Source organism: Saccopteryx leptura, chromosome 2 (genome assembly GCF_036850995.1).
Source record: "Saccopteryx leptura isolate mSacLep1 chromosome 2, mSacLep1_pri_phased_curated, whole genome shotgun sequence".
In the NCBI taxonomy this organism is placed as follows: domain Eukaryota; kingdom Metazoa; phylum Chordata; class Mammalia; order Chiroptera; family Emballonuridae; genus Saccopteryx; species Saccopteryx leptura.
The window spans coordinates 281,311,822-281,454,744 of record NC_089504.1 but is presented as its reverse complement, the minus strand read 5'-3'; the positions used below and the strand labels follow the sequence as shown (position 1 = coordinate 281,454,744).

The 142,923-nt window shown below is 44.4% G+C and overlaps 5 protein-coding genes and 1 pseudogene across 9 annotated transcripts in view; 4 read left to right on the top strand and 2 right to left on the bottom strand.

Moving 5' to 3' along the window:
* LOC136390909 (sodium/potassium-transporting ATPase subunit alpha-4) overlaps positions 1–27,742 on the top strand; it is a 36,005-nt gene extending 8,263 nt beyond the window's left edge. The window contains exons 7-22 of the mRNA XM_066362037.1: positions 762–1,030; positions 2,500–2,698; positions 2,924–3,033; positions 3,198–3,332; positions 10,110–10,299; positions 10,428–10,600; positions 14,016–14,152; positions 15,614–15,764; positions 16,088–16,256; positions 17,600–17,754; positions 17,911–18,034; positions 19,838–19,983; positions 23,446–23,576; positions 23,688–23,789; positions 27,329–27,420; positions 27,714–27,742. Coding sequence (XP_066218134.1) covers positions 762–1,030; positions 2,500–2,698; positions 2,924–3,033; positions 3,198–3,332; positions 10,110–10,299; positions 10,428–10,600; positions 14,016–14,152; positions 15,614–15,764; positions 16,088–16,256; positions 17,600–17,754; positions 17,911–18,034; positions 19,838–19,983; positions 23,446–23,576; positions 23,688–23,789; positions 27,329–27,420; positions 27,714–27,742 — 2,312 coding nt within the window. The remainder of the gene's footprint in view (positions 1–761; positions 1,031–2,499; positions 2,699–2,923; positions 3,034–3,197; positions 3,333–10,109; positions 10,300–10,427; positions 10,601–14,015; positions 14,153–15,613; positions 15,765–16,087; positions 16,257–17,599; positions 17,755–17,910; positions 18,035–19,837; positions 19,984–23,445; positions 23,577–23,687; positions 23,790–27,328; positions 27,421–27,713) is intronic.
* Positions 5,789–5,883, top strand: LOC136396560 (U6 spliceosomal RNA; annotated as a pseudogene).
* Positions 27,743–31,530: 3,788 nt separating the features above from the next.
* Positions 31,531–40,887, top strand: CASQ1 (calsequestrin 1). Its single transcript, XM_066362039.1, has 11 exons — positions 31,531–31,962; positions 33,755–33,839; positions 34,651–34,751; positions 34,975–35,086; positions 35,391–35,464; positions 35,777–35,907; positions 37,397–37,442; positions 37,827–37,881; positions 38,112–38,212; positions 39,043–39,117; positions 40,242–40,887. The coding sequence occupies exons 1-11, from the start codon at positions 31,684–31,686 to the stop codon at positions 40,389–40,391; spliced, it is 1,209 nt and encodes a 402-aa protein (XP_066218136.1). The 5' UTR covers positions 31,531–31,683; the 3' UTR covers positions 40,392–40,887.
* Positions 40,888–44,783: 3,896 nt separating this feature from the next.
* On the top strand, positions 44,784–54,870 carry PEA15 (proliferation and apoptosis adaptor protein 15). The gene is made up of 4 exons (XM_066362036.1): positions 44,784–44,923; positions 50,741–50,914; positions 52,588–52,743; positions 52,895–54,870. Exons 2-4 carry the CDS (start codon positions 50,743–50,745, stop codon positions 52,957–52,959), a joined length of 393 nt encoding a protein of 130 aa, XP_066218133.1. The 5' UTR covers positions 44,784–44,923; positions 50,741–50,742; the 3' UTR covers positions 52,960–54,870.
* Positions 54,871–56,180: 1,310 nt separating this feature from the next.
* On the bottom strand, positions 56,181–115,314 carry DCAF8 (DDB1 and CUL4 associated factor 8). 3 transcript variants are annotated; one of them, XM_066362034.1, is made up of 14 exons: positions 115,155–115,314; positions 114,026–114,098; positions 83,828–83,902; positions 79,440–80,110; positions 78,407–78,547; positions 74,737–74,831; positions 68,109–68,219; positions 64,745–64,817; positions 64,225–64,282; positions 63,602–63,709; positions 62,356–62,486; positions 58,288–58,407; positions 57,748–57,864; positions 56,181–57,140 (listed from the first exon to the last, which is right to left on the bottom strand). In XM_066362034.1, the coding sequence occupies exons 3-14, from the start codon at positions 83,874–83,876 to the stop codon at positions 57,024–57,026; spliced, it is 1,791 nt and encodes a 596-aa protein (XP_066218131.1). In that variant the 5' UTR covers positions 83,877–83,902; positions 114,026–114,098; positions 115,155–115,314; the 3' UTR covers positions 56,181–57,023. The 3 variants fall into 3 exon arrangements, with proteins under 3 accessions (XP_066218131.1, XP_066218132.1, XP_066218130.1); XM_066362035.1 differs by lacking the exon at positions 115,155–115,314 and adding an exon at positions 114,920–115,148; XM_066362033.1 differs by lacking the exon at positions 115,155–115,314 and adding an exon at positions 114,981–115,148.
* A 25,634-nt stretch (positions 115,315–140,948) lies between these two features.
* Positions 140,949–142,923, bottom strand: part of PEX19 (peroxisomal biogenesis factor 19) — a 6,810-nt gene continuing 4,835 nt past the window's right edge. For 2 of the 3 annotated variants that reach the window (XM_066362031.1, XM_066362032.1), the window contains 3 exons: positions 142,490–142,666; positions 142,219–142,263; positions 140,949–142,056 (listed from right to left, as the gene is read on the bottom strand). In XM_066362031.1, the coding sequence (XP_066218128.1) occupies positions 141,973–142,056; positions 142,219–142,263; positions 142,490–142,666 (306 nt within the window). In that variant the 3' untranslated portion in view covers positions 140,949–141,972. The remainder of the gene's footprint in view (positions 142,057–142,218; positions 142,264–142,489; positions 142,667–142,923) is intronic. The other variant, XR_010748788.1, reaches the window with a different exon arrangement.

Below are 142,923 nucleotides of genomic sequence, written 5' to 3'. Positions count from 1 at the left end.
TGAGTGGCTTGTATCAAATATGTGTAGTACCAAACAGGACATCCCCACGCCCCTTCCGGTTGAGGGAAGAGCACAGAAACCCAATTGTGATGGCTTATCTTACCCAGCAGGGGTCAGACTGGCTCCAGCCAGCAAAGCAGGAAGGGGGGTGCTCAGGTCAGTGCAGGGCTTCTCACCTCAACACTATTGACATTTGGACAGAATAATTCCTTACTGTATGGGGAAAGGAGGGCTGTCCTGGGGATGGCAGGATGGTTAACAGCATCCCTGCCCTCTACCTCCTAGATGCCAGTAGCAACCCCCCATTATGACAACCAGAAATGTCCCAGACATTGTCAAATGTCTCCTAGAGGGCAGATTGCCTCCTGTTGAGAAACAGTGGGTTAGAGGATTAAAAAAATAGTGGAACATAGGACTCCAGCAGATTGACAAACCCTATCTCTGGAGATCTAAAAACTTTTAGCTGCTGAGCACAAAATAAGAAATATATAGACAATAGAAGAAATGTGATTAAGTGTAATGAAGACCTTCTTGACAGTGAATATCACTAGGCAACAAAATTGGGTATATCTGGAGAACTCTTCAGAGATTTTTTTAGACTAGGAGACCCTCCTTTGTATCAACTAAATGTGAGGAGAACAGAACATAATGACCTCTCAGAGGTCCTTGAGTTCCCACCTTGTTTTTGTCCACTGACAGCTTTTGTAGAAGCAAAACCCAACAACATCCTTTTCAACTCAGACTTCCCCCTCCATCCACAGGAACAGCCCAGGGCATTGTGATTGCTACAGGAGATTCCACAGTGATGGGTCGCATTGCCACCCTGACATCAGGCCTGAAAGTTGGCAAGACTCCCATTGCTATGGAGATTGAACGTTTCATTCATCTGATCACCTCAGTGGCCGTCTTCCTTGGTGTCATTTTCTTTGGGCTCTCCATCATCTTGGGCTATAGCTGGCTGGAGGCTGTCATTTTCTTTATTGGCATCATTGTGGCCAATGTCCCTGAGGGGCTGCTGGCCACTGTAACTGTGAGTAGCCAAGGTGGAGGGTGGTCGCAGGGCATACATACAACTCCAGGGAAATGAAATCACTTGTATCTCTCTCATTGTCAAATCTCTCAAGTGCAGAGTACCCCTGATGTGTATACAGACATCAAATCATTTAATTTCCAAATTACATTGACTTTCTCCACCCATATTTTATTATGCTGCCTTCTTTTCTTCTCAATGAGAAAGGAAGTAAATTGCGATTCAGAAAACATTAGATTATAGCCAGTCCTGGCTGGTGAACTTGGCCAAATCACCTTCAGGTCTCAACTTGTTCATCAGTTTATAGAGGAAGATTAATTTAAAATTATAGAATCTTATTGGGAAGGACCCCAAAGCCCATATAAATTCAACTCTTAACCAATGCTGACTATACTGTATGAAGTTCATGAGAGATGATGATTGTTTCCAGTCATGGGAAGTCCATCTCTCTCTTTTTTTCCTAACCCTTTTTGTCTCAGCTCATTTCATTGTTGGGTTGCTCTAGTTTGATTGCATTGTGTTGAGCAGAAATATGATTCTTTGTTTGGTCTGTTTTCCCATACGAAGAAATACAAAATAAATCAATTCTCTCTCTTCTACAACCCACCTTTTAGATTTTTGACAGTAGCCTTTATGTCCTCTTAAACTCTCCAGGTAGGAGGTAAAATAATAATCTCTTTTACCTTGACCATATGACATGGTTCTCAGGCCCCTTGTCTTACTGATCAACTGTTGGGGTATGCGCTGGTTTACTAAAATAGAAAGGAGAAGAATACTCTGGGTGTGGTTGGTTTGCACAAAAACATCAGGACTAATGATATTCTATAAATAAAAAAAAACCCATGAGTAGAATTTTGCACTTACATAATCACATCCTAAGAATTCATTAGCTTTTAAAATAATCCTGCTATGCATCTGACTTTTATATATAATTTGTGGTCAACAAAATCTGATTTAAATGATTCCTCAACTCCTTTTTAATCCTGCAATATCCTTTCCCAATTTTATCATTCTCTCCATTTTTTTTAATTATTGGTACAATCCCCACTCAACACATAGCTTCTTATGCCACAATAAAAAATTAGCTATCAATGTGGTCCTTGGAAAGATTGGACTTGAGAAAGAGGTGTGGCCTGAACTTGAATGAAAAAGAGGTTACTAAATAGAAAAGATGAAAGGATGGATCATAGGGGAATAGAATATTTCAGGGAAAATAAGATTATTCTCTATGATACCCTGGCAAAGTAAAATACTTTGGTTTTAAAACTCTGCCATAAATCACAAACCAAAATCACATTCCTAATTCCCTTTATCATAGCCATAGATGGAGTTAAGACTAGGTAGGAACATAAGAGAAATTAGTACAAAAAATTTAAATAGCAAAAATATAAAAATCAGATTTCCAAAACACAAAGTGGAATAGCTAATATCTTCTCTCCATTTATTCTCTGGCCTCTTCATGGCCTTAGGTGTGTCTGACCCTGACAGCCAAGAACATGGCGAAGAAGAACTGCCTGGTGAAGAACCTAGAGGCGGTGGAGACGCTGGGCTCCACCTCCACCATCTGCTCTGACAAGACGGGCACTCTCACCCAGAACTGCATGACCGTCGCCCACTTATGGTTCGATAAGACCACCTATGAGGCGGACATGAGAGAAGAACAGATTGGTGACTAGTGACATTGGTGGGCCAAAAGTGAAAGGATTTGGGGAATGTGATGAGTGAGCTGAGAGGGAATGGTGAGATCAGACAAAGAAAAGACAGCTGGACAGTAAGTGAGAGAAGGAAGGTGTGGAGATGTTCTGTGAAGTTTTGTAGTTGAGAACAGGATGGGAATAACGCCCTGCTTTAAACTCTCCTCTCCCCTGCTGACAGTCTGTTCTTTCTCCCCAGGGAATACATTTGCCAAGGGCTCTGATACCTGGTTCATCCTGGCCCGAATCGCTGGCCTCTGCAACCGGGCTGACTTTAAGGCTAATCAGGAGATCCTTCCCATAGCTAAGGTGCCGGGCCCACGGGGGTAGAGGGTACTTCAGTTTCTAGGGTATAACCCACCCCCTCCCCCAAAAACTCTTTTCCAGCACTCAGTGATTTCCCCAGGCAACCTCTCACCATTCCGCCTCTCTCCTTGTCCCATGGGCTTATATGAAAAACCACATTCCGACAGCGGGCAACAACAGGGGATGCTTCTGAATCAGCCCTCCTCAAGTTCGTCGAACGGTCCTATAGCTCTGTGAAGGAGATAAGAGAGAAAAATCCCAAAGTGGCAGAGATTCCCTTTAATTCTACCAATAAGTACCAGGTACATAACCGACTAAGGTAGGAGAACGGTTGGGAGTATGGGCTCATCTTTCAGGGAAATGGGATCTCTGTCTTCACCTTCAATCTTACATCTGAGCAGTAGGATAGAGACAGTGAATAACAGCATCCCAACTAGAAAGAAGGCTCACTTCAAGAGAAAATGACAAAGAGGTGCAGGGAGGAACAGGTGATAAAGGGAGAGAGATATTCAGTGCCAAGCAGAGCTCGAGACTACAACACCTGCAAAGAGAGCAAGTGACCTAAGGCTCTCTTAAGGTTGGTCGGTGAAAGTAACATTATAGTCCCTGCAGCTGTTAGGAGGCATCTCTGTGACTGCTGAGAGATTGGCTGCTGTAGAATAAGGCACCGTACTTCACTAGTCTTCTTTTTTTTTTAATTCATTCCATGCCTGCAATTCTAGCAGCTGCCAGCAGGTAGGCAATGAGGGGCCTCCAACATGTTTGTAAATTTCATTCCCCAGGAGTATTTTGTCTGTTTTCCAGGGAGGAGTGTCAGGAGAAGGAGATCATGCTGAGTGAGGGGCTCTGGTGGCATTAACAATAAAATCCATGAAAAGGACAGGAAATACAGTATTTATCTCCCACATAAGAATCCTAGTATACTTTGAAAAGGGGTTTATGATGGCACTGCCATCACTGAAATTCTACCAACTAAGGTTTGAGCTCCAAAGGAAGACTGTGATTGTCTCAGGGAAGTGGGATTCTTCAGGTTCATGCACTACTATAAAGGTCAGACATTCAGGTGTGGTAACAAAGAAGAAATGAGATTCCCAAAAATCAGTTTTGTTTTTGTGTCTTAAAAAACACATAATAGTCAATAGCCAATATATTGAAGCAATCCAAGTGTACACAATAGATGGCTGGATAAAAAAGTTGTGGTACAAAAAAAAAAGTTGTGAGATATATATGTTATATAAAATGGAATATTAGCCAAAAAAAAAAAAAAAAAAGAATGAAATCATACAATTTGTGACATAAGTCAATCAGAGAACGACATGTGATTTCACTTACATGTGGGATCTAAAGAACAAAATAAACAAACAATATTTAAACAGACACAGACACAGAGAACAGGCTGATGGGTGCCGGGGGGAGGGGGGGGGACTTGGGGGTTGAGTGGAAAAGGTAAAGGGATTAAGAAGTACAAATTGGTTTACAAAATAGTCAAAGCATAAGAAATATACAATAATAGTTTAATAATTATAGATGGTGCCAGGTGGTTACTGGAAATATTAGTGGGACTACTTTGTAAAGTATATGATTCTCTAACCAGTAGGCTGTACTGTACACCTGAAACTAATACAAAATAATATTTTTTTCAGAAAGAATTAAAACATTTATTGGGCATAAATATATTACATATACACTACAGATACAGTTAGGTATTACATATAGCATAGTATTTACAAAATCTATACATTAAAATTGATATGGCAGTTTTAATACAATGTATATGAAATAGTCTAAAATTTACAATACAGGAAAACATATGATTATTTTTTTCTCCTAAAGTTGAAAAGCTTGGAATGTATGTCCAACAGTGAGGTAAAACATTTTGTCTTTAAATTTAAAGAATTGTGCAAGGATAACATTCAAACACATTCAATTAGGGCACTTTTCAATTTTGACAGGAATACTGAATTACTGTAGCCAACGAAACACAGTTTAAAAATGCCAACATTTCAAGTTGATAAGAACAAGGCAGATAATATGAAAAAAATCTTATAAAAAATAATGTTTTTAAATGATAAAACTAAGAGCAGAAATTAATGTATGAATATTATTTTTGAGAGAGAGAGGGAGAGAGAGAAGCATCAACTCATTGTTCCACTTAGTTGTCCACCTATCGATTGCTTCTCATACGTGCCCTGACTGGGACTTGAGCTGGAGACCCCAGGATTGAACTAGCAACCTCAGCACTCTAAATCCACTGAGCCACCAGCCAGGGCTGAACGTTTATATATATATATATATATATATATATATTTTTTTTTTTTTTTTTTTAAGTGAGAGGAGAGAAGATAGACATACTCCCACATGCACCCCCACCGAGATCCACCCAGTGACCCTTATCTGGGACCTATGCTCTGCCCATCTGGGGCCAATGCTCACAACCAAGCTATTTTTAGATCCTGAGGCGGAGGCTCCACGGTGCCATCCTCAGCGTCCAGGGCCAACACACTTGAATCAATTGAACCATGAGAGAGAGAGAGAAGGCGGGGAAGGGGGGAGCAGATGGTTGCTTCTTCTGTGTACCCTGACCTGGAACCAAACCCAGGACTTCCACATTGCCAGGTCTACACTCTACCACTAAGCCAACCAGCCAGGACCAAACATTTTTAAATCATAAGAAAATATTTGGAATAATTTTTATGCCAATACATTTACAAACTTAGATAAAATTAAAATTATCTGGAAAAAAAAAACACATAATAGTGTTTGCATCCATAGAACATATACTAAAATTGGAACAATACAGAGATTAGCATGGCCCTGGATAACATGCAAATTCTTTAATTATTCCATATTTTTACATTTGAAAGTTGTTTAAAAGGGTAGATCTTAAAAGTTTTCATCACAAAAGAATATTTGTAACTGAAAATAATAAAATGACAACAGCTATATAGTTTTCTAAGGACCCTATCACCTATATTTTCACACTGACCACTGAACAAGTAAGAGTTTAAGAAACAGATCTCTTTTTTTTTTTGTCTCAACTGGCTTTTAGTCAGTGTAATAAGATAGGTCTCCTCAGCCCAAACTGCAGACTTTTTCCCCATTTTTCCTGATACTTAATGACCTTACTAACCAGACAGGAATTTTGTGCCAGACAGGGCCTGATTAAAGCCTTTAACCAGAAAGAATTAGGCACCTCTTCCTCTATAGGATTCAAAATAAAAGCAAAACATAGCCATGACATTTGTTGGGATGTCCAACAAAATAGCAACTTTACCCAAAATGACTGCATTAGTGCTTTTTCTGAGCTATTGAATATCAAGTTGAGTCAGCAAAATCCTCCTCTACAATGTGCCCACTGTGCTCAGCCAGCTCACCAGCCACCTACCTCCAGCCAGGCTGGCTTGGGCTTGTTTGGAGGAGGCGTCAGGAAAGCGCCTTTTGCTACTTTCACTCCCTGCAGACAATTGCCTTACCTAGCTTGCTCTTAGAGAAGTTAGAGGCTCCAGTCTGCAAGGCGTTTCTTAGCCTGCTGCTCTTGTGCAGAGCTTGGTCCCTTTCCCTCTCTGAGATGGAAATGAAAGAAAGAAGTTTCTCTGTTCTAATATTTCCAGATTTCTCCTATATTTTTATCTGTAATTTTCTATCAAGATGTGATTTTTTGTGACCAAGTTTATGTAGGCTTTGCTATGATCTCCAATCATCAACAAATATCTATAAATATGTATTAAGCAATCAGAAAATTAAGCTTTTTAAACCTTACAGCTTCTGCTTATACAGGTTCAGATTCTTCCTTTTAATTGCTTAACCATATTCTGAATACAACTGAACAATTTTTCGAAAGTCTCTAATGAACAGTTTTAGCCACATTACATACACTGGTTTCCCACCTTGCTTATCCTTTGAGCAGTGCAATCTGACCTTCTCTGCACCAGCTCATTTCTTTTCTTTTCTTTCTTTTCTTTTTTTGTGACAGAGAGAGAGAGTCAGAGAGAGGGACAGATAGGGACAGACAGACAGGAAGGGAGAGAGATGAGAAGCATCAAATTCTTCATTGCAACACCTTAGTTGTTTGTTGATTTTGTTCTCATATGTGCCTTGATGGGGGGGGGGGGGCTGAAGGAGAGTGAGTGACTCCTTGGTCAAGCCAGCGACCTTAGGCTCAAGCCAGTAACCATGGGGTCATGTCTATGATCGCACACTCAAGCTAGTGACCCCACGCTCAAGCTGGTGAGCCTGCACTCGAGCCAGCGACCTCGGGGTCCTCTGCGTCCCATACATGGCTCTATCCATGTATGATGCCACTGCCTGGTCAGGCTCATTTCTTTTCAATATGCAAATTTTGTTACCCAACAGGCTATATAGCAGGAATTTCCTGTGGATTATAAGAGAAACCCCACAGATAACTCCTTTTCACATATCCAAGGTCAAGGGAAAATGCAAAACCAAAGTTGATCTTATGCAGTGGTGAAATTTAAATAATTTAACAACCGGTTCTCTGCCCTAGTGACTGTTTTAAGTATTAAAAAATGATAAAGCAACAGGTAGTTTATTATTTCATGCACTTAATACTTAAATAAGAAGAGCCTGACCAGGCAGTGGCGCAGTGGATAGAGCAGGGGTCAGGAAGCTTTTTGGCTGAGAGAGCCATGAATGCCACATAGTTTAAAAATGTAATTCCATGAGAGCCATACAACAACCTGTGTACATTATGCATTATCCAATAAAAATTTGGTGTTGTCCCGGAGGACAGCTGTGATTGGCTCCAGCCACCCGCAACCATGAACATGAGCAGTAGGAAATGAATGGATTGTAATACATGAGAATGTTTTATATTTTTAACATTATTTTTTTATTAAATATTTGTCTTTGAGCCAGATACAGCCATCAAAAGAGCCACATCTGGCTCACGAGCCATAGGTTCCCAACCTCTGGGATAGAGCATCGGACTGGGACCAGGAGGACCCAGGTTCAAAACCCCGAGGTGGCTTGAGTGCGGGCTCATCTGGCTTGAGTGCAGGCTCACCAGCTTGAGCAAGGGGTTGCTGGCTTGAGTGTGGAATCATAGACATGACCCCATGGTCACTGGCTTGAGACCAAAGGTCGCTGGCTTGAGCTCAAGGTCACAGGCTTGAGCAAGGGGTCACTCACTCTGTGATAGCCACCCCATCCCCATCAAGGCACATATGAAAAAGCAATCAATGAACAACTAAGGAGCCGCAATGAAGAATTATGTTTCTCATCTCTCTTCCTTACTGTCTGTCTGTCCCTTTATGTTCCTCTCTCTGACTCTCTCTCTGTCACAAAAAAATAAATAAATAAGAACAATAAAATAGGTACACAAAACTAGATTATGTTATAAGAAAGAGTTTTAGATTATTAATGAAAAAATATTAAATAATACCTGACAAAAATAATAAAACTGTTCTTTAAGATTGGCTCAGTGGTGGAGCGTTGGCCTGGTGTGCGGGAGTCCAGGGTTCGATTCCCGGCCAGAGCACACAGGAGAAGCGCCCATCTGCTTCTCCACCCCTCCCCCTCTCCTTCCTCTCTGTCTCTCTCTTCCCCTCCCGCAGCCGAGGCTCCATTGGAGCAAAGTTGGCCCAGGTGCTGAGGATGGTCCTGTGGCCTCTGCCTCGGGCACTAGAATGGCTCTGATTGCAGCAGAGCAACGCCCCAGATGGGCAGAGCATTGCCCCCTGGTGGGCATGCCAGGTGGATCCTGGTCAGGTGCATGCGGAAGTCTGTCTGACTGCCTCCCCATTTCCAACCTCAGAAAAATTTAAAAAAAAATAAAAAATAAAAAAAGATATTTTCTTATTGCTTCTTGATTGGCATCCTCACTTGCAATTTTTTTTGCCTGTGGATGAAATGAACATTACCACGGGTGCTTAGAATATGCTGTTGCTCAGATGAACATTAAAAAAATTAAGGGATGTAAATTTGTGATTCCCACATTGGGCAGCCACCCAGGCACCAACCTTAGAGAGAACCCTGATTACAAGTGCTATTTTAACAACCGGTTTGCCAAACTCAACAAAAAATTAGGTATTGGTTCTGCCAAACCAGTGCAAACTGGCTGATTCCCACCACTGACCTTATGTCTCTCTCAGAATTTCCTTCATAAGCCCTTCCCTCCCTCTACCAACCACACTGACTTTGACACTCACATTTGACCTCCAAACACCCACTTACACCATCTAGCCCCTCAGGGGACTCTTCACAGTTTGGGGGGAAAGTGCAGAAGGGACTAAAATGACTAAACTATTTTTGAATTGTGCTTCACAGTTTTTAAAATATTTTTGCAAATATTAACTATCATAAAAACCCAATGGCCTGACCTGTGGTGGCGCAGTAGATAAAGCGTCGACCTGGAACACTGAGGTCGCCAATTCAAAACCCTGGGCTTGCCTGGTCAAAGCACATATGGGAGTTGATGCTTCCTGCTCCTCCCCCCTTGTGTCTCCCTTCTCTCTCCCTCTCTCTCTCCTCTCTCAAATGAACAAATAAGATCCTTTTAAAAAAATTAAAAATAAATAAATAAAAATGCAAGTTTATCTTTAAAAATTAAAAAAAAAAATAAACCAATGAAGTAGTCACCGCAGAATCTTTTACATTTTATCAAACTCACCAAGGTTTTGAGAAGTCAAATAAATTGACCTGAGGTCATGAAACATTCCAGTTGGGTCTAGACTCGGGTCTTTGGGCTCTAAGCTTTCTCTCCTGCCCACTCCACTGGGTTTGCCAGCTCCACCACTTCTGCTCTGTAGCCTTCCAGGCAGAGAGGAAGCAGGGAAACTTAGTGCACCTGCTTCTGCCCTCAGCTTCCAGTGGGGCTGGGAAGATAGAGATTTATGTGCAAATACTGCCAGGCTGAAAGTTCCTGGAGAGGGGAGGAGTAGGTTGACCGTGAGTCTAATTTGACTGGAAGGAAGGGACTGCATTGGGGTTTGGGCACAAAGGAAGTGGAGGAGTATGAAACAGGTTGCCTGTTTTACCCTCAAAAACCTTTCCCTTGTTTTTTTTTACCCCAACCCTGATTTCTCTCCTGTTTCACCAGTGTTTTTCTCTTCTCTCCCTAGCTGTCCATTCACCTTCAGGAAGACAGCTCCCAGGCCCATGTGCTGATGATGAAGGGTGCTCCTGAGAGGATCTTGGAGCTTTGCTCTAGTTACCTTCTCCATGGGCAGGAGTATCCAATTGACAATGAAATGAAAAATGCCTTCCAAAATGCCTACTTGGAACTGGGTGGTCTAGGGGAACGTGTGCTAGGTGAGGGGGCCGCGAGAATGGCATCAAAGTTGTTCTAGTTTATGAGTTAAAAAATCTAGGATGTTGGGATTAGCAGGATAGGGACATAGATAGCTAAATGACCACTGGTCTTTTCTGTCTCTTTCCAGGGTTCTGTTTCTTGAATCTACCTAACACTTTCTCTAAGGGATTCGAGTTTGATACAGAGGAAATCAACTTCCCCATGAATAACCTTTGTTTTGTGGGGCTCATATCCATGATCGACCCACCTCGAGCTTCAGTGCCTGATGCCGTGAGCAAATGTCGCAGTGCAGGGATTAAGGTAAACCCTTGACCAACCTAGAAGCCCAACCTGTCACAAATTGAAACAACAGTAGAAAATCTTGCATAGAGTTGGTTCATAATAATCTTAATTTAATTGATTACTGTTTCCATCAGTTTAGGATTTTTAGTCTTAAGAGACTATAACAGTAAGTGTCCCCTATAGTTAGACTCCCGTCTTTCATTGAACTTTAGAATCATCAAGGGAACTTTAAAAATCTGATGCCTAGGCCACTACCAGACCCGTTACATTAGAAACTCTCAGGGTGAGACCCAGGCATCTGCATTATTTATAACTTTCCTAGAGATTCCAATGTGCAGAGAAGTTTGAGAACCAGTGTCTTAGGACAGTGCTTCTCAAACTAATTTGCATATGATTGATACCTTCTCTACTCCTTCCTTATATGCTGGATCCTAGACTTGGGGGGAGGGCAGGTTACAGTCAGGGAGCATTGAGGTATTTAAGGAGAGTTGGTTGTTATCGGTCGGAGCTAGCTTTATCTTAGACTTTTGACTGTTGACATTTTGTCTGGGGGCAGCCTGGGCTATGATCACTAGAGTAGGAGCCAAAGAATGAATGTAGAAAATTATTCTGAGTGAATTCCCTAGTTACTACAAGATATTTGGGGCGAAAGACATACTTTTTTGCAGATATAGCACTATCGTAACACATCTACATAGGATAACAAAGTTATCCTGATATTTTCTAATGATTCTATAAGCAACTACATCATATTGTGGGATAGAAGTGGAAAAGGACTTCATTTGAATATTTTGAGCTTTGAAGTAGTCTGTTAGAATGAGGAATAATATTGTGGATATGGTCTAAAATTGATCTCATCTGGGAATTTATGGATCTCTTTAGCAAGACGTAACAATTGTACTCCCAGGTGGGGAGGCCCAAACAGGAGACAAGAGGTGATTTTAGCCAGGATGTCACCACAGCCTGAATCAGAATGAGCTTGTGATAGTCTGAGGAGAGCTCCCAGGGCTGGCCTTGAGCTGGCAGCCAAAACAAAAGGCCACCGTGCTTCCTGGGCCAGTCCTTGTTCTGGGCACAAGTTTATAGATCTCACTGTAATTTTTTTACTTCTTCTGGACACTAAGCTGACAGAAATTTAGCAGACTTGCTGAGAAATTTTGAATCATCCCTTTCCTCATAGAGAAGTGAAAGTCTTACCATAACAAAATGTAATGAATACACGGAGGGTTGTCTTATAGGTTAGAGCCTTAAGTGGTTAGGGACCACTCCATAACAGTGTTGATGCAGAGCTGATGAATGTTACAAGGCTGCTGGAAAAGGTCTAAACTCTAAAACATTTGCATGGTAGCAAAATTTTCACAGGAAATGAGGTGGTACTAGTATTTCCCATATAGAGCCATGTGCTCAGGTTTTTGGAATAAGTGATTTTAAAAAACTAAAATAAAATTATCCCATTATATTTGCCAGTACCTGAGGCTCTCAGTAGTATGAAGCTACTTGGCTCATGCTATGAACCTGGCCTCCTCTAAGAACTGCAGTTAAGCAGTGAGGGCCAATAGTAATGTTGCCAACACTGGACCACTTCTGTCAGATGGATCCGATGTGAGGGAAGAGGGTACAAAGGAACAAGAGGGCAACTTACAAGTCTGCGTGAGAACATCAGAGGTATAGTCAGCACAAAGAAGTTAGAAGTGAAATTCCTTTAGTACTTGACAAATTCCAGGAACTACTAGATGCCCTTTACCTCAAAGGGAGCCACTCTCTGTAGAACTGCGCTTCTGTTGTCTGCATGCATCTCAACCCTCTGTGAAACTCACTGTTGGGGTGGCTGGCTTTGTGTTTCTATTTCTCCAGCCTGGCATGGAGGTGGTACTGCCAGGAACTACCACAGAACAGTTCATTTGAATGTCAAACCAGGCTAGGTACCAGGGATATACCTGGACAATACCACACCTGTCCTATAAATCCCAGGGCACTATTGATGAGCACTGTAAGCCTGGAAGGCATCACTGAGAGCTCAGTCTGAACCACATCTAGAACCTTCTAATCTTCTATGCAGTTCCTTCCCAGATCCTCTGTTACCCCACAGGCCAAGCATGGTGAGGACCTAATGTCTCACAGCTGAACCAGGGTGCTTGAAATCAGTGGTGAGAGTAACAGCTCATAGAGTGACTTTCCTCAGTCTCTGGGATCACAGCCTAGTCACACTTTGTAATCTTCAGCCAGCCAGCCAGGAGTGCCAATATGGAATGATGAGGACTCACGGGAAAACTCCTCCAAGGCTTATTTGCATGCTCTGAAAGTAAATAGACTGACCTTTCCAGGACCTCTGTTCCCAAAAGCAGTTGGATAGTTCAGTCACAGATAGTTTCTTTCTCTTCCTCCCATCAAGAGCCTGAAAAATTGGGTATTTGGGGACCACGAGCAGTGGTTCCCACAAAGCAACCATTCCTTCATTTGATAATTGTTTGTTGATGGATTACTACGGTATGTGCTAGGCACTGTGCTAAGGCAAAAAACAAAACAAGAAGACATAGCCCCACTCTCACAGAGCTCTTCCCAGTGGGAGAGAGACGTATAAGCAATTATCATATAGAAAGTACAGAATGCTGGAACACAGAGCATGGATGCCTGATCTTTGGAAAGGAATGGGACTAGAGCTGTTAACACAGTGGTCCCCAACCCCTGGGCTGCGGACCGGTACCGGTCCGTGGGCCATCTGGTACCGGTTCACAGAGAAAGAATAAATAACTTACATTATTTTCGTTTTATTTATATTTAAGTCTGAATAATGTTTTATTTTTTAAAAATGACCAGATTCCCTCTGTTACATCCGTCTAAGACTAACTCTTGACGCTTGTCTCGGTCACGTGATTTATCCGTCCCACCCTAAAGGTGGGTCTGTGAAAATATTTTCTGACATTAAACCGGTCCGTGGCCAAAAAAGGTTGGGGACCACTGTGTTAACAGATACGCAAAAAAAGGGCTGAATTTAGGGCTACAGAAAGGCAATGAGAAAAAAGAGAGGGTGAGTTTCAGAATGCACTTGGGACTAAATGATGTTTTCTCCGCAGATAGATTATAACCACTTGTTCCTTTATAACCACTTGTTCTATGTGTAGGTGCTTTTCTCTCTTTGAGCTTAAAGAAGCAGAATAGATTCTGAAGCAATTGAATAAAATTCTGAATGTAGAAATATACCTAAATCTCTGATTTATTCCTGGAAAACCTAGAATCCAAATTGTCCTATGTTGTTTTGTGATCTAATGATCCTGATCCACCCCCAAGGGTTGAAGCACCTGTTCTTGGGAGTGAGCTACTAAAATCTCTGTGCAACGAAAGTAGTGATCTGTCAGTTCTCAGAGAGAAAGGTGAGGGAACCAAGACCTCCCTGAAGATGATTCTGGTCCTCTACCCTCCCTTCCCAACCCAGGTGATTATGGTAACAGGGGACCATCCCATTACAGCCAAGGCTATTGCCAAGGGTGTGGGCATCATCTCAGAAGGTGCTGAGACGGCAGAGGACATTGCTGCCCGGCTGAAGGTTCCTGTCAGCCAGATCAATAGCAGGTGAGACTCTTCAAGAACTTAGATCTGCCATTTATTCCCCTACTGTTAGCCTGTTCCACCCAGATCCTACCTACTAATGTTTTGGTTTGGTTTGGTTTGGTTTTGCTTTGCTTTATTGACAAATTGCTTTGTGTTTTGAGAGAGAGAGAGAAAAGGAAGCTAGAGAGAGGGTGAGAGCAGGTGAGAAGCATCAACTCAGAGTCGCATTCACTTTAGTCGTGCATTGTTTGCTTCTAAGAGAGGGAGGAGAGAGAGCAAGTGAGAAGCACCAACTCGTAGTTGCTTTCACTTTAGTTATATAAGGTCTACCAGAAAGTTCTATTCATTTTTTAAATAAAAAAAAAAATACAAATTTTTCTTACCGTCAATAAACTTTATTAAATAATATATTTCCACACCAATCCTATCTTCCGAATATGGTCTGAAATGGTTTGCTGAGCTGAATTAAGCCTTTCTGCGATCTCTGATGTTGTCAGAAAAGGATCTTGCTCCAACATGGTCTTAACAACATCGTCATCAATCAGAGATGGTCGCCCAGAATATGGTTTATCAGAAAGGTCGAACTTACCTGTTTCAAATTTTTCAAACCATCTTCTGCATGTCCTATCAGAAACTATACCTTCACCGAACACTTTCAATAAATTTCTACATGCTTCTGTAGCATTTCTTCCTTGCTGAAATTCGTATACAATACAGTGGCGTAAATGAACTTTATCAGTAGCCATGGGTACACTATCGCTTCACACATAAGATTAACGTGAATCAACTTTGTTTTAGTTAATTTGCTACGTCAGTATGTATACATTAAGTGATAAAAATAGAGAGGCACACATGCGCCAAATAAACATGTGCTTATGTGTCGAAACTTGTTGTGATGGAAATAAACAGAACTTTCCGGTAGACCTTATACATTGAGCTTCTCATATGTGCTTTGCCTAGGCCATGCCAGTGTCTCCTTGCTCAAGCCAGTAACCTTTGCCTTTTCAATGCCAGCAACCTTTGGGATCAAGCTAGCGAGCTTTAGGATCGCGTGGATGATCCCCCCCTCAAATCAGTGATGCTGCGCTGATGAGCCCCAGCTCAAAGCCAGAGACCTCAGTGTTCCGAGTCAATGCTTTATCCACTGCACCACCACTGGTCAGGCACACTCACTAAAGTTCTTGAAGGATCGTTCAGTAGGTAGAATGTTCAGGGCTTACACAGTTCAAAGTAAAATGTAATAGGAAAATGACCAATTAGGTTTTCAGGAGATATGGAACAAAGAAAGAGGCAGAGAAGAAAGAATAGTTGGGAAAGGGAGAAGGTATGGAATGTGTCAATCTGGAGATAGTGAATGATTAGGGACAAGTGAGGAGATTGGGTTGAAGGAGAAAACAAGGAGATTTTGTAAAGGTTGGTTAGGGAGCACCTGGTGAATTTTCACCACCCTGAGCTAACCTTTTAAAATCCTTTTTCATTCAGGGATGTCAAAGCCATCGTGGTGCATGGCTCAAAACTAAAAGATCTAACTTCAGAAGAGCTTGATAATATCCTCCAAAACCACAAGGAGATTGTGTTTGCTCGGACCTCCCCTCAGCAGAAGCTCATCATTGTAGAGGGATGTCAGAGGCTGGTAAGGAACACAAAGGAGCGTTGGGAAATCTGGCAGAAATCACATGGCATCACATGGCTTAGCCCAAGCCTAAACCAAGCAGAGGAATGCGTGCTGGGCTAGAGGAGACTCCAGACAGTATCCTACCTTGAAACCCAGAAATGGGCCTCATTTTAGGGGCTCCCTAAGAGTTTTAGTATTTCAGGAGGAGCAAGAGCTGGAAGAGCTGAGACCTAAATCAAGCATGATTGTATCAAGAAACAAAGGGTATAAAATCAAACTGATTTGGGGAACTGGTCTTGAATCTAACAGTAATTATTTCCCTTACTTTGTGCTTCTCCCAGGGAGCCATCGTGGCAGTGACAGGCGACGGAGTGAATGACTCCCCGGCGCTGAAGAAGGCAGACATCGGCATAGCCATGGGCATTGCTGGCTCTGACGTCTCTAAGCAGGCAGCAGACATGATCTTGCTGGACGACAACTTTGCCTCCATTGTCACGGGTGTGGAGCAGGGTGAGGAAGCAGAGTTGGGAGTGACCCTCAGACTCAGGTGGGAGTTGGTATGTAGTACCCTCATTTCCATTGTCATCATCCAACCTCAGTGATCCTGTAAAGACTGGAGGAAATCTCTAGGACAAAAATTTGCAAATTAGATTTAACTGGCACTCAAACATCACTATCAGGAACCGTTTTTTATTAGATTGGAGGAAAGTCCAGATTATTTAGGGAGACTGGGACTGAAGTATAGTATCATATCTTCTCTCTTTTTTTCTTCTTTTTCTTCTCTTATGAAAATTGGAGCAGGTCCACAGTAAATTCCAAGACATAGCCATACCCCTGGGAGGACTACATACTCCATAATCTCAGGAGAGCCCCTCAAGGACCTGTCCCCTGAATGATGTTGACATAACAAGATCAGTTGGAGCCTGATCTATAAGTTGACTGCATGAACCAAAGTTATTACCCTCTTTCCCAGAGAATTCTGAAGACAATACCCCTTGATAAACAGGAGAACTCCAGAATTCTGCATTCCAGGCTCACTGCTTTCTCACTAGAGCTATTTTATTAAAACCTATGACAATCCAGGCCTGACCTGTGGTAATAGTAATAGTTATCATTTTATTGATACCTCAGATCATCCTGACACTGCTTAGTATTTTGTATCCTTTCTATTCAATAAATTTTTTGAGTACTAACGATGTACCAGGTACTATTCTAGATGTTGAGGGTGCAACAGTGGGGAATAAAAAGACACACATCCCTGTTCTCATGTCAGTTAATTTCTAGTGGAACAATACAGATAATAAAGTAAATTGTGTAGTATATTAAAAGAAGATAGTGCAATGGAAAAAATAAGGCAGGTAGTAAAGGGAGAGATTATAGTTTTGAAATGGTCATCAGGGATCGAATCAATCCATCTGGCAAGGCAGGAGGAATGAAGATCAGGTAGGTGAGTATTGCCTAGTCACAAACCAGTTATGGCAGAAAATGGGATTCAAAGCCAAGCCCAGGTTCTTTCCACTTCAGCCTTTACTTCTAATGGCTTTTATATTGGCATTCATAAATATCTCTAACTATTAAACAGGCCCAACCTTGCTTAATTTTCAGAGATCAGATGGCATTAGCATGTGTAATCCAAGAACAAAGCGATACACAGACATTGCATGCTAATAAATCCTGGCTCTAATTAATAGTCACACAGTTTAGAAACAAAACTGGGATCACCAAGGTCTAGGACTTCCAGACCCTTTCATGGATCATGACACTGCTTTGTAGTGGTCTCCCTATCCAGAAACTGGTTTGTGGGAGGTGTGTCTTTTCTATGCTTCTCACAGAAGGTTGTCCATTCTTCCCAGGCCGCCTCATCTTTGACAACCTGAAGAAATCCATTGCATATACCCTGACCAGTAATATCCCTGAGATCACCCCCTTCCTGCTCTTCATCGTCCTCAGCATCCCCCTGCCTCTAGGCACCATAACCATCCTCTGCATTGACCTGGGCACTGACATGGTAAGGGCCAAACTGGAGCTTGACTCATGGAACTCCTGTGAGATGGAGTTAGTAGTAGGAAGAATCTGTGTCCATGGGCAGGGATAGAGTTTGAGTTACTTCCGAGTTTTCTTCTGAACTTTGTGTTCCTTGTTACTTCCACCATCCATTCTCCAGGTCCCTGCTATCTCCTTGGCTTATGAGCCAGCTGAAAGTGACATCATGAAGAGGGCTCCACGGAATCTAAAGACTGATAAACTGGTGAACTACCGTCTCATCGGCATGGCCTACGGACAGATTGGTGCGGCCAACAAATGAAGGGTGAAGGGAGTAGGGAGTGGTTGTGCCTGTCTAGTCATTGGAGCCATCTCAGTTTGGATGTCAGGGAGAAATTCTCTTCTTTTTTTTTTCTCTTTTTTTTTTTTTTTTTGTTTTGTTTTGTGGCAGAGACAGAGTGAGTCAGAGAGAAGGGCTGATAGGGACAGACAGACAGGAAGGGAGAGAGATAAGAAACATCAATTCTTCATTGCAGCACCTTAGTTGTTCATTGATTGATTTTTCATATGTGCCTTGACCAGGAGGATACAGCAGACCGAGTAACCCCTTGCTCGAGCCAGCGACCTTGGGTTCAAGCTGGTGAGCCTTGCTTAAACCTGATGAGCCTACACTCAAGCTGGCAACCTTGGGGTTTCGAACCTGGTTCCTCTGTGTCCCAGTCTGATGCTCTATCCACTGCGCCACCACTTAGGCAGGGAGAAATTTTCTTAACAAAAAAAAACTGTGTTAGGCCCTGGGAATACAAAGAACCATTGATCTGTGATCTGCCCTTGATTTGAAGTCTAGCCAGAAAGGAATAAACATACATAAAATGATAGCATCTTTCCAAATGCCAAATCATGAGTATAGACAGGAGAACAAAAGCAAGCAGGCTTACTAATCATGAGGATTGTCAAAAGGCCTTATGGAATAAACTAAGACTTAAACTTGATGTTGAAAGATAGGGCTTAGACCAGGGGTCTCAAACTCAACTCAGCATGTGGGCCGCAGAGCAAGATCATAGCCGTTCGGTGGGCCGCACTAGGTCTACAAAAGGCAACTGTTACGCAACACTTTTCTCACTGCAGTTGAAAACAAAAAAAATCAGTACAACAAGCACAATCTGGGCCGCATGCAGCCCACGGGCCGTGAGTTTGAGACCCCTAGCTTAGACTATCCAATGTATGGTTAAGAGTGGGAGACAAGAGGAGAGGAGAAATTCACATGGTCTGGTTATTGAAGAGTGAATAAACCAGTTTATTTCTGATTAAAAAAAATAGTGGAAAATAAGTCTATAGACAATTGGGCCAGCTTTGACATTTAAGAGCATTAAATGTCTTTGTGCAGTAGGGTACTTCAGGGAGTAGAATGAGGTATATAGACAAGGAAGAGATTGAGGACAAAGGAGACCATACCAATATTTAAAGAAGAAAACACATAGGAAAAGTACAGATTTAGGAGCCATACCTATGTTTGAATCCCAGTTTCACCACTTACTACCTGGATGACCCTAGACAATGACTGAATTTTTTTGTGCTTCAGTTTTCTCACTTATGAGATATAAATAATAGGTCAGACTTGTTGTGAGGACCAATGTCCATGAGCATCTACATAATGCACAGCTCTGTAGTTAGTAGCCTATTGCTGTGGCTCAGGCATGGGGAACAGAGGTTTTGACTAAGGGAAAGGCAAGGGCCAGATGGGAGAGAGTTCAGGAGAGGAGAGGACTTGATGAGCGTCCTAGCGTCAGAGGGCATGGAAAGGGAGGAGTCTAGCACTCACTCATTCAGGAGAGAGAAGAAATCCCCTCTAAGTTCCTTTCAAATTTTAAGATTACATGATTGAAAGATGATTCTGGGTTTGAGCTTAGAAATAAACATTAGGGCTTGGAGGCCAGTCCTACAGAAATAATGGAATCAGATCATTGCTGGAAGAATCTTTAGCAATGCAGCTCAACACACACCAACTCAGCTAGAGGCAGGTCCCAGCCGCCACCCCTTTTAAGGTCTGCCTTTTCAAGTCTTTCTCTGAACCAGGTTCTCCTGTTCTGTGACTCTACAACTAACAGGGATGATTCAGGCTGTGGCTGGATTCTTTACCTACTTTGTGATCCTGGCTGAAAATGGTTTTAAGCCGATTGATCTGCTGGGCATCCGCCTCAACTGGGAAAATCGATACTTCAATGATCTGGAGGACAGCTATGGGCAGCAGTGGGTAAGTAAAAGGGTAGCGTAGTAGATAGTGACAAGTAAGAGTGAAGAAGTGACAGGGAAGAGAGGCTTTAGCGAACTTTTGAAGGGTGAGATAATAGAGGAACCAGAGTAGAGGTCTTATCTCCAGTCCTAAATGAGCATTCTAACATTTGACTTCAATCTCCAATCATGTCAGTAAATACTCTTCTTTATTTATAATCCTTCATTTATGTTCATTTCTACTGTCTATTGTCTGTCCTTACCCTTCTATATCTTTTGGCTTCCTTGGACCTGGAAGTCTGCTTTGTCATGTCAACTTTTGGGATCTGATTTCTGTTTTCCTACCTTCTAACTATCATTGCCCAGAAATGAGTGCTGGGTCCTCTCTCTCCCATTATACTCTCTTCCTCCATGGGGGTTCAAATAATATAATTTCAAATCCAAACACTATTTTTTTTAATATCTCTTCCTTGTCTTTCTAAACTCTTTTGTTTTTATTTTAGAGAGAGAGGAGGGAGAAAGAGAGATTGATTTGTTGTTCTACTAGGTTGATTCTTATATGTGTCCTAATGGGTGATAGAACCCACAACTTTGGCATATGGGGATAACACTCTAGTCAACTGAACTATCAGGCCAGGGCCCATTCCAAACTTTTTTTTTTTTTAGATTTTATTTACTCATGTTTATGAGAGAGGGGGGGGGAGAGAGAGAGAGAGAGAGAGAGAGAGAGAGAAAGGAAAGAGAGAGGAAAAAAACAGGGGGAGAAGCAGGAAGCATCAACCCCCATATATATGTGCCTTGACCAGGCAAGCCCGGAGTTTGAACCAGTGACCTCAGCATTCCAGGTCGACACTTTATCCACTGCACCACCACAGGTCAGGCCTAAACTTTTTAACCTAGAGGATTCCTCTCTGTAGTAGTGTTTCCTAACACTCAAGATGATTAAGATCCAAACTGAAGCCTTCTAACTGACATTATGTGTTTAAGAACTTCAGTACCAATATGCTTTTTCATATCTATGAATACTTCTATCCCAAATTCTAAGATGGTGGGAGATGTGACACCAGTTATTGCTAGAATTTTAATATCATAGAGGAAACATAGGCTATTATCATCATTCTTCAAATGAGAAAAACCAAGTCTCAAAAGATTTAGTGACTTGCTCAAAGTCCCAACATGAATTTTAGAATTGGACTAGAATTCTGGATTGATTCCTGCCTTGGCACTTTCTCACTTCACCATACTACCTCCAACCAAGCAATTGAAGATTTCTCAAAAGTATTTTAAAAGCTGAAGTGTTGGAAAGATGCCCCCCATATACACTTGACTTTTACAAGCTGAACCTCATGAGGTCATCAGATGTCAATGTTTCTAGCTGCCAACACTGCTCCAGAGTCCAGAGATGCCCTGGGTTCTCATTGTCCATATTACCTCAATCTTCAACTCAAGCCCTTGTTTTTTGGGGGGGGGTTGTTGTTGCTGTTGTTGTTTGTTTGTTTTTCTGAGAGAGAGGGAGTGAGAGAGAGGCAGACAGGGCAGACAGACAGGAACGAAGAGAGATAAGAAACATCAACTCATAGTTGTAGCATCTTAGATGTTCATGGATTGCTTTCTCATATGTGCCTTATCCTGGGGGCTCCAGTCGAGCCAGTGACCCCTTGCTCAAGCCAGCGACCTTGGGTTCAAGGCAGAGACCTTGGGCTTCAAGTAGTGACCATGATCCCACACTCAAGCCAGCAACCTCGGGGTTTCAAACCTGTGTCCTTAGCATCCCAGGCTGATGCTCTATCCACTGCTCCACCACCTGGTCAGGCAAGCTCTTGTTAGTTTTATATCTTGACACTATCTCCCTGCTACCAAGATACAGGTTGACATATATTCATTTATAATGTAACCAAAATTAATTTGAAGTAACGTCAAATTACACCCAAGATATCTTGAGGTATTGCAAAACATACAACAGCAGCTCTGGGCATAAACTGCATGAAGGCAGGGTCTATGTCTTTTTTCCATCTGTGACTTTCAGATAATTGAGTACAGGGCTGCCCACCCTGGAACTACTCTATATACTACTAGAAGCAAGGATAGCTTCTAAATATCTCTCACCAGTAATTGCACTAATCACCACTCATTCATTCATTTAGCAAACATTTCTTGAGCATCTTCTATGTACCAGGAATTGTTTTGGCCCTGGGGATATGGCAGTGAACAAAAATGACCAAGCTTTTGTGGAGTTTATATTCTAGTTAGGAACAGGGGGGTCAGTGGGGGAACAGATAACCAAATATAGAACATACTGGGTCAGGTGGTATTGGAATTAAAATATTAGTCAATGAAATGGAAAGGTAAAGCTAAAGGTCAGGGAAAAAGAATGCTTGAAATTCAAATTACAAATAAATTGTAGCTATTAGAAAGGATACTATTTGGAGTTTAACTGTGGTAGCAAACAGTCCAAGTGGATAATGGAGGACAACACTGCTGGGAGAGAAAGAAGCCAAAGAACTGTGAGACCACAGTATTGGAAGGATCATCAACACAGGTATCTGAATTTCCAAGAAAGGCGAGCAGCATTGTTAGAGTGACAGTGAGTCAGTAGCTAAAATCTTCAGGTGATAATGGGAGCGACTTGGGTATCAGTGGCTGAATGCAGTGAAGGATAGTGGTGGTGAGATCTGACGCACACTAAGGAGCTGATTGAGCTTCCTAAGTTCGATCTCTGGCTCATCACTTTTCAGCCTTTTGTTTTCTAATAATCTAAGGCTCTATATTTCCCTCCAAGTACAACTTTGGCCACATTCCATGATATGTAATATCTCGTTATTGTTCAGTCCTATGTGTTTCCAAATCCTTTAATCTACAAGTTATTTATAAACATGCTATTTTATGTTTTAATTAAACATGGGCTTTTTCTCCAGTCTCATTTAGATGCACCTCTTCTGTGTTCACATGACCTTTTGTGATATCCCGCTTATAACCTACTTGTTGTATTCACATATTTATCTTCCCCACTTGACTAACTTTCTTACATGTAAAGTGTGACTAAAGCATGAATGGATGGAGAACTTCTTCTCCTATCTGGTACCACCATTCAGGCATTCTTTTCCCCTCTGCATTCAGATTCCCCTCTGGCCCAACCTTCCTTACTGACATATTCTTTCCGACTCTGCTTTTCTCTTGAAGTCCATCTGCTTCTCTTCCACCACCCTTCTTATTAACTTAGAACTTAATGAGCCAAACTACATGCCATTCACTGAACTATATAAGCATGGGGAGGGGGACACAAAGATAAATAAGTCATGACTTACTATTTAGTCAGGTAAGAAAAACATATAAATAACTCATAATATGACATGAAAGGTGCTAAGAGAGATATGAGCAAAGTGCTGTGGGTAGTCTAAAGACCTAACTCAGCCTGTGGGTCTGGGAAGGCAGGAAAGGGAAGAAGCCTTTGAGGTGTGTCTGACACTGCCCGCCCCACCCACAGACTTTTGAGCAGCGAAAGGTGGTGGAGTTCACCTGCCAGACAGCTTTCTTTGTCAGCATCGTGGTCGTGCAGTGGGCTGATCTCATCATCTGCAAGACCCGTCGCAACTCACTCTTCCAGCAGGGCATGAAGTGAGCACCCCCTAAGGGCCCTCGTGTTCTCCCAAACCTGCACACAGGGCTGCACCATTGTCCCTCCAACCCCCTCCCTATCTTCAAAATACTCTGAAATTTTTTTCCCAGAAACAAGATCGTAATAATTGGCATCCTGGAGGAAACATTACTGGCTTCTTTTCTGTCCTATACTCCAGGCATGGACGTGGCCTTGCGAATGTACCCTCTCAAGTGAGTAAGGAAGGGATGCAAATAGGGGGACCTCAGGGCACAGGGAATATGTACCTGAACAGGGAAGACCTATACAGGGGCCACCTGGATAAGCGGGGTACTGTATGTTGTGTAAGAAGAATTGTCTGTGCTCCAACAAATGCTTCTTATTTAGGGAGGGATAGAGACTGCCAAGTGATCACAACACACTAGACACGCAAATTTGCAAATTTACCACAACTTCCAGAGTGGCATCTTTTTTTTTTTATATGATGTGTTGTTAGCTGTTCAAGAATACATATGCTCAGAACTAAAGTAATCATAAAATTAGCCCAATATGTATGGCTAATTCTATTGTACTTGTGCAAATATGCTTTAATATGCATCTATGTGAATGGGCATACTAAAAGTCTTACTGTTTGGTACCTTGTTTTGTTTGTTCAAGTTCCATGTTTTTTGTTGTTGTTGTTGTTGTTGTTGTTGTTTGTATTTTTCTGAAGCTGGAAACGGGAAGAGACAGTCAGACAGACTCCCGCATGCGCCCGACCGGGATCCACCCGGCACGCCCACCAGGGGCGATGCTCTGCTCTGCCCACCAGGGGGGCGATGCTCTGCCCCTCTGGGGCATCGCTCTGCCGCGACCAGAGCCACTCTAGCGCCTGGGGCAGCGGCCAAGGAGCCATCCCCAGCGCCTGGGCCATCTTTGCTCCAATGGAAACTTGGCTGCGGGAGGGGAAGAGAGAGACAGAGAGGAAGGAGGGGCGGGGGTGGAGAAGCAAATGGGCGCTTCTCCTATGTGCCCTGGCCGGGAATCGAACCCGGGTCCCCCGCATGCCAGGCCGACGCTCTACCGCTGAACCAACCGGCCAGGGCCAAGTTCCATGTTTTTGTTTTTGTTTTTCACATTAGTATACACTTGTGAAAAAAATTCTATTTAGAAAGCAAAACTCCCATTCCACTCCACTCCCACTCAACTCCCCACCTGCATAGGTAAACTCTGTGAATGACTTAGTGTGTATTCTTCCAACTTATTTTTTATGCATTTACATACTTTGCTCACTTTTCTGTCTCTTACAGTGTTTTACATGATGCTTTATATACTGTAGGTGCTCAATTAATGTTTAATAAAATAGATTGTTGTTGCCATTAGATACTAACAATCCCAGGTTTGAATTTCTTTTATTTTTAATTTTATAATTATAGTTGGCAAACAGTATTATATTAGTTTCAAGTGTACAACATAGTGACTCAACATTTATATGCCTTACTAAGTGATCACCACAGTAAGTCTAGTAACCATCTGGGACTTTGGATAACTTTTTTATTTTAATTGATTTTAAAGAGAGAGAGAAAGGGAGGAGAGAGAGAGAGAGGCAGAGAAAAAGAGAAACGTTGATTTGCTGTCTTACTTATTTATGCATTCATTGGTTGATTTTTTTTTTTATTGCTTAATTTTAGAGAGACAGAGAGAGGAAGAGAGAGAGAAAGGGGAAGCATTCATTTGTTGTTTTGCTTAACTGTGCATTCACTGGCTGCTTCCCATATGTGCTCTGGCTAGGGATCACACCCACAACCTTAGCGTACCAAGCTAACAGTTTAACAACTGAGCTACACAGCCAGGGCCTTGGACAATTTCTTAATCATTATGAGCCCCAACTTCATCTGCAGAGTCTCAGTAATACAAACCAAGCAGATTTTTGTGAGGATTACATGTAGATATGCATATAATGTACGAAGCCCGGGGTTGGGTCATGGTGGGCACTTAATTAAAAGTACCTCTGTTATTGTTGCTATTAATGCTGATATATAAGTAATGATAAATACAGCTGAGTATCACCTGTGCTCCCACTCTGTACATACCTTGTCCATAAAATTCATCACCTAATATTGAGATTATTTTTATAATCATAACTTTTTTTTAGATTTTATTTATTCATTTTTAGAGAGAGAGAGGGAGGAGAGAGAGAGAGAAAGAGAGAGAGAGTGAAAGGGGGAGGAGCAGGAAGCATCAACTCCCATATGCGCCTTGACCAGGCAAGCCCAGGGTTTTGAACTGGCGACCTCAGTGTTCCAGGGCAACACTTCATCCACTGCGTCACCACAGGTCAGGTGAGATTATTTATTTTGTGTGTTTCTCTATCTTCTTTTCATTGTATGCCTGAGCTCCTTGAGATTAAAGACCATATGTCATCATTTTTATTTCCCCAGGACCTAACAAAAACACAGAGTAGACACATGATGATTGTTGTTGAATGAATAAATGAGTGTATGTCTATATTTATATTTGTGTGTTTGTGTTTGTGTGTGTAAGGAACCTTGGCCTAGGCTTGTGTTGTCCAATAGGGTATCAATTATCCTTATGAAACTATTCAGCTCTTGAAATAAGGTTAATGATATGGGGAAATTAAATTTAATTTTATTTAGTTTTAGTAAATATAGAGTTAAAAACTAAAGCAATGTCAAATATTTTTCTATTAAATAAAACGTTACTGTTTTGCAACATGTGGGAAGTGTGAAACACTCACTGGATTTCAAAAATTTAGGATGAAAAGAAGACTAAAGTATCTCATTAATAACATTGATAGCCTGACCAGGCGGTGGCGCAGTGGATAGAGCGTCGGACTGGAATGCGGAGGACCCAGGTTTGAAACCCCAAGATTGCCAGCTTGTGCATGGGCTCATCTGGCTTGAGCAAAAAAGCTCACCAGCTTGGACCCAAGGTCGCTGGCTCGAGCAAGGAGTTATTCGGTCGACTGAAGGTCCACAGTCAAGGCACATAAGAGAAATCAATCAATGAACAACTAAGGTGTTGCAACGCGCAATGAAAAACTAAAGCTTGATGCTTCTTATCTCTCTGTTCCTGTCTGTCTGTCCCTATCTATCCCTCTCTCTGACTCTCTCTCTGTCTCTGAAAAAAAAAATAACATTGATACTGATTACATTTTGAAATGATAATATTTTAGATATATTGGTGTAAGTAAAATATATTGTTAAAATTAATTATTTCTTTTTACTAATTTTAATGTGGCTACTAGAAAATATTAAATTTCACATACGGCTCATAAGGCATTTTATTCAGACAGCACTGGTCTAGGCCATGTCTCTGTTATGCAAGAGAATAAATGTGGTTCTGATTCAACTCCCACAGAGTCCTTCTGCCTGGTCTCTAGTTGTAAAAGAGCTTCAGAAAGAAAAAAGTTTCCTCATCACTGCAACATGGCAGAGTGTGTATATTCCCTTGAAAAACATCCCCACGTGTCTAGTCTCAGACAGACAGACCTCTCTTGCTTGGACAACCTCCCTTTGGTGGATACAAAGCCTCGAGTCCCTGGAAAGCAAAGAGGGCCTCCCTTGGGAACTCCACAGAGCTGGCAGATCATCGCTGTGAACACAGCACGTACCTCTCGGAGGCACTTATCTTCCACCTCCCGCATCCCCAGGCTCTGACCTCTTCAGAGCTGGGGATCAACCTTATCCTCAATGCCCTCACGCTGTTCTCTTCATCTGCCCTTCTCTGGCCCCTGTCTCCAGCCACACTGACCAACTCTTATTCTCAACAGGATATTTTGGTGGCTCTGTGCCACTCCCTACAGCCTTCTGATCTTTATCTATGATGAAATGAGAAAATTCACCATTCGTCGCTATCCTGGCGGTGAGGCTCCCTGCACCCTGCTCTGACTCAGTGGTCACCAGCCTCCTAACCAGCTCTGCCATCGGACCTGGTTCCTCCAGGCCCATTGCCTTTCTTCCCCCGTCACAGTCTGGGCTCTGCATGGACCCTGGTCTTTCAGTCCTTGATTCCACCACCTTACTCATTCTACTCCTCAATGCCTTGTGTTCCCCCCTCAGGCCTTTCACCTGGTCCTGGCTCACTGTTCTGCTTATCTGCCCTTGCCACCTCCCTATTGCCTTCCCCAGTTCACTCCAGTCTCTTCTCTTCTACAGGCTGGTTGGAGAGAGAGACCTACTACTAGACTCAGCACAGGAAGAGCTTCACATGACATGGGGGTATCCTGAGGGCCTGTTGGGGGATTAGGAATTATGAGTTGGCACTACATCTGAGTTGGGACAAAGAGATGTTGAAGTGAATCACCTTGGATGAGAGAGACAGATAATCCTGAGGCTAAACTAAGGGCACCGTGTCTAGAAGATGGAGTGGGTTGATGGTAATGAAGCCCAGTCTGTGTCTAACTGGAGCCCAGCAGGGAGGGGTCTTGTCCTGTTGAGTCAGCAGCCAATCTAGAGAGTAAATGTTTGCAACATCTCTCACCAGGCTGGATGTGTTGCCTGATACTGGGAGAGTGGAGATTACTGTGACACTCTCGTTCTAGGTCTTCACGGACCTAGAAAGCTAACGACCACAGTCGAGTCTAGGAGGGGATCAGAATCAAGCATTGTTGTCCCTTGTGGGCTATCCCAATCTTAGAGTCACTCTCTACCCCAATGGAGAGCAAGGACAGGACAAGTCAAGCTGGAACTAGAAATGGAAGAGGGGGAGAAAAGAGCAGCAGAGCCACACCCTACGGAGAAGACGACAGCACCTATATCCAGTGCTGGCAGGTGGACTCATCCAGCCCTCACTTCAGTTCCTCAGCTCAGCTTATAGAATCAAAGTTTTAGTGCTAGAAGCGCCCTTATTGCATCAGTGAAGAACCTGAGGTCCAGAGAGGGGTTAAATGACTAGGTAAGGGTCACATGGTGAGTGGTGAATATGGGGTCTCAGTCCCTCCTCTGAGGAAGGCACTGGTAATCTGCCCGCTGTTATGGTCAGGTCATCTCAACACCTTCCCACCCCTCAGCCCCTTCTCCCCGCTGTTACCTTGAAATAGAGGCTAAAACACTTTCTAGATCCCTGCAGCCTGCACTTCAGGGAAAGCACCATGCCCCTCATGCCCGGGCTCCACAAGGGGTGAGGGCCCTTTCCAAACACCTGGTCTCTGAACCTGGGCCCGCAAATTCACTGCATCTCTGGTAGGTTAGGAGTTCCCAGGGCGCCTTTCTCTCATGCCCGGCTCTTCCTTTCCCCTTGACCCATTCACTGGCTTTGTTCTGTAAATTGGTCCACTTTGCCCTGTAGGTCAGTTCTTTTTCAGGTTTCTTTTAGAGGCAAGGATCAGCTGTGCCCCAAAGCATACAGTACAGAGTGAGAGAGAAATGCTAAGGAAAGCTGGGGGAAATCACAGACTGTCACCAAAAACAAAGTAAAAGTGACTGCATACTATCCCTGCGGTGAGACAAGGGCCTTCCCTCGCCCATTAATTCATACAACCAATATAGTCTTACCACCACGCTCCGTTTTATAGATGAGGAAACCAAGGTCTTTCTGAGTCCAGAACTTGTGCCCTTCACCACTTTTCAGAGTAGTCTTACAATGAGGATTAGGCAAAAACATACAAAACAATAAAATGAACAAAGAATAGGATAGTGATGAAAGACCGTGAATGGGTTGAGATTGGAGGCATGGGCTAGCAAAGAGAAGGGCATTGTAAGGTGTAGTCAGCCACTCTTCCCCTATCTCCCTCCCTCCTCGAAGGTCTCCTCACCCATGCTCCCCTTCCTCCTCCAACACAAGGTCTCTGAGGGACAGAGCTGTATCGGTCTGGGGTCCTTTCCCCAGCTGCTGACACCACCGAACCAGACCCTGGAAGATGGAGGGGCCAGGGTGTGTGTGAGTGAGGGATGGAGGGGCCAGCTCCTCAGGTTTCAGGAGCAAGGGCTTCGAGTGTCTGGTGGGTTAAAAATACAGAGGCCCCAACTCAGGGTCATTTGATACCAGTAGCTGAGCCTGCTGAGTCCACAGGTGTGAAAGCAAGGGCCCAGAGGGAAAGAACTGAGAAACGAGTGGAGAGCAAAGCATCAAAGAGCAAAGAATGGTGGGCTGCAGCTACTGGAAAGCAGACGGTGGAACTGAAGAGCCAAGGGCAAAGAGGGGTGGTATGGGATGAAAAGTCTGGTCGCTGCAGGAGAAGATGAGGAAATGGAGCAGGCGTAAGCCACCATTTATTCCCATTTCACACACTGGGGGGTACAGTAGGTCAGATTCATCGTGGACAAGTCTAATGTTCCAACGTCTCTGTCCGAATGTTTCCCCGCCCCCAGCATACAGCAGAAGTGAGAAATCAGAGTTGAACGTCATCTAGGTCATCTACTTTCGGATGGGTCTGCCCACCTGTCCCACTGTCTGCTCTGGTTGTGGGGCTGTGTGCCCCACATTAGTCACTCTCCTGTGAGACTAGGATATGAATTCTGAGGTCTCTTCAGCTCCAGTGTGCCCTGCCTAGCCTAGCTCTGAACTCGCCTGCTCCAGTGACAGCTGTTCCTCTTGGACCCATCCCTGCCACGATCCTGAGATTTTCTGCGGCCTGCCTGCCTTAACCAGCAAGATCTGCCCCAGGGAAGTATGGGAAAGTTACTTCTCAAACAGAATTTCATGCCACTTACTGGGTGCAAAATAAACACTGTCACTTCAAAATCAAAAGTATCTCAGGGTGGGGTTGGGGGTTTCTGACTCTGACCTAGCCCCTCCATGGTCTCCCTCATGCCTCGTTTTACCTGTAAATGGTAAGGGGCCTGGAGGGCCATGAAGAGGGTCCGTCCTTTCTAGGGACACAGAGCTAAACTCCTCCACTTGGCCCTCACCTCCAAACGGCTCCAGAAAGTTAGAGCTCCTCCCCTCCAACTCTGGTTGTTTCTCAGGTGTGGGAAATTAATCTACATCCTTCGCGCAGGGCGCACAGCCCATCTCTTCATGATTTCCCAGTGTTAAATTTTCCCTTAGTGTTTACACCTGATCCTCCTCATCAAAGACATGAGAATAACTGCTATTCACCGCTTTCCTTGGAATCATTCAGCCTGGGGACCCTCCTGCTCCACTGTGCCCAGAAAATGGAGTCCCACAGGATCCGAGTTGAGAGCGCAACAGGAGGCAGCAGCCAAAAACTTTCCCCTTCCTCATGGGAAGAGGAACCCCAAATGCACATCTCTACAGAACGAACATGGCCAGCGCTCCCCTCCCCACGCCTGGCCGCCTCATGCCTTCCCAAGTTAGGAGTGTTGAGGGAAGCAAAGGAAACCAGCTGGAGCTGAGCCAGGTCTCCAGTCCTGGACACGGCTCCATCTTTTATTCAGAGAGTGACCTCATCCTTGGTCCTGGCTCTTTAAAGGGAAGTGTTGTGGGGGGTGCATTTTTATTGATCCCTCTTCTCTACTGGATTAAAGAAACAGACTTCACCTGGAGGGGATTCCAGGCTTTAGGACTTAGAGTTAATACAGCATTTGTTCCTTCTCTCCTGTATCATGAATTTAACTTCTGACACCCCTGTTTCCTTCTCTCTGAGTCCCTTTGCCTTCAGTTCTCCTAATTACCCTAAGTCCCCCCTGCACCAACCCTAGTTTCATTTACCTCCAACTCATCTGGTCTTATTTTTAGCTCTGGCTTTTTCCTTTCTTAATATGGTGATGAGTCCTTAGGCTAGCATGGGGACAGAGGCTGAGGAGCCTTGGACATGGCGGGGAGGGGAGGGGGAGAAAGCTCTGGGAGACTGCGGAGAGGTGCAGGAGGTGGGAGGGTCCAGTCTCATGGAGCTGTCCTGGCCTCAGAAGGTTACCCATCTCTCCTGCCAATTTTGGAAACATATTTAGACAGGACCAGGTGGGGCCGAGAGGTGCCAATCTCAGGGGCAGCTCGGGTTCCCTCCCCGCCCCCTGCTCCTATTCCTCCTCCTGACCCTTTTTCTCTTGGCTGTGTTGACAGTGTCTCCAGGACCCGGCAGTGTCCTCTGTCCACTTCCCTAGGCCGTTCCCCACCCCACCCCCACTGTAAGCCCCCAACTCAGGATTCAGCACCCAGGGGTTCCTCCCCACCCCAGCGAACCTTTTCTGGACCAGGAGAGAGAACTCAGATCTCACTGCCTCCATGCGCTCTGCAGACAGGACGGGGGCCAGAGCTATGCTGGGCCTGCGGCTGTCACTGCTGTTACTGCTGGTGCTAGGATCACCTGAGTCAGGGGTGCAGGGGGAGGATGGGCTGGACTTCCCCGAGTATGATGGCGTGGACCGTGTGGTCAATGTCAACGCAAAGAACTACAAGAACGTGTTCAAGAAGTATGAGGTGCTGGCACTGCTCTACCACGAGCCCCCGGAGGACGACAAGGCCTCACAAAGACAATTTGAGATGGAGGAGCTGATCCTGGAGGTGAGTGCTGGGGTCTGCAGAGAAAATCCAGCCCCTCTCTGGAACTCCCCCGTCCTACAACCCCACATAGGCCTCGAGGGTGGGATGATCTGAGGCCAGGGACAGTGTGGCAGGACCCCTGTCTTGACCAACAGAACTCAAATGGCATATGGTCTCAGCCAAACAAGAAACAGAGACTTGGGGACCCAGAAGTACCACTGTAGTCGGGCAACTTTAGGAGAAAGGGGACTGGGACGAATGTCTCCTCCATGCTATAGGAGGCCGGTAGTACTAGTTTTGGCTAGGACTAGGGGGTCCTTGGAAGGAGGGGGTACAAAAGAAAAAAGGTTCCTCAGAAGGGGGAGAACTACAGTGTAGTGTACTGCACCCTCATCTACATTCCCAACCAGGGACTGCCCCCCTCATACACTTCAGGAACAGCACCCCAAAGAGACCTAAACTGAGGATAAACTTAAATGTTATTAACAGCCTGCTTGCATGCCCTTTATTTCACGGCTGAAGGCTGACTGGAGACCACTGTGCCTCCCACATGTCTCAGTCCCTCCCTGCTCCTCCCTCCCGAACTCTCCCTCTGCCCCTATGGATGGGATCAAGCTGGATATTCTGATCAGGAAATTTCTGTGGCTGGATGAGACTTCCCCAACTTCTCTTTGTGGGAAGATTCTCCTTACTCCCAAGATGACTTCAGGCCCAAAGACAAGAGGGGCTATTATGGCCAAAACAAACAAACAAAAGAAACCCTGTATTTGGGGATGACAGGGTGATGTAGTCGCACACGCCCCTCCAGGAGCCGGCATGTGTTAGCGGCTCCTTGTCCAAGCTTCAGCAGCCCCTTCTCCATCATGGCAGTGCAGATAGGCCCCAGCTCACCCAGAGCTTGGAGGATTTCAGGGCGAGACAGCAGGACCGCAGGCTCTCATTTCTCTGTGCCCCTGCCAGGTGCTGGAACCCACCATCTGATTAATGAGCTGAGTATTTTTATCCCGAGTGCTCAGCATCCGTGGCCATCCACCTGCCAACTGCCTCCTTTCTCATCCTCCTGAGCCTCCAGGAGCCGAGTGTGTGTTAGGTGGGGTTAAGCTGCAAACCATGCCCAAGGTAGAGTACGTCGGGGTTGAGAGCCCAGCTGGCAGGCTGAGGGGTAGGGACCTGAGTAGTGACTGTCCACGGCATCAGGACAAGCTGAGGTAGAGGGGAACGGGGAAAGTTTATCTGATTGAGGAGAACCCGGCCCATTCCACCTCTAGTCTCTGTCTCTGCCGCTTTGAGGGTAATGAATGCTGGCCACAGTGACCTCTGCTCTAAGCTTTCAGGCATTCCCCACTCACCAGCAATGTGACCAGAACCCCCCCACCCACTACCCTCCTACTCTCCAAAATTCTTCCCATTGTGGGTCACTTGTGAGAACCCCAGGGACATCACTCCACGGTGGGCATGGCCTTTGATGACGTGAGTGCATGGGCTCAGCCCTGAGCAAGGGAAGGGCCTCACTTTCATTAAAGCCAGCATCCCCAGCGTTCCTGAGGAAACAGGAGTAGCAGGTATAGTGCTTCAGAGTTCAACATAATAAGCACATTGCAAACAAGCAATAAACATTCAGAAATTAAAACCGAGCTAGAGAACTAACGGGTGGGCTTGTAGGGAAAGTGGAGATAATTCTGGGTGGGTCCTTGCACAGCGTCAAGGTCAACTCTTCAATTCCCTGCATTCCAAATGACCCAACTTGGGAGCAAGATGGGGGTTAAGGGTTACTAAGAATTACGGGCTGACTTTACCCTAACCCTCCCTGCAGTTAGCAGCCCAAGTCCTAGAAGACAAGGGTGTTGGCTTCGGGATGGTGGACTCTGAGAAGGATGCAGCTGTAGCCAAGAAACTAGGTAAGGGCGGGGTGGGAGCACAAGGAGGGGAGGTTGGTGTGTTAGACTGGACGGGCAGCCCTTGTATAGGGTAGGAACTCCACCAGGCCTATTCTGAAAGGGAGAGAAAATGCTGAAATTGGAAGGGATATATAGCTAAGGGTTCTGGCCTTTCTTTTACTCTTTATGGAGACCCATGCTCAAATCCCAGAAAGAGGTGGGCATGACCTTATTCATATGTTTTTTAGATAACTAAAAAACAGGGCTAGATGCTAGAAGAAAGGTAATCTGGGAACTCAGGTGGTACTGGAGAGACCTCAGCAAACTCCCCTTTGCACCCCTCCCCATCCAGAGCAGTGGCTAGGTATTACAGCACTGGCCACCAGGGGGCAACACAGGCCCGAGACTGGACATCAGATGTAGGTGGGGAGGGGTAGTCTGTGATGATGTCATCTGGTCAGTAACAGCAGAAAGTTAAAGGGCTGAATTGGCAACTGGCCACTGGAGTCCTCAGAGGAGGTAACATGAGTATCTCCCTCCAGTATGGCAAACAGAGAAAGAGAGAAATCTTGCTAGAGTCTGTATCTTTCTACATACTCCCCAACACCTCCACCTGATCCCACATTCTCCCTGGAGAGCCCCTTGGTCCAGGGTAGCTTCCCTGGCTAAATCCAGGGGATAGACACCAGGGGTATAGGGCGAAGGGGCAGTGGAGGTGAGCAAGAGCTGGGGAAGTAAAGGGAGATGTGGGGTCTGGTGGGATTATGCAATGGACTGTGGCCCTGGATGTGGGAATGTTAGGATCATGGCTCACCTCTGGCCCACTCCCTAGGACTAACTGAAGAGGACAGCATCTATGTGTTCAAGGGAGATGAAGTCATTGAATATGATGGCGAGCTTTCTGCTGACACCCTAGTGGAGTTCCTGCTTGATGTGAGAGTTCATTACCTTGGACCTAATGGCCTTGCTTTAAGACTTTATACCCATCCCTGACCAACCCCAACCTTACACACACACACACACACACACACACACACACACACACACACCAGCGAGGCCCTTCCTCCTGTTCCCCAGCCCCATCTCCTTCATCCTTCTCCATGCTTCTACCAGTGAGGACAGAAATTCACTCTCTTCCATGTCCCTGATCTTCCAGGTCCTAGAGGACCCTGTGGAATTGATTGAGGGTGAACGAGAGCTGCAGGCATTTGAGAACATTGAGGATGAGATCAAACTCATTGGCTACTTCAAGAGCAAAGATTCAGAGCGTGGGTAACCCTCAGACTCCATGGTTCTCCTTCCTGGATCCCCCACTTAACCCACTTCATGGTCTGTCTATCTCCTGACTCTTCTTGCCACAGTCATCTCCATTAACTGCTCTAATCTCTGCACCCCAGGGGTTTCTCTTTCCAGTGTTCCACCTCCCCCCCACCACATGTACTAGTCACTCTCAGAGGACTAGAGGGGTGGGTCTCAGAATAAACCCCACCTGCCAAAGAACTAGGGAGGAAGAGGAGAGGACTCCCTAGCACACCCTGCTCTCCCAGAGACTGACTCTGTGTCCCCCTTCAGACTACAGGGTCTACGAGGATGCCGCGGAGGAGTTCCACCCGTACATCCCCTTCTTCGCCACCTTCGACAGCAAGGTTCTCCACCCCAGAGCATAACTGGGTTTCTCTCAGCCTCCTCAGCAGCTCTCCAACCCCTCTGCCAGAACCTATGGGAACCTGTTCTCTCCCCACACACCATCCTTCCCACCTTCACCTCAGGCCTTCCCACCCCAAAGATTTTAGATTATCTAACCCACTCCTCTCATGCCCAACCAAAGCCCAGGAAAGTAAAGACACTTGTCCAGTGTCACAGTGGCAGTGATGTTATATGACTCCGTCCTACTGGCTCCCCCATAATACTGCTTCTCACCATGACCTGCATCCCCTACCCCACCCCAACCCCCACAGGTGGCAAAGAAGCTGACCCTGAAGATGAATGAGATTGATTTCTATGAAGCCTTCATGGAAGAGCCTGTGACCATCCCGGACAAGCCCAACAGCAAAGAAGAGATTGTCAACTTTGTGGAGGAGCATAAGAGGTAGGGGCAGGGCCAAACCTGTGAGCAGGGCTCAAACACCTATCTGTGACGGGGGCTGGAGGAAACTTAGCCAATCAGGAAGCTGCTCTCACTTTTAGATAATCCACTTCTGGGTGTCAGGTCATGATTCGCTGACCCTTTTCCACACTACTTTGCAGGCTAACCAGCCCTGAGCCCTTACATGTAGAATTTCCTCCATAAATATGTACTGTGGGTGGTAATGAGTGTAGAGTGCACATGGTCTGCTAGAAACTGAAGAGTGCTTTCTATATTATTATAATTAATCCTTTAAATAACATCAAATAAAGAGGTTCCATAGGCAGTAAGTGTCAGACTGGATTCCAACCCAGATATGGCCTATGATCTTTCTCAGACATTACCCTACTCCATGATTCTCAATGGGGTGACAGGATGAGTGAGGTAGGGGGAAATTTTTGCCCTCCAGGGGATATTTCATAATGTCTGAGGAGATTTTTGATTGGGGAGAGTACTGCTGGTATTTAGCGGGCAGAGGCCAGGGATGTTGTTAAACATCCTACAGTGTACAGAGCAGCCTCCACAACAAAGGATTAGCTGCCCCAAATGTCAATGGTGCTGAGGTTGAGAAAACCTGCCATAAATTCACACGTAGTTCTCTTCCTTCACAGTACTTCACAGCTGGAAATACTTTCATCAGTGTTAACCACACTCTCACTCTTCCTCTAGATCAGAGCCAGTCAACCTTTTTATACCTACCGCCCACTTTTGTATCTCTGTTAGTAGTAAGATTTTCTAACCACCCACCAGTTCCACAGTAATGGTGATTTATAAAGTAGGGAAGTAACTTTACTTTATAAAATTGATAAAGCAGAGCTACAGCAGCAAGTTAAAGCATATAATAATAATTACTTACCAAGTACTTTATGTCAGATTTTCGCTAAATTTGGCAGAATAAATCTTTATAAAACAACTTACTATTGTTAAATCTATCTTTTTATTTATGCTTTGGTTGCTCCACTACCGCCCACCATGAAAGCTGGAACGCCTACTAGTGGGCGGTAGAGACCAGGTTGACTACCACTGCTCTAGATTATGATCCCCTTCATCAGGGCAGAAATGTATTTGCTTATTTATCTCTATCTACACAGCACCTAGCACAGGGCTTAGAACATCTCAGCACCAAATTTTATTGAATAAATGAGTGAATGAATGGATGAATGAATGCATGAATTAGTGAATAATGAACAAAAGAATACTCAGATGTCCAGGTCTTACCTTTCCCCAAAAGCCTCTTTTGCAGTTTCCTTGCCCATCCTCCATTCTCCCACCTGTTTAAACCATATGATGATCTGGTCCTGATGCCCAGAGCTTAGACTTTGCCAAATGACTTTGTTCCGGGTTATAAGATGTCCATTCCCTAGGCATGACCCAGGGGCAGCTTCTGCTATGGGGACCCTCTGGGGGAGGCGGCCTTCTCACTCACTGAGGAGTGACTCTCTGTCTGTTCTAGATCGACCCTGAGGAAACTGAAGCCTGAGAGTATGTATGAGACGTGGGTGAGTACCCCTAGACAAGGCCAGGCCCTGGGGGAGCAGAGGTGGCTGCAGAGTCAAGTCCTAGCAGCATCCCACCCTGCTGTTCCTCCTACCTTGCTTGTAGGAAATACAATGCACTAGCAAAGGCGGGGGGGGGGGGTGTTCTGAAGAATGTATCACATAGAAGTTGATGAAGATGACAAGGGAGGAGCCACAAGTTCTGGGGCTGAAGGGCTTACCAGATGGGGCCCTGGAGCTGATGGGACAGTGTCACCACTACAATAATATACCTGATCCAGAAGCTGAATTTTCATAAAAGTCAAGTTCAAAGAAGATCTAGGGTCTGTTCCGGGCTCTCTGACTTCGGTGAGTATAGCCAAGGCCCTCCTCCTTGCCCCGCAACAGGAGGACGATCTGGATGGAATCCATATTGTGGCCTTTGCTGAGGAAGCTGATCCTGGTGAGGGAGGAACGCTGGACTGGATGGGGCAGAGTGGACACAGATGGGCGGAAGGGGGAGGCAGGGCTGTTTGTTAGAGTGTAAGCTTCACTTGGGAGGTATTCCTCAGAGTGCAAGTGGCCTGGGACTAGACGTGGAGTTGTGGGAGGTGAGGAAAGAGAGCTGGACTCTGTGTTCTCTGTGTCCCCCACTCCACCCCACCTCATACTTCTCCTTATGTTCCCTCTAAGATGGCTATGAGTTCTTAGAGACTCTCAAGGCTGTGGCCCAAGATAACACTGAAAACCCTGATCTTAGCATCATCTGGATTGATCCTGATGACTTCCCCCTGGTAAGAGGCACTGCTCGGGCTCAGCTGTCCTACGGCAGGACCTAGACTGGGGCACTTTCAAAGGGGAGCTTGTTTCAGAGTTCTTACCCCATCTCCTCGCTGGGGGTCCTGGGAGAATAGGCCTACTTCATGCTCCAGGACACTGAGGGCATGGAGAGAGCCTGAGAAAAGGGAGCAGGATCAGAAGTGAACTACATGGGACATCACCCACATGACTCCCAGAGCAGAAGCTGGGCAGGAAATCGTATGACCAGGGTTGACTCCTTCTAGAGAAAACCAGAGTTTTGGGGTGGAGATGGACATATTAACACTGCACATGGGTGTACGTGTACACAGTCACAGAATCGAAGCACAGAGTTTCCCTGTCTCAGGGGACGGCTTTGTTCTCAGCTCAATCCCCAACACCCAGCACTCATTGTCAAAAGACTATGTGAATGAACAAACTGAACTGTGAGGAAATTGGCAATTACCAGGTATTACTACCTTAGTTTAGAGTAGTACTGAGGGCCCGGGAGAAGTGACTTGCCCAAAGTCAGAGGGTCACTCAGCAGCAGATCCAGAATCAGGACAGGGGTTTCCTATCTAGTTTTTCTCAGAAAGGAGGAGTCAATGTCCCTACTCGTTCCACTCCATACTTTCCTTTCAGGATTTCTACCCTTTAACTGCTTAGCTCTACCTATTCCTTCAGGTCCTGTCCTGCAGTTGGACCCATCCCCCCATCGGCTATAGGTTCTTAGTGTCCTACCTCTATCCCAGTGCCGACCCTCTCACCCTCCTGGACTGAGGTGTTCCTCAACTCCATTACGTTGCCCCATGTGATCTCTCCACAGCTGGTTCCTTACTGGGAGAAGACATTTGATATCGACTTGTCGGCCCCACAAATAGGAGTCGTCAACGTTACTGATGTAAGTTTCCTTCCCTCACCCTCACTTCACCCCCAACTCTGCTTCTCAGAATAGCTGGCCCTCCTCGGTTCTGCTAAGGAGGAGTTGAGTTCTTCCCAGAAGAATCAGACATGCCCAGTCTAATGGCTGGATAGAGGGAGAGCTACATGGCCGTCTCCACCTGTTAGAATTGGCTGCTCGTCCTTCAAGCCCCAGTTGAAATATTCTCTTCTCCATGTAGTCTTTCCAGATCTACCACTTGGATTCATTTTAACTTAGAACTCTCAAAGCCCATTTGGCATTGAGAACATGACTTTCATATAGCTATTTATGTACCGTGTGTGTCTCTTCCAGTAGACTTGAAGCTTTTTGAGGGCAGAAATCTCATTCACACATGACAGGTGCTTTAAAAATGTTTGTTGAGTTGAATTAGATAAGCCACAGTCTCTGCTTTTGTATAATTCTCAATCTAATTAGGGAGACAGTCATTCCATTAACTACCAAGCCAGATCTGATAAACACTTTAATAAAGATATAAATAAAATGCTAGGAAGACACAGAAATCAGACTGATTTCTGCTTGAGAGAATCAGAGAAGAGTTTAAAAGGAATGGCATTCAAGTGGAGATGATAAAATATAGAGAAGTTCTACAGTGAAAATTATGAGAAGTCATTTCCAAACTAATGGAAAAGTTAGTGCAAAAGATCAAAATTAGGAAAATGAGTATTAGGATCAGAAAAGGGCAAACAGTTTTTCATGGCTTGAGAGTCTAGAGATCTCGGAGGACAGTCATAGGAAAAGCAAGTTATAAAAAGCCTTGAATGCTGAAGAACTTCTGGCTGTATTCTTTAGTCCATGAAGAGCCACCAGTGGTTTTGCATCAGGTGCACACTAGAGAGGGTCCGTTTTAGGAAGCTCACCCTGACAACAGCATGGCAAAAAGATTGAAGGGAGAAAGCCTATTTGTTAATTCACCTGTTCTCTCTACTCCTACTGTCACTGTTCTAACCCAGATCTTCTTTCCTGGCCACTGACAGGTGAAGGGAGGGGACAGAGGATGTAAGAAGGGATGTACAAGGTCCACTGAGTGGTAGGAGAGGTCCAAAGACTTAAGTCAGGCTTAGCTCCTTGGTGCCATGTCTTAGGCTGACAGCATATGGATGGAGATGGATGATGAGGAAGACCTGCCTTCTGCTGAGGAGCTGGAGGACTGGCTGGAGGATGTGTTGGAGGGTGAGATCAACACAGAGGATGATGATGATGACGACGACGATGACGACGATGATGATGATTAGTTGCTATAACAACCATCTCCCTACGCCACCTGCTCTCCTCTGGCTCCTTCCTGCTTTCTGTGAGCTCCTCCAGGGACACTAGGTTATTTTCTGTCATAGAACCCCTTGGGGTTTATATGCTGAGTGCTGAGACCCCAGTCCCCTTCACCTGATGAGGAAAGGAGCTACGTTTCCCCACACGACAGCCCAGCTATCTCATCTGACTTCTGTTTCCAGTCCCACAATGTCCCTGTATCTATTATTTGTTTCTTCCATTACTCTCTAAAATGCTTTCTTGTGATATTCCTCTTGCCGTATCTCTGGGCCCCCATCTCTCTTCTGTTCCCGCTTCCTGTGTCCACTCTTCCCCACTCTCTCAAATCCTATATCCCTGTGACTGTCCTCTCCCTGGCCAGGAGGAAGGGAGGGCACTATGTTTGGGGATGTATCCCAGCAGTCTCTTGTTAATGTATTTGGGTCAAATGAGAGGCCACAATAAAGGATCTGGGGCAGCTGAGTAAGTGTCTGCTGGTGAGGTCTCACCCCTATGGCAAGAGGAAGCCAGCCAGAGAGGGTAGATTAAGTGTGAGTGCCTTGTTAGGGGCTGTAATGGAGGGGAGACTTCCTGGGGGAAGGGTCTCTTTAGGCAATTATCACAGAGGAGCTTGGATTATTTATCTGCTGCAAGTCAACAAGCCTTTTCTGAACACATGGTGTTTGTCCAGCACTGCTGTTAGGATCTTGGAGAACAGAGAGTGCCAGGTCTGTCCCCACTCTTGAGCTGATTAGCTTCACTGGGAAATCAAAACAAGTAAACTAAACAATTGAAGAAAAATACAAAGCAATATGTAATTAAGTGATTATGTGTTGCTTGATAGCACCCTCCCTGCAGCTCCTATTTTAACAGCAAGACTGAGCGCACTTCCTTGATGAGGCCTTTTTATTTATTTTATTTTTTTAGCGAGCGAGAGAGACAGACAGACAGACAGGATGGGAGAGAGATGAGAAGTGTCAATTCACAGATGTGGCACCTTAGTTGTTCATTGATTGCTTTCTCATATGTGCCTTGATTGAGAGGCTCCAGCTGAGCCAGTGACTGCTTGCTCAAGCCAGCGACTTGGGCTATAAACCAGTGACCATGGTGTCATGTCTATGATTCAACACTCAATCTGGTGATCCTGTGCTCAACATGGTGACCTCGGGGTTTCGAACCTGGGTCCTCAGCATCCCAGGTTGATGCTCTGTCTACTGTGCCACCATGTGGTCAGCGATGAAGCCTTTCCAGAAGTGGCCTCTTCCACAGTTCCCTCCTCTGGGTTCACACTGCACCTTCTCTCTACACCTTTATTCTAGACCTCACATTCTATCCTAGCTCTTCTTTACATGTCTGTCTGCCTCACTAGACTGCATGACGCTTAGAGGCAGGAACCAGGCCTTTTCTCTGTGTTCACAGGGCCTAGCACACAAAAAGTAGTCCCGCCTGACAGGTGGGGGTGCAGTGGATAGAGTGTTGACCTGGGACACTGAGGTCCCAGGTTCGAAACCCTGAGGTTGTTGGCTTGAGTGCGGGCTCATAGACATGATACCATGGTCACTGGCTTGAAGCCCAAGGTCACTGGTTTGAGCCCAAGGCCACTGGCTTGAGCGAGGGGTCACTGGCTCAGCTTGATCCCTCCAGTCAAGGCAAATATGAGAAACACTCAATGAACAACTAAAGTTGATGCTTCTCATATCTCTCCCTTTTTGTCTCTCATTCTCTCACAAATGAATAAATAAATAAATAAGTCCCTCATAAATGCATAACTGTTGGGTAAAAAAGAACGAAATCAGTGGTAATCAACCCACTAGTGAGCATTCCAACTTTCATGGTGGGTGGTAGCAGAGTAACCAAAGTATAAATAAAAAGATAGATTTAACTATAGTAAGTTGTTTTATAAAGATTTATTCTGCCAAACTTAGCGAAAATCCGACATAAAGTACTTGGTAAGTAATTATTATTATATGCTTTAACTTGCTGTAACTCTGCTTTATCAATTTTATAAAGTAAAGTTACTTCCCCTGCTTTATAAATCACCATTACTGTGGAACTGGTGGGTGGTTAGAAAATCTTACTACTAACAGAGATACAAAAGTGGTCGGTAGGTATTAAAAGGTTGACTACCCCTGGACTAAATGAATAGAATAGATTCAGAAAAGACAGATCAGAGTGGTCTTTGATGGCTTCATAAAGGAAGTGAATAGTTTTTTAGGTCTTAAATAAAGAATGGGATTTGATTAGGGTCAAAGGAGTTGGGGAGGGGCTATTTCAGCCAATGAAAACATCAAGAGCACCAGAAGAATGTGTATGTCATTTTGGAGACACAGAGGAGAACAGAAAGACAAAAAGAGAAGCTTAAGTGGTGGCTGTGACATGTAGTGTGACATGGCTGTGACGTGGATGGACCAAGACTGTACAGGTGTTTCAATTTAATCCTGTGAGCTGGGGGGGAGGGCAAAATTTAACCTGGCAGTGATGAGCAGGATGGATCCAGGGAGGGGAGATGACAGAGATACTAGAGGTAGAGAGCCCAACTCTTATAATCCAAGACTGTTATAATAATTGGGATGAAGTAGAGAGAACATGGACTCAAGTGGTAGGCACAGGAATGGAGAGATGTTGAGTTTTGTACACCGGGGGTCACCCAGACCTGGGCCTGCCAGAGTTCGTGGCGGGAAGGACTCACATTCTTTCCAGCACAGCCCAGGTTGGGGTGCCTATAAAAAAGTTAGGAATGAAGAGAGGGGATGAGGGAACCAAGCAACTGAACAAGCCCGTAACTATCAGTTTTCATGAATCAGGTATAAGTGTTGTTGGAAGACTTAGAGGATATCTGAGCATGAAAGAATGAGACCTGAGGTTAGGAAAGTTTTCAACCTCCACAGACAAATCCAAGAAGTGTTCCTGAAGAAAGTGGCAAAAATGTAGAGTGGAAACCATGTTTTCATCCAACTTATACCCATTTAAAAACTGTTTAATACATAGTATGGGTACCGGGCCAATACAATTAACCACAGAACTTACAAGTTCAGCATAGGTCAGTGGAAGGCCTGGACTAAACAATAGCTCCCATGTTTTAAGCCCTCATCTGTGCCAGTCCTTAAAGATTGACTATTTCTAAGTCTCAGAAGAACCCTGTAATATAGGCAAGAACACCAGCGAGGCTCAGAAGCATAACCAGCTGGAGAAAGGAGTAGAGGTACCATGAAGCCCAAGTCCCCTGCTGCTTTTGGAAGATCTGGAACTTCCATTAACGTAGATAAGTCATTTTGTTTCTCCGAGTCTCAAAGATGGGTCAATGAAATAGCTTTGGCCCTATCACACAGAACAGAGGAAATACATACAAAGGCAAATTATGAGGGTGTCATCATTAAAGGGACAGTGACAGGGCACTCTAGGGGAGAGGGTGGAGCAAAGAGAAGGACTGTGAAACAAAGCAGCAGGAGCCTGAGCCTCTTCTAGGGGCAGTGTAGACTCTAGACAGGAGGATTCACTTGTAACTTCCTGAGGGGTCTCTACCACCAGGGTGAAATAGAGGGGAGTCTAGGGCAGTCCCAGATGTGGTCCACACACTGATGGGGCTCAGACCTCTTTCCAGAGCCAGAGTTGAGGCCAGACCCTTTAGGTTGAAGATGGGGGTGAAAACAGATGCTTCCCCACTTCTTCCTTCTTTCAGTCTGGCTGAGAATCCGTGGGAGGAAAGTCCCTGGGGTAGAAGGGAAGTGAGAACAGGGCCTGGGCAGAGGGGCAGAGCGAGGAGACAGAGCTGTGTGGCTTAGCAAGTTGTCTATATTTGCATGCTGAGCTAACTGCTGCTCTTTTTTCTCCCTAGAACATAAAATGACATCATGGTGGGGGAAGGCAGTAGGGTGGTATATTTGGGAAAAGTAAAAAACAAAACAAAACAAAACATAGGGGAGCTGGCTGACTTCGTCTTAGAGGAAGATCTGTGGCTCCAGGTCTAGCAAAGGAGGCCTCAGTATTGCTTCTGGGCCCCTCCCCCAACCTCCACCCTCACCGTCCAACTGGATAGTCTTGGCAGTCATGACCCATGACCCACAGGTGGGGGTAGAGGTTTTTCCAAATATTGGTCAGGCTAAGAGGACCCAGAGGCCAAAGGCCTTCCAAACCCTTAAACTCTAACTCACTCTGTGTGTCTCCTAAGGTCTTAGTCACTCTAGTCATCCTTAGAGCGTCAGAGGAGGAAGAGTGTCCCCATTGGGAAACAATTAAATCTGAGAATTGGGTGTTGAGGTTTAGGGGAGAAGGCAGCGTTCTCCTTCCTCCCGGGAGTCTTCCAGATCCCCCATCCCCTCGGTCGCGCCCCCCTCCACTACCGCTCCTCCCCGGCTCTGACGTCACGGTCAGCCGGGTGGGGTGAGGCGGCGCTGGGCTCGGGCTCCGGCTCCGCGGGCGGAAGCGGCGCGGCAGCGGGAGCCGAGGAGGAGGCTCCGGACGCTGCTCAGGAACCGGGGACACAAGAGTGCCTGCGCCCTGCGCACTCAGCCCCGAGGCGGTGAGAGGGACCAGGGGGATGTGTCGCGGGGAGGGGGCCGATTTGGAGTCTGGGCTTGGGGGTGGGGGGCGTGGATCCGGACGCCCGGGCTGATGGGGAACCTGGGGCCCCGGGCGGGTCCGTGGGATCAGGCCCCTGGGCTCCGTGCCCAGCGGGGTGCCTCCAGCTTGTGCCAGAGGCGGAGCGGCTCCGGCTGCCCAGACCCTGCTGGCCAGCGGCTCCGGAGTCAGACGGGCCTGCTTCCCGCCCAGCCGGCTTGGCAGCGGTCCCCTCCCCTCCTCTGGCTGCACTCGCCTCGGGGGCAGTCACCTTCCCGGCCCAATCCGGCCTCGTCTCACAGCAGCCCCGTTGGTACCTGGCGCCCCCCCCCCCTTCACCTGGGAAAGAGGTGGGATTGGCGACAGCTTGTCCGGTGGGAAGGAAGGATCTGGGGGTGTAGAGGAGGGAAGTAGCTAACGTAAAACCTCTGATTAGTTTCATATAATCCGTGTCAAAACTGACAGGGACACACACTCAAGAGACACGCCAGCACATGGTGACACACACCCATGTGACTCCTTCCCACATCTCGCACACAGCAGATCACAAACGTCCCTGTACTACACATCCACCACCACCCCCCCCCCCCCCCCACACACACACACCTCACCCCACTGCCTTCCACTTTCAAGTCTCCTGGAAGAACGTCAGTCTAACAGAACAGCTGAGTTGGGGACACTGTCTCCGAGTCCATCCTAATTTTCTGGGCATCTTCTCCTAGGCCTGGGCTTCAGAGACTGCCTTTCTTTAAAACAGAGGGAAAAGATGGGAAAACTCTTGGTCTTACTCCAGGACAGGGAGACAGGAACATGAGGGCAAATGAGCTGGGTGCTCTGAAACTGGGTAAATAGGGAGAGTAGGGGCTGCTGGTGGCCACTCCAGCCTAGGGTGCTGGGAGTGGCTGGTTTCTAGGCACCAGAGTGGTCAAAGGGTAGAGGAGGGGGTGGAAGCAATGGAGAGGAAGAAGAATGAGTATGAGTCAGCCAAGGATGGAGCCCAAGTCAGAGAGAGAGAATGAGGGGAATGTGTGTGAGAGGGACAGAGACACTGTCAGGGAACTGGGAGAGGGAGGAAGGGAGAGACAGAGATGATGGTCAGAAGAATGGGAAGACTGCTGGGGAATGGAGTACAGAGGCTCAAATTAGAGGAGGAAAGCAGGACGCTGGTGAGATGTGGTGAGATGAGAAACCACAGGGAGTTAGGGAAACATGCTGAATCTATGTTTTGTTTCTCCACTACCCGTCTGGCCCTCAGGCTGTCAGAGCGATTAGCTTTAATTGCTCTTCCCTTTGTGGTTAAACACTGTGTTGGGGAAATTGCCAGAGATACCCTAGGCTGCTGACTGCACTGGTTGCCTACTTCCTCACTTCCCTGACACCTGTGCCCATTGCGTGTGCATGTATTGTCATGCATGAAGAAGAGAGCCACAGAGTCATGCCCTGCATGCTTTCCTCACTCTCACACAGATCTTCACATACAGTGCAATGCGGGACATCACCAACCTGTATGCAGTCAACCAATCCAGGCTCCTCCCTACCAGACTTTTATCTTTCTACAGCAGGGAAGCTACTCCTTCCTAATAGAATAGTAGCTTGTATATTCAGATGGGGAAACTGTGTCACAAAATTTGGGAGTTCTAAGTATTCATGGCTACCACCAAGTGGGATAGTATGAAGCCCATTTTGAAAGGAAAGGAGGGAGAAACTGAGAGACCGGGGAGAGAGGAAATGGATAAGGAAGAGACAAAACAGTAGGGAGAGACACAAGCCGAGGGAGAATGCACCCACCCCTTCCTCATCATCAGGTGGTCTGCCTGGTCCAATGCCAAGTATCTCCTGATAACCCTCATAGACTAAGGGCCAAGGGCTTCATACTGTCCCTGTGCCCAGGGGTGGCCCATTTTGCTTCTTGGACTGAACTGAACATCCAAAGACCCATGTATCCTGCTTCTGGTCACCCCAGGCTGACTCTGGAATCTTAGAGTCCTATTCTTCATAATAGGAAAAAAGATACCCCCACAGACATCACACACAAAAGCTGAATCGAAGCTAAAGGAATGAGTTGAATGTGATATTGATGGAATAATTAGGGATGAACTACAGGACTTGAATTTGGGGCCAGATAAAATTTAAAATAAGAACCCTGCACTCTCCCCATTCTTCTGCTCCTTATACTGACCTTTCTCCCCCCCCCCCCCCCTCACAAGACTAACGGACTTGAGTGCCTACAAGCCCCCTTTTGCCTACTGCTGGGATCTTCAGGTCTTTGCAGTTGTGTGGGATGGCCCCTCCCCTCAGCTTTAGCTGCTGCAGATGTGCGGGAGGGAGGGGCAGCAGCTCCTAATCCTCAGGCTTTCTTTTTACATTTATTAAGGATTTGGAAGCAAATGCTAGGGAGAGGGGACAATCATTAATTAATGTCAGAATGCACCGAAATTTTGTTAAGCTGCTCAAGGTGCCCAGAGGCCTGCTCCTTCCTCCCCCAGGGCTCACGGAGTCCCTGTCATGCTCCCCTAAGAGGTCAGTCAGTATCTAATGAGTCTTACTCCCTTCCCTTCTGCTTCAGTGTTCCAAGTTGGTGGAACCTTTGGCAGGGCTCCACCTGGGGTCAGCTTGGAAGGAGAGGGAGGAAGGAAGGAAGGAAGGTGTGAGGAAGCCATGAGCAGAGCACAGAATGATCTGGGAGGGAAGGGGCTAACTTCCTGGCAGCCTCGGCGCCGGTTCCTGGTTCCTGCCCTGGTATCCTGTCCCAAGAATGGCGTCACCCAGCCCGGCAGCCTCTGCATTGCTCCAGAGATCTAGAGGACTCCTCAGAGCTAGGGATGGGCAGGAGACTGCCATAGGCCCGGTAGGGGTTCTGAGTCTTAGTGAGACAAGTGATATGGAGGGTGAAGGAGCCAAACTCCTGCCAAGCCCCAGCATGGCCAGACCACCCCAGGGACAATGGTCAGTGAGACTTCAGAGGCCATGTAAGGAGATTACACCTCCTTACACCCCCAAAACTCCCCCCAAACTATCTTGCTCTTGCCTCAAATGGGATCTCTCCAGGGAGGGAGGCAACCCGCTGCCTTTCCCTGCGCTCTCAAGGGGCCTTACTCTGCTTTGTGTTGTCTGTTCTTACAACTCCCCACACGCCCTCCCATCCAGTGGTGTCATTATCCTGATGACTGAGGTGGGGGCACCCAGAACAGAGGTTGCCATAGTAACTGCAGAGCTGAGGTGGCAGCCTTCTCCTGGGCTCTGCTCCCTGTTCCCCTCCCCCCAGGATTCCTCATTTGCAGCCTGTTCTCTTTCCCTCTCCCAACCCTAGCTCTCTTCCTCCATTCTGTAGGATTCCCTCACCTTCCTTTTCTCCAAATGTGAGCCTGTGGTCATCTGTCTTCTTACATATCTCTCAGCTGGTTCAGACACACAAACACAGACCCACTGAACGAGCCACTGCCTCCTCCCATACCTGTGTCCATACCCAGGGGCGAGCATCCCTAGTGGAACCCTGGCACACACACACTTACCCCTGCCAATCTAACAGGCCCACCCCATTTCTTCTTATAGGTTTCACTCTTAAAAAGCTCCTCACTATCCCCCATCCTATGTGGGTATCTCACACACATTAATCCCTCCTCTCCCACCTCCCCTGTAAGTGTTTTAAATTCAGAGCCCTAAATCTTAATTCCTCCCAGGAGATATTCTCTCTCTCTCTCTCTCTCTCTCTCTCTCTCTCTCACACACACACACACACACACACACACACACACACACACACACACACACACTCTTTCATCCCACCAGATCTATTTACAAACTCTTCCATGTGAAAGCAAGGCAGGATGACCCTACATTTTGTTCCATTTTCCAACTGAGGGGTTGGTCCGAGGGTCTCCTCCACTGGGGCGGGATCTTCTTGGAGACACCCTACCTCCTTCCCATGCTGCCCATTTCTTTTCAGTTCTCACACCCCTGCCTCCATTATTGTTTTCATCTCTGGACCTTTTTCCCCATCATCCCTTTTGCTCTCACCCCCCTTTTCTGCCCTCGGATTATCAGTGGAGGGGGCAGCTGGGCTCCAGAGCCTGCTGCTGTGACCTAGATTTCAAGCAGAGACGGTTCCTGGTGCTGACAGTCAGAGAGCATTGTTCCTGGCCCAGCCTGGCAGGGCTACTGCTGGGTCCTTCTGTCTGGTTGCACCTGGGTGTGCAAGAAGCATGTCTATAAGTGCCTGTTTCTTTGTGGGGTCATGCTGGCCCTGCTGCCTGGATCATTGTGTATGTGTGTCACACTGCCTGCCACCAAGGAAGGCTTGCTTGCTCTGGTACAAGTAGGGGGGCTGGAAATGGGGACTTTGGGGTTCCCTGCCTTTTACTATGCCATGCTTCTCTGCCTCAGTTTCCCTGCATATAGGCCAGAAACAAGGAAAATAGGGAGTGTCAACCAGCCCCCTTCTGTCACATTCCCAGCCCACTGCTAGTGTGATTTGGGAGCAGTCTCAGTCAAGTACAAGGTCATTTAGCTCCTTGTTGCAGTCTTTGGTCTAGCCAAAGAATGTCTATGACATAATTTAGTTTTAAAAATGCATTACTTTTCTGATTATAAAATTTAAACTGATTGTGAGAACAAAGCCCCCTTTTTAAACTCACTAGAGTTTCACATTTTATCAAATCCAGGAAGTTCATCCTAAGGTCTGACCTTCTTTCTTCCTGTTTTAGCAAGTTCTTATCCTAGTGAGTAGCCTTGAATGTTCTTACTTTTCACCTACAATGCTTCATGAAAGAAGGGTGGGGTAAAAGCCTAGGTGAGATCTAGCCTTGCCCAACCCCTTTTGGGAGGCCTTGCTTAAGATAGTGCCAGTCAGATGTTGATGCAAACAGGAGTGGCAGCCCCCGTCCTGCCAGACTCTCCCAATGATACATCTAAACCTCTTCCTCCTGCCACCCAGCCAAGCCTGGGAACTGGGCAGGAGGCCAGAGCCAGCCACTTGGTATTCTTGGGCGCTAGGGCTGAAAACACAGCACAAAGACTAGGAGAGGGGGCTGTATGGAGGACCCACAGCAACCGAGAGAAAATGGTCTCCACAGAAGGTGATGGTGGCCTGTTGCTTCCCCTCTCTGCCCCCATGCCCTGAACCCTAATGACTGAATACAGGGCTGAGCAAAGAGGGACCAGGGGACCATTAGACCGAGCAACTAGTCATCCATCCAAAATGAGTCATTTGTGGGGTGGTGGGGAGTTGAGAGACCGCTTTGCTTCTGGGTGAAAATGGAAGCTAGAAAACAGGATCCAGCCAACCACCTCCAGCCCCTGCTATTTAGCTTCTCACTACCACAGCAAGCCTATCCCTGTGGTCATGGTTTTGGAGTGATTTTTTTGTTTTTTGTTTTGCTGGGGTTGAGGATGGTTTGCAGGTGGGTGAGGTGACTCTTTGGGGGGGGGCATGGAGGCAGCTGGTGAGAAACTCGTGAGCAGGTTGCTATGGTAACCGCCTCCTCAGTCTGGGGAGCTGTTGCCAGGGTTACAGTTAGAGGGGTAAAAAGGAAGAAAAAAGATGGGGGGAGGCAGTGTAACTTGTCACTCCAGGCTCCAGCCTGGTCCCTAGCTTCCAGTATCTTCCTGTCTGCTGCCCCCTCCCTTCTGTCTTTTCTCTTTCCAGCCCTGGCTCTCCCCACCCTCCGTGTTCTAGGCAATTGCCTGGTAGGGTAGAGGAGGGTGTGGGAAGGACCAGTGAGTGAACCAGATTCCATACTTCAAGCTCAGCCTCCTCTCCCTTTGTTCCTCCCAACCCCAGTCATGGCCGAATATGGGACCCTTCTCCAGGACCTGACCAACAACATCACCCTTGAAGATCTAGAGCAGCTCAAGTCAGCCTGCAAGGAGGACATCCCCAGTGAGAAGAGTGAGGAGATCACAACGGGCAGTGCCTGGTTTAGCTTCCTGGAGAGCCACAACAAGCTGGACAAAGGTGGGGAGGGGACAAAGCCGTCCTGCCAGCAGCCTTTCTGAGGCTCAGTTCATTCAGCAAATAGAAATGAACTCCAAGCTCCTATACACCTCTGTACTCTTTTCTTTTTAAATGAGAGGGGAGGCAGGGGAGATGTGCCTGACCAGGATCCACCTAGCAGCTGCCATCTGGGGCCCATGCTTGAATGAACTGAGCTATTTTTAGCACCTGAGGTTGATGTGCTCAGACCAACCGAGCTATCCTCATCTCCCAGGCCAATGCTGGAACGAGTTGAGCCACTGGCTGCGGGAGGGGAAGAGAGAGGAGGGATAGAAGGGAAAGAGAAGCACAGATGGTCACTTCTCATGTGCCCTGACCAGGAATCGAACGCATGACATCCATACGCCAGGCCGAACCTCTATCCACTGAGCCAACTGGCCAGGGCCCGTGCTTTCTTGTCTGATAAGGCAGGGCAAAACTGAGATGATCTAAGAGTGGAGGGGCTCTAGGGGCATGGTTTACATTCTTCCATATGTTCCTTGTCAGTAAAAATCATTACTCAGATACAATTGTGCTATTGTTGTATTTAACAGAACATTAAAATAGAAGTTGAAAGTGATAAAATTTAAAATAAAACAAGTTCTAAGATTTTGAGAGACCACTGATCCAGGAGGGGCTTTAGGGAGGAATTGATTTATGAAGATGATCCTGAAAGGTAAGTGGGATTTCAAAGGCAGGAGCCAAAGGAGGCCATGCGAGGCCAGGTCACAGAGGTGGGAGTGTCTGGTGTGCTGGAAAAGTAAGAAGTCCTGCTTTGCTTCCTGGGACATAGGGTATGTTTAGAAATGACTGAAAAGGTTAAGTTAAGGCTCTGAAGGGCCTTCAGTGATAGGGTATTTGATAAGTGAAGAATCTGAGTGGAGCATGGAGAGCCAGGCTGAGAAGGATGTTACATTTAGACCACTGCAGTAGTCAAAGGGGAAGGGCCAGGGAAAAGGTCAGAGGGCACCTACAATCTCCTAGAACTGGCTACAATCATGGAAATCCTCCACTGCTCATGGCTGTGCCTTCTTTCATTCATAATTACTTTTCTTCAGTCCTACATGTTACCAGGAAATTTCTTCTGAAGCTTACTTGGAGGAAAAGTGGAAGAGGGACAGGGTGGGTGTTGAGTATTTGAAAGGTCAGTTAATTTTATTCTGCCCCCCTCCCAGCACAGTATTTAACCTAAATCCCTCATCTGCCCTTCTTGGGAACAGTCATCGGTACTAGTTTGGTGACTTAGCTTTTCCTCTTTTGAGAGATGAGAAGTGTCAACCTGTAGTAGTGGCACTTCTAGTTGTTCACTGATTGCTTTTCATATGTGCCTTGACTGGGGGCTCCAGCTGAGCCAGCGACCTTTGGGCTCAAGCCAGTGACCATGGGATCATGTCAAAGGCCCCACGCTCAAGCTAGTGACCTCAGGGTTTCGAACCTGGGACCTCAGCATCCCAGGCAGACATGCTATCCAGTGCTTCACCATCAGTCAGGTTGGTGCCTTAGCTTTCTTTTCTTGGATAGTAGCTCTTCTTCTATTGCCCTCTCCAGTAACAAATGTGAACAATTCGGCCTGGTTCCAGAAGCCTGGTCTTGTAGAAAGGGGGAAGCTGATCTCTACAGCTTAGCTCTGACCAGCCTTTCCTGCCTTGCTTCAGACAACCTCTCCTACATTGAGCACATCTTTGAGATCTCTCGCCGTCCTGACCTACTCACTATGGTAGTTGACTACAGAACCCGTGTTTTGAAGATCTCTGAGGAGGATGAGCTGGACACCAAGCTAACTCGTATTCCCAGTGCCAAGAAGTACAAAGGTAAGTGGTCATGCCTTGACTGTGCACTTCTGCCCCTTCCCATGGCTGATCCTTGGAGTGCTTAGATTCTAGGAGCATGAAGGCTAATTGATGTTCAGTGGGCCTGTCTCCCACAACTTCTGTTCCTGGACACGTCCCTTTTTGCCCCCAGACATTATCCGGCAGCCCTCTGAGGAAGAGATCATCAAATTGGCTCCTCCACCGAAGAAAGCCTGAATAAGGGGGAGGAAGAGGAAGGTTGGACCTCCACAGAACCACTCCCTTCCCCCAGCCTCCAAGGGAGGGGGCAAGGGCAACCCCCCCCAAAACCTACCCACTTACTAACCTGGTCCTAACCCCCTTACTGCGCGCGTGCGTGTGCGCACGCTCTGGCTGTCTGTCTACATGTCTAGCTCATCTAGCTCCTCTTCCTTGTGAGGGGCTGGGGATCAGAGGCTGGGGTGGGAGGGCTGTTTTCCCACTCTAGGGAAACTATGAACACAGAAATAGACACATTCCTCCTACTTTCCCTTCCTCCACTCTTCCCCCACATCCCTCAAGTGAGAGCAGAAGAAAGGATCTGCATTTTCCTACATTAAGAAGCCAAGGTGGGGGGCAAGACACAGGAGAGGCAGGTGGATCTAATACGAAGCAGTGGGAGGGAAGGTGGAGGCTACCCAACAGCCACCTGAGAGGGACAAAGAGAAGCCAGAGTTCAGTGTTCACTCCTCATGCTGGGCTGGCTACAGTCCTTTCCAGCTATTCCTCAGGCTGAAGGGCCTAGGGACCAGCTGGTCCCTCTCTGTTCCCCTCGTATGGGCCTAAGATGGGTATGAGCCAAGGATCTAATGACAGAGACCACTGGATCCTTTCTTGGCCCCAAAGTTCTAACTCAGCAGAGCACCCAGCATTAGATAACCCCCACCCCGTCTGCTCTGGAGAGACTGCTGGGAGAATGGCCCACTGAGCCTAAGATGGAGCTAAGGGATAGAGAGAAGGGCCCCTTTTCCACCCCTTTATTCCTGCTCAGACTGTTGCACATACTGACCCCAAACCCAGGAGGTAGGGGAATGAGATCCTTAGGTTTTAACTTCAGTTCTGCCCCCAACTATTAGGGTCCCAGAGTGGTTATTATATGAAATTTTCCTTCTTTCCCTGGTCTAGAACACCCCAACTCCGAAAGAAGGGAAGAGCTACAGTGTTTTCCTTTGCAGTGACCCCCAATTCAATTCAGGAAGGGACTGGGTAACCATTCTCTTTTAGTATCCTGGCACCTTGGGCTTATGAACACCTCCTAGCCAAATAGCTAGAGTACAGTGACCCCAGCCTCCTGCCTGTCCCCACCCTGACCGTGCTAACTGTGTGTACATATATATTCTACATATATGTATATTAAACCCACACTGCCATGTCTGCCCTTTTTTGTGGTGTCATTAACTTATTGTCTAGGCCAGAGCAGGGGTGGAGGGGAATGCCACAATGAAGGGAGTGGCAGAGTCAAATGGCTACAAAGTCAAAACTTTTTTTTTTAACTTTAAATTCACATGCAATCTCAAGAGACTATTTAGAGAAAGTTTAAGTTAGGAGCTTTTAGGATGTGGAAGCAAAACTCGAATGGGACGGGAGGGCTGGCTGTTCAAAGAGGGAAGCGAGCAGAACGGTGTAAGAGCGCCCTCTACTCCAAGCCCAGCCCGCCTGCCCCTCTGGCCGCTGCTGGGGACACCTGCCTTAACACCTACACCTGGAGTACTCCACAGTTTTGCCTTAAAGGACCCTCCCAGTTCCCCCAGCCCTGTCTGGCTTCTCCCTCAAGTAGAGAGAAATACTTGTAGAATTGGAGGGGTAACGAGCATGAATTGTCTTTCCAGTCAGGATATGTTATTTGAGAGCAAGAGAGTGAGAGAATGAATATGAATGTGAATGAATAGGGGTCTTCCTTTGAAAAGGGAGGATAAGATGGGGAGAAGACAGACAGGGTCATTTTCAGCAGTCTAGTAATTTTTCCGTAAGGCAAAATAATCTAAAAAGACTAACCCTAACCCCTCCTATCCCCTGTGCTGCTGTGAGACTGCTCCATCCTGTGCTCCTCTGTGTAGTGTGCACGGCCTTGTTCTAACCCTGGAATAAAGGTGATTGACTCTAACTGTATCTGACTGATTCTAGAATTTATATGAATGATCAGGATTTTGGAGCCTCTGAATGGCTGGGAAGGGAGGGGAAGCAGTATTTACCCCAAATCCCTGACTGCAGCCTGAACAGAGGCCAGGAAAACACCCCTAACAGTGTCACCCCCCTCCCCAGTCTCCTCTATATTACTGAGCTGTGGGGTCTATTCCATTTCCTAGTCTCCAGTTGAAGCCCAAGCACAGGAAACATGGATATCCCAGATTGGACTTCATACAATTGTAATAAGGGCAGGGCCAGGCACCTATATTGGAAGGAGCAAAAATAGTTCGTCACAAATGAATGGCCCACATATCACACAGAGCAGCAGTTGGGGAGGGGTGGGGGAAAGTTTTACTAAGAGAAAATACACAACAAATTCCAGAGTGCAGGGGTTTAGCCCACTCCATCACCCACCCCATTAGCAACAGGAACACAGACCACTCAGTCCCTACACATTCCCGACCTCAGAAAGGAAGTACAGCAGCTGAGCTGCTAGGAAACGGGGCAGGAGGAAGTGCCTGGGAATTCCATCCTTCCCTCTTCTCTTCGTTCCTGGCTGGTTCTAGAATATGACTGTCTCAGGATGCAGAATTCCTGGTTGGGAGTGCAAAGAGATAGCAGCTAAAGCATGTAAGGGCAAGAATTCAACTGGGACTTCCGTATTCAGTGACCAGTGATAAGACAGGTGGTCCAAGGCCCAGCCACCTTAATCAATCATAGATTAATGGCTTGTCCTTCAATCCCAACATATCTAGATGTGAGTAAGGTAAAGTCAAACCCAGGAGGTCTTTTCCTACATATATTCTTCCATAATTAGGAAGATAGCTGTTGTGAGGTTGGATGGTATAGACAAGCAGCTTAAAACAGCAGCAGCAGCTAAAGCTAAGTGTCTTCTGTAACACACAGTATTGGGACAGTGCAGCCACAAGACCTTTCCTGGAGTCAAAGTTTGGTCAAGTTTGAAGGACGGGCCAGTCTCTTGTTAGAAGAACCATCCTGGGAACCCCCACAAGACTTAACGAGAGGTAGATCTGAGGTAAAGAGCTGAAAATTTCCTGTCTCCCCAACCCTGAAACCATGGAGGAAAGCAGGGAAGGGAAAAATCAAGGATTCCACTCTTGAGCCTCTTACCACTCAAGGGGTGAGCCCCAATCTCTAATGGCCATACACAGAGGTAGGCTGACCCCAGGTGTCACCTCCACATCACTGCTCTCACTCTCTCCTGTAAGTCCCTTCATTCCAGTCACAGAGAACATGTAGGTAAACTTTGACAATAATTTTAACATGATACATCCATGTTTGACTTGCTTTTTAATATATTTATAGATATAAAATTAGGCATCTAACAATGATAGGGACAGGGAGATTGCTGCCACCAAACAACCTTTTTTAAAGTAACAGAAGAAGTAACGCTCTTCCTATTCCTCCACTCTGCCCCTTCTCCCACCAACCTCCCTCACCAGACCTATTTTGGGGGTGATGGTATGAAGAGAAGAGAGTCAAGGATACATAAATCAAGTGCAAAACACTGTGATAAGTACAGAGGATGAATGGGTGAAAAGGAAATTGAAGAGTGTGGGATGGTTAGGGGCTCTAGACTTCCCAGAAAAACAGGATCCTGGGGCACACAGTCTGTGTGAAAGGGGATAATATAACTGTCATATATTTTTTTAAAATAAAGGAAAAAAAGAAGGTCAAAAACCTAAACCAAAGAGAGAGTGGCACTTCTACCACCCCCACTCTGGCTCCTTGGTACTGAACAGCCAGTTATATACCCAACCCCCCCACCAAAATAACGGGAGATTAAAGGAAAGGAAACCCGAAACCCCATTCCCTATCCCAAACCAGTTAACAAAATAGTCTATTCCTCCCCCTAAAAATGCTTTAGGAAGAGGCCATTTCTGCTGAGTCCTGTGCACTTTTCCATGGAGCCCCATTTCAGGGCTCAACCCCACTCCTAGGTACTCTCTGCAGGTCACTCCTCTCTGGTTTGTCCTTCTGCTGGGATGTCTTTCTTTTATCTAAAGCAAAAAGTCCAAAGTGCGTTTCTGCTGAATGTAAGGGCCTAGGACAAGAAAGGGCTCCCAGGCAGGATCAGGATGGCAGCCCAGCCCGCCCTTCCTGGGTACGGGGCCTCAGGACGGCATGCACTGCACCCGGTCGGGGCCTTCCTCCTCGTCCGACGTGTCTGAGGAGCTGGGAGACTCGTCAGAGTCTGCATCTGTAGCCCCAACCCCAGGATCTCGCCAGCGCTGTAGAACGGAAAAGGCTTGTTAGTAACTTCCCTGGAACGACAAACCTGTTAGGTCTTAGCTATATAATTCAGATACTCTAGGCCAGGGATCAGAATTTTTCTTCAAGGGCCAGATAGTAAATATTTTAGACTCATGGGCCATATATGTCATAACTATGCAACTCTGCTGTTGTAATGTGAAAGCAGCCATAGACAGTACATAAATGAATGGGTGTGGCTGTGTTCCAATACAATTTTATTTGCAAAAACAGGCAGCAAACCAAATGCCATACTTTGCTAACCCAACTCCTACCCGAGGCCTCTTCTGGCATGAGAGGAAAAGCAGAAGGGCTAGCCTGAAACTTACTCCTCCTTCTCAGCTCCTTCCTACCCTCATGGCCTTGCCTTTATGAAGACAAAACAGCACTGTGCAGGCATGGCAATGGAGAACAAAGAGCAGATACCACCCACTTCTGTTGTTGGCTCTTCCAAGGCTACCCCAGGACTCTAATGGGAATGGGGGACAATGGATAGAAAACCCAACCAAGACCACCTGATTCCTCTTTAAAGCAGCGAGGAAGTGTGCCCTGGAACTTGGGAGCTCACTTCCCACTACTCCAGCTTACCCGGTGATGGCGTCTCTGTCTCAGGTGATGCATGAGAAACCAGAGCATTTGGCTATCGAACAGGTCAGTGTGGTGCAAGCTATCTTCATCCCGTTCCCGCTTGTTCTTCTTAATCAACTGGAACCAAAGAGGGTTGGGGAGTTGGGAGAGTACATAATGACTAGGGACCCTGGATCTGATCAGAAAAGGCTGATGTTCTATCCCAGTAAAGACTTCCCTTAGGAACTGTTAAGGTGGAGTAGAACTACATTAGATTAGGAAAAGGTGCCCAGGTCCATCCATTAAGGTGGGAGGCTTTAAATAGAACTCTTCCTAAAAACACTCCCTAACCCCACTTTAACATGAATTGACGGGACTTCAAAGCTTCCTGCTGGACTGGGACTATTCCTAGAGAGGCAGGGAAAGGAATGCGGGGGAGGGAGGGTGTTAGAACAGTGCCTCTGAATAACTGGGCAGCAAGTTATTTCTCCCTGTAACAATGAAAACTCGTAACAGTATGTAGACAAGTAGAAAGAAGCACATCTGCAGTCAGCTTCTTACATCCTTTAACCCTGTCAGCTCAGTGGAAGCTTCAGCTGTGGGTGCCCAGATCTTGACATCATGGTCTAGGCCGCTGGTTGCCAGCACAGGCAGGTGAGGGTGGGGCTCAAGACAGTTTACCTGGTCAGGAGGAAAGAAAAGCACAGGGTCAGGGGTATATGGGAATAGGGTTTCAAACCCACTACTTACCCTAAGCCAAACAACTATCTTCAGTGAGGGCTGAGGCAGCTCCTGGAAAGGCAGGCTCACCCATTATGAGGTTAAGCCAAAGATCCCTGGAGGTGGAAAAGAACCCTGGACACAGACTGGGTATAGGACCAGGCCCATTTCTCATTTCCTATGTATAGGCAGGAGTGGCCTCCTCCCCAGACATAGCCCTAAGGGTGGGCAAGTGACTAGCCAAGCTTACTGCTGGCTTTAGAAAAAGGCAATGAGGTCCCTATGAACTCATTCACTATAGATTCCACAGTTCCAACTTGGCCAAGGCTGGAAAAACCATCTCAGGGGCTTTCACCAAGTGGCAAATAATTTTAAAAAATGAAGAAAGAAGCAGCTGCTGCTCAGCTCCCGGAGAAAGAGAGAAGAATTACATTCACTTGGCACTGTTTACCTGAACTGGAGGAAGGCACAGGCTGGGATAATGGGGCAGTGGACACACATTCATGTCTGCTTGGAAACCCTGCATATCTCAGGGGACAACATCCTGATACCTGCCCTGACAGCACAGTGGGCTTCGCTATCTGGTGGCAGGGTATATCAGGGCACCTTCTTGGGGCACCCAAAGCCTCAATTTCAGCCACTCTCTGGATGTATTCACTGAGCAGGAGAAATGAACTAGGGCAGGCAGGCTGGCAGGCTGGCCAGCCTCTGACTAAGCAGCTTCCTCTTGTGTGAAAGCTCCCCATGCCCTCTGCTGTCTGACTTGGAAACCTCAGCCTTCCTAACAGAGCAGGCCACTTCTGTCCTCACTGAAGTACTGGTCTAGATCTAGCTGCTAAAACATTTTTGGTCTTTTGGTCAGATGAGGAATAGGAAAGGAACCCAGAATGAAGGTGTGTCCTAGCTACACCTCATCCCACTCCACCCAGCCTTGCAGCTACCCTACAGTCCAAGAAAACAACCCCTGGCAAAAAAGCCTCTCTTTCTCTCTGGACCAACCTCCTCTGTCTGGCCTGACCTTACACAGCTGAGGGAAAGCCACGGCCAGCATGGAAAATAAAACTGACTTCCAATCTTCACAAATAAACAAATGCTCAGAAAAGACTGAAGCTAAGTCTGAGCCTAAGAGTAAAGTAGAAAACCCATTTCACTTCTTCTCCTTCTCTTACTACACATATCAGCTCACTTACAGTTCAAATTTGGGCTCCTCCAGGCAGTGTGTAAGAGATACAAACATGTAGAACATGAGGAGGCACTACATAGAAATTCCACTGCCCAGGAACATTACCAAAAGATACGTGACAAATTATACATACAAACCTCAATTCATTCATCCACCTACTGATAAGTCCCTTACCCCTCTACAGTGACCTAGCGCTGCTTGAACACGTCAGTAAGTAAGAAAGCACAGAGCAGAAATTCCTTGGAACTTAAGACCAATGGCAAGATAACACCAATGGCAAAAGAAACTACAGAATAAATTACATATAATACCTAAATTGGAGCCTGCTGAGAGAGCCAACAGAGAGCTTCTGGGCCAGGGGACCTGGTCACTTTATCAGACCTGTATGAATGACAAGACTTACCCTGTCAATAATGCCTGAGAAAACAGCTCTGACCCTAGATGAGTGGGCTGGGGGTGAGGTGGGGTGTGGGTAGAGAATAGGATAAAGCAGCAAAATGCTTTTTGGAAAACTAAGAATTGTCTTTTGACATTATCCCCCACCCTTGTCCCTGAGTGGGAACAAAGAAAGGACTAGAGTTTGAGCCAAAAACAGTAAAGAGACCTAGGCAAATGTGGATGACAATTTCTAATATCACTTCTGGTTCTAATATTCTGCTTTACAGTACAGAACTACTATCAATATACATTGAGGCTGGGGTCACCAGATGACAATAAACAAAACAAACCAGAGGGAGCCAAGTGAGGACCACATGGATCATTCACAGCTAGCTTACAGCGGCAAGAATGAGCCAGGAAACACTTCAGGGTACAGTCTCTATACCTCTTGGTCTAGTCTCTCATTCTTATAACCACTAAAACTCAGGCCTAGAACCTACCCATACCCAAGAAATTGCCCTTTCCACCTGAGCACCTGGATTAAGAATCAAACCCTAATACTGGCTGAGCTAAAGGCAAACTGGCCTGCAAAGTGATTTTGGAGAATGGACAAACAACTCTGCATTTGTCTGGAACAGAATTCAAGACAATAGTTTATGACCAAAAAGGATTCACCAGCCCCTTCTGGCTTCCTTCTGACTATAAGCCTATGATAGAATTCTCACTAAGACTTCATTATCTGGGTTTGTTCATTGCAGATGATAGACAAGGACTTAAGGGTAAAAAATGAAGCAGGCAACACTGAGATTCCTCTCCACTTACACTCAGGCCATACAAGCCCTGGATCTATACTGGTTCCAGGTCCCCAAAATTTCGAGATCAGAAGGAAATCTCAAATAACTTCATACTAGGGCAAAAAACACACAAAAGGAACGGGATCCTGATTGCCAAGACACCATTCTAAATTCTACTACCACTTGCTGGATAAATCTCATCAAGAGATGGCTGGGGCTCTCTGCAGACCCCACAGCTTAAAAGCACGAAAAGGAAGAGAGACTAAGCTGTCTCAGCCCTTCTTTAGAGGGTCATTTTTTTTTTTTAAGAGAGAGACAGTGAGAGAGAGAGAGAGACAGAAAGGGAGAGAGAAGGAGGAGAGAGATGAGAAGCATCAACTCAGATGTTTGACATCAGTTGTTCATTGATTGCTTCTCATACATGCCTTGACCGGGGGCTCAAGCCGAGCCAGTAACCTTGGGGTCATGTCTATGATCCCATGCTCAAATCTCCAACCCCATGCTTAAACTGGCAACCTTAAGAGTTTTGAACCGGGACCTCAGCGTTCTGGGTCAATTCTCTCTTTACTGTACCACCACAGGCTAGGTTCTTAACCAGACTACCTTGGGTAATCAGTACAATATAGTCTTCCAAACTGTCTCTCTTGTATCTTCTGCAGTCCAAAAACCTTATAATAGAGAGCTATTCAACTCCTCTATGTGGGTCTTAAAACACATACACACACAAACAGAAAAAAATATATATGGTTAGCTGGATTAGATACATCTTAAGAACTGACCACACTTCACTCCCCAACTCAGGACCCTCATGCTTCCTTTGTGCCCTATCTTGATGGAGGCTGTCTGGAGAATTCAAAGGACAGGTAGGCTCTGATGCGATCACGGTTTGTATAGCAGGCTGCTTATTCTTAAAAAAATTTTTTTTGCCATATTTGCTCTCTTCCTATGTATTCACATACATTGTGTTTGTATCCATTTGAATGTAAGAGTGACACTTCACCTTTAAATACTTACTATGTATCTCCTAAGTACAAGGATATTATCCTATATAAATAGAATGCTATCATCACATCAAATTAATTTAGCACTGAATGCTGTATTATCTAATATACAGACCTTTTTCTGATTTTCCTAATTATCTGAAAAATGCTCCTTATATCTACCTATCCAGAATCTAGATAAGATCACTACTTAGCTACTTGTAGGGATGAGATATGGAGATATCTGGCATTATGTAGGATGGTGTTCCTTCAACTCTAATGCTTTTCTTTCAGAAAAGGTCTATGCCTAGAGATATCTCACTCAGACCAGATGTTCTTCCCTAAGATCCATTTATCTTTCCAATAAACCATGTCTTAGAAGGGCAGAAGAGAAAAAAAGGAAGAAAATATCCATTGAAACCTCAGCACTTCCAGACCACACTGCCTTTCAGCTTGCTAGCCCTCTTAAGACATGGAATCATGGTGTCATAGTGAGAATTCAGAGGCCCTGCCAAAACCTATCTTACTGACTGGAGAGAGTAGGGAGCCAGCCAGCCTAGCACACCATACTTACCACACCTCCCTTGTCTCCCTCCATGAATTGAATGATCTGGCAGGATGATTTCTCCCAGAGGAAGATGTGTCCGCAGTCACTACCGCTCACCACAAACTCACTTTTGGGGCCATAGAAATTGACACCTTTCACTGAAATAAATAAGGGAATAAAGCACATGATGGTTGGCACCAGGCCTATATATTTACCTCATAGGACATTTAGTTATTCATGAACTCTAAAACAGTTAAGAGCCAAAGAATTCCTTTCATTTTCACAAATAATTAAGGGAACGTGCATATATAACAATCATAACAAGAATCATGCCAGTCTCTGAGACAATTTCTATTCTCCCAAAGAGCTTTAAGGGCTGAGGAGTTGGCAATCCCTTAGCAACAGCCTAAGTCTCATCATTCTACATCCTACTGAGCAACCACAGGCCTCACTAATGCCTTAGTGTCCCAACCTGAATCTCCCTAGCTCTGCCTGTTCCTAGACAGCAGTCCTATGCCAAAGATTATCCTTGGGAAGCGTACTTCATTGGTACCTTGTCAAGGCTTCCAGGTTGTCAGTGACCTGAGATTGATGGAGGTACACATCACAATTGCCTGCAGATGCATCTGAACTGTGTTTGTTATCAAGACTGTGCAACAACAGGGCTCCTCTCTCTGAAATTAGTGGGAGAGGCCAGGAGTCCCAACTATGATGTCCAGTTCCTTAACAGACATGAGACTGGCACTCTTTCTTTTATCTGCCTATGGATTAAGACACAAGAACAAATTTTTCCCTCTCCTCACCAGCTCAAGAGAAAAAGAAAAACTAGGTGCTCTCTCCACTACGCAGCAAAGAACAGAACAAAAATAGGCCAATCTTCTTTGCAAACTTTGGCAACTTACTATACCATTCTTCCTTCTCTTCTTCATTCAAAACAATCTTTTTCCTCCTCCTTCCTAGAGGTACAAGTTCAACCAGTTTTAGGCAATTCAGTACCACTGACTGAGGGCTTCCCTGGACTCCCTAATAAGCCTTTTAATCCTGAAGTTACCTGAATTCGTAAGGAAAATAGCTCAGTCTCCTTATAGTCAAATCAAACATCTCTGCAATGATATGCTCTCCTCTGGCACTGTACGCACACAATTCCAGCCCAATTAGGAATACCCTCCCAGTCTACCACGTTAATTAGTTCCTATTTGCACATACTGAATGAGACACTGTGGTTCTCCAAGCCAACAGACTTGACTACAAAAACCTAGAAAGACAACCTCACCTGTGGCGTTATTTCTGTGGCCCTTATATCTCTTAACATACTGGGCCCCATCACTGTGAGAGGAGTTGAATAAATAAATGTCTTCATCATTGTAACTGGCCAGGAGCTCTGCCAAGAATAAGCACACAGCAGTGAAGGCAAAGGCTGAAAATAGCTGGGATAAAGAGCTGGGGGTTGGGGTGGGGCTTCTTGCCAGTAGTGCCACCTCCTAATACCCAAGTATATAACACCCACTTTACTCAGTTGGAACAGCAGGCAAATCAGGTGTCTCGAGTAGACTAGGAACACACTGCCAACCCAGGCGTAGCAGAATACTCAAGAAGGTCACACCCACGAACTTAGGAATGAATCAAAGGCTTAAGAAACTGTTCAGGCATGTAGTCTGGACTTCAGGATAGGCCCTGCCAAATCTCATCTGCAGCATTCTGCAAGTGGTACCTGGCATCTCCAAGGGTCTCTGCTATAACCTCCCACTGTGTGCTCACCCTCAGCCTGCAATTCCCCAGCTGCTCCACTTGGAGCTACAGCACAGTGGTGAGCACTGGAGGGCACATGCCTCACTGATCAGCAGCTCCCTAGAAGAGGGGGCATGCCAGCCTAGGAGCTGGGCCCTGCTCACGTACCTGTGCCGTCGTGGCTGTACACAAGACAGGTGATGTTTGCTTTGGACTCACTGTTCACCTGCAATAAGGAGCAGATACTGACTGATGCCCCACCCCCACCCCCCATTTGTCATACAATCTTCAGCAAACAGGTTTTCCTTCAAACTCCCCTACATATTCTCCCAGAGACTGAGAGAGAGACAGAGAGAGGAGTACAACCAATTAAACGTGACCATCACTAAGGGAGAGGGCTTTTTATTGGCTATCTTCTGTGTGCTAGCAATTTTATATACACATTATCTCATCCGGCCTTACCATCATGGAACAAGGCAATTATCTTTATTTTCTCAGTAAGAAAACCATAGCTAATAAGGTGAGGTGACTACCCAACATCACAAAGCTGGTAAGTGGTGGAGCTAGAATTCAAATCCAAGTGTCTGCCTCGAAAAGTCCAAGCTTTTCCCACCACACCAACAAGTTGGTGGTAGTCTTGGGGTTGAGTCAGGGAAGACAAGCGCCACTGGCCCTTCATGAATCTTACCAGGTGATGAGGACAAAATTTCTTGAGTACTCCATTGTTCTCATTCTCATCAATTTTCCTCTGGTCATAAATCCTGTGGTGAAAGAAGCAACAAAAAATGTCAAAAACTTACAAACTGATTCCTTAAAGAGTTGCAACTCAATAAAGTGGCAGGTATAGCAGTCAGCTGGATGTCAGGACAGATGAAGGGCATTCCCTAACCAAGCCTGAAGGTCCTCCCCTCTTCTACCCCTTTTCCAAACTCAAAATCTTGTTCAGGTAGTTCCCATTTCAATTGGTAATCCACAATTATATCAATTTGAATTGGCTTATCTCTCTTCTCAGCTTTTATATCACTTACTGTTTATTTCCACAGAAATAACATTGTCATAGAGCTTTTTGTGTATACTGCCCTCCTCAATTGGGTTTATTAGTCAAGGGCAGAGACCTTACCTTATGTAAGTTAGTAGAACTTCAATCCCTCCTTCAAATATTTGAGCGGTTCTCCCTGTTATACCACAGAACTATGACAAATCACTACCTATAACTCAAGACTCCCTCTGTCCTTCCTTCATTCCCATCAAGCATCAAACTATCTTCACTTTCCCTCATCTCTCCCATCCAAACTTTAATCATTCATTCAAATTCTATGACGCATATTATGTACTAAGAATTATGCTAGGTGCTGGAAATACAGTGACGATCAAGACAGCTGCTCTTAAAGCTCATCCCTCCAAAAACTTTGATTAGTCCATTCTCAACCTTTCCCTCATCACTGCTGCCCATTTTCCAAAAATACTCCTACTGACTGTCCTTTCCTTATATTGCTCTTTCTGTCCTTCCCCTTGCATTCAAATTATAAGAGTAATCTACATTCAGTATTTTCTCTTCCTCACTACCTGTTCACGTCTCAATCCATTCCCATCTAGCTTTGGTCCTCAACTCACCAATAAACTTATCTAGCTAAAGTCATCAGTACCCTAACTGCCAGTGCCAACAAGATAATTCTCAGGCCTTTCTCTTTTGACATGGTTCATTACTCCTTCCCCTAAACCACTTTCTTTCCTTGATGTCCAACCACTCCTTATTGTTGCTCATGGGCTTATCTTTTTTTGTCCATCCCTTTAATGCTGACCTTTACCAGAGGTTTGGTCTTAAGTTCTCCTGACCCCATATAAGGAAATTTTAACCTAGCATCTAATGAGTATGTAAACATCCAGAAACTGCTTATGTGCATTCTCCAGGGAGAAGGATTCATAGTTCTTACATTCTCAAAAAGGCCAGAAGCTCAAAGGGAGGTGGGAGAAAGAATTCTTACCAATACTTCCCACAAGTGATCAAATTCCATTATCAATGCTTTAATTAGCACCTATATGCCACGCTCTCATAAATCTGTCTCCAGCCCAAATGAATTCTCAGCTCTAGATCTGTATCTACATGCCAACTGAATTACTTACGAGATGCCCAAAAGTAAACTCATTCTCTTTCTTCTAAAACTAAACTCATTCTAATATTACCCCTCCCCCTGAGTCTGTTAATGGCATTATCCTAAATTTAGATGACCAAGCCAAAGTTCAGGTCCCTTCTCTCCCGCAGATCTAATTTATTTCCTGTCAATTAGACTGTGGGTATATTTCTAGACTATATCTGCTTTCTCTACCCTTAATCAATATTTGCCTAGATGAGATGTAGTATCCTTTTAAATCAATTTCCTTGCTTATACTGTCACCATAATTACATCTAAAATGCAAAATTTTATATAAATTTTCTGCTTAAATCTCTTTAGTGATTTTGTATGTTCTGCTAAAAAATGTCTAAACTTCTTAGTATGGCTGCCTACCACTTACAAAAAGCAAAACAACAAAAACTATGCTTCCTTAAACCATGTCACATCTTGTTATATTAACTCTAAACATATTGTTCCCTCTACTTGAAATACTAGGGTAATTTCCCATTTGTTTTTATACTCCCTTTGTGAGGAAGAACAGCACAGTGAAATGGTTTCTACTATATTTAAGGAGTCTGATTGAGTTCAAATACTCTGTTACTTACTATATAAGTAATACTAGATTAATATCTATAATCCTTATGTATGCTTCTCTAGAATGCTCCTTAAAGGCAGAGACTCTGGCTAAGTGTGTATCTAGCACACAGCAGATGCTTTAATGAGTGCTAGATAAGTAAATGAGTGAAACAATATGTTTGTAGATAAGTAAATGAATGAATCAATATATATTTGTATTCTGCACAATCCCTTGTTTGACAACCTGCATAAAGAGAATATCCAGGAAATATATGCTAAATGAACCAAGGAAAAGAGGAACAGGAGACCGCTGTATTATAAATTATTACTCTTCAGCAAATATAATCAGCTGATAATCACATTTTTCTCTGTTAAATTAAGTCTAAAGCACAGTTCTCAAATGTCACTAAGTGGGCATAAACTTCAAATCAGCAAATATAGTAAAAAATATTTAAATATTTAATATATTGGTGTACAAACTATTCTGTGTTCCTCAGTATCTAATGCTTTGTCCATCTTCTTTATGGTGAAATCCTTACTTTACTTCCCCTTTTTTATTAAAGAAAATTTTATTAAAGAAAATTTTTTATTTTATTAAAGAAAATTAATTTCAGAATATAGTTATAAAAATGTGCTCTCATTTAAAAGATAATGCTTTTCAAAAACCCACCATCAGGAAAACAAAGTCATTCATTTCTCTAGTGATCCTCTCCCTTCTCTTTTCAAATGCTAATCCCTCAGCAACAAAAGAAATATAGTTAAAACAGGCCAATTGGATAGGAATGGAATACAGTTTGTGGCTAAGGGCCACAAGGAAACTAACTAGTATACCTAGGGAATGAATCTATGAATATTGTTTTCCTTAGGATATACTTCAATAACCAGTATTAAAACAGATATTCACAGTAACAAAAATATCACTACAGATAAAAAGAAGTAGCTCAAGACAATGAGAGCAAAAAATGCTGAGTCCACACACAGTACTACCAAATCAAATCATTTCTGTAGCTGAAACCAGCATTCAAAACTTACAGTGCATATTAATTTACATATGAAGAAAATGGTGGAAGATATTTACTAATATAACACTTACTAATAATCTTGGGGTTTTGCCTTAGCTGCTATGTTGGTCAATTCATCAGCTTTTTAAAATCTGATAATCTCTATGTTAAACCATCCCTCAGACATTGCTACATTAGGGAGAATACTTCACAAGGCCTAAACTTTTTTGGAAGAGGGTTAAAAATTCAAGATGGTAAGGAATTCTTAGGCAATTCATACCTTTCCATACATAGGTATACCCAGTAGTACATAATGCATCAGAATCTCAAACTCTCAAAGACACAGAAGAGCCAGACTCACCTTACAAACTGATCTCGCCCACCCACTGCAAACTGGTGGGTATTGGCAGGGTTCACATAGATTGTATAGAGCCCCACTTTCTTCTCCTTCTCTTTTGTCACCACCAGCTTCCTTTAAGAATAAAAAAGCATTAAAGTTATATTCTCCCAAAGATATAGGTGGTCATGGCAAGTGAGAGCAGAAAGAGTAATGTTTATTTGTTTTGAGCATAAGACAAAACCCACCTTCACATATATTTAATAAATGTTATTTGGGAGGTGGAAAAAACATAGTGAGGTCATTTCTCCAGCGTTCCGCAAAAAGTATGTTAAAAGTATATAAAAGTATTTGTCCTCAGGTAGTTCTCAGTTTAGCTGAAATCCAACATGATAACCAATCATTAAATAGACAGTACTATCCACATCTTACCATCTTCATTCATAAATACATGTTCCCAATCATCTGGAATCAGGGAATTAGGAGAGAACAAATCAGAAAATAGTGGACAGAAAAGACCGTAAGGTCAGAGTCTATCTCCTAGATTCCAGAACAGTATCATTTAAAATCCAGTGTTAAAAATGCACACAGGGCCCTGGCTGGTTGGCTCAGCGGTAGAGCATCAGCCCAGCGTGTGGAAGTCCCAGGTTCAATTCCTGGCCGGGGCACACAGGAGAAGCGCCCATTTGTTTCTCCATCCTTCCCCTCTCCTTCCTCTCTCTCTCTCTCTTCCCCTCCTGTAGCCAAGGCTCTACTGGAGCAAAGTTGGCCCAGGTGCTGAGGTCAGCTCCATGGCCTCCACCTCAGGCACTAGAATGGCTCTGGCCGCAATGTGGCAATGTCCCAGATGAGCAAAGCATCGCTCCCTGGTGGGCATGCCGGATGGATCCCAGTTGGGCAGATGCAGGAGTCTGTCTGACTGCCTCCCCATATCTAACTTTGGAAAAATATCCCCCCAAATAAATAATTAATCAAATTTAAAAATGCACACAGCAGAGCCTGACCTATGGTGGCACAGTGATTAAAGCATTGACCTGGAATGCTGAGGTCACTGGTTCAAAACCCCAGGCTTGCCTGGTCAAAGGCACATACAAGAACAACTACAAGTTGCTGCTTCCTGCTCCCCATCCCCGGCCTTTCTCTCTCTCTTTCACCACTATTTATTAAATCAATCTATTTATTAAAATCAATTAAAAAATCTTTTAAAAAATGCACAGAGCAGAACAACATGCCAGTTTTCTAGCTTAGGAGTAATCCAAAAGTAAACAGCATTCTTCTTGCTTTCTCTGAAGTAAATTAGGAGAGAAGATTCTTATAAAGATAGCTATTTTTTAAAAAATATTTTTACTTTTAAATTAGAGTTAACATACAATATTATATTAGTTTTGGGTGTATAACCCTGTGAGACATTTATAAAACTTACAAAATGATCACACTGAAGATAGCTGTTGTTGTTTTGGGTTTTTTTGTGACAGAGACAGTGTCAGAGAGAGGGACAGATAGGGACAGACCGACAAGAAGGGAGAGAGATGAGAAGCATCAATTCTTCATTGTGACACCTTAGTTGCTCACCTATTGCTTTCTCATATGTGCCTTGACCAGGGAGCTACAGCAGACCGAGTGACCCTTTGCTCAAGCCAGCGACCTTGGGCTCAAGCTGGTGAGCCTTGCTCAAACCAGATGAGCCCCTGCTCAAGCTGGTGACTTCGGGGTCTTAAAACTGGATCCTCCGCATCCCAGTCTGACACTCTATCCACTGCGCCACCGCCTGGTCAAGTGAAGATAGCTGTTTTTAAAGCTAGCAAATAGCCTGACCTGTGGTGGCACAGTGGATTAAAGCACTGACCTGGAATGCTGAGGTCGCTGGTTTGAAACACTGGGCTTGCCCCATCAAGACACATACAAGAAGCAACTACTGTACTATGAGTTGATGCTTCCTGTTTTTACCACCCCCAATCCCTTTCTCTCTCTCTCTTAAAAAAAAAAATAGTAACCAATAAAAAAATCTTTAGAAAAAATCAGAGTACTATAAAAATATAAAAAGCTGGAAAAAATTATTCTTCTGGTTGTACCACCATAAAAAGGGGGGGGATCCTTATGAGGGCATAGGACTGAGGAAACACTATGAAAGTTCAGAGCTTTAGCCAGAAGATTCTGGCTTTTAACTATAATTTGTCCCAGCTTATGGGTAACACTGTGAATACTCTCCCCAGATCTAAGTGTCCAATCAGTAAAATATGGCATCATAAAGATTAGTAAATTTATAGGAAAAGAAAGACATGAAAGAACTGTGCTTTAGCTTTCATTTTTAATCTAAGATTTTGCTCATTTCTGTTGCTACAGAAACTTAAATATAATCATGACAAGTTTATAGTAAAGAAAAATGATTTTATCATCTCCTCCGGCCTAAAACTGCTCTAGGCAAGGCTCTCACCAGTTAGCTCAGTCGGGTAAGAACAGCGTCCTGAAACAACAAGGTTGTGGGTTTGATCTCCGGTCAGGGCACACACGGGAAGTGACCAAAGAATGCACGACTGAGTGGAACAACAAATGAATGCTTCCCTTCCCCCATCCCCTCTCCCCCTTCCTGTCTCTTTCTCTCTAAAATAAAAATCAATAAAAATTCAGCCCTGGCCGGATGGCTTGGCTGGTTGGAGTGTCTGTCGTCCAAGAGCGCGGAGGTTGCTGGTTCGTCTTCCTGGTCAGGGCACATACAGGCGCAGCAGCTCTATGTTTCTGTCTTTCTCCCTGCCTCTCTCAAAAAACAAAACAATGCCTGACCAGGCGGTGGCGCAGTGAATAGAGCGTCGAACTGGGAAGTGGAAGGACCCAGGTTCAAGACCCCAAGGTTGCCAGCTTGAGCGCGGGCTCATCTGGCTTGAGCCAAAAAAAAAAAAGCTCACCAGCTTGGACCCAAGGTCACTGGCTCGAGCAAGGGGTTACTCGGTCTACTGAAGGCCCGTGGTCAAGGCACATATGAGAAAGCAATCAATGAACAACTAAGGAGTGCCAACGAAAAACTGATGATTGATGGTTCTCATCTCTCTCCGTTCCTGTCTGTCTGTCCCTATCTATCCCTCTCTCTGACTCTCTCTCTGTCCCTGTAAAAAATAATAATAATAATTTTAAAAAAAAAACAAAAAACAAACAAGTGTCTAAGCAAGGCAGTAGAGATTTGATTTTTAAATTTCTGCAGCCTTCCATTAAAAAAACAGTGTACAGAGGTCATTAAAAAGAACTGTCATACACACAAATCACCCTCAAAAACACCAGGCAGAAATCATACCAAAAAAGAGTTTCAGGAATAGTCTAGCAATGAAGAAGAGACAGTTTTAACTGGGTTAACAGAGGGAAAAGTAGTAGGAGCAGAAGCTAGTCCTTCCACAAGACTCTCTTATTTCCTCAGCAATCTGGATTTTCAGGAGATGGTCAGACAAATATTGTGGAAGCAAAATGAAGAAACTGAGGATTAATTATGAAGTACTGGCTCCTGACAAAGAGCTCAATCCTTGTATGTTGCAATTTATTTCACTGAAACAAACCATACTCTCTCCCAGAAAGTAAGTACAGAGCTCCTTGAGCTCTCTGAGGAACATGCAGTGGTGCTATAAAAAATGATTAAGCCCTGACCAGTTGGCTCAGCAGTAGAGCATTGGCCTGGCGTGTGGAAGTCCTGGGTTCAATTCCCGGTCAGGGCACACAGGAGAAGCGCCCATCTGCTTCTCCACCCTTCCCCCTTCTCCCACAGCCAAGGCTCCACTGGAGCAAAGTTGGTCTGGGTACTGAGGATGGCTCCATGGCCTCTACCTCAGGCACTCGAATGGCTCCGGCAGCAATGGAACAATGCCCCAGATGGGCAGAGCATCGCCCCCCTGGTGGACATGCCGGTGTATCCTGGTCAGGAGCATGCCGGAGTCTGTCTGACTGCCTCCCCGCTTCTAACTTCAGAAAAAATACAGAAAAAAAAAAAGAAAAAAAAAAGAAACCACATTAAAAAAAAAAGATTAATCACAGCAGAGGGAAGCAGTACATGTAACCATATGAAACAAATCCACCAAATTTTGTCTTAAAATTTGCAGTTTTTTTAATGAGAAGATAAGTTCCAAAAAGAAGGAAAGAATAATTACAGATGAGACAAAATTCCTTTGAAGAATATCTCAACCTGGCTTCCACTGGCTAAAGGAATATCCACCCATAGCTCCAAATTCAGTTATTTTCCTAAAATGTTAGACAATTTCACTAGCTTTCAGAGACTTAACTATCATATACACACAAAAGAACAATTCCGCTATGCCAACTTCACACAACAATGCCTGGCCATGACCTTTACACTCAACCCCCCACCTCATTCCAGCCTCCCACTACTTCTTCAACCCCTAAAGCAAAAGCTTTTGAAGGCTCATTGTCTTTTATTCCCCAAATCCAGAATTTGGGCCTCCTCTTCTCTAAGTTTCTCCTATGTTCCCCCATTTAATTTCTACCCTATCTAGCATCTAGATCCACTGGCCATCACTCAGCCAGATTTTCTGTCATCATTTCATTCCAAATTCAGTAATTAAAATTGTCAAGTTATATATGTACTCTGCTCGTTACTGGAACCAGATTTCCAGTAATTTTCCTTCGACCTTGATCCACAGTATAACATCTCACTCAGCTTCACCGGAGCAGACCAAACAGACTATGTCACTTTTGCATCTTTGCCCTCCTCCTCCCCTCTTGAAAACTTGCTAATGTTGCATTATCACCAAAGAACCACCGAATTTTAGAAATGAAAATAACAAACATCATTCAGTTTAAGAGATGAAATGATTTTCTCAAAGCTAAGTAACGGCAGGCTAGTACTAGAAAGCAGAGCCCTCGTCACCCAGGCCTGTTCCATTTCCAAGTATAAAACCAGTATCTCCCAACCATCATGCTCTTGAAGGGTTATAAGTAACCAGTTTATTTTTGAAAGCTTAAAATATCTCTATTATTTAAGCAGTTTTTGAAATTCTTCCACAATCTAGACAAATTTTTCTATACTTATGTCTAATAATAATTAGCCTTAAGATTACATTACCTAAATTAACTTAAGCTATTTTACTTATATACTATGTAAATCAGTGACATACCTTAATATTGGTATTGACATATAAGATGTTTTATAACAATTTTTAAGACTAACAAGACAATAACTATTCTAGATAATCCATTAACAAGGTTATGGTTAAATAAACTGCGGTATGCCAATGTTGTAATGTATATGTCATGGTTAAAAATAAGGTAGACCTGGGCACTGGCCAGCTGGCTCAGTAGTAGGGCATCAGCCCAGTGTGTGGATGTCCTGGGTTCGATTCCTGGTTAGGGTACACAGGAGAAGCACCCATCTGCTTCTCTACCTCTCCCCCTCCCCCACCTCTTCTCCTCCCACAGCCATGGCTCAGTTGTAGCAAGTTGGCCCTGGGTGTTGAGGATGGTTCCATGGCCTTGCCTCAGATGCTAAAATAGCCTGTTTGCTAAGCAACGAAGCAACAGCCCCAGATGGGCAGAGTATCTCCCCATAGGGAGCTTGCCGGGTGGATCCTGGTTGGGGCACATGTGGAAGTCTGTCTCTCTGCCTCCCCGCTTCTCACTTAAGGAAAAAAAAAAATGAGGTAGACCTTGATGGTCTGATGGAGAAAAATCTCCAAACATGGAAAAAGCAAACTGCAGAGACAGACATGTTTCTATATACATATATGTAATTATCCCACTTAAAAGGAAAAGTGTTTATGTATGTATTAAGATATATAAAACTGTACAAAAAGAAAAGGTATTCAAAATTTTGAACAGAGATTACCAACAGCCAGAAAAATGGGGGTATACAGAGATCATTTACATTTTATCTATATACTTTATTATTTCAATTTCCTTCATGTGTGTGTGAGACAGACACACACAAACACACACACACACACACCACCCTTCCCCCCAGATCCAAACAAGATGCTATATCACAGCTGAAAAAGGATGTTAGCCATGAGTCTCAAACTCATGCAAAAATGAGCTGTGATATAACAGTATTCTATAGCTACCAGTATTTTTGTTAAAAATATATCATCTGTTAACATATTTTGATACATAACTGAATTGAAAACTACATAGGATCATATCTGTAAGCTGCTTTGTAGAGTAATATGCTTCTTGTGGGTGAGTGGCACCCAAGTAAATGGAGAGTTATTAAAGCTCACATATAATAAGATAACTAACCCTTGCTTTAGAGATAAAGTTAGTCTGACCTATGGTGGCACAGTAGATAAAAGAGTCAACCTGGAATGCTGAGGTTGCTGGTTTGAAACCTCAGGCTTGCCAGGTCAAGGCACATAAGAGAAGCAACTGCCTAAGGGTTGATGCTTTCTGCCCTGCCCCTACCTTTATCTCTCTCTCTTTCCTCTCTCTAAAATCAATAAATACAATTTTTTTTTTTACAAAGAAATAAAGTTAGACTAAATGGTACTTCACTGCTGAGAGACAACAGTAAAGAAGTAAGAAATTCTCCTAAACCCTAACCTGCTTCTTGTAGGCACGTATGCACCATTCTGATGAACCAAGGAGTTGAGCATTACCTAGGCCACGCAGAATATTTTCAAGGCTAAGAGATCCAGTTCTGTAAAAGTACCACTGCTCTACTTACGAAGCTGGTCGGTCCTGTCTGAGGTCGATGGTGAAGACAACTGCATCTTCACCTGCAGATAGAAACGTACAGGGAGAGTCTGGTTCCAAGGCCAACTGTAAGAGAAAAAAGGAAAAGGATGAGGTTTCTAAAGATTAAAATTAGGTTATCTAGTATTCCTTTATCTTTAGGAAGGGCTGTATTTAAAATGTCTCAGCAGGACAAATGTCTACCTTTTATTGTTATAAATTCCCAGGAAAGGAGATAATCAATAAACCTATCCTCTCTCATTCTGTGTAAATTACTTCCAGCTTGTTTACACAAGTGGAAAGGACAGGTGATTTGCTATTTTAACTAAGTCCCCAAGGGATCTGAACAGTGACACCAAAGGAAAACATCAATCATTAGGGCTCATTTTCAAATAAAATCCATTCTACACTCTCAGGTGAGGAAAGAAATGGAACCCAAGTTCCATTCCCCTAAACATCAGTGGTTCTCAAAGTGTGCGCCCTAGAAGATTTCCAGGTGCACCCTATGGTATTCCAGAGAAATATGTGCCTGTCGGGGACCAAAAAACCAACAGGGTTTTTGGAGTTTAGATTTTTGGGGACAAAGGTGTGGGGCACTGGCTGTAAGCTGTCAGTCTGCCCAACCCCCCACCTCACTTGCCTGATTAGGTTGCAAAAGCTGTTAAGCTGTGGTGCTGGATTGTTTACACTACCCCCCATGTTCCCTGGAAAGACTGGAGGCAAGTTTCTTCTATCCTTTGTTTGGTGTCAAGTTAAGATGATATGTATGGTGGGGGTTTTGAATTGATGATTAAACATAAGGAATTGTCTCTTGAAGCCTTTTGGATTTCTATAAAAGAAGAATATGTGGCAATATCTAAAAAAGCTTTGAACATTTTACTACAATTTTCAACATCCTATTTATGTGAATTAGGATTTTCTACCCTCAACACAATTAAGAACAAAAAGAGAGGAATTTTTCAATGTATTGACAAAGAAATAAGAGTTTGCCTTTCAAATATATGCCCAAACACTGAAGAAATCACTAGGACACATGAGGCTCATGTTTCTCATAAACACAAGAATGAAAAAACTTAACACATTTGCGCTGGGACCTGCCGAATTTACTAAATCTTACTAAGAATGTATCTATATATATAAAAAAAACCTTTTTGTCATTATTTTTATTTTTTAACCCTTTAACGAATTCTAAAAAGCATAACTCAAAAAATGTAACATAAAAATGTTTTTTAATGTCAGAATAAATTTAATTTTGTTGTATTTATTTTGTTTAATCACCATAAAAGCATGCTTGGACTTTTTATTTCTTTTCTTTAACATTTAATTATTATAACATTTCTCAGAAATTTATACATAGTGTACCTACAATTATTTGCAGGATTTTTTTTTTTTTTTGTGGCAGAGACAGAGTGAGTCAGAGAGAGGGACAAATAGGGACAGTCAGGAAGGGAGAGAGATAAGAAACATCAATTCTTCGTTGCGGCTCCTTAGTTGTTCACTGACTGATTTCTCATTTGCGCCTTGACAGAGGGGGGGGAGGGCTACAGCAGACCGAGTGACCCCTTGCTAAAGCCAGCAACCCTGAACTCAAGCTGGGAGCCTTGTTCAAACCAGATGAGCCCGCACTCAAGCTGGTGATCTCAGGGTCTCGAACCTGGGTCCTCCACATCCCAGTCCGATGCTCTAACCACTGCGCCACCGCCTGATCAGGCTATTTGCAGGATTTTAAATGTACCCCGACTTCAGAAAGTTTTGAGAACCACTGCCCTACACCTTAGTTCTAAAAATTAGTTATCTAGTAGGTTGGAGATACACTTAAGATTCAAAATAATACATAATTTTCACATTGCCTGAGCCATCCAGAAAGGGATACTACAGTTCCTTCTACATACATAGTTGCTTAGGCTTTTTAAAGAGAGGATCATTCTCGGCCCTGGCCAGTTGGCTAAGTGGTAGAGTGTCGGCCTGGCATATGGACGTCCCGGGTTCGATTCCCAGTCAGGGCACACAGGAGGAGGGACCATCTGCTTCTCCACTCCTCCCCCTCTCCCTATCTCTTTTCCTCTCCCTGCAGCTATGGCTCAACTGGAGCAAGTTGGCCCCAGGTGCTGAGGATCGCTCTGTAGCCTCTGCGTCAGGCACTAAATAGCTCAGCTATAGAGCAACGGAGCAACAGCCTAGATGGGCAGAGCATCTCCCTGTGGGGGGCTTGCCGGGTGGATCCTGGTTGGGGCGCATGCGGGAGACTGTCTCTCTGCTTTCCTGCTTCTCACTAAAGAAAAATTTTTTAAAAAGAGAGGACCATTTTCTTCCCATGGCACAGAAGCACATGGTACCTATCCTGAGACTAGCCAGCTCCTTAGTCCTGACTGCCACCATGACTATTTGGCCTATAATCTATAATCCAGGTCTAAACAGAGCTTCCAAAAATAGTGCTGTTTGTACACTAAGAATTATGAGCAGAAAAGTTTGACCTCTTACATATGAGGAACCAACCACTCGCACCCTGGAGCTGTTAATAAGATGTTCTAAATATAATTAGAGTAAAGTTTAACGGTTTGGCCCTGACAGGATAGTGCAGAGGCTACCAGTTCAATCCCCGGTCAGGGAATATACAGGAGCAGATCAATGTTCCTATCTCTCTCTCCCTCTCTCCCTTCCCTTCTCTCTCTCTAAAATCAATACAATAAACATTTTTTTTTTAATTAAAAAAAGATGGGGGAGGGGAGGGGCACAAAGAAAACCAGTTAGAAGGTGACGGAAGACAACTGGACTTTGGGTTATGGGAATGCAGCATAATTAAATGTCAAAATAACCTAGAGATGTTTTCTCTGAACATATGTACCCTGATTTATCAATTGTCACCCCATTAAAATTAATTTAAAAAAAGAATTTTTTTAAAAAGTTTGGAAGGCATAGGAGACCTCAGGGATTTCCAAACTAACTATGGTACAATTGAAGGATTAGGTATACAGGGGATCCTTGGGTTATGATACAGTTCCATTCCTATGACAGTAATGTAACACAAATTTTGGTGTAAGTCGAAACACCACCCTAGCCAAAGTCACTTACCTATCCTAACACAGTTGTAAAATCATAATCCAGAACATAAAAAAACTAAGCTACAGAAAAAGGAAAGACTGTTACTACACTGTACTGTAGTAACAAAAAAAATGACTAACAAAGCAACACGGACGGAACACTTGCTCTTGTAACAGTCCAAAATGGCGCAGGTAAGCGTGCTGGGGGACGCCAACTCCCTCCCTCATATACCACATTACTGTGTCTTCTTCTGCCGTGTGCAACCAAAATAGTTTGCCCACGTAGTCCGAAAGTACGATGCTAACAGCATAAGCCAAAACACTCATGTCTCATAAAGTTTTTATGGGAGTAAGCATCGTAAACTCAAAACATTGTATGTTGAGACTCATAACCTGAGGACTCCTATAATCAGCTTAATATTACATGTGCAAGATCTATAAATCTCTCAAATACCTGCATTCCAAGAAGTTTTAGATGATGGCTTTATCTCCCTTCTTATGTACAAATCTTAGGACTCAAAGAAGGGAGGCAGGTGACTACAATAAACAGAGATACAAGAGCATCTTGGTGAGATCCAGAGGAGCTGAACTGCACATCCTTTCGGGCCAAGACTGACTTACCTTGTGGGATGCTCCCTTATGCTGGGCCACACGTTTTGTATTCTTGCAGCACTGTGTGGCAGACAACTCTGCTACTCGCACCTGCCCATCACGGGCACACATGGCCAGGGTGGAATCACCACTGTTAGGAAGGAACTTTGCCTGGGATGTTTAAGAATGAAAAAGGGGACACACAAAAGAAATCAAAGAGGTAAATATGAGAGAAAAAATTATAACAACCCCAACACACCATCTTTTGTTTCACAACAGCTGAAAACTTAGCTTGCCAACTCTTACATAATTGGGTAAAACTCTGGTGTAAGAGAGCATTTCAGTTAATTCTGGAAGGCTGAATTAGTACATGGTAACTAGGACTCTACCTACCAGCGGAGAAAAAGAAAAAAAGGAGGAAATCCTATCTTGATTCAGGAAGTAAACAAAATTTGCTATAAAGAAAAGGAAACTAGAGGGGATGTTGGAGAAAACATACTTAGAGATAAATGGCCAGTACAAATATGATGTATTGTGTTGACAAGTAAAATCTCCAGAGAATTACAGTACTCACTAACATTTATAAAATGTTTAAGTACCAGGCATGGTTCTAACTGCTCAGCTTCTATTGTTACTTAATCGTCATAACCCTCTGTTATTATCCCTGTATTATAGATAAACTGAAAAAAGAGGTTAAATAACTTGCTTCAAATCACACAGCTAGTAAAGGGTAGGGCCAGAATTTAAACCAAAGCAGTCTGGCTCAATAGTCTCTGTCTTCACACTATATGCCTCCTACTAAGGCACACACATTCTGATGATTTCTATGCACCCTACCTATGAGGAAATTTCCAACAGTCTTTAAGCTTAAGGAAAGAAAAGCTTGCCATAGGTCTTTTAGTGTATTTATAAGAGCCAAGGCAAGTGCATTATAAGAGCCAAGGTAGAACTGAGATTGATGTTTAATTCCTACAACTCCTTACCAACTCCCACTAGAGGCAACAGCTCAGATTTGTCTAACTCATGCCTGACTTTCAATTGCTATTCTGCTCCCTTGCCTCACCTGGAAGACATTGCTTTTGTGACCACTCTCAAAGTCCAGTACTGGCTGCCGCCGCACCCAGTCCCAAACCACCACTTTCAGATCATCGCTGCCACTGGCCAGCCAAGTTCCACGCTGATTAAAGTGCAGGGTATTGACACAACCAGTATGGCCCTCAAGCCCATGCTGCAGGCGGAAACGCTGCACAAAGACTCTTGCCCCACAAGCCTCATATATAAAGCGGGAACTTGAACCCAGCTCCCGCTCCCGAAGGGCAAGAAGGGCTTGCCAGCGAGGTCGGGGTAGGGCTGATGTCTCTGAGGACACCCAGTCCTCCAGGGCCCGCTCATCATCTGATGAGTCCTGATCACGATTGGCCCGCTTGCGTTGTACACGACGCCGAGGATGCTCTTCTTCCTCCTCTTCTTCCTCCTCCTCTTCCTCTGAGCGATCATGAACTTGGTTTTCATCATTGATGGAGTAATGGCCAGTGTCCTCCATGCTGTCAGAGTCCTTATCTTCACCTGAGCTCTCTGTATCTGTGCCTCGACTTTCTGTGCTGGTGCGATTGGGACCACCATCATCCCCTGTCAAGCTCAAGCTCAGGTCTGAGGCCTCTACTTCAATGCCTGAGGATGTCTCCCTCCCCTCTTCAGCTCCAGACATCTCCTCTGGACTGCTAGACATACTTCCTGCATATAAGTAAGAAATGGGTCGGTGAGGGGGGGAAGAAGGAAATAGGATAGTGATCAGAAGCATTTCCCCGCCTTAGTCTAAGAAATCATCACATCAAAAGACCCAGAAACCAATTTTGGCCAAAGTGTTTTCATTACAAACGTTTATAAAGAGTACCTTCTGAGGGGGAAACTTGGACAAGAAATTGAAAAGATTAAGATCAAAGCCACAAACAAACAAAAAGGTACTTCAACAGAATTGAAGAAATGCAGTATCTAAGAGTATAATACATTCTCAAGAGGCAAAGCACTGGCAGACTGTACGAAAGTACGCTTGCTATAACTACCTTAAGCTCTGCTCTTCTGGGTGGGCATCCATTAGTTACAGTAAATAATTAAACTAAATATAAGAAAAAGAATAACCATCCCCACAAGAGTTGGCATAGCCATCTTCTTAGAAAAAGATGAAAATTAACTGATTAAAATCACTTTGACAGTAAATGAGGAGCTGGATGTTTTCTTAATTTAAGAAAGCCACTTCAGTGCCTGACCAGGCGGTGGCTCAGTGGATAAAGAATCAGACTGGGATGTGGAGAACCCAGGTTAGAGACCCCGAGGTCGCCAGCTTGAGCGCGGGCTCATCTGGTTTGAGCAAAGCTCACCAGCTTGGACCTTGGGGTCCCTGGCTCGAGCAAGGGGTTACTCCGTCTGCTGTAGCCCCATGGTCAAGGCACACATGAGAGAGCAATCGGTGAACAACTAAGGTGTTGCAACGAAAAACTGATGATTGATGCTTCTCATCTCTCTACGTTCCTGTCTGTCTGTCCCTATCTATCCCTCTCTGACTCTCTGTCTCTGTAAAAAATAAATAAATAAATAAAATAATTAAAAAAAAAGAAAGCCACTTCAAGAAAACTACTACCATCCATCTCCTAAATTCTGTGTTTCTTTCTCCAACATCTTAAAAGTCCACTAAGAATCCAGAAGAAAGTAGAAGAAACAAGTGTGAATTGTGATCATTTGAGTGAGCTCTTGCTCACTGTTTGCTAATATATGTATTCTGACTTGTTTCTGTTAATTTAATAATTTTAACACTATTTTTAGTTATACAAACTGTTTGAGACAAAGTTCTATCAGGAAGCATATGTACAGTGGTACCTGGGAAGAAAGTTCACCATTTTCTAGGCCTCTCATGCTGGTAGTTATAAAATAACCGGATCATACTGAATGATCTAATCCCCAACGATTAATAATGCGTTCTCCTATCAGAAAAAGCCATATCATATTCCAATAAGTACTTGGCAACAACTTCCAACTTAAGGTCAAGGTGTAAAGAAAGGGAGAATGAACATTTCAAACACTGGTCATGCCTTTTTCTTAGATGGCTATAAATCTTATTTTGCCAGAAGTAAAGGCTGTTAGGCAAGACCAGCTATGGGTGATTCTGGCATGAGCTATTGAACTCCAATACCACATTAATGTTTAAAAATTCAAAAGACTGGAGCAGCTTACTGCTTATTCATCTAGACTAGAGAAGTAATTTCTGAAAATCTTCAAAGCAATGGAACTCCTTTTCCAATGAACTCATAGACAAACCCAAAACAGAAAACAGATAATACAAATGCTTTGGTTCAAGTAGTGACAGAAGGTTGGGAACACATAAACAGCTCTTTTCCAAAAGCATCTCAACTAAGAGCACAGTGTGAAAACAACTAGGCTAGGAACTGGAAGATAAAGGGGAATAGTGTGGCAATTTGCTCCTATGAAATATAACTGCTGGAACTACTGTCTATGCTGAGAAAGAGCAACAGGTGTTTTCTTTGTTTTTAATTACTTAACAGAGAGAGGGACAGGTACGGACAGACAGACAGGAAGGGAGAGAGATGAGAAGCATCAATTCTTTGTTGTGGCATCTTAGTTGTTCACTGATAATAGTGTGGTTTTTGAAATACAACTGGGTTTCACATTTAGAGTGGTAAGAGATAAAATATCACACATCACCTCTGTGGAGAATAAAAAATGAAATGTCATAACCCCTAGCATTTATTAAAATCATGATTAACAAATTAAGACAACTTTGCGGTGGGGGGGGGGGGCTATCACATTAACATAAAGGCCAGAGCATATTACAAGTTCAGCAAGAGAACCCTAATAGTCAACGACCAAGATCTAGCTAAGGGGCCGGCAAATTTTTTCCTGCCAACAGCCAGACCATAAAAATCTGAGGCTTCACAATCCTATGGATCTCGGTGACAACTCCTCCACACCACACTGCTATAGCACAAAAGCAAACACAAATACTATGTAAATGACGGTGTTCCAATAAACTTCACAAAAACAGTGGCAGGCTGGACTTGGCCTCACGCCATAGTTTGCCAATCCCTGATCTAGCTAACATAGCCAAGTTCCAAATCAATTGTATACCTCAAAACCCTATAGAATGCTGTGTCTTGCAACTAAGCCTAGTGAAAAATCTGAACCACTTTTCTTTACAGAAGATGAATGGCAGTAGTAAGAAAAGAACAAAGGTGGCCCTGCCTGGTTGGTTCAATGGATAGAGCACTGGCCCAGTGTATGGATGCTCCAGGTTCGATTCCCAGTCAGGGCACATAAGAGAAGAGACCATCTGCTCCTCCTCCCTTCCACTACCCTTTCTCTCTCTCTCTTCCCCTCCTGCAGCCACTGGCTCAACTGGTTTGAGCGCCGGCCCCAGGTGCTAAGGATAACTTGGTTGGTCCAAGTGCATCAGCCTCAGGAACTAAAAATAGCTCAGTTGATCTGAGCATAAACCCCAGAAGGGGGTTGCCAGATGGCTCCCGGTGGGGGTGCATGCAGCAATCTATCTCCCCTCCTCTCCCTTAAAAAAAGGGGGGACAATAAAAAAGCATGTTGAAAAATCTCACTTTCCCCTCTTCAGTTTCATTACTGTCAATCACACCAACTAGAATTTAGCCTATAATCCTGATTTGCAAGGTACTAAGGAATGCTAGACACTGTGCTGCCCAACAAACCCATTCAAAGGATGTTTTTCTAGTTTAAAAGTTGGTTCGGAGTTGAAGTACTGGTTGAATAACCAAGGTAGTAGCTAATTCTATCAGAATCTTGATATCTTGCCTTCAAATCTGCACTAGACACAATGATTTAACATGTGGTAGCACTGGTACAAGAAAGAAAAGATGGAAGGGTGGGTGGGTGGGTGGAAGGGTGAGAGGATGAGTGGGTGGATGAAAGGGCAAGAGGATGAGTGGGTGGGTGGAAGAAAGGCAAAAAGAAAACCCCAGTTCTAGGTGATTTAGGTTATAACTTCATCTCTTATCTAATATCTCTATCAAGCTATGATCTACCGCAGAAAGAGACTTCTCATTATAACTAGGGAACCTCACCTTCCCAACAACTTGTTCCCATCACCAACTAGATCATTATTCTCTTTTATTAACAGCATCTCCTAGGTTTTATCCATCCCTACAACTTTTCAGAATTCCAAACCTGACCTCTTATAGACATAACTCTTTAACTGATCTTCTGAAAACAATCAGATAGAAGTTGAAGAAACAAAAGTACCAGACAGTCCAAGGTGTTTGTTTCCTGTGTAGTTTCCTGTACTCAAAACAACTCAAGGGCTTACTCTTAGGAAAGATTTCCTTCCCTCCACTAATATCCATGTCTCCACTCTTTGAGGAAGGAGAACCTTTGTTTAACAGCAAAAAGAACTTCACCTTCATTTTAGCCCCTTACCATTAGCTAAGTCTGTTTTGCCATCTGTGTTGCTTCCTTTGCTGGACATCTTGATTGATGTTTGTTGTAGCCAGCCTGGATTTGGAAATGCAAGAAAATAACAATTAGCTGACCTGTGGTGGCACAGTGGATAAAGCGTCGACTTGGAACACTGAGGTCACCAGTTCAAAACCCTGGGCTTCCCTGGTCAAGGCACATATAGGAGCTGATGCTTCCTGCTCCTCCCCCCTTGTCTCTTTATCTCTCCTCTCTGTATAAAATGAATAAATAAGAAGAAAATAACAATTAGAAAACAATATGGAAAAGATGCTAAAAGGGACAAAAAAAAGATTTAACAGTGTAGAGCCTTTGTCATTTTTATAAAAACAATTTTTTATGTGTGCTCAACAGGGCTTCTCAGATGCTGAAAATCTACCAGATTCTCCCACTATGTCTAAATTCCATAAAGAGACATATCTCTGGGAACTCAACTGCAATCTCTTCACCTTACTCACTGAGTACCTAGCAATGTTTTTTCAGCTGGGAAAGAGGAAACTCAAAACCTGAAACAGAAGGTATATATCAAGTGATACATCTATAAGCAGAGAGCTTTAACTCAATACAAAGAGATGACTTTAGCACTGTCCTCTAGAAAAAATCTTCTATTGTAAATACTAGTCTTATGTATCCACAAACTCTGTTATCAGTGGTTTTCAACCTTTATACACTGGGGGATGAGTGCAAATCGGAGAGCTGCCTAACTGATGGTGGCCCAAGGGATAGAGCATTGACCTGGGATGCTGAGGTCCAAGGTTTGAAAACCAAGGTTGCTAACTTGAGCACAGGTTCATCAGCTTGAGTGTGGGATCATCAACATAATTCCATGGTCCCTGGCTTGAGCCCAAGGTTGCTGGCTTGAACAAGGGGTCATTGGCTCAGGTGGAACCCCTCAGTCAAAGTACTTATGAGAAACAATCAATGAACTAAAGTGCCATAACTACAAGTTGATTCTTTTTCTCCCTCTCCCTTACTGTCTGCCTCTTTAAAAAAAAAATTATTATGAATAAAGCGTCGACCTGGAAATGCTGAGGTCGCCGGTTTGAAACCCTGGGCTTGCCTGGTCAAGGCACATATGGGAGTTGATGCTTCCAGCTCCTCCCCCCTTCTCTCTCTCTGTCTCTCTCTTTCCCTCTCTCTCTCCTCTCTAAAAAAATGAATAAATAAAAAAAAATATTATTATTATTGTGGAGACTGCCAAGGCAGAAATCACCCTGAGCATAAGCAAATTCAACTAAGATCATTGAGCCTATAATCCTCATACAACATCAGGGTGGTTAACTCTTTCATGGACAGACACGAAATTTCTGGTGGTCTTCCACAGATCACCAATTGAAAAACACTGCTCTATATTACACTGTCTTCTCATGAAGTGGTGGGTAAGACTCTTTATATCACTTAACACACAAACCAAAAGAGATGAAAGAAATCAAGCTCATGGGGTAAGGGGCTTTTTATTCACACCAATGCCTAACTTCATTCACACTTATAGGTGCAGATATTAACTATTTTAAGAAGCAAAGACAAATTAGAACTTGGGAGCCCCTCCCTCTAAGAAAGAACGTTCAAGGTTTTTCCCCCTCTTTACACTAATAATAATCACCAAGTGCAAAGCTGGGGAAGAAAAGGACAACATTTCTATTAAACCATCTCAGTCTATTTCATAAAATAACAAACATTATTTCACAATTCTACCAACTTTTGCCAGATTTGTCCTTTTGGCAAAGCTATAACTAGGAATCAAGGTACCTAGCTTTTTCCTTTTTATATCACTGTAACACATTATTTTTTCAGGGCCTTACTCCTCCCTTGAGCAAATTTCAAAGAGCAAAGAAAAATACTCTTCAGACCATAATTTTATTAAGCCATTTCAGTGCCATGGACAAAAAGCACTAGTAAAAGGCAAAACATGATTATAACTCCAGTCCTTGTACCCAGGCATAATGGCCTCTAATCTTTCAACAGCCCTTTCATTCCTATAACAACCCAGAAGCAGCTCCATCCTTACCCTTTATTCTATTCTACAAAAATCAACTTGCCATAAAAAGTGTCCTCTGCCAAGGGACAGCTGCCAAAAGATTGCTTATAGTAGGCCAAAGCAGGGGAGTGAAAGTAAGTCAAGAGCAGGACTGAGGCTGAATCTGAGGGAAGAACACCTGGAAGGCTGATGATGAAAGACAAAGCCAATAAAAAACAGATTTATGAAGACACATAAAGAAAAACAGTGAAGAGCTATTTGTAGAGAGGGCTATTTTCTTCCTCCTACTTCCAATGATATATATTTTTGTATGGCATTCCTTACACACTGCTTGTTTTTCTCTCATAGCAGTCCCTGTTTATATTCTTTATTTATTTATGTTTATTTATTTTAAATTTAGTGAGAAGAGGGGAGACAGAAGGACAAACTGCCACATGTACTCCGACCAGGATCTACCTGGCAAGCCCACTAGGGGACAATGCTCTACCTATCTGGGGCACTTGCTCCACTGCAACTGGGGCCATTTATTTTTAAGCACCTGAGGCGGAGGGGCCAAGGAGGCATCCTCAATGTCCAAGGCCACCTCTAGCGTGACAACTGAGCCATGGCTGTGTGAGAGGGACAGGAGTAGAGAGGAAGGAGGAGAGTGAGAGGATGAGGGGAAAGGGTGGAGAAGCAGATGGTCGCTGCTCCTGTGTGACCTAACTGGGAACCAAACCTGGGACACGTACAAGCCAGGCCGCCGCTCTACCACTGAGCCAACCGGCCAAGGCTGTTTATATTCTTTAGTATCTCAGTAATACCTTCTTCCCAACCTAGGATTTAAATTAATTATATTAATACTAGTAAGTGCTGCCTGACCAGGCAGTGGAGCAGTGGATAGAGCATCGGACTGGGACGCGGAGGACCCAGGTTCGAGACCCCGAGGTTCCCAGCTTGAGCGCGGGCTCATCGGGTTTGAGCAAAGCTCACCAGCTTGAGCCCAAGGTCGCTGGCTCGAGCAAGGGGTCACTCGGTCTGCTGTAGCCCCCCCCCCCATCAATGCACATAATGAGAAGTCAATGAACAACTAAGGAACTGCAACAAAGAATTGATGTTTCTCATCTCCCTCCCTTCCTGTCTGTCTGTCCCTATCTGTCCCTCCCTCTGACTCTCTGTCTCTGCCATACACACATACACACAAAAAAATACTAATAAGTGCTATGAAGTGAGGAAAATAATTGCACTACTTGGTTAAGATTAAAAACTAAGGTCATAAGTACAACTTAATGGTCCACTGCGAACAGATCTGATGTTTTCTTACCTCCAAAATCAAAACTGTCAACCATACCATACTTCCAACTCCACTATTATCCACTCCCAGAGAAGAATAAAGCAGCTCCAGGGAACCCTTCTCAAAACTGAATCTCGCCTGGCCTATGGTAACACAGTGGATAGAGTGTCGACCTGGAACACTGAGGTTGCTGGTTCAAAATCCTGGGCTTTCTCAGTCAAGGCACATACAACAAGCAAGCAATGAACTAAAGTGAAACAACTATACATCTCACTTCTCCCAGCCCCTCTCTGTAAAATCAGTAAATAAATTTTAAAAAAAGCAACTGAGCCTGACCAGGCAGTGGCGCAGTGGATAGAGCGTCAGACTGGGATACGGAAGGACCCAGGTTCAAGACCCCGAGGTCACCAGCTCAAGGTCACCAACTTGAGTGTGGGCTCATTTGGTTTGAGCAAAAAAAATTCACCAGCTTGGACCCAAGGTCACTGGCTCAAGCAAGGGGTTACTTGGTCTGCTGAAGGCCCATGGTCAAGGCACATATGAGAGAGCAATCAATGAACAACTAAGGTGTCGCAATGTGCAACGAAAAACTAATGATTGATGCTTCTCATCTCTCCGTTCCTGTCTGTCTGTCCCTGTCTATCCCTCACTCTGACTCTGTAAAAATTAAAAATAAAAAAATAAAAAATAAATAAAATAGCAACTGAATCTCATCTCCTTCTCTGGAAGCCCAGACTGCCTGAACTTTAGACTCATACTGGCTATAGAAAACACATTTGCTTTCCCAGCCTCTATGACCAGGAGAAACCAAAGCCTAGTGCCCACCTCAGTTCTGAGAAGTGGGCAAAGGAGAGTCACGAGGTTCAACCCATACCCAGAAGATATAGATGTCATCTTTTGGAAAAACTTCCCTGACCAGGTGGTGGTACAGTGGATAGAGCAGGGGTCGGGAACCTTTATGGCTGAGAGAGCCATAAACACCACATATTTTAAAATGTAATTCCGTGAGAGCCACACAACAACCCATGTACATTACGCATTATCCAATAAAAATTGGTGTTGTTTCGGAGGACAGCTATGATTGGCTCCAGCCACCCGCAACCATGAACATGACCGGTAGGAAATGAATAGATTGTAATACATGAGAATGTTTTATATTTTTAACATTGTTTTTTTTATTAAAGATTTTTTATTAAAGCCATCAAAAGAGCCACATCTGGCTTGCGAGCCATAGATTCCCGACCCCTGGGATAGAGTGTTGGCTAAGGACCCAGGTTTGAAACCCTGGGGTTGCTGGTTTGAGCACGTGTTCATCCGGCTTGAGCACAGGTTCAACAGCCTGAGCACGGGGTAGACAGCTTGAGAGTGAGATCATAGACATGATCCCATGGTCACTGGCTTGAGCAAGGGGTCACTGGCTTTGTTGGAAGCCCCCCCCCCCATCAAGGCTCATATGAGAAAGCAATCGATGAACTAAGGTGCCACTACAACAAACTAATGCTTCTCATTCCTCTCTCTTCCTGTCTCTCTTGTGTGCTTTAAAAAAGAAAAATTGGCCTGACCTGTGGTGGTGCAGTGGATAAAGCATCAACCTGGAATGCTGAGGTTGCCAGTTCAAAACCCTGGGCTTGCCCTGGCTGGTTGGTTCAGTGGTAGAGCGTCGGCCTGGCGTGTAGAGGTCCCGGGTTCGATTCCCGGCCAGGGCACACAGGAGAAGCGCCCATCTGCTTCTCCACCCTCACCCTCTCCTTCCTCTCTGTCTCTCTCTTCCCCTCCCACAGCGAGGCTCCAGTGGAGTAAAGATGGCCCGGGCGCTGGGGATGGCTCCTTGGCCTCTGCCCCGGGCGCTAGAGTGGCTCTGGTCTCGACAGAGCGACGCCCCGGAGGAGCAGAGCATCGCCCCCTGGTGGGCAGAGTGTCACCCCCTGGTGGGCGTGCCGGGTGGATCCCGGTCGGGCGCATGCGGGAGTCTGTCTGACTGTCTCTCCCATTTCCAGCTTCAGAAAAAAACAAACAAACAAACAAACAAACAAAAAAAAAAAAAACCCTGGGCTTGCCTGGTCAAGGCACATATGGGAGTTGATGCTTCCTGCTCCTCCCCCCTTCCCTCTCTCTCTCTCTTCTCTAAAATGAATAAATAAATTAAAAAATAAATAAATAAACAGGAGAGATGATCATGGCTCAGATAAAAAAAAAAAAAAAAAAGAATTGGTGCAAGTTTCTTGCAAGGAGGGGTTGTCTCTCTTTTCTAAATTAGTGAAAGAGACAGAGACAGAGACAAACAGACTAACCAGAAGGGAGAGATGAGAAACATCAACTCATGATTGTTATCACTTTAGTTGTTCATTGATTGCTTCTCATACATGCCCTTGGGGCGGGGGGCCCTCAAGCCAGCAACCTTGGGCTTTAAACCAACAACTTTTGGGCTCAAGCGAGCAACCATGGTAGCATGAATCTTTTTTTTTTTTTAATTTTGTTTATTCATTTTAGGGGGGGGAGGGAGAAGAGCAGAAAGCATCAACTTCCATATGTGACTTGACCAGGAAAGCCCAGGGTTCCAAACCCATGACCTCAGCGTTCTAGGTTGACGCTTTATCCACTGTGACACCACAGGTCAGGTGGTAGCATGAATCTATGATCCCACACTCAAGCTGGTGAGCCTGTGCTCAAGCCAGATGAGCCCACGCTCAAGCTGGCAACCTCAGGGTTTCAAACATGGGTCACCTCAGCATTCCAAGTCAATGCTCTATCCGCACCACTGGTCAGGTAAGAAGGGATCTTCTCTTTGAAGAAAAAAGTTGACAATTTATTGCTAAATTCAGAAACAGAGAAAACCCTGTGAATGTTTATGTCAACTCTAATCACTAAGTTGATATAGGCAGATAGCTTCTAAAGGTCACAGTTCAGGGCCACAGAGTTTAGCAAAATTAGTCCTAAACTGAAAATCTGAAGTCTAAGATTCTAGTATCAGCTAAACACATTAGCATATTTTGTGACCTTGGATTAGCTACTTAATCTTTTCTGAACTTCATTTTCTTTTTTTGTAAAATATTGGTAACTCTAGAGATGATACAGATAAGTATAGTTACATGTTAAAAATTTCTGCAGAAGGATGCTCTAGAGCAGTGGTGTCAAAACTGATAATGAACTGTTTATCAGTGAAAGCTGAGCATGAACCTTCAATATGAGTGTACATACACACAGATATTTAATCAATTCACATTAAATATTAGGCTTTTTCTAGGAAAAACTAGAAATTAGGGTGCATATATTCCCACTTTGGGAGAATCTTCTCTAGAAAGCCAAGAAACTGTGACAATAAAATAATACAAATTATTGGCCCTGGCCGGTTGGCTCAGCGGTAGAGCGTCAGCCTGGCGTGCGGGGGACCCGGGTTCGATTCCTGGCCAGGGCACATAGGAGAAGCGCCCATTTGCTTCTCCACCCCCACCCCCTCCTTCCTCTCTGTCTCTCTCTTCCCCTCCCACAGCCAAGGCTCCATTGGAGCAAAGATGGCCCGGGCGCTGGGGATGGCTCCTTGGCCGCTGCCCCAGGCGCTAGAGTGGCTCTGGTTGCGGCAGAGCGACCCCCCGGAGGGGCAGAGCATCACCCCCTGGTGGGCAGAGCATCGCCCCTGGTGGGTGTGCCGGGTGGATCCCGGTCGGGCGCATGCAGGAGTCTGTCTGACTGTCTCCCGTTTCCAGCTTCAGAAAAATACAAAAAAAAAATATATATACAATTATTTTGGGGATAAGCTGTTACTCTTATCATATAAACTTCAGTCGTAATGAAGAAATTTAAAAAAATCTCAACTCTGCCTGACCTGTCACCACAGGTCACAGTGGATAAAGCGTGGACCTGGAATGCTGAGGTCATCAGTTCAAAACCCTGGGATTACCTGGTCAAGGCACATATGGGAGTTGATGCTTCCTGCTCCTCCCCTCTTCTCTCTCTCTCTCTCTCCTCCTCTCTCCTCTTAATATAAATAAATAAAGTCTTAAAAAAAAAAACACCTCAACTCTAGAGCAGGAATTAAGAATAAGTGCCCAAGTTAAAACAGGCTATGATGCTATCTATGACTGAACCTGAGGTCTCAAGTATGGAAGCCACTCTAAAATCTCTTCCATCACCAAGAAATATCAATTTATTTTATAATCTGAGGTTAGACACCATATTTGACCCTAATTTAGACTGCATTCTTTGGGGGTCAAAATGAAGGTGGAAAGAGACTTTGCATGGGGCATGGGTCACAATGTAATGTGTAGGTATTTATGCTGATTGGGAAACTTGAAAATATGTCAACACAATACATTTAATTTTTTTTAAATTTTTTATTTAATTCATTTTAGAGAGGAGAGGGAGAGACAAAGAGAGAGAAAGAGAGGAGAGACAGAGAGAGAGAAGGGGGGGAGGAGCTGGAAGCATCAACTCCCATATGTGCCTTGACCAGGCAAGCCCAGGGTTTCGAACCGGCGACCTCAGCATTTCCAGGTCGATGCTTTACCCACTGCGCCACCACAGGTCAGGTCTCAACACAATACATTTAAAACAATTTTTTTAATTAAAAAAAAAAAAACAGCAGAAATCTGGATGAAGAGGTGATGGGAGGGATGACTGATTTTTGACTCTAAGCCTATGAATGTAAAATATAAAGAGCAAGGTCAACTGTCTTAAAATTATAGGTTGAAAATTGGGGGGGGGGGGATAAAAGCTACCCTTTTAATTCTTTAATGCACTACATTGCCACCAAATCCAATTTTACCTTAATCAATTTCCATGTAAAATCTACTGAGCTTCGAAAAGCTGATGAGTTAAACTCCCAGGTAACTGAGGGAGTTTAACCAGATTAGCTCTACTGCCTGTATTCTAAATATAACTATAACCCCTACCCAAACTGAAGATTAAATAGTAAACTATTGGGAAACAGGGGGAAAGAAAACATTAGGTGTCATTTTAATTTCTACCTCAGAAATCTGGTGACCTAGAATGTTCTTGACTTAGTAAGAAAAAAGTCTTAAAATTTTAACCAAATAGATAACAAAATACTAGTAAGAACCAAGCAGAGGGAGAGTTAATACAGTATGGTAAGAGAACTCCGTGGAAGTACCAAGTTTAAAACCCACTAAGGCTGTTTCCTTTTCCTAACACCAATGAAAGATCTGTACAAGAGATCTGTATACTAGGACAATAAGACATCAAAATGTAAAATACACACATATATATAAAGAATCTTGACTCTGTTTGTACAATATACAAAAACTAACTGAAAATGGATCATAAACCTAAATGAAAAAGCTAACAATAATATAACTTCCAGAATAAAACAAGGGAGATAATCTTTGTGACAATGAGTTAGGCAAGTTCCTTAAGGTAGTACTCAAAAAGCACAAACCATAAAAGAAAAACAACTGGACATACCAAAATTTAAAATCTACTCTTCAAGAGACTCTTTTAAGAAGATGAGCCTGGCCCTGGCCGGTTTGCTCAGTGGTAGAGCATCGGCCTGGCGTGCGGGAGTCCCAGGTTCGATTCCCGGTCAGGGCACACAGGAGAGGGAGGCACCCATCTGCTTCTCCACCCCTCCCCCTCTCCTTCCTCTCTCTCTCTCTCTCTTCCCCTCCCGCAGCCAAGGCTCCATTGGAGCAAAGTTTGCCCGGGCGCTGAGGATGGCTCTGTAGCCTCTGCCTCAGGCGCTAGAATGGCTCTGATTGTGGCAGTGACGCCCTGGATGGGCAGAGCATCGCCCCCTGGTGGGCATGCCGGGTGGATCTGGTCGGGCGCATGCGGGAGTCTGTTTGATTGCTTCCCCGTTTCCAGCTTTGGGAAAATACAAAAAAAAAAAAAAAAAGACGATGATAAGCCTGAACAGGTGATGGCGCAGTGGATAGAACATCGGATTGGGATGTGGAGGAACCAGGTTTGAGACCCCAAGGTCCCCAGCTTGAGCGTGGGCTCATCTGGTTTGAGCAAAGCTCACCAGCTTGGACCCAAGGTCGCTGGCTCAAGCAAGGGGTCACTCGGTCTGCTGAAGGCCCGTGGTCAAGGCACATATGAGAAAGCAATCAATGAACAATTAAGGTGTCGCAATGCGCAACGGAAAACTAATGATTAATGCTTCTCATCTCTTCATTCCTGTCTGTCTGTATCTGTCTATCCCTCTCTCTGACTCTGTCTCTGACTCTATTAAAAAAAAAAAAAAAGATGAAGATGAAATGACAACCTACAGACCAAAAGAAAATATTTGCAAAAGACATATTTAATTAAGGATAGCAATGAGAATATATTTTAAATCTCTCACAACTAAATAAAAATCACCAGCCTGACCAGGCGGTGGCGCAGTGGACAGAGTAATGGACTGGGATGCGTATGACCCAGGTTCAAGACCCCGAGGTCACCAGCTTGAGCGCAGACTCATCTGGTTTGAGCAGAGCTCACCAGCTTGGACCCAAGGTCACTGGCTCGAGCAAGGGGTTACTCGCTCTGCTGTAGCCCCACGGTCAAGGCACATATGAGAAAGCAATCAATGAACAACTAAGGTGTCACAATGAAAAACTAATGATTGATGCTTCTCATCTCTCTCCGTTCCTGTCTGTCTGTATCTGTCTATCCCTCTCTCTGACTCTGTCTCTGTAAATAAAAAAAATTTTTTTTAAATAAATAAAAATAAAATCACCTGTAAAGATCCTCATTATTAATCATTAGAGAAATACAAATTTAAACCATAATGAGAATCCTTTTCCTACCTATTAGAATGTTTAAAATTTTAGAAATAATAATAATTAAATCTTTGCCCCAGCTGGGTAGCTCAGTTGGTTAGAACGCTGTCCCATTGCTCCAGGGATGTGGGTTTGATTCCCAATCATTGCACACGAGGGAATCGAATCAACCAATGAATGCTTAAATAATTCGAACAACAAATCGAAATCGGTATCTCTGTCTCTCTCTGAAATCAGTAAACAAATAAAAAAATAAGTTAGCCCTGGACGATTGGCTCAGTGGTAGAGTGTCTGCCCAGCATGTGGAAGTTCTGGGTTCGTACCTGGTCAAGGCACACAGGAGAAGTGTCCATCTGCTTCTCCACCCTTCCCCCTCTCCTTCCTCTCTCTTTCTCTCTTCCCCTTCCTTAGCCAAGGCTCCACTGGAACAAAGTTGGCCCGGGCACTGAGGATGGCTCCATGGTCTCCGCCTCAGGCACTAGAATGGCTCCAGATGCAACAGAGCAATGCCCCAGATGGGCAGAGCATTGCCCCCTGGTGGCTTGCCAGGTGGATCCCGGTCAGGCGCATGTGGGAGTCTGTCTCTCTGCCTTCCCACTTCTCACTTCAGAAAAATACAAAAACAACAACAAACAAACAAACAAACATATTTCAGCCCTCTAATAACCCTTTAGGAAAAACTTAAGACCATTCAGAATGAAAAAATAAATAAATAATGAAAGTTTTTGCCTGACTTGTAGTGGCACAGTGGATAAAGCATCAATCTGGACATGCTGAGGTCAACAGGTCAAAACTCCAAGCTTGCCCAGGAGAGTAACAATGTGAGAAGCAACTACTATGAGTTGATGTTTCCTGCTCCTCCCGCCATCTCTCTTCTCTAAAAAATCAATAAATAAAATCTTAAAAAAAGAAATAACAAAAGTTTTCTTTCTAGGACTCCTACCCTGATGGTTGATATTGAAAACAGTTTGGCAATTTCTTATAAAGTTAAACACACACCACAAAACCCAGAATTCCCACTTAGGTATTACTCAAGAGAAATGAAAATATGTCCACCCAAAATGTTTTAGTGGCTTTATTTAGAATCACCAAACACTGGAAACAATCAAAATGTTCTTCAGCTAGGTCATGGATAAACAAATAGTGATCCATCTACACAATGAAATACTAAGGAATAAAAGTAAATGAACTACTGATACACAGAGCAACATGGATGGATCTCAAATATGTTATGCTAAGTGAAAGAAGCAAGATTCAAACAGCTACACATGATTCCATTTATAAGACAATCTGGAAAAAATAAACTATAGGAACAGAAAGAAGATTAGTAGTTATTAAAGACTAGAGGGTTAGGGAAGAAAATGAGTACAAGCGAATATGAAAAAACTTTTTGGAATGACGAAAATGTTCCAATGCTTCAAACATGGAAATGTTGGTGACTATGCATTCATCAGAATCCATAGAATGGGTCACTGAAAAAAAAGGGTAAATCTTGTCGACCTGGAAACGCTGAGGTCACCGGTTCAAAACCCTGGGCTTGCCTGGTCAAGGCACATATGGGAGTTGATGCTTCCTGCTCCTCCCTCCACCTTCTCTCTCTCTCTCTCTCTCTCTCCTCTCTAAAAATTAATTTAAATAAAAAGGGGGGGGGTAAATCTTACTGTATGTAAATCATACCTCAAAAATCTGGCCGAAAAATAAAGAAAATGAGAGAAGCGAAGGAGGGGAAAGAAATCATAAAAAGTGTTAAATGACGGATAAAACCCAACAATTAAAAATACTAAATTGTCGCCTGACCAGGTGGTGGCACAGTAGACAGAGCGTTGGACTGAGATGCGGAAGACCCAGGTTCAAGACCCCGAGGTTGCCAGCTTGAGCGTGGGCTCATCTGGTTTGAGCAAGGCTCACCAGCTTGGATCCAAGGTCGCTGGTTCGAGCAAGGGGTCACTCGGTCTGCTGTAGCCCCCAGTCAAGGCACATATGAGAAATCAATCAGTGAACAACTAAGGAGCTACAACAAAGAATTGATGTTTCTCACCTCTCCCCCTTCCTGTCTGTCTGTCCCTATCTGTCTCTCTCTCTCTGACTCTCTCTGTTTCTGCCACAAAAAAAAAAAAAGTTAAAAAAAATACTAAATTGTCAAGGATGTGATTATTAACAGAAGTTAGCTAAAGCGATCAATATGTTACAGTAAATGAGAGCAAAATGTCAGGTCTTCCTGTTTAAAAATGAAAATGCAGGCCCTGGCCAGTTGGCTCAGTGGTAGAGCGTCAGCCTGGCGTGCAGGAGTCCCGGGTTTGATTCCCGGCCAGGGCACACAGGAGAAGCGCCCATCTGCTTCTCCACCCTTCCCCTTTTCCTTCCTCTCTGTCTCTCTCTTCCCCTCCTGCAGCCAAGGCTCCATTGGAGCAAAAAGTTGGCCCGGGCGCTGAGGATGGCTCCATGGCCTCTGCCTTAGGCGCTAGAATGGCTCTGGTTGCAATAGAGCATCGCCCCCTGGTGGGCATGCCAGGTGGATCCCGGTCGGGCGAATGCGGGAGTCTGTCTGACTGCCTCCCCGTTTCCAACTTCAGAAAAATACAAAAAAAGAAAAAAGAAAAAAAATGAAAATGTAGAGGGATTTTTGGTGCAACCAAAGCTGCCTGTATAATTTAGGAGCAACTATATATTTGAGGCAAGATGAATCCTAAACTCATAAAAAGTCTTCAAACCCTATTTACTGCCTGTTGATAGCTAAAAATATTAGGAAGTTAAAGTACTTCAAAATAATTCTAGTGGTTGTACTATTAATCTGTATATTTCTTTTCATTTCACTATTTTAAATTTCTCTCAAGTACATCTTAACTGCTTTGGAGTCTAGAATCTATGAAAATTGATAACTCTACCTCATCCCATACCCAATGGAAAGAAACTTCATCATCTAAATATCAGTCCTTGTTCCTTTGTCTAAGATCTGAACTCTCAGTGAGTTCCCATGAGTTACATAATCCCAGCACTCCCTCAGGCCAGTCCAGAAATCTGTTTCTGCATGCTTTCATTTTACCACTCAAGTGCCCAACTCTCCTATATAGACACCTATAGTTACATGAGACAAATTTTTAAAACTTCCTCTGAAACTAAACGCAATGTTAGAAAATGCTTCAATTATTTTTTTTTAACTGTATTTTTTTTTTTACAGAGACAGAGTGAGTCAGAGAGAGGGATAGACAGGGACAGACAGACAGAAACGGAGAGAGATAAGAAGCATCAATCATTAGTTTTTTCATTGTGCGTTGCAACACCTTAGTTGTTCATTGATTGCTTTCTCATATGTGCCTTGACCACGGGCCTTCAGCAGACCGAGTAACCCCTTGCTCGAGCCAGCGACCTTGGGTTCAAGCTGGTGGGATTTTGCTCAAACCAGATGAGCCCACGCTCAAGTTGGGGACCTCAGGATCTCGAACCTGGGTCCTCTGCATCCCAGTCTGACGCTCTATCCACTGCGCCACCGCCTGGTCAGGCGCTTCAATTATTATTAAAGACAGGTAACTGAGACACACAATCCCTGGGGTTCCTCTTGAGAGGACAGATATCCCACACCACTCATAACTGAACAGCTATTCAAGACAGATCTCCATCCAAAGTACAAATTTACTTTTCAGTCCTAAGTCCCACAGTCCATCTGGACCCAACCAGTCCTACCTTTCCCGTCCAAATTTTTAAAGCTAAAAGGTTCATTTTAAATTAATTCTCCTTACCTTACTATTCATTTACTTCACCATAAACACTTCTCCAAGCCAACTTTCCCGACCACCACCACCAGCCACTTGCCAGCTTCTCACTTATGGCACTTATTTCCTCTGGACACCTAACCACTCTCATAATACAGTGTGTATTAATCAGATAGAGACCCCCAGGCAGTAAAATTCAAAGGGATGACTGCCAGGAAACTGAAACTCATACTATATGAAACATGTTTAGAGGGGGAAAGACCTTTAATTTTGGGCCACTTTCTATTAAGCCCTTGGAGGAGCTGAATATACAACACTTGTGCAAAAAACTTGACAACACAGGGCAACCCAACTGTACTTCCAGCCTCCTTTGTTTATCCAAATTATAGGCATCTGGCACCACCAAGTGGCCCATCTGTACACAGACATGCTAATAATGCAACAATGTGCAAAGCAACACAGGAGCTACAAATATGAACAAGGCAATCACCATTCCTTTGTAGCGAATAGTTCATTAGAAACAATGAGCATATAACTATAATACAGGTATCAATATCATTAAAATATATATAAATATATATATACCATTCACAAAAATTAGGGAATATTTCAAAAAGAATATAAAGCTATAAAATATCCCTTAATTTTTGAGTAATATATATATATATATTTTATTTATATATATATATAAAATAAAATAGAATGCAGTTGCAATTGATCAGAATAAAGGATTATATTTAGTTTCAGGGAGAAAGGAAAAGCTTCCATAGAGAAATTAGCTTTCAAGCTGGGCTTTAAAGGAAAGGATTTTATGGGTAGAGTTGAGAGAAGCACTCCACCAGGATCTGAATGACAAGAGGTGGAGCCCTGGCCAGATAGTTCTATTGGTTAAAGAGTTCCGATCATACACCAACATTGTGAGTTCCAGCTCCAGTCAAGGGACATTCAAGAATCAACCAATGAGTGCATAAATAAGTGGACCGCCTGACCAGGCGGTGGCACAGTGGATAGAGCATCGGACTGGGATGCTAAGGACCCAGGTTTGAGACCCCAAGGTCACCAGTTTAAGCACGGGCTCATCTGGTTTGAGCAAAAGCCCACCAGCTTGGACCCAAGGTCACTGGCTCGAGCAAGGGGTTACTCGGTCTGCTGAAGGTCCACGGTCAAGGCACATATGAGAAAGCAATCAATGAACAACTAAGGTATTGCAATGCGCAACGAAAAACTAGTGACTGATGCTTCTCATCTCTCCGTTCCTGTCTGTCAGTCCCTGTCTATCCCTCTCTCTGACTCTCTGTCTCTGTAAAAAAAAAATTTAAAAAAAAAAAAGTGGAACAAATCAATGTTTCTCCTCTTCCTCTCTCTTTAAAATCAATAAATAAGAATTTAAATAAAACAAAACAAACAAACAGAAAAAAGACATGGAAAATGAAAAAACCTGGTATGTTCAAGAAAATACACACACTAGTTTGGCTATACAGTGTGGTATAGTTGATTAGTTAAGACGTATAGAAGGTGGCCTAATCGGGCGGTGGCGCAGTGGATAGAGCGTCGGACTGGGATGCAGAGGACCCAGGGTCGCCAGCTTGAGCACTGGCTCATCTGGTTTGAGCAAAGGTCACCATCTTGGACCCAAGGTCGCTGGCTCGAGCAAAGGGTTACTTGGTCCACTGAAGGCCCACGGTCAAGGCACATATGAGAAAGCAATCAATGAACAACTAAGGTGTCGCAACGAAAAACTGATGATTGATGCTTCTCATCTCTCTGCGTCCCTATCTATCCCTTTCTCCGACTCTCGCTCTGTCTCTGTAAAAAAAAAAAAGTATAGAAGGTGTGTTTGTGTTAGGGATCAGGAATATTATTTTGTCAAGGACAGTAAGATGGACTGAAATGGACAGAAAAGGAAGGAGAAACAAGCTTAAAAGGTTTTACAGTTGTCAAAGTAAGAAGCAATGAGAACCTATCGTAGGCCGACAGCATGAGAAATTAAAAGGTGATCAATGTGAAAAAACATTGTAGGGATACAATTAATAGTATTTGATTTGATAAATTGTTATGAAGCTTGAAAAATCAAGAAGTATAACTGGAATCTGGGTGCCCAGATGAAATCAAGTGTCATAAATGAGAAGATGCCATGTGAGGAAGAGATGAATTTTATATTAATTATTTTTAAAACCTAGGCTGGAGGCCTGGCCAGTTGGCTCAGTGGTAGAGCGTCGGCCTGGCGTGCAGAAGTCCCGGGTTCGATTCCCGGCCAGGGCACACAGGAGAAGCACCCATCTGCTTCTCCACCCCTCCCCCTCTCCTTCCTCTCTGTCTCTCTCTTCCCCTCCCGCAGCCGAGGCTCCACTGGAGCAAAGATGGCCCGGGCGCTGGGGATGGCTCCTTGGCCTCTGCCCCAGGCGCTAGAGTGGCTCTGGTCGCAACAGAGCGATGCCCCGGAGAGGCAGAGCATCACCCCCTGGTGGACAGAGCGTCGCCCCCCCTGGTGGGCGTGCTGGGTGGATCCCGGTTGGGCTCATGTGGGAGTCTGTTTGACTGTCTCTCCCCGTTTCTAGCTTCAGAAAAATACAAAAAAAAAAAAAAATCTAGGCTGGAATGTCAGGGATGTAGAGGAAAACCAATACAGGTGGCACATGTGACAAATAAATTAGAACCAGAGATACAAATTTGAAAATTGTACAGAGAAGCTTCAAAATCAAATACCTTGTAAATTACCTTCACTTAAAAAACAAACAGCCCTAAAAAACAACAACAATAAAAATAACAGCCCTGCTGGGTAGCTCAGTTGGTTAGAGCTTCGTCCCAACATGCCAAGGTTGTGAGTTCAATCCCCCGTCAGGGCACATACAAGAATCAACCAGTGAATGCATAAATTAGTGAAATGACAAATTGATGTTTCTCTCTCTCTAAAATTAAGAAAAAATTAAACAAACAAATTAAGTACCCAAGAAAGCACTAAGACAAAGTCCAAAAACAGAATCTTGGGGAATATCTACCCTTAGGAAAAATATAAAGGAGAAGCAGACAGAAAAATGCAGAGGGAAATAGAAAGAATGAGACTATTAAATATCTTGGAAGTCCAGAGATAAAAAGGTTTTGAGAAGGTGGGGATGGTTCATGCTTCAAATGTTACAGAGACATACAGAAAAATGTATACTAAGGAAAGGCTGTAAAAGTCAAAATTTCCAGTCAAGACAACACAGTAGGTAAACGGGGTACTTGTATCCTCCCACACCCACATCAAAATTACAACTACAGTACAACCATCACCCAGAACCACCTAAAATCTAGCTGAACAAAGTCCTACCAATGAGGATTTAAAGAAGCCACACTGAGACTGGTAGGGGGTGTGGAGACCCGGGACCGCTGGCCTCACAACCATGTTGAAACTGAGGTTTAAAATTGAGAGGGATATCTTGGCTGCAGAGGTTCTGCCTGAGGAGCATGGACCCCCAGCCCAGGGTTCCAGTGCCAGAAGAGAAGTCCCTGTAACTTCTGGGTGTAAAAACCAACAGGGTTTATGACTGAAGAGAGACCCAGTTAATCTTAAAGGGCCCACACACACACTTACTCTGATCATTCATGCTGTGTTCCAGCAGCTTGTAAGGAACCAGGAACCTACAATCAGGCATCAGGGCAATAGCTGGAAAGGGAGGGGCACTTTCTGCCAGACAAGTGCTAACAGAGACCACTGGTCCTTTTCTGAGACATCTCCCCAACAATGCCAACAGGCAGAGCTTCCATCACCATGGCTGACACTGTTGGTCCCACCCAGGTGATTTCCTGAGACACCACCCTACCCAATTTGCAGGCCCACCCAAGCCTTTATCAGTAGCTTTTCCATATAAAAGACTTATGTAGGCTCATACTTAGGACTTAACTAAATCTCACAAACAAGTAGCATCTGGCCTCTGTATATCCCGTATCTTACTAAGTGGCTCTAGACCTGGGACTAACAACAGCCAACTTTGTTTCATAGCTTGGCCTCTCCAGGACAACTCCAAGCCCAGCACAAGTAGCAGCCACCTGCACACTTCTCTGTAGCTTGTGCCAGGTGGTCCCAGGTAGGGCACAGGCTATGGCTGACACTGAATCCCCAGGGAGGTCCCATAGTTAGTGCATGTGGTGCACTTCAGTCATCTTCAGGCCACGCTGAAGTACAACCCTACAACCTCCACAAGAGACACAATCAAGGGGCAGACTCAGTGAACACCAAAGCTCCACTGAAACAAGTCCTGCTCTGTAGGGTCAAGTCCTGCACAGCAGCTCCTGCACTGCAGTCACAGCCAGTCCTCAAATCTAATCAGCCTGGGAGTCAATCCCTCCCAGTGACCCCAATAACAAACAAGGCTCAATTACAACAGGACAGTACACATAGCCCACACAGGGGCGCACCTGAAATGCCCAGCTGGGGTGACAAGAGAAGCTATGTCACTGGACCCTGTGGGACACCTCCTACACAAGGCTACTATACTAACTCTAGGAGGTGTAGCAGCTCCATCTAATACACAGGGTAGCAGCCAAAATGTAGAGACAAAGAAACATGTCTCAAAGGAAAAATAGGAGAAATCACCAGAAAGAGAACTAAACAAAATGGAGGCAAGCAAACTACTAGATACAGAGTTCAAAACAATGGTTATAAAGATACTCAAGGGTCTGACCTGTGGTGGCACAGTGGATTAAGTGTCAACCTAGAATGCTGAGGTTGCCAGTCCGAAACCCTGGGCTTGCCTGGTCAAGGCACATATGGGAGTTGATGCTTCCTGCTCCACCCCTTTCTCTCTTTCTCTCTCCTGCCTCTTTTTATTCAGTGAAAGGAAGGGAGGCAGAGAGACAAACTGCTGCATGTGCCCTGACTGAGATCTAGCCAGCAAGCCCACTAGGGAGTGAAGCTCGGCCAATCTGGGGTGTTGCTTGGTTGCTCAGCAACCAAGCTCTTCTTAGCACCTGAGGTGGAGGCCATGGAGCCATCCTCAGCACCCGGGGGCCAACTTGCTCCAATCAAGCCATGGCTGCAGGAAGGAAAGACAGGGGAAAGAGAAAGAAAGAGAAAGAGAGAGAGAGAGAGAGAGAGAGAGAAGCGAGAGGGGGAGGGGTGGAGAAGCAGATGAGTGCTTCTCCTGTATGCCCTAATCGAGAATCAAACCCAGAACTTCCACACGCCAGGCAGATGCTCTACCACTGAGCCAACTGGCCAGGGCTAAATAAAATCTTTAAAAAAATGCTCAAGGAACTTAGTGAGAACTTCAACAAAGAAATAATAAGCATAAAAAAACACAGAAATCGTAAAACAAACTATGAAGGACACACTACTTGAAATGAAGAATAATTTATAGAGCATCAATAATACAGTACATCAAGCCAATAATCAAATCAGCAATTTGGAATATAAGAGCAAGAAACACCCAATCTAAACAGCTAACAGAAAAAGAATCCAAAAAAATGAGGACAGTGTAAGGAGCCTCTAGGACAACTTGAAACATACCAACATTCGCATCATGGGAGTGTAGGAAAGGGGAGAGAGCAAGAAACTGAAAAACTATTTGAAAAAATAATGGCAGAAAGTTTCCCTAACATGGTGAAGGAACCAGACATACAAGTCCAGGAAGCTCAGATAATCCCAAACAAGATGAACCCAAAGAGACTCACACTAAGACATCATAATTAAAATGCAAAAGATTAAAGACAAGTAGAAAATTTTAAAAGCAGCAAGAGAAAAGCAGTTAGTTACCTACAAAGGAGTTCCCAAAAGACAGTCAGCTGATTTCTCAACAGAAACTTTGCAGGCCAGAGCAACTGGCACAAAATATTCAAAATGATGAAAAGCAAGGACCTACAACTAAGATGACTCTGACCAGCAAAACTACTACCATTTAGAATCGAAGGACAGATTAAGAGCTTCCCAAACAAAAAGCTAAAGTTCATCACCACCAAACCAGTATTATATGAAATGTTAAAAAGGTTTTAAGAAGAAGAAAAAAAAATAAAGTTAAAAAACATGAACAACCAGCTCTGGCCAAATAGCTCAGTTGATAAGTGTCGGCCTGAGCACAAAGTCGCTGGTTTGATTCCCAGTCAGGAAACATACAGGAACAACAGTTCATTGTTCCTGTTTCTCTCTCTCTCCAAAATCAAGAAATAAAAATGTTTTTTTAAAAATATGAACAATATGGCCTGACCTCTGGTGGTGCAGTGGATAAAGTGTCGACCTGGGAACACTGAGGTTGCTGGTTCAAAACCCTGCACATGTCTGGTCAAGGCATATATGGGAGTTGATGCTTCCTGCTCCTCTCCCCTTTCTCTCTCTCTCTCTCTTTCTCCCTCCCTCCTCTCTAAAATGAATAAATAAATTTTAAAAAAATAAAAAAATAAAAATATGAACAATATAAATAATAATATGAACAATAAAATGGCAATAAATATGTATCTATAAACAACTGAATTTTAAAAAAACAAAACAGAATAAATGAATAAGCAGAATAGAAACAGACACATAAATACAGAGACTATTTTATCAGTTGCCAGACAGGGGGTCAGGGGTTTGAGGAAATCAGTGGAATAGGTGAAGGGAAAATAGTAACATTCCAATAACTGCATGGTGTTCGATGGGTATGAGACTTAATCAGGAGATCACTTAGTAAGTTATATAATGTTATAGATGTGATACTAATATCATATTGTACGTCAACTGTAATTGAAAAACCAAAAATAATTTAAAAAAAGAAAAATGCATTAAAATTATCTTCTTAAAAAAAATCATTGGTCGCCTGACCTGTGGTGGCGCAGTGGATAAAGCGTCGACCTGGAACACTGAGGTCGCCGGTTCAGAACCCGGGGGTCTTGCCCAATCAAGGCACATATGGGAGTTGATGCTTCCTGCTCCTCCCCCCTTCTCTCTCTCTCCCCTCTCTCTAAAAAATGAATAAATAAAAATCTAAAAAAAAAAAATCATTGGTCACCTGATCTGGCAGTGGCACAGTGGACAGAGCATTGGTCTGGGATGCTGAGGACCCAGGTTGGAAATCCAGAGGTCGCCGGCTTGAGTACAGGCTCATCTGGCTTGAACACGGACTCACCAGCTTGAGCAAGGGGTTGCCAGCTTGAGCGTGGGATCATAAACATGATCCCATGGTTGCTGGCTTGAGTCCAAGGTCTCTGGCTTGCCTAGAGCCTCCCCCATCCCCATCAAGGCAAGTACGAGTAAGCAATCAATGAACAACTAAGGTACTATGATCATGAGTTGATGCCTCTCATCTCTTTCTCTCCCTGTATCTGTCTGTCTCTTTTTCTCTCTCTAAAAAAACCAAACAAAACACTCACTGGCCTACTAACTAGTCATAACTGAGACACATGTTTAAATATTTAAAAAATGGGCCCTGGCTGGTTGGCTCAGCGGTAGAGCATCGGCCTGGCGTGCAGGGGACCTGGGTTCAATTCCTGGCCAGGGCGCATAGGAGAGGAGCCCATTTGCTTCTCCACCCCCCCCTCCTTCCTCTCTGTCTCTCTCTTCCCCTCCCGCAGCCGAAGCTCCATTGGAGCAAAGATGGCCCGGGCACTGGGGATGGCTCCTTGGCCTCTGCCCCAGGCGCTAGAGTGGCTCTGGTCACAATAGAGCGCCGCCCCAGAGGGGCAAAGCATCGCCCCCTGGTGAGCAGAGCGTCACCCCCTGGAGGGTGTGCCGGGTGGATCCCGATCCCGGTCAGGCGCATGAGGGAGTCTGTCTGACTGTCTCTCCCCGTTTCTAGCTTCAGAAAAAGAAAAAAAAAAATACTGCTAGACCAGGTGGTGGCACAGTGGACAGAGCATCAACCTGGAACAAAGACAACCCAGGTTCGAAACCCCAAGTTCGCCAACTTAAGCCCAAAGGTCACTGGCTTAAGCCCAAGGTCCTGGCTTGAACAAGGCGTCAATGGGAGCCTCCCGCCCCTCCGCCAAGGCACATATGAGATAGCCATCAATGAACAATTAAGGTGCTACAACGAAGAACTAATGCTTCTCATCTCTCTCCTTTCCTGTCTGTCCCTATCTGTCCCTCTCTCTCTCTCTCTCTCTTCTCGCTGAAAAACAAAACAAAACTAAGATCATTGGATCTATAATCTTCATATAGCACCAGGATGGTTAACTCACGGACCAGCATGAAGTTTCTGACTAACTGGCAACCACTGTTGAGAATGACTAGTTTTAGAGGATTCAAGATCATGTTCACAAAGATTCTGTCTACTTGGTAGCATTCATACTATCTTTCTAGCACCTCCGCTCTGGTTCCAAATAGCATTTCCTAGAGAATCCTGGGATTGTTTTGCCATTCAGCAATGATCCTACAAACACTGTAGGAAACTTAGGACATAGATCCAAGACTACGATATCTGTTTACCTGCTCTCAGTAGCCTTTTAAAGAATTCAGAGGCCCTGGCCGGTTGGCTCAGTGGTAGAGCGTCGGCCTGGCGTGCAGGAGTCCCGAGTTCGATTCCCGGCCAGGGCACACAGGAGAAGCGCCCATCTGCTTCTCCACCCCTCCCCCTCTCCTTCCTCTCTGTCTCTCTCTTCCCCTCCTGCAGCCGAGGCTCCATTGTCCATTGGAGCAAAGATGGCCGGGGCGCTGGGGATGGCTCTGTGGCCTCTGCCTCAGGCGCTAGAATGGCTCTGGATGCAACAGAGCGACGCCCCAGAGGGGCAGAACATCCCCCCCTGGTGGGCATGCCGGGTGGATCCCAGTCGGGCGCATGCAGGAGTCTGACTGCCTCCCCGTTTCCAGCTTCAGAAAAATGAAAAAAAAAAAAAAGAATTCAGAGAGCTCTGTTAACAACTACTTTTGCGCACATTCATGTTCTACAAAGTAGGGTAAAGCAATATGCCCAGGAACCCACAACCACAAATAAGCCTTCTCTTTAAAGCAGTTTTTTCAACCGCGAGTCCGTGGACCAGTCAACCAGAAATTTCAGACCAGTCCATGAAAGTAAACCACCCTGATGTTACAGGAAGATTATAGACCCAATGATCTTAGTCAAATTTGCTTATGCTCAGGGTGACTTCTGCCTTAGCAGTGCTAAAATAATTCAATTTTCACAGTCCCCAAGTGTAAAAAGGTTGAAAACCACTGCTTTAAGGTATTCTCCCTCTTGAAGGGTTCAAAGGATAGCCAAGAACTTCAAAGCAACCAACCAACACAGATGAGGTGGGAAGATAAGAAAATCCTGCATTAACTATCCCATGAACACTTGACCAGGCGGTGGTGCAGTGGACAGAGCGTCAGACTGGGATGCAGAGGACCCAGGTTCAAGACCCCGAGGTCGCCAGCTTGAGCGCAGGCTCATCTGGTTTGAGCAAAAGCTCACCAGCTTGGACCCAAGGTTGCTGGCTCAAGCAAGGGGCTACTCGGTCTGCTGAAGACCTGTGGTCAAGGCACATATGAGAAAGCAATCAATGAACAACTAAGGTGTCGCAACAAAAAACTGATGATTGATGCTTCTCCTCTCCGTTCCTGTCTGTCCCTGTCTATCCCTCTCTCTGACTCTGTCTCTGTAAGAAAAAAAAAAACAACAACTATCCCATGAACAAGGCAATTTGGTTCCTCCTTTGAATGAATGCCTTATTTTCCTATTAGTAATACCAAATGCCTTGGGTTTGGTTTATTGGCTTTGGTTCCAATAACATTATTTCAATATGTTAGGAATGGATTCTAACACATCAGTGCTATCTCCAACTGTAGAGCTAAGAAATTTTTTATAGGAACAGTTAGCTCATTTATCCCAATTTAAATGATTCTCAGGAAAACCCATCTTTAAGGAAATTCCACTGTGTTTCCATTATAAAATGATTAACTTTTAATCAGAATCCAGTCCCTATTACCAGTTTTTGCCATTCACAGTTCAAATTTTTCTTAAATCACTGGAAAGGACATTAGAGAGATAAAGTGGTATTTCTGCCTGGCCTGTGATGGCGCAGTGGAAAGAGAACTGACGTGGGACGCTGAGGTTGCTGTTTGGAAACCCTGGGCTTGCCTGGTCAAGGCACATATGACAAGCAATCAATGAACAACTAAAGTGAAATAACTATGAGTTGACACTTCTTACTCCCTGCTTTCTTCTCTGTAAAATCAATAAATAAAATCTTGGAACAAAAAAAAGAGGTGACACTCCAAAGGTACAATATATAATCAAACAAGAAAGAAAGAGGCTAAAAAACATCAAGAAGTGCCCTACTACCTGCACTCAGGTAGAGGGAAGAATTAAGTAAAGTTAAAACATACCTGATAATGTGGCACTGCTCAAAGTACACTAGAGAACTATTGTATGTCGTCTTGGCTACCATTAGAGGTAAATCATAGTAGCTTTCCAGATGGCTAAGGAAAACCAAGAACAAAAAAATGACATGACTTGTGAGACAAACATGGATGCCTCACATTAGAACTTGGCCAGGTTTCCTAGGCCAGAGGATAAGAGCAAATACCTAACCTCTCAGATATAATGATGAAAATCTTTGCAATAGCCCAACACATTAGACATACTACATTTCATTAATGCCTCTGTCATATTAATCACACCCCATGCCCTACTTGCAAACTCAGGGTAGACTCAATTCATTAACTTGTCTCTAGCATACACATTCTTGGGGTTAAGGTAGTATTTGATAAATTGGGCTTTTGGCCTAGAAACTATGTCCTGTAGGGGAAGAGATAAAAGACTGTGATAAAGAAGTGACCAATTCATAAAATTCATCACACACTAATTTTTAAAGACCTTTCAAGGACTTTCTTTTCACCTCAAGAGAATAAATGAATCAATAAACAAGAACAGGCAGCCCCGTTTTCTGACTAATTTTTACAGAATTGAGGATCCTTGTGTATATTCATGAAAACAAAAGTTTTCTATATTACTGTTAAACTAATCTAAAGTCATTGCTATTTGGCTCTGAAATTAAGATATGCACAGTCACTACCTCCACGCCTATTGCTGATTCAATTCTTTCACTGCCTGAATTCCAAATGGGTGACAGTTAATCTGCTTAAGAAAAAAAAAAAACCTAATTCAATCTTAAAAACTTACTCCAACACCAATATTTGAATAACTTTGTCTTTTATAATCTGGACATTTCCTAGACATGTTTAGAGTAGCTTTCCTACAGTAGAAAATATCCAAAAATAAATAATATTTACTAAAAACAAAGTTTTACTAGTCACTTCATGATTTTAAAAGCCTGTAACTCACTGATAGAATATAGGACCTAGGCCTGGCCTGTGGTGGCACAGTGAATAGAGCTCTGACCTGGAACACTGAGGTCACTGGTTCAAAACCCTGGGCGGGCCTGGTCAAGGCACTTACAACAAGCAACAAGCAAGCAGTGAACAACTAAAGTGAAGCAACTATAGTTCTCACTGCTTACCACACCCCAAACCCCTAGCTCTCCTCTTTTTGTAAAATCAATAATTAAAATCTTAAAAAAAAATACAGGGCTTAGAATATGAAACTCTGACCATCTCAGGCTCCCAAAACAGGGCACACTTCTATAGAATGTTTTCTACTAGTGTCCAGTTTGCTTTTGAAATACCAGTATTGTTTCAAACTGGCAACAAAAAGGCTTTCTTTTAGCCCTCTGAAGACAAGCTTCTGTCCTAGGCTAAGCCTGGTCAACACCAAGTATCATAGCACTGGGACTAAATCTTATACATTTAGTAAAGTGATATATAAAATGCTCTATCAAGTTGGAAACGAAGGTCACAAGCATACCTAGCCTCCCATTTTCATCAAGCTATGAAACACTTCCTAATAATGTGACAATTCTTTTTTATTTTTTTTTGAGACAGAGACAAAGAGAGGGACAGATAGGGACAGACAGGGAGAGAGCCGAGAAGCATCAATTCTTCGTTGCATCACCTTAGCAATCACATTGATTGCTTTCTCATATGTGCCTTGACCGGGGGCTACAGCAGACCAAGTAACACCTTGCTCAAGCCAGCAACCTTGAGGTCAAGCTGGTGAGCCTTGCTCAAACCAGATGAGCCCACGCTCAAGCTGGTGACCTCAGGGTTTCGAACCTTGGTCCTCCACATCCCATTCAGACACTCTATCCACTGCTCCATCGTCTGGTCAGGCTGTGACAATTCTTACATAACACCCTAAAATATAAAATATCTTCAGAATATATGAAACCCTCCAGGGAGTAAAAAGGGATGAAATGCTTACCCAGCTCAGAGAATATAAAGAACAAAGTTATGCCTCTTCCAACATTATTTACTTTTCTACTTTCTTAAGATTTTATTTACTGCCTGACCAGGTGGTGGTGCAGTGGATAGAGTGTTGGACTGGGATGCAGAGGACCAAGGTTCAAAACCCTGAGGTCACTGGCTTGAGCGCAGGGTCGCTGGCTTGAGTGTGGGATCATAGACATAACCCCATGGCTTGAACCCAAAAGTTATTAGCTCGAAGCCCAAGGTCACTAGCTTGAGCCCAAGGTCGCTGGCTTGAGCAAGAGGTCACTCGCTCTGCTGTAACCCCCCCCACCTTCACCCCTGTCAAGGCACATATGAAAAAGCAAATGAACAACTAAGGAGCTGCAAAGAAGAATTGATGCTTTTCATCTCTCTCCATTCCTGTCTGTCTGTCCCAACCTGTCCCTCTGACTCTGTCCTTGTCCAAAAAATATATATTTTATTTATTGATTTTTCTAGAGAGAGGGGAGAGAGATAGAGAGAGAAAGGCGGGAGGGAGGGAAGCATCAACTCGTAGTTGCTTCTCATATGTGCCTTGTTCAGGCAAGCCCAGCACTTAAAACTGGCAACTTGAGCATTTCAGGTTGATACTTTATCCACTGTGCCACAACAGGTCAGGCTCCTTTTCTACTCTTTTCCAACAAACACAGACCTCCAGATCTTCTAAAATCATAAATCTCAGCCCACCTCACCACTCTCCACCCCAAGTCTTTACCTTTCTTATTTATTTTTTTTTAATTACTGATTTTAGTGACATAGGGAGAGAGAGAAAGAAGGGGGACAAGAACAATGAACTGTTCCTATATGTGCTCTGACTGGGAATCGAACCAACAACCTCTACACTTTAGGAGGATGTTCTAACCAACCGAGTTATCTGACCAGGGCAAGTCTTTACCTTTCAATAGAGATAATTTAGATCCTGCATGATGGTAATGCAAGTTGATCAATGGCCCTAAATGAATATAGTTGCATTCATCACAATGTAATCAACACTTTAATTTTCACATGCCCTTACCTACTCCAAAAAGGTATGGAAGAAAAGCCAACAAGAGAAGCTTAAACACTTTTCATCTGTGCTGTCAGATTACTACAATGGTCCAACTGGGGAGATGAAATAAAAAATTGTATTCCTTGCCCTGGCCAGACAGCTTGGTCGGAGAATCATCCAAAAAGCACAAAGGCTGCCAGTTCAATCCCTGGACAGGACACACAGGAGCAGACCAGCTCGGTCCCCAGTCAGGGCACATACAGGAGAATGGGATGTGGAGGACCGAGGTTCGAAACCCTGAGGTCACCAGCTTGAGCATGGGTTCATCTGGTTTGAGCAAGGCTCACCACCTTGACCTCAAGGTCACTGGCTTGAGCAAGGTGTTACTCGGTCTGCTGTAGCCCCGGTCAAGGCATATATGAGAAAGCAATCAATGAACAACTAAGGTGATACAGGGCAAAGACAGGAACAGATAGATGTTCCTGTCTTTCTCTCTCTCTCTCCCTTTCTAAAATCAATCAATAAAAATTTTTTTTGGCCTGATGTGTGGTGGCACAGTGGAAAAAGCATCGACATGAATGCTGAGGTTACAGGTTCGAAACCCTGGGCTTGCCTGGTCAAGGCACACAGGGGAGTTGATGCTTCCTGCTCCTCCCCCTTCTCTCTCTTTCTCCATTCTAAAATGGATAGAAAAAATAAACAAAACTGTATTCCTAACTCTCTAGCCCAGAATCACTTCAAAAAGAAATGAGGCCTTTTCATGGACTAGTTCTTTGATAATCTGTTGATAAAGATCATGGTAGAGCCCAACAACTTAGAGAGGAAAACTATTCCTTCCATGGCAAAAAGAAAAAGGCATAAGGGGTAGCTAGAGCAGAGGAGGTGAACAAGACTGAAGCAGGAAGGGAAGGAATTACATACAGGCTTACCTCCTTTTATTGTGCCTCCCTTTTTTTACAAAATGAAGGCAAGACCCTCCACCAGCAAAAATATTACAACTCGCTTCACCGCAATATTGGCTTTGTTGAGGTGATCTGGAAACAAACCAACCACATCTTGGGGTATGCTTGCACAATACGTGTCCACTCTGACCAAGTATATTAAAAGAGAAACCAAGAGGAAGGAAGCAATGAACAACGGAACCTTACTGATGTTTAGTTTAAGAATGCATTTAGAGCCTGACCAGGTGGTGGCGCAGTGGATAGAGCATCGGACTGGGATGCGGAAGCCCCATGTTCAAGACCCCAAGGTTGCCAGCTTGAGCGCGGGCTCATCTGGTTTGAGAAAAAAAAAAAAAAGCTCACCAGCTTGGGCCCAAGGTCGCTGGCTCCAGCAAGGGGTTACTTGGTCTGCTGAAGGCCCACGATCAAGGCACATATGAGAAAGCAATCAATGAACAATTAGGGTGTCACAACGGAAAAAGAAAAAAGAATGCATTTAGAGATATACATACACCTACAGCTAATATTTCCGCTGTCCCCTGAACTAAGCTGAATCATGTTCAGAAGACAACCCCAGGTGGGCACCTACAAAGCAAACATCAAAGCTGACCAATTAAAAATAAATTTTAAATATAACCAGGAAAACATGTTCAAAAACAAAATGCAAATAGGTGTAAACTAATGTATAACTTATTCTAAGCCACATCAATGATGTGTAAAGAAAATTTAAAAAAATTAAGTGTCCATCACATGCTAGCCATAATTTAGAGCTTTATAATAGGTTTCTTCATACAATACTAATGACGACCCTAGGAGGAAAGTGGTATTTATCGTACTTTTAATTTTTATTATTGATTGATCTTAGAGAGAAAGAAACATTAATTTGCCGTTTCATTTATTTATGCATTCATCGATTCTGTATCTGCACTGACCGGGGATCAAACTGTATCGGGATGAAGCTCTAACCACTGAACCACCCAGCCAAGGCCGTTATTCCACTTTTTTTTTTTTTTTTGTATTTTTCTGAAGTTGGAAACAGGGAGGCAGTCAGACAGACTCCCACATGCACTCGACCAAGATCCACCCAGCATGCCCACCAGGGGGCGATGCTCTGCCCATCTGGGGTGTTGCTCTGTTGCAAGCAGAGCCATTCTAGCGCCTGAGGCAGAGGCCACAGAGCCATCCTCAGCCCCCGGGCCAACTTTGCTCCAATGGAGCCTTGGCTGCGGGAGGAGAAGAGAGAGACAGAGAGGAAGGAGAGGGGGAGGGGTGGAGAAGCAGATGAGCGCTTCTCCTGTGTGCCCTGGCCGGGAATCAAACCCGGGATTCCTGCATGCCAGGCCGACGCTCTACCACTGAGCCAACCGGCCAGGGCCATTATTCCACTTTTAGATATGTGGAAATGAAGAGATAAGTTTAAGCAACTTGCCCAAGGTCTAAACCTAATACAGTATTTAAACCCAGGACTCTCCAGCTCTAAAGACTGTACATTTTTTCCCTTTATATTTTACTGATACATGTATCACCAATAAAAATCTTATTCCAGATAATAAATATTTTCTAATTAGAACACCTATTAAATAAAGCTTACCAGTGTCACACTCAACTTTTTCTACTACAAATCATAAAGATATTAAGAATCAGCCAGGCATCCCTCTCAAATACTCAGCTACTCTGTCACATCCCATAAACCTCAACTACAGCACTAGTCTCTGCTACCAGAAATCTAAGTCTTACAAAAATTACATTCACAATTACGTCCTGACTCCCTCTTCAGCACTGGCCCATGCTGCTAACTGCACAGGATGATTCCTCTACTGAACAAGAATTCTTCAGACCAGCTATAAAAAAGCAGCCACTATTTTTTTTTAAACCCAAGATTTACCACTTTGTTCTGAAAAGTTGAAATTCTGAGGTGGACTGAACTGAGACACCAACTAAGGGCAGCATCATTCCTCACTTCCCAGCTTTTAGTGACCAGCAGCTAAATATTCTCTTCTAAAGTAGCAACAAATGACAACCCAAACTAATTCCCAGCATTTAACAATGTAAAAAACATGATCCACACAAAGGCAAAACACAATGCAAATGAGGGAGATAATTCACTTCCAAGCTTAACTGGAGTTCCGAATATACACGGCAGTAGTTTACAACAGAAAATCAAGATGTCCACAGCCCATTAAACTTGTAAAAGTAATTTAACCAGAGCTGGAAAACAGTAAAAACTAATGCCCCAAGTCCTTGGGAATTTGGGTAGGAATTTTGTCTTTAGTGGTCAGCACTTGACCATCAGGGTAGGGTCTGTCTTGGACTCAGGAATTCAAAAGCTCTCAACTCCTACTCACCTTTCCTCTTTTATCACTGAAGTAGGGCCGGGCTCAGCTCCTGAGAAAATAGGTCTGTAGATTCACTGAAGGACTGAGAAAAATGAAAGTTTAAATGGCAAAGGTGTTTACTAAACATAGTAACACATTTATGAGTACAATTTAGTTATTTTTTAGACCTCCTCAGAACTATTTAAAACCAGAGTAATTCACCTACTTCTGAGTACTCAGTAAATAACCTGCATAGTTACAGAAATAAAATGAACCCAGCAATTTCTCTCCCAGCTCCATTAACACGTTAAAAGTTGTTTAAAAGGAAAACCTGAATCTTTTCGACCCTAACCCCTAACCAAACCTCTTAACAAGGCTCGGGGGGGGGGGGGGGGGGGGATGGATCCCGGGGAGAATGTGATCGCGAAGTGCTGGTTTGTTTACAGACTCCAGCAACAATGGTATGAGTCAGAAATTCAAGCCACCAGCAGCTTTCCAACTAACAGGGACCAAATAGGACCGTTCTACAGTGTCCTGGAAGATCTGGGTGTGAGGGGAGTTAAACCAAGAGAATTATATTACAAAGGGCACAAGACCAGCCGCAACAACTGACTCCGGGGTTCTTGGACCTCGGCCTTCTGTACAGGGTGCTGGGCTCGAGCGGGAGGGGGAGGGGAGCACTCCGCGCGGGCCCCGAGGTTACTGAGACTCGCAGGCGAGCTGCGTCCCCCAACCTGGGGTGGGAGGGGGCACACAAGTGGACCGTCACCCAACGAGGCAAAACTTCCCGGTGGGTTGTGGGTCAGTCTCTTGGGAGCAATTCCAGGGCTGACCAGAGGAAAGGGCGGACAGACAGTCCTTTCCGTGGAAGCTCAGGTCAGAGAAGGAGAAGACCTGAGCCCTGAGCATGGAAATAAGTCAAACCTATCCTGAAGGGACACCAGACAGGGAAGAGCGGCAGGCCAAGCCGGAACGAGACACGGACCGGATAGGTCAAGGGGGGGAAGGGTGTCCGGCTGGGGCAGTTACAAGCACGGAAGCCGGCGAGGCTCAGCAGCCTGCTCCCCGTCTCGGGTCATCCTTCTGCTAGCAGCTGCTCCAACTGTTCCAGGCCCAGCCGTCCTGTCCACTGCCACCACCAACGCCGCCGCCATCTTACACTGGCCAGCGGCCGCAACCACCACCGCCGCCGCCTCCGCTCTCTACGCTTGCGCCTGCGCTGCCACGCTTTCCGGCCCCGTTTGCGACGACATGCTGTGGAGAAGACGGAGTGAAGAACAGTAGCGCGAGCTCACGGCTCCCAATCCTCCTCGAAGGACGCATAAGGGGCGGGGCCTGAAGCCAACGGAAAACAGGGCAAGCGGCGCGTGCGCATTACCGAGGAAGCAAAGTTTTTCCTGGAGTTGGTAGAGGGTCTCAAGGCCTTTCTGGTAGAACAAGTGGGAGCGGCTTCTCTAAGTTGTTGTGGAAGTTCATTTCTAACAGGCTGGCAGGAGCCTTCTGGGAGGCCTCCCTATTTGCGCTGTGTTGAAAACGGAACAAACAGTTCTCACGAGATTTCTTCTGAAAACCCTATCCTTTGTGGACCATTTTCTTTTCTTTTTTTTTTTTTTGGTATTTTTCTGAGGTTGGAAACGGGGAGGCAGTCAGACAGACTCCCGCATGCGCCCGGCCAAGATCCACCCAGAATGCCCACCAGGGGGCGATGCTCTGCCCATCTGGGTCATCGCTCCGCTGCGACCAGAGCCATTCTAGTGGCTGAAGCAGAGGCCACAAAGCCATCCTCAGCGCCCGGGCCAACTTTGCTCCAATGGAGCCTTGGCTGCAGGAGGGGAAGAGAGAGACAGAGAGGAAGGAGAGGGGGAGGGGTGGAGAAGCAGATGGGTGCTTCTCCTGTGTGCCCTGGCTGGGAATCGAACCCGGGACTCCTGCACGCCAGGCCGACGCTCTACCATTGAGCCAACCGGCCAGGGCCTTTTTTTTTTTTTTTTTTTTTTAAGGTGGTAAATTTCTGAGTACACACATTCCAAAGCATTTGAGTTATTGTTTAAAGCGAATTTAACCTAATTTTTAATGTTTTTGTTTAATTGTTTGGGGGCGCTCTTTTTTAATCTAAAATAAGCCACAATGATTTCTCTTTTTTCTCTCTGGGATATGTTGAGAACAACAGAAAAGGGCTCCAATTTCTTCATGAAACAAACTTTTTTTTTTTTTTAGATTCTTTTTCTCTTTAATTTTTTCTTTTTTTGTGGCAGAGACAGAGAGAGTCAGAGAGAGGGACAGAGAGGGACAGACAGGAAGGGAGGGAGATGAGAAACATCAATTCTTCATTGTGGCTTCTTAGTTCACTGATTGCTTTTTCATATGTGCCTTGAAGGGGGGGGGGCTTCAGCAGACCGAGTAACCCCTTGCTCAGGCCAGCAACCTTGGGTTCAAGCTGGTGAGCATTTTGCTCAAACCAGATGAACCTGTGCTCAAGCTGGCGACCTCGGGGTCTCGAACTTGGGTCCTCCGCGTCCCAGTCTGACGTTCTATCCACTGCGCCACCGTCTGGTCAGGCACGAAAATTAAACTTTAATTGGACTTGGGCCATGTTTTTTATCACTGCCTCACTCAAGAAAGATCACAGGACAACATTAATTTAATAAACACTCTATATATGCTGGGCTCTGTGCTTACTCCTGAATATATAATAATCAGGTAATAGTTGCAGTTCTCAATGAAGGAATTTTTTTTTAAGTGGGAGGTTTGTATTTTTATTTATTTTTCTTTTGAATTTTTTTTATTCATTTTAGAGAGGAGAGGTAGAGACAGAGAGAGAGAGAGAGAGAGAGAGAGAGAGAGAGGAGAGACAGAGAGAGAGAAGGGGGGAGGAGCTGGAAGCATCAACTCCCATATGTGCCTTGACCAGGCAAGCCCAGGGTTTTGAACTGGCGACCTCAGCACTTCCAGGTCGATGCTTTATCCCACTGTGCCACCACAGGTCAGGCCTCACTGAAGGAATTTTTATTGTGCTTGTAGACACAGGAAAAACTGAGTAAGACAGAGAATACACATTTGTGTGTGTATGTGACATAAGACAGACAGACAGGAAGGGAGAGAGATGAGAAACATCAGTTCTTCATTGTGGCACCTTAGTTGTTCATTGCTTTCTCATATGTGCCTTGGCCCAGGAGCTACAACAGAGCACGTGACCCCTTGCTCAAGCCAGCGACTATGGGGTCATGTCTATGATCCCATGCTCAAGTCAGCGACCCTGTGCTCAAGCTTGTGACCCCCTGCTCAAGCCGGCGACCTCGTGGTTTCAAACCAGGGTCCTCTGTGTCCCAGTCTGATGCTCTAGCCACTGTGCCACCACCTGATCAGGCCTATTTTTTGGCTTTTTAGTTGAATTTATTCAGGTGACACTGGTCAACAACATTATTCAGCCTTCAGCTGCCCTGGCCAGCTAACTCACTTGGTTTGAGCGTTGTTCTGATATGCCAAAGTTGTGGGTTCAATCCCTGGTCAGAGCACATACAAAAATCAACCAATGAATGCATAAATAGGTGGGACAACAAATTGATGTGTGTGTGTGTGTGTGTGTGTGTGTGTGTGTGTGTGTCTCCACTCCCCTTTCTAAAGTTAACTTTATTTTTAAGTGAAGGAAGGGAGATAGACTCCTGCATACACCCTGACTGGGATCCACTTGGCAAACCCTATCTGGGGCCAATGCTCGAATCAACTGGGCTATCCTCGGTGCCTGATTCCAACACTTGGACCAACTGAGCTATCCTCAGCATCCAGGGCTGACACTCGAACCAATCCAGCCACTGGTTGTGAGAGGGAAAGAGAGAGAGAGATGGGGGAGAGGGAGGGGAAGAGAAGCAGATGGTAATTTCTCATTTGTGCCCTGATGGAATAGAACCCAAGATGTCTTTACGCTGGGCCAATGCTCTATCCACTGAGACAACCAGCCTCTAGAATAAATTTTTAAAGAACTATATAGCTTTAAGATGCACAACTCTACGGCACATCTGTATACTGCATTGTGTGTTTACCCTGAAAAGCATTTTCTTAAGTGGTTTCTGTATCTTTGAGGCCCACTTGAGAGCCTCCATTTACCCATTTAAAATTTTTTTTTTTTTTTTTTTTTTTAGAGCTAGGAGAGAGAAAGGGAGTTGAGGAGTGGGAAACATCAACTCATAGTAGTTGCTTCTTGCATGTTCCTTGACGGGGCAAGCCCAAGGCTTTGAACCAGTGACCTCAGCATTCCAAGTCTGTTTTCTATCCACTGTGCCACCACAGGTCAGGCTCCACTTACCCATTTTTTTTTTAACAGGGACAAAGAATCAGAGAGAGGTATAGATAGGGACAGACAAGACAGGAGCGGAGAGAGATGAGAAGCATCAATCATCAGGGTTTTTTTTTCGTTTGGACTCCTTAGTTGTTCATTGATTGCTTTCTCATATGTGCCTTGACCATGGGGCTACAGCAGACCGAGTAATCCCTTGCTCGAGCCAGCGACCTTGGGTCCAAGCTGGTGAGCTTTGCTCAAACCAGATGAGCCCACGCTCAAGCTGGCGACCTCGGGGTCTCGAACCTGAGTCCTTTCGGATTCTCTATCCACTGCGCCACCGCCTGGTCAGGCCACTTACCCATTTTTAAAGAAGAAATTCAGAGCCTTGATTTGCAGCTAAGTTATTCAAGAGTCTCTTTCTCTGAAGTGGGGTGGGATATTGAAAGTTCCCAAGAATGGGCCCAGTAATGTACACTGTGCTTTCTTCTGACCCCAAAGGAAGTGTGTAGAAGGTCCCTGACAAAATTACTCCCAGCTGCCAGGCTGGAGGAATTTTTATCAGAAACCCAGGATGCAAGAAGTAGATTTCATCTCTACTGCTACTTTCCTATTATAAGTCATATTACTAAGACTGTTGCAATAGACACCTAACTGGTTTGTCTACTTCCATTATAGTTCTAGTTAACATAAGGTAGCCAAGGTGCCCTTTTAAACTGTCAGGTCACATTATTGCCATGCTCAAAACTTCCAAAAGCTTCCCATGACACAATAAAAATCAAAATGATCGTAATGGTCTTCAACCAAGCCTACTAGATCTGGTACCTGTTTCTCTGATTTTATCTCCCTCATTGTGAAGCTCTGCTCTAGCCTTTTCGGCCTTTCCATGTCACTCCAACCAAAGCATGTTCCAGACCCAGAGCTTTTGCATTTGTTTTATCCTCTTGGAATGTTCATCTTAACAGATTTTATATATATATATATGGAGAAAGAGAGAGAGAAGAGGAAGAGGAAGAAGAAGAAGAAGAAGGAGGAGGAGGAGGAGGAGGAGGAGGAGGAGGGAAGGAAGGAAGGAAGGAAGGAAGGAAGGAAGGAAGGAAGGAAGGAAGGAAGGAAGGAAGGAAAGAAAGAAAGAAAGAAAGAAAGAAAGAAAGAAAGAAAGAAAGAAAGAAAGAAAGAAAGAAAGAAAGAAAGTGAGAAGGGGGTAGTCATTGATTTGTTGTTCCACTTATGCATGCCATCGTTGGTTGATTCTTTTATGTGCCCTGCTGACTGGGGATTGAACTGGCAACATTGGTGCACTGGGACAATGCTCTAACCAACTGAGCTACCCAGCAGGGACTAAAAGATCTTTTCAAATTTTTTCTTCTGATATTAGATATGCAAATAATTTTGGTATGTTGTTATTATATCCAGCAACCTTGCTAAACTCACTAATTCTCATAGTTCATTTATAGATTTCTTTGGGTTTATACATATACAATTACAGTATACTAATTAAGAACACTGGTTTCATTTTATTTATTTTACTTATGGTCCAAAGCCAAGCTTTCCCCTCCCCCCTCCCCCCCACTTCCTACTCTTTTGCTTTTTCCTGTTTCTGTTTTGTGGTGTTTATTCATTTGTTGTTTTTTTTATTTTAAATTCCACATTTTAGTGGAATCATATGGTATTTGTCTTTCTCTGTCTTATTTCACTTAGCATAATACCCTCTAGGCCCATCCATGTTGTTGCAAATGGCAAAATTTAATTTCTTTTTATTGCTGGGTAATATTCCATTGCATGTATACCACATCTTCTTTATCCACTCATCTATCAATGGACACAGATTGTTTCCATGTACCATATCATCTTCATCCATTCATCTATTGATGGACATCTATGTAGGTTACCTCCATACTATAAGTAATGTTTCAATGAACATAAGGGTACACATATTTTTTTGAATTATTTTTTTGTTTGTTTCTTTTGGATAAATACCCAGAAGTGGAATTGCTGGGTCCTATGGCAGCTCTATTTTTAATTTTTTGAGGAATCTGCACCAATTTACAATCTCATAACAGATCTTTATTAGACTTGAGCTCTCCACTTAATCAGATCTCTACTGAAATACTTCCTCGGAGGCAGCTCTTGACTATTCCAACCAAAATGGAACCCTACACCATTACCCTGCTTTTGTCCTCTTACTCTGCATTTTTCATAACATTTCTTCCTGTAATATTTAACCTATAATTATGTATTTTTAATCTAAATATACTATTAGAATAAAACTCTGTGCCCTGGCCAGATAGCTCTGTTGGTTTGAGTGTCATCCCAATGCACAGAATAAAACACTGTGAGGGCAGGGTATTTGTCATTTTCATCTTTGTAACTCCAACACCTAGAGGAGTGCCAGAACACAAAGTAACTATCAAATGCCCTACAATTCTATTCACTTATTCTGTCAACAACTATAGGATTCCTACTACATGTGAGGTCCTGATCTAGGTGCTGGAGCTGCTGCAGTGAATAAAACAAACCAAGATCTCTACATTCATGGAACTTATTAGTGCAGGAATTAAATCTTGTACGTGCCCTGACAGAGTATCAAACCCGCAAACTTGGCATATTGGGACGATGCTCTAACCAACTAAGCTACCTGGCTAGGGCAAAAAATGTGAGTCTTGACCGTGCTTGGTGTATTCAAAGAGCAGCAAGAAAGGCAAAAGAGCAGGTAGGAAATTAGTTTGGAGAAACAAAATGGGAGCCAGCTATTAAGGACTTAAGAGACCAAGGAGAAGACTTTGGGTTTTACCTTAAGAGTGCTGGGAAACCATGAAGGGTTTTGCATGAAAAGTGATGTGATCTTATTTATCATTGAAGAAATTTACTTTTTTTTTTATTCTTTGAGAACTGCCTGAAGGAAGGCAAAATAGCTAAAGGACTAGTTAGGAAACTATTGCAAACCTACAAAGCTAGTGTTGCAGTTTAAGTCACAGGAAGTGTTTGGATTCTGGATATACTTTGAAAGTGGGAGAGGTGATTTGCTAATAGATTAAATATGGGGTGCAAGATAAAAGGTCAAAATATCTGGGTTTGTTTTTGTTTTGTTTTTTTACTTAAGCAACAGGATAAATAGCAATGCCATTTACTGAGGACTCCTTGGGTGTAGGGGGACAGAAGCAGGTTTTTTGGGAAATATCCAGTTCTATTTTAGACATGTTAAGATGAAGATGCCTATTAGATTTCCAAATGAGCCTGACCTGTGGTGGCACAGTGGATAAAGTATCGACCTGGAACACTGAGGTCACCAGTTTGAAACTCTGGGCTTGCCTGGTCAAGGCACATATGGGAGTTGATGCTTCCTGCTCCCTCCACTCCTTCTTTCTCTCTCTGTCTCTCTTCTCTTCTCTAAAATGAATAAATAAAATCTAAAAAAAACATTCCAAATGAGGCTACTGAGTCAACAATTGAAATATGAATCTGAAGCTCACAGGAGACACAATTGGTGGTATTAGTTGGGGAGTCATTGAGGTATAAATGGCATTGATAGTCTTGGGAAGTGGACTGCTTACTTAGTTAATGTGGGGGGGGGAAACAATCTATAAACTGAGCCCTCTAATCCTGAAGCACTTTAACCAGTAGAACTCAGAGAGAAGAAAAAACAGTTGGTGGCACAGTGGATAGAGTGCTGATCTGGGACGCTGAGGACCCAGGTTCGAAATCCTGAGGTCACCAGCTTGAGCGTGGGCTCACCAACTTGAGTGGGAGATTACAGACATGACCCCATGGTCACTGGCTTGAGCCCAAGGCTGCTGGCTTGAGCAAGGGGTCACTGGCTCAGCTGCAGCCCCCCAGCAAGACACATGAGAAAGCAATCAAGGAACAAGTAAGGTGCTGCAACTATGAGTTGATGCTTCTCAACTCTTTCCCTTCCAGTCTCTCTCTCTCCAAAAAAAGGGGGAGGTGGGGAATCAAGTAAAATTTATTTAAAGGGAGCAACCAGGAAGTATGTAGAATTAAAACAGCAAGAGAGCAATGGGTCTTATTTAAAAAACACCAACACTCGTTTCTGTTTAAAAGTTTGAGGTTATAAATGACTGAAAATTGACCACTGGACACTTGAATCTATGTAAACACACAATAAAATAAAAAAAAATTTTAATTTATTAATGGCTGAATAATAGTCTGTTGTATGTCTACACCACATTCTCTTTATCCACTTGTCTGTTGATGGACATTTGGTTTGCCTCCATATCTTGGCTTTTGTGAATCATGCTGCAATGAACATGATAGTGCAGATATTTTTGTGGGATCCTGATTTCACTTCCTTTGGATAGACACCCAGCAGTGGGATTGCTGAGTCATATAGTAGTTCTACTATGCATTCTAAATTTATAGAAAATGGATTGTGCTATAAGCCGCATTCTCTTTTGCCAATCAATTAATTCTATTTTTAAGATTTATCCATGTTGCTGTATCTATAGCTGTATTCATTGCTTCTGGATAACATTGCATTCTGAAATATTTGTCCACAATATTTTACTTATCCATTCTCCCAGGAATGGACACCAAGGTTGGCTCCGGTTTCCTTCTATCACAAGCAGCCCTGTGTTTAACTTTCTCGTGCTTGTCTCCTTGTGAACTTGAATGAGAATTTCTCTGAGATATGGACCCAGAAATGGTATCATGAAGTCAAATGGCATATCATGCTTAAAAAGCTGTGTTAGTGTATATACTTCTACAAAGACTGCACAAAAGAAAAAAAAAAAAGACTGCACAGAAGTTCTAATTTCCCCACACCCTTGACAACACCTGAGTTGCTCACTTTTATCATTTTTCCATGTTAATGGATGTTAGTTGTTATGTCATTTAAGTGCATTTCTCTAATCGCTACTGAGTTTGAGCATTCTTTTCTATACTTGTTAGTCATTTGGGCTTCCTTTTTTTGTGAATTGACTGTTCCTGTCTTTTGCCCATTTTTTAATTGGGTCTTGTTGATTTGTAAAAGTTTCTCATATATTGTAGATATTGGTGCCTTCACAGTTTTAGGGATTGCAGATATCTCCTTTTGATCTGCCATTGACTTATTAATTTTATTAATTCATTAATGTTAAATTTATTTATGATATATAGTTGACGAGTAAACTGATAATATTATATACTAAAAAAAGAAAAGAAAAAAGAAAATTGACCACTGGATTGGGAAACATGGACGTTATTTAAGACCTTGACACAATGATTTTAGTAGATATGGAGATAAAAACCGCCCCTTCTGTGATCTGGTTTCTGTGCTCACTGTTTTGATGGACACCACTGCCAGTACCACCAAATTAATTGCTATTGCAAAATCTTCTACTTCTTATTTTGGGCTTTCCTGTTGTAGTTGAGGTTGTGGTGACCCTTTCTAGATATTCAATTCCACTGATTTCTGTGACATTCTATTCCATAGTTCTATTATAATTGTCCATTTATTTCATAAGCTTCATTCTTCATGCTCTTCCAAACTAATCCATTCCCAGTTTAAACTACCACCTACATAATAATGATTCCAACATTATTGGAAGGCTTCTCCTTCAAGCTTTAGACTCACATACCTGATAACCAATGGCACATTAAAAAACAAACAAACAGCTTTATTGAGATGAAATTCGCATACCATACAATTCACCCATTGCTAGTGTATAATTAATTGAAGGGCTTTTAGTACATTCACAGATATGTGCAATCATTACCAGTTAATTTTCAACCATTTTCATCACCTTTAAAAGAAACCCAGTACATGTTAGCTATCACCCTTCTATCTTCCAATTCCCTCTAGTCCTAAGAAACCATTAATCTATATACTTTGTCTCTATAGAGTTCCTTATTCTGGACTTTTATATGAATGGACTCATATGGAATATAGTCTTTTTATAACTGGCTACTTTCACTTAACAAAATGTTTTCAAGGTTCATCCATGTTGCAGCATCTATCAGTAGTTCATTCTTTTATATAACCAAATATTCTGCTGTATGGATATACCACATTTAAATATTTATTTATCTATCTATCTATTTATTTATTTATTTTAGTGAGAGAGGGAGGGAGGGAGGAAGAGACAGGAACATAGACTTGTTTCTGTATGTACCCTGAATGGGGATGGGGGTAAGGGGGATGACTGAATCGGCAACCTCTGTGCTTCAGGACAAAGCTCTAACCAACCAAGCTAGCTGGCCAGAGCTGGATATACCAAATTTTGTCCATTTCTCTGTTGATTCTACCTTTTGGTTTTCTTTCATTTCTCTTGGGTATATACCCAGGAATGGAATTGCTGGGTCATGATAAACTCTATTATTTAATCATTTGAGGAACTGAGAGCGTTTTCCAAAGCTGTTATATATCATCTTACATTTCACACCAGCAATGTATGAGGGCTCCAATTCTCCCCATCCTTGTTAATACCTGATATCTGACTTTTTTTCCCTTTCTTTCTCTCTCTCTCTCTCTCTCTCTCTTTTTTTTTTTTTTTAGTGAGTGAAGGAGACAGACACGGATGGACAAACAGGAAGGGAGAGAGATGAGAAGCATCATTTCTTTATTGTGGCACCTTAGTTGATAGCTTTCTCAATGTGCCTTGACCTGGAAGCTCCAGACTAGCCAGTGACCCCTTGTTCAAGCCAGCAACCTTGGGTTTTAAGCCAGCGACTTTGGGCTCAAGTCAGTGACAACAGGGTCATGTCTATGATCCTATGCTCAAGCCGGCGACCCCGCAGTCATGCTGGTGAGCCCGCGCTCAAGCCAGCGATCTTGCGGTATTGAACCTGGGTCCTCCGTGTCCCAGGCTGACACTCTTTCCATTGTGCCTTCGCCTGGTCAGATGATAACTGACTTTTTGATTCTAGACATTCTAGTGGGTTTGAAGTGATTATCTCATTATGGTGTTTTTTGTTGTTGTTTTTTTTTAACAGAGACAGAGAGAGAGTCAGAGTGAGGGAAATACAGGGACAGACAGGAACAGAGAGATGAGAAGCATCAATCATTATTTTTTCGTTGCGCATTGCGACACCTTAGTTGTTCATTGATTGCTTGCTCATATGTGCCTTGACTGTGGGCCTTCAGCAGACTGAATAACCCCTTGCTTGAGCCAGCGACCTTGGGTTCAAGCTGGTGGGATTTTGCTCAAACCAGATGAGCCCGCGCTCAAGTTGGCGACCTCGGGATCTCAAACCTGGGTCTTCCGCATCTCAGTCCGACACTCTATCCACTGCGCCACCGCCTGGTCAGGCTCATTATGGTTTTGATTTGCATTTTCTAGATTACTCTCAACGTCAAGCTTCTTTTCATGTGTTTATTGAACATTTTTGTCTCCCTTGAAATTCCTTTCAGACACTTTGATCTTTTTGTGTGTGTGTGACAGAGACAGAGAGAGTCAGAGAGATGGGCAGATAGGGACAGACAGGAAGGGAGAGAGATGAGAAGCATGAATCCTTCATTGTGGCACCTTAGTTGTCCATTGATTGCTTTCTCATGTGTGCCTTGACCAGGGGGCTATAGCAGACCAAGTGACCCCTTGCTCAAGCCAGCGACCTTGGGCTCAAGTTGGTGAGTCTTGCTCAAAACAGATGAGCCTGTGCTTAAGCTGGCGACCTTGGGGTTTCGAACCTGGATCCTCTGCGTCTAGGTCCAACGCTCTATCCACTGCGCCACTGCCTGGTCAGGCTTTTTGACTTTTTTATGTTGGTTTGTTGTTGTTTTTTATTACTGAGATGTAAGAGTTTTTAATACAAGTCCCTTTTCAGATATGATTTGCAAATGTTTTCTTCCAGTCTGTGGGCTTTTTCACTTTTTTTTCTTTTCTCCTCCTTTTTTGTGACAGAGACAGAGACAGATAGGGATAGACAGACAGGAAGGGAGAGAGATGACAAGAATCAATTCTTTGTTGCAGCTCCTTGGTCTCCTTAGTTGTTCATTGATTGCTTTCTCATATGTGCCTTGACCAGGGGGCTACAACAGACCGACTGACTCCTTGCTCAAGCCAGCGACCTTGGACTCAAGCTGGTGAGCCTTGCTCAAACCAGATGAGCCTGTGCTCAAGCTGGTGACCTCCGGGTTTCGAACCTGAGTCCTCTGTACCCCAGTCCAATGCTCTATTCACTGAGCCACCACCTGGTCAGGCGGTATTTTCACTTTTTTGATGGTGCCTCTTAGAGGACAAAACTTGAATTTTGATGAGGTCCAATTCATCTACTACTGTTGCTCATGCTTTTGGTGTCATATTTAAGAATCCTTTAGTCAGGCCTGGCCTGTGGTAGCACAGTGGATAAAGCATCGATCTGGAATGCTGAGGTCACTGGTTCAAAATCTCAGGCTTGCAAGGTCAAGATACAAACTAGATGCAACTACTACCAGTTGATGCTTCCTGCTCCTCCCCCACCCCCTTTGTCTCTATCTCTCTCTTTCCTTTAATAAATCAATAAACTTTTTTTTTTTTTTTTTTTTTTTTTTTTTTACAGGGACAGAGAGAGTCAGAGAAAGGGATACATACATACAGACAGATAGGAATGAAGAGAGATGAGAAGCATCAATCATTAGTTTTTCGTTGCAACACCTTAGTTGTTCATTGATTGCTTTCTCATATGTGCCTTGACCGTGGGCCTTCAACAGACTGAGTAACCCCTTGCTCGTCCAGCGACCTTGGGTCTAAGATGGTGAGGGGTTTTTTTGTTTGTTTGTTTTATTTCTCAAGCCAGATGAGCCTATGCTCAAGCTGGTGACCTCGGGGTCTTGAACCTGGGTCCTCCGCATCCCAGTCCGACGCTCTATCCACTGCGCCACTGCCTGGTCAGGTTCAATAAATAAAATCTTAAAATAAACAATCCTTAGTCACCCCAAAGTTATGAAGGTTCACTTCTGTTTTCTTTTCTTTTTTATTATAAACAGAGAGTCAGAGAGAGGGATAGATAAGGACAGACAGACAGGAACAGAGAGAGATGAGAAGCATCAATCATCAGTTTCTCATTGCGACACCTTAGTTGTTCATTGATTGCTTTCTCATATGTGCCTTGACGGTGGGCCTTCAGCAGATGGAGTAACCCCTTGCTCGAGCCAGCGACCTTGGGTCCAAGCTGGTGAGCTTTGCTCAAACCAGATGAGCCCGCGCTCAAGCTGGCGACCTCGGGGTCTCGAACCTGGGTCCTTCACATCCCAGTCCAACGCTCTATCCACTGCGCCACCATCTGGTTAGGCTCACTTCTGTTTTCTTTTTCTAAAAGCTTTATGGTTTTAGAAAACCTAAAAGCTTTATGCTTTTAGATCTTTGATCTATTTTGATTTAATTTTTGTATTTGGTGCAAGGAAAGGATTGAATTCTCATTCTTTCATATGTGGCTATCCAGTTATCCCAGAACAGTTTGTTGGTAAGTCCCATTGGATGGTTTTGGCACCCTTGTCAAACATGATTTCACCATAGATATACAGGTTTATTTCTGGGCTCTTGATTCTCTTATATTGGTATCTATGTCTATTCTTGTGCCAGTACCACACTGTTATGATTACCATTGCTGTGTGTGTAGTAAGTTTTTAAATTGGAAAGTGTGAATCTTCCTTACCTATTCTTCTTTTTCAAGATTATTTTCTTATTCTGAGTCCATTGTGATTCCATATATATTTTAGAATTAATAGTCAATTTCCACAAAGAAGTCATTTGGGATTCTGATAGGGACTGCACTGAATTTGGAGTTTAGGGAATATTGATATTTTAACGTTAAGTCTTCTCTGTGAACATGAGACGTTTTTCAATTTCAGACTTTCAACAAAGTTTTGTGGTTTTCACAGTATAATTTTGCACATTTTTTGTTAAATTTATTTCTAACTATTCTTTCTTTCGCTAAGTATTCTTCTTTTTTTTTGCTATTTTCTGAAGCTGGAAACAGGGAGAGACAGTCAGACAGACTCCCGCATGCGCCCGACCGGGATCCACCCGGCATGCCCACCAGGGGTGATGCTCTGCCCACCAGGGGGTGATGCTCTGCCCATCCTGGGCGTCACCATGTTGTGACCAGAGCCACTCTAGCGCCTGGGGCAGAGGCCAAGGAGCCATCCCCAGCGCCCGGGCCATCTTTGCTCGAACAGAGCCTTGGCTGCGGGAGGGGAAGAGAGAGACAGAGAAGAAGGCGCGGCAGAGGGGTGGAGAAGCAAATGGGCGCTTCTCCTGTGTGCCCTGGCCGGGAATCGAACCCGGGTCCTCCGCACACTAGGCCGATGCTCTACCGCTGAGCCAACCGGCCAGGGCTCGCTAAGTATTCTTTTTTGATGCTATTGCGAATGAAACTGGGTTTTTTTTGGAACTGTTTTCTTCATTTCATTTTTGGATTGTTCACTGCAAATGTATATAAATACAACTGATTTCTTTATATTAATCCTATATCCTGCAAGCCTGCTGAACTCATTCTTATATTTTTTAGGGGATCCTTTAGGACTTCCTATATACCATATCATGCCATCTGTAAATATAATTTTATTTTTTCCTTTCCTATCTGAATGCTTCTTTTTCTTGCCCAATTGCCCAGGTTAGAACCTTCAGCACAATGTTTACTAGAAGCGGCAACAGCTCATATCCCTGTGTTGTTCCGGCTTTCAAGGGGAAAGCAGTTAGTATTTCACTGTTAACTATGATGTTAGTTGTAGGATTTTGCAGATGCACTTTACCAAGTGGAGGATGTTCCCTTCTATTCCTGCCAATGAGTCTAACATTACCAACCTGAACTCACCTTTGCTCTACCTTCTGTCAAATTCAAACTGCTCCTATTCTTCTCTCTCAGTTGACGCCACTGTTCTCCTAAAAGCAGAGCCTGAAGAAGTGATTCTAGGCAAGGGGTTTATTGAGGGACTGCTTTCAAGTAATGTAGTGAGAGAAGCAAGACAAGACAGGGGGGGAAAGTTAGGCAAAGATATGGGTTCAGCTCATTAGTGTAGCTTCCACTGAAAACTTTTGGCACATTTGTCCCACCTTGAACACAGGAATTTTGTACCCTAGTATCATTTGAAGATTAACACCACAAGTTGCATATTATCACTGATAATGCAACCCTTTCAGAATTCTAGCTGACTTCTTTGCAGAAAATGACATCATACCATTGGCTGTGGTGCTGTCCCTGGGAGGGCATAACCTTCCAGAAGTTTGCAGAAGTGGATCCTGTTGGCCCAGAGGGCAATTCTGAAGAGGATGCAGCTATGAGCTATTAGCAACTAATGTTCATACTTCCTGGTAAAGGGGATATGCACAGTGTAACGTCTACTACAGTCAGCCTCTTGCATCCCTCAGATTCACTGCTTTGTACATTAAGTTCATTCTACTCAGGCAGTTTCTCCAGCATTCCCGTCTGTTTCTGGTGACGCTTAGGAGTTCTGAGCCCCTGGAGATCATGCCCTTATCAGGCCATAATTATTTACTAATTTACAGTTAAAACTGAGTACAGGAGGACCAAAAAATAGTCTAGGGATCACATGTGCATCACTTTCCTCTTGCATCCATAATGTAGCAGCAGTCCTACCTCCTCATAATAGTCAATTATACCAGACAGGACAGTAACTTCTTTCTTTCCCCAACAGTTTGCTGGCATTTGGAGCCTAAAATGACCAGATGACAGCCCTATCTTATTTATTTTTATTTTCTTATTTATTCATATTTTTAGAGAAGCAGAGCAGGAGAGGGAGAAAGAAATAGAAGAGCAGTGGGGGGAGCAGGAACACCAACTCCCATATGTACTTTGACCAGGCAAGCCCAGGGTTTCAAACCAGCGACCTCAGAGTTCCAGGTCGACACGTTACCCACTGTGCCACCACAGGTCAGGTAATGACAGCCCTATCTTTTTTTTTTTTTTTTTTTTGCATTTTTTTCTGAAGCTGGAAACAGGGAGAGACAGTCAGACAGACTCCCGCATGCGCCCGACCGGGATTCACCCGGCACGCCCACCATGGGGCGATGCTCTGCCCACCAGGGGGCGATGCTCTGCCCATCCTGGGCGTCGCCATGTGGCGACCAGAGCCACTCTAGCGCCTGAGGCAGAGGCCACAGAGCCATCCCCAGCGCCCGGGCCATCTTTGCTCCAATGGAGCCTCGGCTGCGGGAGGGGAAGAGAGAGACAGAGAGGAAGGCGCGGCGGAGGGGTGGAGAAGCAAATGGGCGCTTCTCCTGTGTGCCCTGGCCGGGAATCAAACCCGGGTCCTCCGCACGCTAGGCTGACGCTCTACCGCTGAGCCAACCGGCCAGGGCGACAGCCCTATCTTTAAGTTTACTGAGGTATTCAGATATTTATTTATTTATTTATTTAGAGAGGGAGGGGGAAGGGAGAGATGAGAAGCATCAACTCGTAGTTGCAGCAGTTCAGTTGTTCACTAATCAGTTGTTCACTCATACATGCCTTGACTGGGGTGGGTTGGGAGGCTTAAGCCAAGCCAGTGACCTTGGGCTTCAGGCCAGTGACCTTGGGGTCGTTTTGATGATCTCATCAAGCCAGAACCCCTTGTTCAATTTGGAAAGCCTGTGCTCAAGCTGGCAACTTTAGGATCTCAATGTCCCAGGTTGAGGCTCTATCCACTGCACCACCACTGGACAGGCTGTTTATTGAGATTCTTATGCTGTACATGGTAGAAACATCCCCCCTTCTGGAAACCAGGACCTCCAGACCCACAGAATTTTTATTTTTTAGTGAGAGCAACAGACAGGAAGGGAACAGATATGAGAAGCATCAATTCTTCATTGTGACATCTTAGTTGTTCATTGATTGCTTTCTCATATGTACCTTGACCAGGGGGCTCCAGCAGAACAAGTGACCCCTTGCTCACGCCAGCAACCTTAGACTCAAGCCAGCAACCATGGGTCATGTCTATGATCCTATGTTCCAGCTGGTGAGCCTGCACTCAAGTCAGCGACCTCATGGTTTCAGACCTGGGTCCTCAGCATCTCAGGCCAATGCTCTATCTACTGCACCACTGCCTGGTCAGGCTTTTTTTTTTTTTTTAAGCAAGAGAGACAGAGACAGGGACTGATAGGGACAGACAGAGAGGAAGGGAGATGAGAAGCATCAATTCTTAGTTGCGGTACCTCAGTTGTTCATTGCTTTCTCATTTGTACCTTGATTGAGGGGCTGTAGCTAAGCCAGTGAACCCTTTCTCAAGCCAGCAACCTTGGCTTAAACCAGAGACCTTTGGGCTCAAGCCAATGACTCTGTGCTCAAGCTGAATGAGCCCACTCTCAAGCTGGTAACCTTAGGGTTCTGAACCTGGGTCCTCTGTATCCCAGGCTGATGCTCTATCCACTGTGCCACCACCTGGTCAGGCTATTTTATTTTATTTTTTTGTTTTTGTTTTTGTATTTTTCTGAAGCTGGAAACGGGGAGAGACAGTCAGACAGACTCCCGCATGCGCTCGACCGGGATCCACCCGGCACGCCCACCAGGGACGACGCTCTGCTCCTCTGGGGCGACGCTCTGCCCCTCTGGGGCGTCGCTCTGCAGCGACCAGAGCCACTCTAGCGCCTGGGGCAGAGGCCAAGGAGCCATCCCCAGCGCCCGGGCCATCTTTGCTCCAATGGAGCCTCGGCTGCGGGAGGGGAAGAGAGAGACAGAGAGGAAGGGGGGGGGTGAAGAAGCAAATGGGCGCCTCTCCTATGTGCCCTGGCCGGGAATCGAACCCGGGTCCCCCGCACGCCAGGCCGACGCTCTACCGCTGAGCCAACTGGCCAGGGCCCTATTTTATTTTTTATTTATTCACTTTACAGATAGAAGGGAGGGGGGAAAGAAGTAATTGCTTCACTCTAGAAGTTCACTGGTTGCTGTTAGATTTGGGTTCAGGGCTCCTTTAAATTCAGAGCCCCTTTAAAACTCAAACTCCCTCACCCAACTTCCCACTAGGGCTCAAAACAGAACATTCTAATCCCCCACTGTGAGGTTATAGTTGATTTGCTTGCTCTTCTCTCTCTTAATGGCCTCCTGGCTTTTACATTGAAATGTAGCAAAAAGTTTTCCTTTACAGGAATGTCAGGGAAAGCTTTCATTGGGAAAGGACCTGACCATTAGGGAGTTTAAATCACAGTATTTGTTTGTGAAAGCCTAGCCACAGGCCCAGAGGTGCCCGATCCCAGCTGTTCCTGGGAGACTCCTGACCTCCTGGATGCCTTCAAAATTTACCGAGGACATCAGAATGGACCATGCTGATTAGGCCCGTGCTACATCAGAAAGAACTTGTGTTTCTGAATCTGAATCCCCTCCTCCGGCACATCGTCAAGTCACCAACCAAGGCCACAAATCCTGATATGCTAATCTGAGTATGTCCAGGTGCAGGCAACCCCATGCCAGAAAATGCCTGCAGCAACCCCTATATCTAATGCTTCCTATGGCAGCTCTGGGCTGATACCCTTTGTTGGTCTCAGCCGGCCTGCACCCAGGGGCTTTTTTTTTTTTTTTTTTTTTTTTTTTTTAACAGACAGAGAGAGTGAGAGAGGGATAGCAGGGAAGACAGACAGGAACGGAGAGATGAGAAGCATCAATCATTAGTTTTTCGTTGCGCGTTGCAACACCTTAGTTGTTCATTGATTGCTTTCTCATATGTGCCTTGACCGCGGGCCTTTAGCAGACCGAGTAACACCTTGCTGGATCCAGCGACCTTGGGTCCAAGCTGGTGAGCTTTAGCTCAAACCAGATGAGCCTGCACTCAAGCTGGTGACCTCGGGATCTCGAACCTGGGTCTCCACATCCCAGTCCGACTCTCTATCCACTGCGCCACCACCTGGTCAGGCCCCAGGGGTTTTTAAAATGAATTTTCCTTTTGGAACACACTAGCCTTGTGTTTTCAGTTCGGCCAGCAGTTTCTGCCTTTCAGTTGCTTGACCAGGCAACCCTAGTGTTTAAACCCAGTGACCTCAGAGTTCTATGTTGGCACTCTATCCACTGCACCATACAGGCCAGGCCAGATCCACAGAATTTGAAGTTACAGGGATAGGAAGCACAAATCCTCGACAGTGACTGACAGTAATATTGAATAAGGTCACTCTTTTCTACCCCTTGATTCCAGACCCCATGCTACTTACCTACTGGAGATAAAGCATCCTATTCTGGTCAGAAAAGTTTATAATGTAATGCAAAGGAGAGCACTTCATCCTTGCTGCTACCACAATTGTACCTTCAAAAGGCCATGCTACTATTCTACCAGGTCAGGAGCCTCTAGATCAGGGGTCTCAAACTCAACTCAGCATGTGGGCCGCAGAGCAAGATCACAGCCGTTCGGCGGGCCGCACTAGGTCTACAAAAGGCAACTGTTATGCAACACTTTTCTCACTGCAGTTGAAAACAAAAAAAAATCAGTACAACAAGCACAATCGTACATGCAGTTTACTCAGTGTCACAAAACGACCAGAAACTGTAGTTCGCATCACAACTGCTGTTAACTAAGCTAATATCTAGCTAGGATGCTAGAGAAATGAAAAATACAAGTAGGCTCCTAGGCTTACTTAATTTTATCCAAAATATTTTGAACTTCGTGGATTAGTCTGCGGGCTGCACAAAATTGTTCGGGCCGCGAGTTTGAGACCCCTGCTCTAGATGGAAAAGCATTTGGTAGGAACAAAGAATCATACTGTTATGTGTCCACTGCTACACATGCTTTGCCATTAAGTGGGTCCCTTGTTCCAAGGCATAATTATGTAGGACCCCATGCCAGTAGATCAGGTATTTCTGAATCCTTGGACGGTAGTACTGGCTGAGGAACTTTAGGCAGGATAGGCAAAGCAAAATATGTATCAGTTCTAATCAGAATAAATTGCCTTTTTCAGAATGTGAAAGGTTCAAAATATTAAACTTGTCATCAAGGAGCTGATTGTTTTTATTTTTTCCACTGATTTTTGAGAGAGGAAAGGAGAGAGAGGGAGGAAGGGGGAGAGAGAGAGAGAGAGAGGCGCACATCAGCTCATTGTTCCACTTAGTTGTGCCTCAATCAGGGCTCAAACTGGCACCTCCAGGATCAAGCCAGTGACCTCTGCACTCTCTGCACTCCACTCTGGGAGGATGCTCTATCCATTTTATCACTGGCCATGGCTGGCTGTTCTTTTTGAGCAGTGGTACTGAACGAGGGGATTAGCATTGCTCTTTGTTGCTGACAGGTTGGACATATAGAAATAGCACTAGCCAGGTGAACCTTATGTGAAAAAGGAGTTCACCTGACCAGATGGTGGCGCAGTGGATAGAGCGTCAGACTGGGATGCGGAGGACCCAGGTTCAAGACCCCGAGGTCGCCAGCTTGAGCGTGGGCTCATCTTGCTTGAGCAAAAAAAAAAACAAAAAACAAAAACAAAAACAACAACAACAACAAAAAAACTCACCAGCTTAGACCCAAGGTCGCTGGCTCGAGCAAGGGGTTACTCGGTCTGCTGCAGGCCCACGGTCAGGGCACATATGAGAAAGCAATCAAACAACTGAGGTGTCACAACGAAAGACCAATGATTGATGCTTCTCATCTCTCTCCGTTCCTGTCTGTCCCTATCTATCCCTCTCTCTGACTCTCTCTCTCTGTCCCTGTAAAAAACAAACAAATAAACAAACAAAAAGGAGTTCATGCTAATAGTAAAATAAATACCCATCAACTCTGCCAATGTGATGAATCTATTCAGAACACTGCAAGAATTGGTAGGTAAGGTGGTCCTGAAATTATCCTCTCCATTTGGTTATTTAGCACTTTTCTGGTGAGTACTTTAGCAGGTCCCACTCTCCTAGATCACCCCAAATACTCCATACCAGGCCTTGTTTTCCACTTTCCTATCTTGCTCCGTCTGTGTCCCTAACCAACTAGCCCATTCAACATGCCTTCAAGTGTACCCTTGCCTCAGGCCCCTTCTCTCCAATCTAGGAGAATGATCAGGTACATTGCTTAAAGTTCTATTCATTAAAAGAATTTCCCCTCACCATTGTCTTTCAGAATCTCTGGATGGGACTGTTGAGAAGCAGTAATCCGTATTTGGCTTGCCCTAACACAGGGGTAGTCAACCTTTTTCTTTTTTTTCTTTTTTTTTTTGTATTTTTCTGAAGCTGGAAACGGGGAAAGACAGACAGACTCCTGCATGCGCCCGACCGGGATCCACCCGGCACGCCCACCAGGGGCGATGCTCTGCCCCACCGGGGCGTCGCTCTGCCGTGACCAGAGCCACTCTAGCGCCTGGGGCAGAGGCCAAGGAGCCATCCCCAGCGCCTGGGCCATCTTTGCTCCAATGGAGCCTTGGCTGTGGGAGGGGAAGAGAGAGACAGAGAGGAAGGGGGGGGGGGTGGAGAAGCAAATGGGCGCTTCTCCTATGTGCCCTGGCCGGGAATCGAACCCGGGTCCCCCGCACGCCAGGCCGATGCTCTACCGCTGAGCCAACTGGCCAGGGCCGGTAGTCAACCTTTTTATACCTACCGCCCACTTTCGAATCTCTATTAGTAGTAAAATTTTCTAACCGCCCACCAGTTCCACAGTAAAGGTGATTTATAAATAGGAAAGGCCTGAGCAGGCGGTGCAGCAGTGGATGGAGCATCAGACTGGGATGCAGAGGACCCAGACTCGAGACCCCGAGGTCGCCAGCTTGAGTGTGGGCTCATCAGGTTTGAGCAAAAGCTCACCAGCTTGGACCCAAGGTCGCTGGCTCAAGCAAGGGGTTACTTGGTCTGCTGAAGGCCCACAGTTAAGGCACATATGAGAAAGCAATCAATGAATAACTAAGGTCTTGCAATGCGCAAGGAAAAACTGATTAATGTTTCTCATCTCTCTGTTCCTGTCTGTCTATCCCTCTCTCTGACTCTCTTTTTCTGTTAAAAAAAAAAAAAAAAAAAAAAGTAGGGAAGTAACTTTACTTTATAAAATTTATAAAGCAGAGTTACAGCAAGTTAAAGCATATAATAGTAGTAATTACTTACCAAGTACTTTATGTCAAATTTTTGCTAAGTTTGGCAGAATAAATCTCTATAAAACAACTTACTATAGTTAAATCTATCTTTTAATTTATACTTTGGTTGCTCTGCTACTGCCCACCATGAAAGCTGGAACGCCCACTAGTGGGCAGTAGGGACCAGGTTGACTACCACTGACCTAACATATCAAGCCAACGTATCCAAGAACCAGGCCTGGATGTGTTTCCTCCTTTGTCAAATGGCTGAAGAATTCTTATGCCATATGTATGAACTACGAGAAAGGTATCAGTGCAACAGATGTAGAGATCTGGGCTCCTTGTTCAATATGCTTGGGCTTCTTCCCAAATGTGTAATATCCACTGCAAGATGGATTGCTACTGTATCTGTACCCATTCAATCTTATGGTTTGGCAGGTGTGACAGAAACCAGCTGGTTATATGAGTAACTGGTCAGTCACTTGATATTTTGTAGTTAGGAAATAAGTCTTTGTCAGAATCTAATATTATGCCAGGAGATACTTTTTCAAATGGTGAAACTTCACCACAGATGACATCACCTTACTCCAAAACCCTAGGGTCTATTCCAGGAGCTCTCCTACTGTGGATTGCCAGAGAATCCACACAGCATCTTTTCGTTCTACAGGTACCGCTAGTATCATGGAGTTTTCCAGGTCACATGGTCTTGCTGTCATAACCCGGACCCGCTGCAGGTCTTTCTTGCATTCCCATGTAGAGAATACGCTGCCTTTATAACTGGAACAGGCCTACTGAGGCACTGAGCTTTTCTCTTGGTGTAAAAGACACAAGATGCAGTAACTTATCTTTTACTTTGGAGAGGATGTTTCAGAATGCTCCAGATTGCTGAACTCAAAAACTTAATGTGGCAGGGCTCTATATTTTTTTGCAGGATTTATTTCCCACCCAGTGGAATGTGTCTCACCAAGGAATCCAGAGCACAGCAGGTCCTCAAACAACAACATTTCCTTATAATGAGATACCAGCAGGAACTTAAAACTCTTGTTTGTATTAGTCTATGATAAAACTGGTTTCATTCAACAGTGTTTCACTAAAAGTCACAAAACCTATCCATGTTGTTAAATGCAGCCTAGAAACTTGGCAAGGAACTGTGACTTTTCATTGATGTTACTGACCTCAGCATTCTGTTCACTGTCTCTTGGTCTCTCATATAAATCAGTATCTTCCTTTGCTGCCCATCTATCTGGTGCATAGGACCATCCATGTTCCATTAGCCATCTCCACTTGGACCATGCTGCCCTAATGGAAATTCACCCATTTTGCTTCTGCAAGTTAAATGCTGCCATTTGGCCTCTGTTATGCCAACGTCCTGTCATCCCACTGCTTTGAGGGAAATCAGACCTTAACCAACATCGCCTACCATCAGCCTCTACCAACAGACAGGTGCTTCTAAGCTTCTCAAAGATGCTGGTTACCCCTTTGTTGTTAGTGCCTTTCCTTTATATATAGAAAAAATCCCCCAGGCCTTCCTGAGGAACACAGTCAGCTGGTAGGTTTTCTCATGTAATAGACATTTATTTCTGTATGCCCATTTCCTCTAAGCCTCTGGATGATTTCTCATATGGACTGTCATCTCAACTTCAATTACTATGGGCCATTGTTTTCCCCAAGCTCCCAAAAGCCATCTCAACAACATATTATTATAAACACCTCATGGGGACCTTGCCAAAATAGTCATCACAGGAAAATATCCCCATTATCACAAATTTTGTATAAATTTAATTCTAAAACCATCTAAACCACCACAAATTTAACATACAGAATTTTTTAATGAAGTGCACCTCCTTTAAAATTTGAGAGAAGCATGAATATTTTTCATATAGCTTAAACACAAGCTTTGTAATGGTTATTTGTAAGTAGCAGAAAAGGCACAGGCTATAAAAGTACTAGAGTTGTCCTTACAGTGATGTGTTCTTGCTGAAGAAAAAAGTTTATGAAGGCAAGCCTCACCTAGGAGAAACCTAGCAGTATAAAAATGTACCTCTTATCAGTTTGTCTGATAGAGCTATTCAGAGACTGAGGAGGGCTCCAGAACAGCGCTACCCAAAAGTGGTTTGAAAACTTATACTGGTCTATGAATGCTTTTTTTCTTTTTTTAAACCATTCTCTGACATAAATTAGATTCTGGGTGTTTAGAAACTTTTTAGCACTTTAACATTGTGGTGATATTCAAGTGAATGATTAGTGGACTTATACTGATGGATGGGGTCTGGTTCAATCTGAGTGCTGTCAAATTCATGTGGTGGGAGGCTTCAGTGTAAACTGCACACCTGTCATGGGCAACAGGAACACATCTTGGTGGTACAAAGAACTGGATATTTATAAAACAAAAAACCTGTTTTTTTTTTATCATAGTTTGAGAAGGATTGTTCCATCCATCCACAAATCAGAATAATTCAAGTAGTGTTTTTATTTTTATTTTTTTAGTGAGAAAGAGACAGACGAGAGAGAGAAGAAGCATCAACTCATAGTTGTAGCACCTTAGTTGTGCACTGATTGCTTCTCATATGTTCTTTAACCTGGGGCTCCAGGTGAGCCAGTGACACCTTGCTCAAGCCAGAGACCTTGTGCTTCAAGCCAGAAACCTTTGGGAGTAAGCCAGCGACCATGGGGTCATGTCTATAATCCCATGCTCAAGCCAGTGACCCCACGATCAAGCCAGCGATCTTGCGATATTGAACCTGGGTCCTCAGGGTCCCAGGCTGACGCTCAATCCACTGCACCACCACCTGGTCAGGCTAGTAGTGTTTTCAAAACAAAGAGTCATTTTGTTCACGTTCAATCAAAATGAAAATGGTCTGACCAGGAGGTGGCACAGTGGATAGAGCGTCAGACTGGGACGCAGAGGACCCAGGTATGAAACCCTGAGGTCACTGGCTTAAGCATGGCCTCCCCAGCTTGAGCACAGGGTCACTGGTTTGAGCATGGAATCACAGACATAACCCCATAGTTGCTTGCTTGAGCCCAAAGGCTGCTGGCTTGAGCAAGGGGTTACTCGTTGTGCTATAGCCCCCGGGTCAAGGCATATATGAGAAAGCAATGAATGAACAACTAAGATGCCACAACAAAGAACTGGTGCTTCTCATCTCTCTGCCTTCTTGTCTGTCTGTCCCTATCCATCTCTCTCTCTGACTCTGTCAAAATAAAAATGAAAATAAATAGCTTGGGAATAAAACTACAGTAGACCAGGGTATCTGTTTAGATTCCTAGAGTAAGCCCTGGCCAAACCATGAAAAAGAAAGAATTTGTAAAAGAAAACTGACAGTACAATAGGCACACGGTTCAAGAGGCAGGACCTCTGGCCTTCCTTCCCTTCTCTCTATCCTTATCCAGCTTTTGATTGGAGCTATACGGAGAATTTTGGCCATTTAGGTCTGTGACCATCATCATGAGTCTGTCTACACTTTCCCCTTCTCTTGAAGAAAAGTCTCAGATTCAGACCTGGACCCTTCCATACTCTGATAAGGAACAGTAGCTAGACTTTCTCCAAAAGCCTGAGGCTTCAAGAACAGTTCCTTCTTGGCCAATACCACGGAACATTTGAGATCTTATGTGTTAAAAAGGCTTAACCCAGGGGAAAGTGACATGTTAGGAGCTCAAAGTGACTAAGGTAATGAATGTGAATTTGCTTTGGTAGTTATTTTCTGAGCGCTGAACCAGGAGCACCAGGGGTCTGACCAGAATATCCTTCAACATATGGCAGCCGAGGTCCATAGATCCACTAGCTCCGTAGAGAAGGGCAAGATCAGCTCAAAGAAAAATAATTTAGAAAAAAATGTCAACAGTGTACTACTAACATCAATAAAAATAATGTGAAACGTAGCATGACAGTGGTGGCACAGTGGATACAGTGTCAACCTGAACACAGAGGTCCCAGTTTCGAAACACTGAGGTCACAGGCTTGAGTGCAGGCTCATTCACCTGAACACAGGCTCATCAGCTTGAGCGTAGGGTCACCGGCTTGGGGGTAGGATGATTGAAATGATCCCATGGTCATTGGCTTGCATCCCAATGTTGCTGGCTTAAGCAAGTGTCACTGGCTCAGCTAGAGGCCCCTTGTCAAAGTAGGTATGAGAAGCAATCCATGAACTAAAGCGATGCAACTAAGAGCTGATGCTTCTCATTTTTCTGTCTTCCTGTCTCTATCAAATAATAATAATAATAATAATAATCCTGACTAGGCAGTGGTACAGTGGATGGAGTGTCAAGCTGGGACGTGGAGGACCCAAGTTCGAGACCCCAAGGTCGCCAGCTTGTGTGCGGGTTCATCTGGTTTGAGTAAGGCTTGCCAGCTTAAGCCCAAGGTTGCCGGTTCGAGCAAGGGGTCACTTGGTCTGCTGAAGCCCCTGGTCAAGGCACATACGAGAAAGCAATCAATGAACAACTAAGGTGCCGCAATGAGGAATTAATGCTTCTTATCTCTCTCCCTTCCTGTCTGTCTGTCCCTCTCTCTGTCTCTGTCACACACACACACATACACACACACACACACACAAATAATAATAATAATATGAAATGTTAAAATCAATACAAAGGAAAGGGCTTCCCTGATTGAAATAACTAAAAGAAATGAGGAAAAGGTCATTCAATATCTTTTGCCAAATGAGATATAGATTGAGCTGGGGAAGGGGGATGGTGGTGGAACCAAGCACTGCAACATTATACAGAACCAGTCTGCTAACATTACTCACACTGCAGCTTACAGAGCTGAGAAAGATCAGAAAAAAACCTGAATGAAAGGCCACACTCCTCACTCGAAATATTTATTAGTCTGTAAAAAGGACCCAGGCTGCACCCTACCCTTTCCCAAATCACCTCCCTGAATCAAGGGACAGGATTCAAAGAAGTTGTTTCAAATAAACCAAAACATATATGGGAAAGAACAGTTATTCATTTCCTAGACCTGACATTACAAATGTGATTGCCAGGGAGAGAGGAGCCAGTGAGAATGGCAGATGGATTAGATGAGGGGAATCAGCACAGGCCCTTGTCAGTTTGAAACTAGAGAGGGTTGAAATAAACAGGTATTTTTGAAAGAGGGGAAGTAAGGGAAGAGGCAAAGAAATCAAGGGCTGGGTTCACATAGATCACACAGAATTATAGAAAGAACCAGGACAGAAACTGGAGTTCTCGGGCTGAAACGGAGTTGAGGACTCAGCACCCGGATTGAGGAGAATCCCAAGGCTTCTCTTTCAACCCCACTGTGATTAGATCAAGAGCCCCTTGTTCCTTTCCCTTCACAAAATTCAGAAAGGTCTGTCTGAAGGCAAGAGGGCATGGTGACAGACCTATAACTCCAGCCCAGGCTAAGTCTCTCCCCATTCATTTCCAAAGACCCTGCCCAAGAGAACTATAGAAATACAGAGTCCCAGAACTCTGTCCCTGCTTCCCAAGTTCAAGAGAGGGGAGTGGAGACAAGGCACAAAGACTCTTGGTATAAAGGTGAACCTCAGTGTGGCCAAATGTAACATTATTTTGGGAGAGAAAAGAAGATGCATGCCCTAAAGTGGATGTCTTTCTTCACATGGTAGGTAGCTGGGCTTTTGCTAGCAGCAGAAACCACAATCAAAAGGCTCACAGAAATGGCCTGCAGAACAGGTCTTATTCCTAAAAAAGACAGGAAAAAAGCTCAGTTGATATGGCACCATCTTGGGTGGGATGACACAGGGCAGACCACTCCCGCAGACAACACTCCTGCCTCAGCTCCAGGTGGTTCTGCTGACTCCAGACATTCCCCACGGCTGGGAATCAGGAAGGAAATGTGTTGTGCTTCACATGATCAGACACTGTTCGCCATTGGCACCTGGTGGGCCCGACAAATTGAGGGCATCCAGATCAAAGTTGAGGCCAGGAGGCTGGAGAAAGATGAAGTTACTCAGATAACTGCTAATATTTCAGAGTCAGAGCACCTGAAGGTACATCCCCAGTAGCCACAATTATCATCTGAGGTCGAATCACTAAAGGTTAAAGACTTATGAAAACCTGGGCTCAAATTAAACTCTAGAAGATATACTCACCATCTCCCCAGCCAGCTCTTTCGGAGGGTGGCCCAAATCCTGTAGCTGGAAAATAAAGAGAACATGAGACAGAGAAAATCCCCAAAGACAACACAGCAGCTAAGGAGAATCTGAGCGACGGTCTCCGCTTTCCCCTGAGGACCGTGCTGTGTGACCTCTCGTGTTCCCTCTTCTTCCCTAGCTTCGCCAGTGTGACGTCCTTCCCAGCTGCATCCTCCACCAAACACCAACCCGACAGCACCAGCGGGCAGATGGCAGGAGGAGGCCTCACCTGCTGCATAAGATCCAGTACCGTCTCAAAACGAGCCTTCTGAGTGGCCTCACTGTCTGTGGGGGTCTCCGCCTCAAACTGCTCACATATCTTGCCCATGACACTGTGTTGTTCCTGGTATTTTTCAAACTGTTCTGAAGGTAGAGATTCCCGGTGACTCTGCAACCATTCTGGATACTAAGGAAGAAAATAGGTGGGGGAGAATTAAGTGAACAATGGATAAGGGAGAATCATACAATACCAAGGGGAGAGAAACCCAGGAGAAAGAAAAACTAAATATGTGAGTGCAGCAAGAGAGGCAGCATGGACTCCAACCAATCACCTCACTACACTCGCATTTATGGTCACCAGAAGATGGTAAGCTTTTCCCTGGCTGGATAGTTTGGTTGGTTCAAGTGTCATCCTGATACAGAGAGGTTTTGGGTTCAATCCCA

Excerpts from the sequence above, each read along its gene's own strand:
- DCAF8 (XM_066362034.1), bottom strand. The coding sequence starts at position 83,876 with ATGTCCAGCAAAGGAAGCAACACAGATGGCAAAACAGACTTAGCTAAT. Across the intron at positions 63,710-64,224 it reads GTACAGCCACGACGGCACAG|AGCTCCTGGCCAGTTACAAT; the intron begins GTACGTGAGCAG and ends TATTCTTGGCAG. Across the intron at positions 58,408-62,355 it reads AGGGAGACAAGGGAGGTGTG|GTAAACTGTCTTGAGCCCCA; the intron begins GTAAGTATGGTG and ends CCTCCTGACCAG.
- PEA15 (XM_066362036.1), top strand. The coding sequence starts at position 50,743 with ATGGCCGAATATGGGACCCTTCTCCAGGACCTGACCAACAACATCACC. Across the intron at positions 50,915-52,587 it reads CCACAACAAGCTGGACAAAG|ACAACCTCTCCTACATTGAG; the intron begins GTGGGGAGGGGA and ends GCCTTGCTTCAG. Across the intron at positions 52,744-52,894 it reads CAGTGCCAAGAAGTACAAAG|ACATTATCCGGCAGCCCTCT; the intron begins GTAAGTGGTCAT and ends TTTTGCCCCCAG.
- CASQ1 (XM_066362039.1), top strand. The coding sequence starts at position 31,684 with ATGCGCTCTGCAGACAGGACGGGGGCCAGAGCTATGCTGGGCCTGCGG. Across the intron at positions 35,465-35,776 it reads TCGCCACCTTCGACAGCAAG|GTGGCAAAGAAGCTGACCCT; the intron begins GTTCTCCACCCC and ends CAACCCCCACAG. Across the intron at positions 38,213-39,042 it reads ATCCTGATGACTTCCCCCTG|CTGGTTCCTTACTGGGAGAA; the intron begins GTAAGAGGCACT and ends ATCTCTCCACAG.